The 121896-nt window shown below is 37.5% G+C and overlaps 19 protein-coding genes across 22 annotated transcripts; 9 read left to right on the top strand and 10 right to left on the bottom strand.

Moving 5' to 3' along the window:
• The first annotated feature begins 4793 nt into the window (after positions 1–4793).
• Positions 4794–6029, top strand: LOC113761032 (LOB domain-containing protein 38-like). Its single transcript, XM_027303835.1, has 2 exons — positions 4794–5221; positions 5424–6029. The coding sequence occupies exons 1-2, from the start codon at positions 5038–5040 to the stop codon at positions 5819–5821; spliced, it is 582 nt and encodes a 193-aa protein (XP_027159636.1). The 5' UTR covers positions 4794–5037; the 3' UTR covers positions 5822–6029.
• A 5093-nt stretch (positions 6030–11122) lies between these two features.
• LOC113759873 (QWRF motif-containing protein 2) lies at positions 11123–17544 on the bottom strand. Its single transcript, XM_027302452.1, has 6 exons — positions 15654–17544; positions 14340–14459; positions 13055–13171; positions 12841–12930; positions 11622–11729; positions 11123–11533 (listed from the first exon to the last, which is right to left on the bottom strand). The coding sequence occupies exons 1-6, from the start codon at positions 17121–17123 to the stop codon at positions 11483–11485; spliced, it is 1956 nt and encodes a 651-aa protein (XP_027158253.1). The 5' UTR covers positions 17124–17544; the 3' UTR covers positions 11123–11482.
• A 7518-nt stretch (positions 17545–25062) lies between these two features.
• On the bottom strand, positions 25063–27167 carry LOC113761607 (40S ribosomal protein S29). Its single transcript, XM_027304675.1, has 3 exons — positions 27009–27167; positions 25587–25686; positions 25063–25272 (listed from the first exon to the last, which is right to left on the bottom strand). The coding sequence occupies exons 1-3, from the start codon at positions 27068–27070 to the stop codon at positions 25264–25266; spliced, it is 171 nt and encodes a 56-aa protein (XP_027160476.1). The 5' UTR covers positions 27071–27167; the 3' UTR covers positions 25063–25263.
• A 1345-nt stretch (positions 27168–28512) lies between these two features.
• On the top strand, positions 28513–29600 carry LOC113761708 (histone deacetylase 6). The gene is made up of 3 exons (XM_027304809.1): positions 28513–28874; positions 28998–29126; positions 29250–29600. The coding sequence occupies exons 1-3, from the start codon at positions 28699–28701 to the stop codon at positions 29434–29436; spliced, it is 492 nt and encodes a 163-aa protein (XP_027160610.1). The 5' UTR covers positions 28513–28698; the 3' UTR covers positions 29437–29600.
• On the bottom strand, positions 29531–32800 carry LOC113761707 (FAD-linked sulfhydryl oxidase ERV1). 2 transcript variants are annotated; one of them, XM_027304807.1, is made up of 6 exons: positions 32502–32800; positions 31928–32080; positions 31608–31655; positions 30861–30925; positions 30262–30339; positions 29531–29824 (listed from the first exon to the last, which is right to left on the bottom strand). In XM_027304807.1, the coding sequence occupies exons 1-6, from the start codon at positions 32748–32750 to the stop codon at positions 29716–29718; spliced, it is 702 nt and encodes a 233-aa protein (XP_027160608.1). In that variant the 5' UTR covers positions 32751–32800; the 3' UTR covers positions 29531–29715. The 2 variants fall into 2 exon arrangements, with proteins under 2 accessions (XP_027160608.1, XP_027160609.1); XM_027304808.1 differs by having other exon boundaries at positions 32003–32080; positions 32502–32797.
• A 2725-nt stretch (positions 32801–35525) lies between these two features.
• Positions 35526–38499, top strand: LOC113761896 (probable polyamine transporter At3g19553). Its single transcript, XM_027305071.1, has 2 exons — positions 35526–36923; positions 37593–38499. The coding sequence occupies exons 1-2, from the start codon at positions 35947–35949 to the stop codon at positions 38131–38133; spliced, it is 1518 nt and encodes a 505-aa protein (XP_027160872.1). The 5' UTR covers positions 35526–35946; the 3' UTR covers positions 38134–38499.
• A 1146-nt stretch (positions 38500–39645) lies between these two features.
• LOC113762314 lies at positions 39646–41946 on the top strand. Its single transcript, XM_027305703.1, has 2 exons — positions 39646–39753; positions 40434–41946. Exon 2 carries the CDS (start codon positions 40449–40451, stop codon positions 41514–41516), a length of 1068 nt encoding a protein of 355 aa, XP_027161504.1. The 5' UTR covers positions 39646–39753; positions 40434–40448; the 3' UTR covers positions 41517–41946.
• Positions 41947–43754: 1808 nt separating this feature from the next.
• LOC113760376 (protein SYM1-like) lies at positions 43755–47284 on the bottom strand. Its single transcript, XM_027302927.1, has 4 exons — positions 46796–47284; positions 45795–46023; positions 44570–44694; positions 43755–44272 (listed from the first exon to the last, which is right to left on the bottom strand). The coding sequence occupies exons 1-4, from the start codon at positions 47135–47137 to the stop codon at positions 44189–44191; spliced, it is 780 nt and encodes a 259-aa protein (XP_027158728.1). The 5' UTR covers positions 47138–47284; the 3' UTR covers positions 43755–44188.
• Positions 47285–49517: 2233 nt separating this feature from the next.
• Positions 49518–52432, bottom strand: LOC113761442 (leucine-rich repeat protein 2-like). The gene is made up of 7 exons (XM_027304429.1): positions 52285–52432; positions 51960–52092; positions 51739–51810; positions 51217–51360; positions 51046–51117; positions 50867–50938; positions 49518–49932 (listed from the first exon to the last, which is right to left on the bottom strand). The coding sequence occupies exons 1-7, from the start codon at positions 52364–52366 to the stop codon at positions 49866–49868; spliced, it is 642 nt and encodes a 213-aa protein (XP_027160230.1). The 5' UTR covers positions 52367–52432; the 3' UTR covers positions 49518–49865.
• A 1767-nt stretch (positions 52433–54199) lies between these two features.
• On the bottom strand, positions 54200–58928 carry LOC113761441 (probable prolyl 4-hydroxylase 9). 2 transcript variants are annotated; one of them, XM_027304427.1, is made up of 8 exons: positions 58639–58924; positions 58428–58547; positions 57062–57219; positions 55795–55897; positions 55437–55532; positions 55134–55199; positions 54884–55003; positions 54200–54487 (listed from the first exon to the last, which is right to left on the bottom strand). In XM_027304427.1, the coding sequence occupies exons 1-8, from the start codon at positions 58756–58758 to the stop codon at positions 54401–54403; spliced, it is 870 nt and encodes a 289-aa protein (XP_027160228.1). In that variant the 5' UTR covers positions 58759–58924; the 3' UTR covers positions 54200–54400. The 2 variants fall into 2 exon arrangements, with proteins under 2 accessions (XP_027160228.1, XP_027160229.1); XM_027304428.1 differs by lacking the exon at positions 55437–55532 and having other exon boundaries at positions 58639–58928.
• Positions 58929–67728: 8800 nt separating this feature from the next.
• On the top strand, positions 67729–71683 carry LOC113762706 (probable E3 ubiquitin-protein ligase RHY1A). The gene is made up of 3 exons (XM_027306263.1): positions 67729–68460; positions 69518–69708; positions 70840–71683. Exons 1-3 carry the CDS (start codon positions 68140–68142, stop codon positions 71273–71275), a joined length of 948 nt encoding a protein of 315 aa, XP_027162064.1. The 5' UTR covers positions 67729–68139; the 3' UTR covers positions 71276–71683.
• Positions 71684–72773: 1090 nt separating this feature from the next.
• On the top strand, positions 72774–74066 carry LOC113759212. The gene has a single exon (XM_027301781.1). The coding sequence runs from the start codon at positions 72774–72776 to the stop codon at positions 74064–74066; it is 1293 nt and encodes a 430-aa protein (XP_027157582.1).
• A 3804-nt stretch (positions 74067–77870) lies between these two features.
• LOC113763430 (probable protein phosphatase 2C 63) lies at positions 77871–81439 on the top strand. The gene is made up of 4 exons (XM_027307246.1): positions 77871–78349; positions 78808–79181; positions 80383–80619; positions 80886–81439. Exons 1-4 carry the CDS (start codon positions 78076–78078, stop codon positions 81186–81188), a joined length of 1188 nt encoding a protein of 395 aa, XP_027163047.1. The 5' UTR covers positions 77871–78075; the 3' UTR covers positions 81189–81439.
• Positions 81440–81853: 414 nt separating this feature from the next.
• LOC113761397 (zinc finger SWIM domain-containing protein 7) lies at positions 81854–83378 on the top strand. Of its 2 annotated transcripts, none has more exons than XM_027304364.1 (5): positions 81854–82029; positions 82170–82191; positions 82273–82378; positions 82466–82573; positions 82759–83378. In XM_027304364.1, exons 1-5 carry the CDS (start codon positions 81969–81971, stop codon positions 82858–82860), a joined length of 399 nt encoding a protein of 132 aa, XP_027160165.1. In that variant the 5' UTR covers positions 81854–81968; the 3' UTR covers positions 82861–83378. The 2 variants fall into 2 exon arrangements, with proteins under 2 accessions (XP_027160165.1, XP_027160166.1); XM_027304365.1 differs by having other exon boundaries at positions 82170–82195.
• Positions 83379–83557: 179 nt separating this feature from the next.
• On the bottom strand, positions 83558–85288 carry LOC113761396 (3-oxo-Delta(4,5)-steroid 5-beta-reductase-like). The gene is made up of 2 exons (XM_027304363.1): positions 85013–85288; positions 83558–84840 (listed from the first exon to the last, which is right to left on the bottom strand). Exons 1-2 carry the CDS (start codon positions 85049–85051, stop codon positions 83716–83718), a joined length of 1164 nt encoding a protein of 387 aa, XP_027160164.1. The 5' UTR covers positions 85052–85288; the 3' UTR covers positions 83558–83715.
• A 1524-nt stretch (positions 85289–86812) lies between these two features.
• On the bottom strand, positions 86813–89712 carry LOC113763783 (pentatricopeptide repeat-containing protein At5g02860-like). The gene has a single exon (XM_027307708.1). The coding sequence runs from the start codon at positions 89597–89599 to the stop codon at positions 87101–87103; it is 2499 nt and encodes an 832-aa protein (XP_027163509.1). The 5' UTR covers positions 89600–89712; the 3' UTR covers positions 86813–87100.
• An 849-nt stretch (positions 89713–90561) lies between these two features.
• LOC113761384 (upstream activation factor subunit spp27) lies at positions 90562–93024 on the bottom strand. Its single transcript, XM_027304346.1, has 2 exons — positions 92537–93024; positions 90562–90988 (listed from the first exon to the last, which is right to left on the bottom strand). Exons 1-2 carry the CDS (start codon positions 92834–92836, stop codon positions 90869–90871), a joined length of 420 nt encoding a protein of 139 aa, XP_027160147.1. The 5' UTR covers positions 92837–93024; the 3' UTR covers positions 90562–90868.
• Positions 93025–99300: 6276 nt separating this feature from the next.
• LOC113761336 (classical arabinogalactan protein 9) lies at positions 99301–101358 on the top strand. The gene is made up of 2 exons (XM_027304285.1): positions 99301–100111; positions 101053–101358. Exons 1-2 carry the CDS (start codon positions 99491–99493, stop codon positions 101134–101136), a joined length of 705 nt encoding a protein of 234 aa, XP_027160086.1. The 5' UTR covers positions 99301–99490; the 3' UTR covers positions 101137–101358.
• A 15595-nt stretch (positions 101359–116953) lies between these two features.
• Positions 116954–120523, bottom strand: LOC113761594. Its single transcript, XM_027304662.1, has 3 exons — positions 119378–120523; positions 118414–118761; positions 116954–118325 (listed from the first exon to the last, which is right to left on the bottom strand). The coding sequence occupies exons 1-3, from the start codon at positions 119879–119881 to the stop codon at positions 117702–117704; spliced, it is 1476 nt and encodes a 491-aa protein (XP_027160463.1). The 5' UTR covers positions 119882–120523; the 3' UTR covers positions 116954–117701.
• Between the last annotated feature and the right edge of the window lie 1373 nt (positions 120524–121896).

The raw sequence follows: 121896 nt of genomic DNA, 5'->3' as shown, positions 1-121896 counted from the left end.
TAAATCTCACTTTTGGCGTGGGAGATCAATAGCTCCCATTCTTTTCTCTTTGCCCTCAAATGGGGTAATTGTGGGAATCACATATAAAACAAGATGCGCTTTGGGACCGACCGTCCTGAAAAGTTGACTGTCAGGATTGATCAACATATATAGTTGAAAATGACCTGTTTTATCCCTTACATTTCGTAAAAATATTCTTTTCGTCCCTCATTTTTAAAATGAAGCAAATTCATCCCTGACATTTAAAAATTAAACCTATTACATCCCTGAACCTAATTTTCAATTTGAATCAAACCATCCAATAACCCAGCAATAAATTTCTAAAATAAAATTGATAGATCATTCGGTCAACTTCATCATATTCACATGACATTTATTAAATCAAAAAAATAAAAATTATAACATAAAAGACCATTCTTTATCTTGGAATAGTATAAATTTTTTTTTGATAAATCTTTTCATGCACCGTTAGTATATCCGCTTGCGAATCTAGATGTGTATCATAAATATAAAATTTGGTGTTTAAATTTAAATTAAAATGATATGCGGTACATAAAACCGTCAGTGTATACAATGATAATGTAGAAAAGATTAATCTTTCTTTTAGATTCATTAAATTTCACATGAATATCAAGTTGAGTTAACCAAGTGATCTTCCAATTACACCCCCAAAATTTGTGATCAGGTTGATTGGTGGTTTGATTCAAATTGAAATTTAGGTTTAGGGATGTAATAATTTCAGTTTTTAAATGTCAATGATGAAATTGCTCCATTTCAAAAGTAAGGGACGAAAAGAATATTTTTGTAAAATGTGAAGGATGAAACCGATCATTTTCCCATATATATATAAAAGATTTAGATCATTGCGTGTATGTTATTTTTAATACTCTGTGTGAGATTCATAAAAATTTATTATATATTTACTTTGCGTTCAAAATAAGTTACACCATAGAAAAATAAATGTATATTTTATGAAATTGGATAAAAAGGGACAAATTTTTTGGTGCTCCAAAGCCCAGCAAGACGTCGTACGTGGATTTGTTTGTGCCCAACCCCAATGTTGAGGTGAAAAAAGACGCCAAGAAACGGATTAAGATGCCACGCAGCCCAAGTCAAGACTACGATCTGCGACCACAATCTTCTTCTTCGACATTCCTCCTCATATTCATTGACTCTTCCTCAGTAGTCAGATCCTTGCCGCCACTATTTTTGTTTTATCGATCTTCACTCTCAGCTTCGTTAATCACGCGCTTTGTTTACACCTTCCATTTTACGGCCAAAGCAACTCACCGGCCGGGACTCTATCCACTTGGCTCAGCGACCTCGGGGATTCTCACAAGGACAAAATATATATATAGTGGTATATATTTTTTTAAATTCATCTACATTCTAATCCAAACAACAGCAAATGCCTACCTTATTGGATTTTTTTATTATTAAAAAATTTTAAAAAATTAAAAGAAGAAATCGGGATGGTGTTTTGGATTATCTTTCTCGTTTCTGTGTCATGCATCGACGACATGCCAAATGATGTTTTTGCCATTCCTTTTCTAAGACTTTACAATTGGACTTGGTTTATAAGAACACACAAGCGTAATCGATGCGCATCTCCATGAATGCATAGATCAGTTCGTACAATTAATATGTTTACAAATAAATGTATATGTTGGAGGCAGAGATCTTTGTCTAAAATTTAAACTACCAGTTTTAAATGTGACCAAAGCAAGCATGAAATTAGTGGCGGGGGAGAAGGGTTTGGATGAATTAATATATGATGTAGCAGTAGTGAAGGATGACTCATTGTTTCCTGTGACGATGATGCATTAGGGGAGGGAATCTTGCCTAAAAGTTGTCGCCAAAGCCAGATCGCTACATGTTCTTCAAAGGACAATAATAATAATACTATCTGGAAAGTACCTTCAAATCTAAAACCCTTTTGCTTAGTTATATAAATCTAGTGGGTGTTTTACTTTATTCTTTGAATCTCCCTCTATTGTTTTTCTTTTTGTTTTTCTGCTAAAACACTACGGGTTATTTGAACGTTTTAAAGAGAAATAGAGTAGTTACCCTTGATCTTAAGTTTAGGAGGCCAAATTGGATGGATCTACAAGTGAGCGAGCATTTACAGTAGCACAATGTGAGAATTGCATGAGATGTCCGACGAAAATGGCCCGACTGCAAAGTTAATGCAAACACAAACATTATCGTGTCTTATATTATAATTACCAAGTCCTTTTTTTTTTTCTTCTTTTACGGCTCCGTTTGGATTAGTTATTTTTGAGATATTTTTGAAATATTTTATTAAAACAATGTACGTGAAAAAATTTTATTGTAAATGTTTTAATGTTATTTTTTGGGGTATTTTTGAAAATATATTTTGGGTATATTTAAGATTTAAAATTTTAATGAGATATTTTTAAAATTGCATAAAACCTTACCGCCACCCACCCCCCTCCTCCCTCTTATCCTCCCCTATTTTTGGTGGTATTTTTTGGGATATTTGGAATGTATTTTGGAGTATTTTTATAATTTAAAATATGTTTGAATACTTTTTAAAAAATTTACACCACTCACCACTACTATCCATCTCCACCACGGCCTCCCTCCTCCTCCATGTTCCCTCTCTTTCTCCTTCATCCCCTTCCCCCTCGATTCTCCCCCTCTTCCTCCCTCCCTCTCCCTCTCTTTCTCCTTGTTTTCTATACCTCCTTCCCTCCCCCTAGACCCACTCGGAGATTGCCGACCCAACCTTCCTTCGAATATGGTTGCGACTAGAAGGTCGCGACTAGTGCAACCAAAAGGTCGCAGCTAAAGCTGTTGCTGGTTCTTGGGAGAGGAGAGGAGAGGGAGGAGGAAGGAGGAAGGAGAAGGAGAAGGAGGATGAGGAAGGAGGGGAGGAGCAACGGTGAGGTAATAGTGATGGTGGAGGAGGGAGTGGTAGATGGTGGTGGTGATAAGATTTATTTATATTTATTTTATTTTTTAAAGTTGTATTTAAAATATAATGAGTGTTTTTGAAGTGTGTTACTGTAGGATTTGTAGATGAAAAACAAGTATTTCAAGAACTCTCAAATCCAAACGGAGCCTTGTCATTAGAATAATTTTCTTAAATAGGGAAAAGAAAAGCAAGCATTCATGAAAAAATTTTTTTTTGGCAACAATAGTTAGGTCATGCTCCACTACAACCAACGAAGAGGTAACCAAAGTGAGTGAATTATGAACAAAACAAAACAGCTTTCTTCATCCATACATTATATTGGTTATACAAAACTTTTCTCTAGGTTTTTTTTTTTGTTAAAAAAATCTTATTCATTTTTCTAATTTTAAAAGATTTTTCCATTGATGGCTGTAATTTTCCATGATGGTGTTCTAATCTAAAACGTATAAAATACAAGGACAAATTTCTGCCGCACTATGATGGCTCGAGAACGAGTAAAAGCTCACAAAAGAATGCCAAAACAGAAAAGATGGAAAAGGAATAAGTTAGTAAATAAGTCACGCTTCGCGGAGAGAATGTTGAATCCGCAAAGTCCCACTCTCCAAAACAATGGGCGCAAAAAGATGAAGCTGCAGAAACATACAAAATGGTGCAAAGGGAACCGGCCGTTTGCGGAGACACGGAGCCGGTCTTACCCAACACCATGGAACCCCCCACAGTACCCTACCCCGGCCACCACAACCACCACAATACGTGCACTCAAACGCACCCTCGCTCTTCCCCAAAACCCAAAACAAACCCACTGCATACGTTACATACATACATACATACGAGTTCGTATTTATGGAAGCTATATCATCTAGGACTATAAATTTTAGAATTAATCATGTATACACTGTCAGCCAGCGTTGAATGAATAATAATTATATAAAATTTGAATTTGAAATTCAATTTTTATACATATATCATGAATCAAACGGTGATAGTGTATACACTGTCAGTGTATATAAGATTTATCCTAAATTTTATTAGCGTACTAAACTAATCCATGTTGAGTGTTTGTTTTAACATACGAGTTATCAATTTTTTTTTTTAAAAATCATACATGTGAATATATATTATTCAAATACTATTTACTAACTGTAACTATGTAACTAACGAAAATGAAACGGTGATTATTTGGCCATTCAGAAGGGGTGGAAGTCCGATCAAGACAATTTCAAAGAAAAGACGAAGCACAAGGCCAAATGTAGTACAGTAGAGAAATTCGTTGTTTCGATCTATGCCGAGATTTTTCAGGGTTCCTTCGATACTGTGAAATTTTTTTTTTAAAAAAAATACTAAGAGTATTTTCTTGAATATCAAGCATAGCCTAACAATGACTTATAAATTCGAGGAACATCTGCTTTACTACTGAATTGATGAGATAACCATTGTTCAAGTCATTGTTGTGACAATGAAGTTGGGGCCAAGAATCACCAAATAAAAAATGCGATCATCCCCATCAATTAATGGTCAAGATAGGTCAAAAATGTTCCAAGTATCAATTTTTTTTTTTGAAAAAAAGAAAAAAGGTTCCATGTATCATTTTATCTACGTTACATTCATAGTCATATGCAAATTGTACTAAAATGGTGATTGTTCCTTTCGTTACATCACATTATGGTCCCACCCACCCGCTCACTCTAGAGTCTAGACTCTAGAGAAAGGAAAGGGAAAATCCTTCCAAACCATAGTCCGAATATGATCTTCTCTCCTTAACCATGGTTAATTTTTCCAGCCTCCTTTCCTTCTGCGCCTTTTTGGCTCTTAATAATTCTTCTCTACCTTCTCCACCTCCCATGCACCCCCTCCATCCCTTCGCTATAAAAGGATTCTATCCCCCTCTTTCCCCTGCCTCTTCCTCTCCTCCCAACCTCAACCTCCAAACTCCAAACTCACTTCCAACTTCCTTTTTAGATACCCAGCTCTATAAAGCAATCACTGCCCTCATAACTCACCTCATCTCAGGCATATACATATATACAATACACACACATACAGCTGTAGACAATAGAAGGTAGGCAAGAAGGAGGAAAAGTTGATTAGATGTGGTAAAGATGAGTTGTAACGGATGCCGAATACTAAGAAAGGGCTGCAACGAAAACTGCATACTACGACAGAGTTTACAGGGGATTGGGAGCCCTCAAGCTCAAGCTAATGCCACAGTTTTTGTCGCCAAATTCTTCGGCCGCGCCGGTCTCATGTCCTTCCTCTCCGCCGTCCCTGAACCCCAAAGACCAGGTGATGTATCCTTCACGTATTTATCTATCTCTTGCGGCGATTGGGACGGTGAGAACAGAGCCCTGGTTCTGTGAACAAGAGGCTAATTAAGTTCGACTCGCACCATCCCGATCAGAAATGTGTTGTATCAAACTTTTTTCCCCTGTTTTTGGGGGCTATCTTATCTGATGAGAATTTTTATATGAATTTGGTCTATGTACAGCCTTGTTTCAATCGCTGCTATATGAAGCTTGTGGGAGGACCGTGAACCCAGTAAGTGGAGTGGTGGGGCTACTGTGGACCGGCAACTGGCAGCTGTGCCAGTCTGCAGTGGAGACGGTTCTCCGTGGCGGAGTTTTGCGGCCGATGATGAATCTTCCTTCCGAACCTCAAGAAGCTGTGGACCATGATGATGCGTCGGAGGCGAGCCGTCTGTGTCTTAACTTGTCGGCTGCGTTGCCGGCCAGAGTGACGGCAGGCGGGAGAGTGAAGAGGAGGTCGGCCACACCGGAGGAGTCCGAAACCTCCACTATGGAGAGCTGCTATGATTATACTGCTAGTAATTGTTATCAAAATCTAAAAGGCGGAGAAGGAACAAAGCTTCTTAGACTCTTTTTTTGACTGAGCACCGGCAAATGCAATTTTCCTGAGGATTTTAATCAATTTGACTTTTTTCCCCCCTCTTTCTTGGGCGCTTCTGGGGTTTTATTTCAGTTTCCTTTGGCCGGCAAAAGCGGTTTGGGGGGGTTGCTGGATTTCTCACTTGTGGTTTGTCTGAATTGTCACTCGTATTTGTGACCTTGAATAAAATCAAGTAAATTCTCAGCCATCTTCATCTATATTCCCTTTACTTTACGACGGGTTTATAATCAACATCCTTAATATCGCTTTGAACCATTTCCTATTTGTTAAGGAATGTTTAAATTTATGATGTGAACATTAAAGGGGTTGACGGCGATGATGATGTGAGATTTTGGGATTTTCCTTCTCATATACTAGTAAATATAGAGTTTGTTTGGTTGAGCTGAGTATGGACTGAAGAGGGCTGTTTCTGGAATGGTATCCTCAAGCGGTGAAGTTCATTGCACGAAATGATTTTGTGGAACATGTAAACGATAATAGTGATTTCAATGATTATGAGTACAGTACAGTATGTATGTAGAAAAATAAAATCACTGCTTATAATTGATTGATGGCTCTAATTGAAAGAGAAATCGTTGCTTGCTTAATTAATCGTGAATGATTCAGATGCTATGACATGTATTTGCCATGTGCATGCCACTTTCGCTTAAACCCCCCCTCAATATGATGGTCTCTCGTCCTGCCAAAATAGACCAAGAAATTGAAGAGAAATGGACCCTCAAAAAAAAAAAAGAAGAAGAGAAATGGGACATGAAATTAACCTATATTAATCTGGTAAATTGGAGCTTATGAATTGCGATCACATATGGTAAGTAATTGCGATCCAAACATGCTAGTTGCGACTATATTCCATGATTAAAATCTAGTATCCAAACATTTTATTGGGCGCTGCTATATTCTTGAGAGTTGAGACATCTGTCTGACTGAACAAAGGTGAGATGAGGCCTCTGAGTACGTCTTTCCAATGTGTGGGTCTATCTATCTACTACTCAAAAAAGTCTTGAAGATTCTCCTCTTTAGGCCACAGCTTTGATTTCCAACTTGTAGTACAACCTGGAGTTGGAATAATGTTAATATACTGACCAAGCTTCTTTATTTTGCTACCCCGGTTTTCTCCCAATACCAACTTCTAATTAAACCCATTTTTTTTTTTATCCCTTTAGCTTTAAGATTTTAATGGCTTGTACGTTTTCAATTTTCTGCCTCACCATGAATGTTCCGGAAACACACAACCAAGACGCAGTGAAAGATCCTTCATCAAGAATTAATGGATGGCTTATTAAATCGTGTCCCCGATCGATCTATAATCAGACACAAAAGATTGGTTGCCCGGTCGACAGAGTGGTTTGATTGGACATGGGGCACCTTGCATCATTTATCTGCTTCATAGGCTTGTGCGTGCAGGCACATGGCCCTCTTCCGGAGCATTTTGGCTAACTTACAAAGCTTAGACAGCATAAATTCCAGGAATGGATGAACTAGGCTCTCTTTCTTTAACCTACCACTTGATAACGTAACTCTTACTTGCAGCACTTTTTTTTTTTTTTTACTTGTTCGGGTGGGTTGTCATCCATTATTTGTAAAGGAATGAAAAAGGCAAACAACCAACAAATTTCAAACAATGGTTTCCTGATATTACCGGACCTTTTGCCTTCTTTTTTTTTTTTTTTTGTGTTCGAAAAATTGTTGTGGTTCTTTACAGAGGCAGGTAAACCGTCTAATTACAGGGTTCAGGGGAGCGGGAGGCCGGTCAGGGATCTGCAAATTGCATTTATCAGCTTGAGTGTGAATTAGCGGTGGAAGGGTGGCGAGGGATAGCTAGCTTTGCTGGTGGCTTAGATCAGCAATGAGAAACAAAATGGGGCCCTGTTCAATCAAGTTATCTGGCTTTTAAAGTGGGGATATAGCCAAGCCAATAGAGGAGATGCGACCATCCATCCATTCTTGTCTTTCCAATTAAATTGGGGGTAGTGGGGCCTGAAGAGGGGAGGGGAATGGGGGGAGCGTGTGGGTGTGGATTCCACAGTCCGCACTGATGCAGTCCAACCCAGCTGCTGTGCGTCGCTGCATATGCTTTTTGGGGTGCCTCATGGACCCCATTTGTCGTTGTCCATTTTCACAGCCTACGCCTCCTCGTTGCTCTATTCTATTCCTGCCCTTTCTTTTTTTATCTTGCCTCGCTTCGTTCTTAGCAATTGATTAGTGGAGATAGATAATTTCGAATAACAGGTTCTCTTTTCACAATTCGTTCCTAAAGCAGCACATACAAAAGGAAAAAATGAGCAACAGTAAGGGCACCACGTTTGATAAAATTGAAATATGGAATTTGAATTCATTCAATTAGTAAATTGTTAAGTACTAAATTTGATACATTTGAGTATATATCACATTAAACGATAAGTGAATAGCTAATTACTTATTTTTTGAAGCAAATTTTGGCTAGAAAATTCAGTGCAACTTAATGAATTCAAATGTTCTAGTTTTAATTATCAAACACGTCTGAATATGTTAATATTGAATTCATTAAATTTAAGTGTTTAATTAAATTATCAAACAAGGTCTAAATCTGTTTGAATAGCCTTTTTTTTTTATCACAATTAGTTGCATTACAAACATAGTTTTTAATCAATCTTTTTTTTTTTCATTTTAATCATCTTTTTATCTTACATATATTACATTCCAAAACTGATACAATAACTATTTGAAATAATTTCCCATCCAAATGCACTTGCTGTATACCACGGGGGGGTCGGTTTATTTGCATTCCCTTCTAACTTTTCTTAATGACGGGTTAATCTTAAAAACAGTACGCGAAAACCATGAACCAACAAAAGGGAAACGAAAAAGGCTTTTGTGTTTGATAGAACTAGGAAGGCTGGAGACACGACTAGGAGGCCGAGACGAATTTGATGCCACTAGCAATCAACTTGCGCATGATTGGATGAATGGAATATTTTTCCCCACTTGCTCTAATCCATTAAAGCAAGAGATTTTCCAATTGTTTCTAAACATTGAAAATCAAAAGGAGCATTACATGTCCTCTTCAACTTAAATTCCAGCCTATTTGAGCATTTGGACGTAGGTCAATGAAATTTAGCTTTAAAGCTGCTATAGGCTTGAAACAAAAATTTGGACTAGAACTCGAAGTCTACACCAACTTAAAATTTGAGTTCGATCTTGAAGTTATCCTTTATTCAATAGGCTCTATCTAGATTCAGAACCGTGAAATTTTTATTTGTATTTTTAACGTTACTTTATCAATTAAGGAATATCAACAAACTTTTTTAGATTAAACTTTCTTAATTTGAGAGACCAAATCGAGATGTTTTACTACTTTAAAAGATCAGATGCATTTTTGAAGTAGAGCATCAAACTGAGAAAAACTTGAGGTTATTTCAAATATTTCATGAATTCTCTCGATTCAAAAGAGGCCGAAGAACTGCAGACTAGAGTCCAGCCCCTTGTTTATGTGGGACTATATGCAAAGGAGACATCTGAATTGCGATCGACCAAAGCTGGGAGCCTGGGACACAGTTTGCGCAAATACCCCTTCTTGAATTGCGAGTAAGGAGACGCATCCAGATAACTGTGAAAGGCAATCCCCGAAAACAGAGCAATTGAGGAGCAGGGATCTGAATTGCGGCTACCTGAGAGATGAGACAAACAGAAGACTGCAAAGGTAGCATTTGATTGTTGACTTTCATTTCTTGTAACGTCCGTCCACCAATATTCGTTGTTTCATGTTTACAAAAAATGTTTGTCTTTTTTTTTCTTCCTTGGACATCACAAAGTGGAGAACAAGCTACGGCACTTGGTTGGAGAGTGTGCAAACTTTTTTCTTTCTTTTTTTGTATGGGGTTTTTTTTTTTTTTTTTTTTTTGGGGTGTGGTGGTTGGGGGTCTTAAGAAAGCCACTGAAAAGGAGTGGAGCACAGTGTCCGAGTGTGTTTTTTGTTTTCTGTTTTCCGCATGCTGTGGAGGTCAAATTTAAGCTGTCCCTTGTGTCCCTCTATTTTGTCATTTCATTTTGGACTTTGCCTTGTATGCTTCTATGGTGGGAGCAAGTAGGGCTTCCAACGACTCAAGCTTTGCGATAAACTAGTCGAGTTCGACTCAATTTTTATTAAACTTGAAGTTGAGTTCGAGTTCGACAAACTCTTATTTTATAGCTCGAACTCGAGCTCAAATAAAATAAAAAAAATAATTTTAATATTTTAAAAAATAGATAAAATTGACATTTCACTCTAATAAAATAATAAAAATACAGAGGACATAAACTGTTTAAAATATATAAATTCGAATTGGTTCGACGTGTTAACGAGTTAGTATCCGCGTACTTAATTTGATTAGATTGTAAAGTCAACTCGAACTCGAATCAAGTTTTGACCGTTGCGAGCAGACTTGACTTGTTTAATCTTGGAGTTGAGTTAATTAATGTGAGTCGTCCAAAACTTGTGTTTTTTGGTTGGTTCAACTTCCACACTCAAAGGAGGAATGAAGATGGATGGAAATACGGTAGACTATCTGGCAGGCTTTCTCCGATATCTTGTGGGTTAAAGCAAAACAAAAAACCCTCCAAATGATTTGGACGCCAACTCCGGGCCGCCCGGAGTTGGGGTAGCAAAATCGTTCGAAACCCATTTACTTATGTTCGGCTTCCGTTTTTGGGTTGAAACGGGCCTAATTTGCTCTTCCAGAAGCACCGGTTGATTTTTAGCGTAAAGTTGACTGCTGTCCAAAATTCCCCTCTTTTATTCTCTTTCTTTTGGGTGTGGCGGTCTAAAATTCCCCCTCCAGTTTTAGGCTTTTAGCACTAGTGGTGGTTGTTTGGGTCACGGTCCAAAAACGATCTTCAAGATCCATTTTGGTTGGCTATTCAACCGGAAGTACAATTCATTCAGTCGAGGGAGAGAGAGGCCATTTCATAATAATGGAAATGTACTGTCAGCGGCTTGTTTGTCGGTCGGGGGATGTGCCCCACCCAGTCTTGGATTGGGTTGCTGGGACGAATCTACCCTCCTCAAAACTTTTACATTCCCCATCTCTCTCTCTATCTATGCTTCAAAGTTCGACTTTCTAACCAAATAAAATATTATTATATTTGATTGCCAAATTTACGCTTCTATTTACTTGGATTTAATCCGAAAACTACCCCCAAGTCTTCATAGTTTTTAGGTTTTACAACACAAATGGCTTCCACAGCGACCAGAATTTCTGCCAATTAATTAGACATCAAGCTCGTAGCCACAAAATCATGAAGTGCAGAGAGTCAAATGACAAGTGATAGCAACTACTGGTGAACAAGAATTTCATTAGGAAATATATAATATGATGGATATATATACACAAAGTTTTCTCTTTCCCTCAAGAAAGGGGAAACAGAAAAAGAAATGTGTACACAACTAATTACTGATTAAGACATTTCCTCTAACTCTGGATGCTAAGGCACAATACTGCAGAAGACTGACCTCAATTATTCCCCAAAAAATGTCGGTTGAGAAGCAAAACTAATCAGTTGTTGTTGCATCACTATTGCCGCCAAAGCCATCTCCGCCTTTGGACCGAATGGTTTTAGTTCTTCTATGTTAGCATTAGAGTCGGTAGTCACAAGGATCAGTTGTACAATGTCATGTCAAGCTGTTCATACACGGTTATGTTGTAAGATGTGTGTTCTCAAACTACAATCTTTCACCTGTCAAATATGTTTGAACAAGTATAATCAGCGAATGAATCAGATAAATTGCCTGAATGAAAAATAAAAAGAGATGGCTGGTATTTACCTGCATGGCTGCTAGCACAGCCAAGAAATCTTTGCATTGTTCGAGTAAAGCTCGCTCTTTTGCAGTCACTTTTGCAAGTTCAATCACTAGAGAATTCACTTCATCTACCTGAAAAAAAAGGATCAACTTGGTTAGACATGTTTTTACAAGTATTATCATCTTTCAGCCGCATGTTCCAAGTACATAATCTCCATGCTCATTTTTCTCAACATAACCAGGATTTTGAAAGTCAAACAACCATCCATACATTAATTAAAAAAGAAAAGAAGAACAGAACCGAGAAGCTTTCTCAAGTTAATCGACAATCAAAAACAAATTGAATTATATATGTAGATGCAGGTTTACTCCTTCCTTTCTTCAGGCTAACTTTGATATGCCAGATATACCAAAAGTTTGAGACATGACTGCTGCCTGGTGTATGTGTGTTCTGCTCATCACAACTGTACTGCCATTATTGTATTTTATATCTCAATGATGAATAATGAATTATTGCCGGGATCTGTTACAGTTAAAATGATATCTAGAATCTGCAAAGGCTGATACCAAATATGTTAAACCTTGTGACAAAGCTTGTAAGAACGTTTTCTTTCTTTGGTTAACAGAATATCCTTGGAATCAAATCTGCAAGACTCGTGGTTTTTGAGAAGTCACTGGATGCAATTAGATAGCTTCAAATTTCAATTTACATCACTAGGATATACATGTTCCTCTTCTCTTCAACATAAGGACTAATTTGTTATCTCATTATCAGCCACAAGGATGGGAGGTGAAGAGAAGTAGACGTATATTGGAAGTGAAGATCGAGAATAATTATCCATGAACTACTACTGTTTTCGTACTTTTCTTACAGCCATGAACTACTACTGTTTACTGTTTTAAAGAAATTAATTTGTCCTTTCAAGACCACATCAATCTGTAAATGAATGTTCCATGTGGTACAACACAGAAACAAATAAAAAGTATGTTTGCAGGTTTAACTGGGAACAACGTATATTGCAAACTGTAAAGAGATGAAAATCTTAATAAACTGAAACATGAGTAATGACGCTCATAAGCTTAGGATCAGCTGCACTAGTTTATCACCTAAATATTAGATCAAGAAGAGACCTTGATGGAGAAAATTCAGCTACCATTTTCCAACTGAACTGCATTTCGGAAACAAAACTAGAGCAATTCAAAAGGTTTGAGAATTTTTATCCAAAAAAGACAGATAAATTACCTTTGGCAGAAGAGAACATATTGAAGATGCCATTCCCTGCATCATGTCCACTGCAGAACCAACTGCCTCCTTCAAGCTTTGAATATCAGCCTGTTATGATTAAAGCTTTATACAGTCAATGAAAATTATGACAGCCCATTTTTTCCCTTTTTTTCCTTGGTGTGTTGATAATTTTCAGAACTTTGAAAGCAATAAAGTAAATCAGGGCACATACAATAGCCCCTCCACCAACAGGGAGGCGAAGAGTGCTAGCCTTCAACGCTTCAATTGCTCCTAGCAGAGAGATAGAGTGATCTTTATCCAAAGAAGCCCAATCTTCTAAACAAGTTATCTACAGAAGATGAGGAAAAGTGGTTTCAGCATATATTCAATTGAAAAGGCAAATAATTTACTGATTGGTTCAATAATTTCCAGTTACAAATTCAATTTCCTTGGAAATTTTGCTAAAAACTAGCAAGTAAATTGAATAACATATTGCTTGCATCAATATTGACTTTGCACTCTGATTGCATGTTTCCATACCACAGACAGTGATATTGGATTGCTAGATGACAAAAGCATATAAAAACCATACAAAATCCAATCATATAAGATATCCTGATTAAAGATTTTCAGCAAAAAAAATAATAATAATAGAAAGGAACAGCTTTCAGATCCCTTTTCATATGTGAAAACTCAGCTTGGAAGTAAACAGGGCAACATACAGATAGGAAAAAGACTTCTGAAACTTTTGCAATTCCTAAGAGTAATTACACGGTTCACGGGATAAAATTTTGCGACCCCATAAACAAAATCTTGTGTATTCAAGCTTAAAGAAAATAACCAAATCAAACAAAAGGGAGCTTTTTCACAAACACATTCAAGTTGGAGTATGTCACTGTGAATCTCACTTAAAATAACTCAAGAGATTAGACTTACCAAGACTAAGTTTTTTTTCCATTCATAAAGTGTTGAGTGATAATTGACAAGAAGACGTATAGATAAGGAATATCAACCATATAGACCCTCTTCAAATAAAATGACATTAAAGAGAGGGAAGGGAAATCCCAGAGACTTATATTTTTGGAAAAATGCTAACATTTGCACAATCCCCAATCCCAAGTTCATATCTATCTTACTAATTGAGAATCCGATTACTTATTTACCAAATCATAACTAGCTCCATGAACTACAAAATAACCAGAAAGGTAGTATGTGATCATGACAGTTTTATAAATGAAGTTATAAATTGTGTCATGGACTCTCTCTCTCTCTCTCTGAGGTGTGATTTGGTCAAGTATGTAACCAAACTAACGTCTATAAAAGTTTCAATTGATATATTTCAGACCTCTCCAGCATTGATGAATGTGAGGAATTTTATTTTTATTGTTTTTGGACAACCACAAAATGTTTTATGTGTCTAAAGAAGGCCTAACACTTACCACGGTAAATGAATGATTTTCAGACCATCATTTAAACAGGGTATTCATCCAAAAACTGATGAAAAGAATGAAGCTTACTTGTCCCTTGAGAATGGAGGCTAACTTCAATTTTTGCCTCAGCAACTGTAACCTGTGTCTTTTCTTTGTGACTGTATCACGTAGATCTGAGATTGTTATCCAAGCATTCCACAGACTCTTCTGGAAAAAGGACAAAAGCATAGCTAAAAATATTAGAATTTTGTCTCTTTGTACTAGTTTAGCAACACAGGCACTACAAAAAAGCAACATATAAACCGTGAAGTTATGAAAGAAGTCACTGGGGAGCAGTATTAGGTAAGACAAGATCACCCACCATGAGGACAAAAACAAGTTAAAGAGATGATAAAATAGAATGAGCTTGCAACACTAGACTGCCATGAGCAGCACAGAGCCAAAAGTGATATTTGGGAGGTGCAAGTAATTGTAAAACCTGGAGGAGTTCTTCACTTTCTAAAACTTGTAAAACTTGACTTAAATTCTCACAGTTATGTCAATCCATACCATCACTTTCAGATGAGAATCTCTAGAGGGTATTGAACTGTTTCCTAAACAAACGACTCTTGGAGCATGAAAGCAGTAATGTAACCGCTTAGCTAAATCGGTAATCATCCAAACAGAGGCAAAATAAACCCACCCATCAGTGGATTATAAAGATCACACTCCTATATAAATACTAAGCTATGCTATACACCACAAACAGGTTAAGCATTTATGCCATCAGTCATTCAATAGTTACTTGAATACTAAGCCATACATGAAGTCATTAAATAGTTACTTGGATTATAAAGATCATACACCTACATGAATACTAAGCTATATGCTATACAGCACAAACAAGTAAGCATTTATGCCATCAGTCATTGAATAGCCACTTGAAGCTCAAATCTGTATGAAATGAAAATCAGACACTAAAACAGAGGAGGAACAATTAGGTAAGACCACTGATTAGGTCCCCCCCCCCCCCCTCTTTCCAACACAAAAAAAAAAAAAAAAAAACTAAGCCCCAAAAAGAAAAAAGGAAAAAAAAAAACTATCCCAAAGAAGACAATAAAATTGGAATGCTAGAGGAAGTGCTAGAAAAAGCAACTATAATTGTTAAAAGATATCAAAGTTAGAAAGCTATTCTAAATCCACTGAAACTTGGATGTTCAAAAACACAGTTTCACGGCACCTAATCTATTGACATAATTGTTGCATTCTTATAGGCATTGTATCCAGGGCAAAAGCAAACTTGGTCAAAATATTTGAAACAGTCAACTAAAAGCTCAAACACTAACTGCAGAGTAAATCTAGAAATACTCAAATTTAGTACTATAAAGATAACTACTGTCCAAAAAGAACAGAATAACTAACCTCTGCACTATGTTTCTGCGCCAGCAAGGTTGCTTCAGTCCTAGCATTTCCAAAACGCCACTGCAAATGTCGATTATATAGAAGTCTCAACAAGTGAGCATCAACAATTCTGTTCTCCCCAACTTTCCCCCTCCGAACATCAACAGCAAAACTGAGAACTGAAGGTGTCTCAATAAAACTACTATTAATGGTACTAACAGCATTTCTGACCCGAGATGGACTAGGCATTCCTCGTGAAGGAGATGATCCAACTGAGGTCATAAGCTTACTGGGAGATGAAGCTCTTATAGGCCCCCGAATAGGTGATGACATTGTTCGTGGTGATGATAAGGGACCATCACTAGGGAACTTCTTCAACTTTGGTGGCACAATCAATTTTGAACCAGGACTAGTTGCCAAAGGTGACCCGGGGTCCTGCAACCTCCTCAACCGACTATTAGTTTCTTGCCAGAAGCGAGCTGAAACAACAATTCCACGAGGTCCACCTTTAGCATGGGAAACCCCAGTACATTCTTGCACTCCAGAAGTACTACCGGAAGAAACACTATCTGTATCTGATGCAGTAAGATCAGACTGCACAGATGATTCATTATTGACTGAATTTCCATCTGGGGCATCCTGAACTGCCTTCAAAAGCTCAGCATTGCCCAAATCAATACTCAGCCTTCCATCAAATGAAGCCCTTCTCTCATCAATCATGGATTGCTGCAATGCTCTAATAACATTCCCAGATCCAATGAGCTTACTCCGCTCCCCACCACTACAATCTAAGCTTCTAGATAAGGGATTTGCCCGTCTTGTCCTAGCCGGCCACCGATGCTGATCAATGGGCCTGGAATTTTCAACTTGATCTCCACCCCCATCACCCTTCACCCTTGAAGGAGTACTACTTCTCCTCCTTTCTGGTGTATTCTTCCTCACACTACTCAAATTAGGTGAAGGCGGGGCAGCTTTAGTCTTACTAATTGGAAGCGAAAAGGCTTCCCCCTGAAAAGAAACTGATAAACTCCTAGTAGCAGTGACCAGCAGCTTTGTAGCAGCTGAAGGTTCACCACCACCTGCATTGCCTTGTTTGGCATCAAGATCGGGTGTTAAAGGCCTAGCTGCTGTCACCGGCCGCCTCCGGTCGACAGAAACTGACCTTTTTGGCACCAAAGCAGGAGAATTCCACGCGGCAGTGGAATTCCTTGAAACTAAAGGGGATGGGAATCTTCTAGAGGAAACTGATGACGAAGATGCAGAGGAAGAATTTGAAGTAGAAGTGGAAGGAGAAGAGGACATGTACCTTGAAGAAACAACTCTTGATTTAGGCCTTTTTGGGTTGTCAATACCATTATTATCCTTCTCAGAAGGCAGCAGTGGAGGTCTTCTTTGGTGAGTTTGAGTCTCATCTCGAGAAATTGTTTTGGGGTTTTGTGGGCCAGTTGTTGAAGCTGCTCCTCCTCCACCAGAAACAGCAGCCACCATCATCACACACAAACATATACACACAGTTCAGACACCAGATACTCAAACTTTCACCCTTCACATTGTCTTTTCACACCAAAATGTGACTTATCCACAAGCCTATTTTGCTTCTCCATAGCACAAAAACCCTGTAAGAAGATCACGAAATCCCAGCATAACTCAAAATCCCACAATGGGTTTTTGCAAGATTCCACATTTTCTCAAGATTTCTGCAGAGATGAGCTGATACAATGCAGGTTCTTTTGCTAATCTAGACCAAGAAAGCTATGGAAAATGAAAAAAAGGGGTAATTTTTCCAGCAAACACAGTGACGTTTCTTGGAGTGAGAGAGAGAGAGAGAGAGAGAGAGGGGTAGAAGGAGAGTTGGTGAAAGGTGAGATTTGGGGGCATGGAAACTTGGTACTACAATGGTAAGGAGGAGTGAGGAGGGGCGGGGTTGTGGGTGGGGTGGGCTATTTCGTGGCGGTTTTGGGTTTTGTGAGCCTTTGGAGAGACGTTACGCTAACCCAAGGCAAATTATGCTTATTCAACAGAGGATTTTTCTAATGACGAATGAATTTCACTTTTATTATTTAAACGAAATGAGTTTCTATTTTATTGTTTAAGATAGGGTACACGAGTATTTTAACCACGCATGACTGCTTCTTCTTTTTTTTTTTTTAATAAATTTTTGGGGTCTATTTTGTGTGCTTTTGTAGGTGCAGATAGGGAATACTCAACTAAATACAAGCCAAATCCTTACGCGTCAAATGCAGGGAAGTTGACATCGAAGCACATTTATTCTATTTTGCAACATTTTTCTTGGTTCGTGAAATTGAAAAAGAAAGAAGAACTGTTGTTTTAAATGTAAAAAAAAAAAATGACAATATGGAATGACCGTAGTAGCACCCTCTAGGATTTGATGCAAAGAATTTGTTTTTATGCAAGGGGAGAAGAGCAAACTTTGCCAACCCTTCTTGGTATATAGAAATGCCAATCAAGTTCTCATCTCCGGTGCTATCCTTTTTTATTTTCTTTTTTTTTTTAAAAAAAAAAAAAAAAAACAGGGTTCATTGCAATAAATCCACTTTCTGAACCAGAGACTGCATTACACCAACGACACCATCAGAAATTGAAAAGAGCTCTATTATGCAATGGTTTAATATGACCAACTGTTTACTTGACCGCATAGATAGTTGGCTTGAGACGAGAGCTATGCATTGATAAGAAAAAAAATAACCTAGAACTGGTGAGAAACAGTTGGGGGGGCTCAAGAAGTGTTGATTAGTACTAGGATAGTAGTGGAAATTTTTAGTACTGTTGAGTAAAAAATTCAACATTATTGTGAATTTCTTTAGGGGTCTAAAGGGGCCTGCACTTGAAGAATCGTCTACTGCTAGTTAGGGCCATTTCTTCCTCCTCAGCATCTATAGCTACAAAGAAAGGGTGGGGCAACCTTGAATTTCTAGCAAGGACAGCCTAATTTCCTGTGTTAGTTTAACAAAAAGTGGAATCTTGATCTGCTAAACAAGGAAGAAAATGATCAATTGGAAAGTATGATAAGAGGAAAGAATCTAGCTTCAGCGACTTGACTTACTTTTACAGCTCCTTCAATCCCAAAGATTAGTGACCGACCACAAGAAGTTCCAGGATCACCGAGTTTTAGAAATTAATAATCACGCATGTGGCCTTCATAAAATGCCTTATTAGAATCACAAAGCTTCGCAATGGTAATTAATTTGATGATTGATTAACCGAATCTTTATAGTCAAGTGTACGAACCTTGAGTACTTGCAAAACCTTGGAGTTCAGTGTCAAATCTTTACGTTCAAGGGGCCTATATTTGAGGCTCGGATGTCGTTGTCAGAATTTCCTTTTACTTCTTCAGTGGCACACAGATGAAGAAAAGTAGATTCAGCAGTGTATACCTGCTCAAATAAAAAGGTGCTACTACCTTCATACAGATGCTTGCTTGCTTGTCCACTGTTTCTCAGGAAATACTTGCACAAAAGACGCGAACAGTTAGTAGTAGTTACTACTTTGTACAGCCGAGTTGTGAACGAGCAGCATTTATTGAGTTGAGCGACTGAGGACAAGCCTTGCCTCGTAAATTTGGGATAATTTCAGAGACCTCCCCCAAAGTACCTGACAGTTTCACTTGGCGCTCTCAATTTTATTTAGAAAATCTCACTTGCCTCCCTTGCTTGCTTTAGGTGTTTTGCATCATTTTACAACCCATTTTAAAATATGTTATTAAAAAATTTATTTTGGGATCGTGAATATAATCTCGTTCCAAATTTGTTCTTTTGCTGTCTTACATAATGGTGAGTATATTAATAATAAACGAAAAACAAAAACAAAAACATACCAAGGTTTATTCTAACTGAACCAAATATAGAATGTTTTTTATATATCAAAAGTTAATATTTGAAGGTTTATTTAAAATTTTTGCAATTTACAAGGATAATATTTTCTTTTACTGTAAAGTGTTTTGAGTTAATTTAATAAGTTTTATAAATCCTTTTACATATTTTTGAATTTTTTTCTAATCGATGGTTTGAAAAGTAAAAAAGATACAACGTGTTAAAAATTGTATATACACTTGTTTGTATTGTTTTTAAAATGGTACGATAATAGAAAATTCACATGATTATGAATCATTGCAAGTTATTTTTGAAAAGCATTGTAAATAATTCATAAGTTTAAGTAATTTAGCATTTCTTGTTGAAACCAATGACACAAAACTATTGAAAAGTTTTTTGATCTTATGATCAACTTTTAGATTTTCATTAAAGAACTATATCAATCAATTACTAAAAACTAAGAGATAAATTTAGTGTATTGTGATAATTAAGAAATGACAAGAGAAGAGCATATTTGGAATGAAATTATATTCTCTTTCCCAAAATGAGTTTTTTAATATTATATTTTAAAAGTTATAAACAGTTTAAAGTAGAGGAGTCAAATGAAATTTTTCAAAATTTGAGGGCCATGTGAGATTGTTAAAAACCTTAGGAGAGGTTTCTGCAATTGTTCCCGTAAAATTTGCAAGATTTTGCACGAGATTGCCTAGCTATCTAATCTATCCCAAAAAAGAAAGAAAGGGAAAAAAAAACGCAAAGCTATGATACAAGCAAATTGCATTGTTGTTTATTTTCGGCTGCTTTCGTATAGGATGCACCGTCTCATTCAATGTATCTTTCTCCGTCCATGATCTGAGCTTCGTTTCCCTTGCTTTTGACGCATGTTTATCCTTTCCTTGCTCTTCTTCTTCGGCATCTTTTGTTACCTTCGGTTTTGTGTCATCCGCCTTCCTCCTAGCACTCCAATTCTTAGTTGTGGGTGATATTCCGAGGAAATTAAAGGTCAATTCAGCAACTTAGCCAGAGCCCAGCTGATGATGTCAGTACCGGCTTTCTTCATTTCTTGTAAGCACCAGTAAATAATTTCCCATTCCATAAATGTTAAGCTCAACGATGGAATTGATCGAACTATATTATTAGCAGGCGACCAATTGTACGTGGACAATGCAGACAATAGCATGTAGCCGGTCGTAAACAGATGTATCCCTGTCAGAGCAGTGTGCTCAAATGGCCATGTTCTTCCTTCTTGGTATTAATTTCCCGAACGGGGGGCGTTACCAGTTATGGTGACCCGTGACCTTCCCTTTGTAATGTTATTCAATGCAGAGAAGGAAGACGACCAAAAACCAGAGGAAGTTGCAACAACTTGCGCATCTACAGTCGTTGTTATTCACAAAATTTTAGACAGATATGGTCATATTTTCATATTTGCATGTACTATGTTTTAAGTTATATGCGGTGCATTATTTGTTCTAGATCAACTCAACTAGTAGCAGTTTTTTTTTTTGGGTGGAAGTATTTAACAAGAAATTCAACGCACTTCCTGCTAAGAAAGAAAACCAAGAAAAAGAATTCGATTATCTAGCAAACCAACCAAACAAACAAACCTTTTTATTTTCCATTTTTTTTTGGGTTTTCTTTTTCCCTTTTCCTCTAGGTTAAACGAATTTGTTTGGATATGAGATAATTTGAAAAAGTTTTGTTCAAAAAGCGTGTTTGGATTAAGTATTATTTAAATCATGGTTATGATGAGGATGAAGTTTTGATCTAATAGTTAAGGTCGATTCCTTAGGAATTAGAGCCTGTGAATTCAAATCCCTCGCTACTCTCCCCTCTTCTTAATTCCCATCTCTCAGTGTGCTGTTAAAGAGAATAATAATAAAAATTACTAGAATCCCACAAATAATAGCCAATCCAAACAAATTATCGTTGCTAGAATGAATCCCACAAAACGTACTCCTAAATGCTCCATAAGAGGGGTGTAATTTGTAGTAGTAAAAAAGCCAGTTACCAAGATTTTTGTGTGGATGGTAGACAGCAGAAGAATGCATAATATGTCTGCACCCAGTCTGCTCTCTCAGTTTCGTTTCGTCCCGTCCTGTGACAGTGAGGGGGCAGATGCATACGCTTGGAAGCATGAACCCAAAACACATCCAATCTAAAACTGCATCTGCATCAGGAGTCCAGATTTAGACATGGCAGTGCACGTGTGCAGTTACTGCATTTATTGACACTACTGTTGTTTCCTTCCTTCCGCTTCTTCATCATATATGAATTATTCTCTTCTTCTTGGTGCTGTAAAAATGCCCATTACAGAATAAGCCTCGGCAGCCGAAGCCTATTTCATAATGTTCCATTATTCGTTTCCGTGTGTCATATATGGTTTGGTGATTTCCATCCATCATGTTTGACAAAGCGCCATATCATTCCACTCTTCCATCTGTTAATCACGATGTACTTCAGTAAATTACCTGCGAGAAATGAAATTTTCGAATAACCAACGACGAAATTAACTTACGTTTAAGATGATTTTTTTTTTTTTTTTTTTTTTTTTTTTTTGTGTTTTGGCTAGCTAGGTGAATGTTGATATCATAGATTGGTTAACTGGATGTTCACATCTTCAATTTACAGCTCTAACATCAAAGTTCTTGAGAGAGAGAGAGATTTTGTCATTTTGCTTGGACAAAACAAATCAGCAAAAGTATATATGTTTTTCACAAACTTGGGATTCCGTGTGTCTGAGCTTAATAAACTACTGAAGGGAAGTGGTGGTGCCTAGAAGTACCGTGCAATTGCGGATAACAGGAACTACAAGACCTTGGTTGGCGTGGTCGTTTTGGCCCCTTTCGGGTTGGGGGGCCGGGGCGGGGTTGGTGTTTCACGGAGGACCCCCCTGGCGAACGTCAACGGTGACAAACTGATTACCGGTGATTCAGAAAACGATTGATAAACCACAAATTAATTACTAATAATCAATAATAGAAGATCCTCGTTCCGAGCAGAGACTCAGTGCAATAGCGGAAAAGGATGAGTTGGATGATATGCAAGAAGATGATGTAAATAAAAAATTTTGAATTCGAGACATTTCTTCTGACTTACGCAATAGACAAAATTTTCATTAGTCACATTTAAAAAGCCGAAATCTTGAGCCCTAAGTCCTAACTAACTATAGCTTAAAATAAAAGGCGCCGGCCCCCCTGTGCTTGCTTGAACTGAGGCTAAGCCTGCCGGAGTTTCATTTTAAAGTCGGTCGAATTATATGAAGTAAAGCCAAGTGATACTTAAGGTAGAATCAAATGTTACAATTAGTGTAGGCGAAACCCCAACCACTGAGCAGACTTTCTGTGGAAGCCCACTCTTTAAGTGATCAGTTCACGAAAAAATAATAATAATAATAATAATCGAGACCGCCGGCCCAGAACTTTCCCAATGTATTTCTTATTTGTTTGATTTAAGGATGATAAAGCCAGTACAACAAGCTTTTTCTTGTTCTAAAGTTTACGTCATTCTTTAACAGGATAGTCATAGTATACAACAAGCTTTTGACTAAATGATATTCACAATTTAAGTATCTGAGAGCATTCATATCATATGATGCCCTTGAACGGGGTATTACCATTACGCGCTTACTGTATGCCCCATGCAATTGCATCTATTTCTAGAACTTAGAAGCACGATGAACAGAAACAGTGACTGGAAGGGTAAAAGAAAGGGATAATATCAGAAACCTTTCCGCGGAGGTTATTCTTTTCTTAATACTATCTTCATTTAGTACCCCTAAGAAAGTATTAAGAAAATATTTCAAATTCCGCTGAGTACAGATTTAGGATTCTCCTTCTCGTGTCTATTGATTTCATCATATTGATTTTCAACCAAACACTAACGCGTTGCATCTGCTTGCTTGCTTTTTCCCTCCTTTATTTATTGGTTTTGGGAGAGCACTTTTATAATAAGGGTGGGATGGGGGGGCGGGGGGTTGGGGTTGTTCCTCCGGTGCAAATTCTTGGACTGTGGTCTAAATCAGACGTCAGTTGCCAAGGAAGCCCAATAAATTTGGAAACTGGCCTCCTCTCCAATTTCCTTGGTTTTAAGACCCAACCACAGCAAGCTTCTGACAAATTTGGACTCCTCAATCCTTTATCTACTAAGCTACGCGGCTACGCCTGCTCGTAAATTTCGACTCCTCAATCCTTCATCTACTAAGCTGGGCCTGCTCGTATTTTAGTACCAGTCTCTAGAGCTGCTCATATATATGTCTCATCCTTTCAGCTGACGTTCAATCCTTTATCTACTAAGCTAGGCCTGCTTGTATTTTAGTACCAGTCTCTAGAGCTGCTCGTATATGTCTCATCCTTTCAGCTGACGTTCTCCGAACGGGAGACGGGGTCGGGATGGTCATCAGAAGTATTGTCCCTGAACAGTGCACGGCTAAGACACGGCCAAGATTTGACCCAAAAAAAATATACGGTCCAAATCACTTCTTGTACCTCGTTTTTCACAATGTGTGTGAAACTCACAAAAATTTGTCTAAAATTACACATTGTGCAAACAAAATTAAGTCATGTGCAAACAAAGTAACACGATGTGCAAAATGCGCAAAATCGCTAGGAACGGTTGCACCCGTACCTAAACCCTAAACCCTAAAGAAAATTATATTTTTACCTCATATTTTGGTGAAATTATACAGTAACCTCTATATTTTTGCTAAATTGAAATTTTACCCCTAATTTTTTACTAAGTGAGGAATTGACCACTGTAGTTTAGTAAATTTTCAAATTGGCCTCAATCTTTTCTAGCAATCTATATTCATTCATAAACTTTAGCTAAATTGTAAATAAACCCATATTCTTTTGCTAACTTGATAATTTTGAATTTTTTACATCGTTTCTGTATTCCATCACGGTCAAAAACTGATTGTTGTTTTTGTGATATTTAATTTGTTTTTACAAATTCTCAATCTTTCTAATTCTATGAATGTTAATTTTCAACCAAACACTAAGGTGTTGCATCTACTTGCTAGCTTTTCCCTCCTTTATTTATTGGTTTTGAGAGAGCTCTTTTATAAGGGTGGGAGGAGGTGGGTTTTGTTGTTGGTCCGGTCCAAATTCTTGGTCTAAATCAGACGTGTGTTTCAGTTGCTAAGGTAGCCCAACAAATTTCGAAACTGGCCTCCTCTCCCATTTTCTTGGTTTTAAGACCCAACCACAGCAAGCTTCTGACAAACTTCGACTACTCAATCCTTTATCTACTAAGCTAGGCCTGCTCGTATTTTAACCAGGCTCTAGAGCTTCTCATATGTCTCATCCCTTCAGCTTATGTCCCCCCATCTGCCTGAACGGTGCAGATTTTCCAGACATCCACGCAAATTTCCTTTCAGGCTTATGGGTAAGGCAATCCGTTCCCATACAAATCTATATTTGCTCACAATGAACCAATTTAACCAATTTATCATGCCATCGACATAAAACACATACAATCCAGAATATTCGGTTCAAGAGAATTAACCAACTAATTAAGAACATTGCCCGCAATTCATCAATTTCTTATAACAGAAATAAAAATTTCACCATAATCACAAAATAATCACAAGAAGGACAACATCAAGAAAATATGTGATACCCTATATTAAAGAACAGCATATAGTAGAATTTGTTGATTCACATACCAATTCAAGTTCAATGACAAATTAGAACAGCCAAAATTGTTCAAAATACAAAGCAAATAACAACTTGGGATCCATTTATCTCTAATGGCAGCTTGCTTAACAAAATCCACTAGCAAGGAGCCAACGACCTTTTCCTTCAACGATACTGCAAGGACAAATGCAAGAAAATTCAGAATGATTTAGTAATTTATTCAAGACGAACACAAAAATGATAAAACAAGACCCATAACTCAGTATCATAGAGTGCCAACAACCAACTAACAAAATTCTTAAACTGGCATATACTCTATCTAGAACAACAGGCACAAGAAAATTTAAATACAAAATCAGGTCCTAACATGAATATGAATATTGACATGACAATGAAAACCACCACCACATCATAGTAGCTCTATTAGTTTATAATAAAAAAAAGGTAACAGTATGATCATTCCTTTCTTAAAACTTTAAATCCATTACCTTAATGAATCCAATCTCCTTAGCATTGCTGCGGAAGCATTGTCTGCAGCACATCAGGCCATACTTTCTGATAATACCATGCGAGTTTCCACACACACGGCTGTCAAAACGAACCAACACACACCAATAAGCAACAATTGAAATCAACAAATAGTTTAATCAAAAAAAGCCTCCAGGTATTTAAAAAAGAAAAAGCACCAAACCACCAGGAGGAGAAAATATCCATGTGGTCAGGTACAATTCTTAAAACGCCATAGCGAATAATACCATTATCACTACAAAATACTGCTTACAACAGCTTACTAAACTCCCAAATTTCACTTGAGCCATCAACAACAAAAGACTTGTTTAGCATGAAAATCACATTGACCCATCATTAGGACCAATTTGACTTGAAAACAAGATTATATACCATATGATCCAGTATAAAAGGCAGTACACCATAAACCTACAATTTCTTGAAATCCAATCAAGGACTCCAACATCACTGATACAAACACCAGATTATACTAGTTGACAAACCACAATAAATGGGACTAAGAACGATCAAATGTACAAAAACTCCCACAAAGATCAGTCTAAGTTCATGGAATTAGATTTCATGCAGGATTTTGAGTATTTGAAATCCAGGTTAATCCAAACAAATTGTTTGGTAAAAATTTAATTGTAGAGAAGGACTTGAAATACAAAATAACTAGTTGCTCACACAAATAAATAAACACTTCATAGGCATATTACGAAGATCACGAGTTACAGGACTCTCGGATCACAAGACCAGTTCCAAATCAGAGCAATAGTGCTGACTTCAACCTAGTCTTTAAGAGGAGAGACAAACAAATGGTTGCTACAAAAATGGTACAAATTCTATTAGTTGCCAAATCTTGAAGCTCAAACTGGTGTTCATAAACAATCATGCTGTTGTTCTGAACTACAAATTTCGAGATATTTTTGGTGTAATACAAACTTAGGGGTGAAATTGGAAGGAGGGAAACGGCAAAGAACAGAGGGATCTCAAAATATCGTACTAAATGAGTGAATTGGAAGTGCGCTGTCCAAACGATACAGGATGGTTTGTACTGTGGATTTGAAATCCAAGTCAACCCAAATGCATAAATCATTATCGTTTCGAGCATATCCTAAATTCCTAATTCCCCAACTTTATATCAAGATTAACTCGTAGCATACAAATAGTTCTTTCGCTCCCTAATATCAGCTAGAAACAAATCACGGAAAAACAACAACCAAATATTTTTCAAAAAGCAATAAAAGTTCTCCATCTCCAGTAATTCCCACTATATTTAGCACCAAACTGAACCAGACATGAAACCTAAGAAGCAGGGCACGTAGCAGATCCTAAACATAAATAATTATCTTGGTTTGAAAAAAAATGAAAAGGAGTGATAGAGATATCGTAGTAGTTACCAGGCGCGAGAGCCAGGGCCGTAGTTCTTAGGGTGAGAATTCCAGATGTTGGAGTGTCCCATCTCGATATCGTCTTCCTCTCTGTCAAGCTTTCAGCGGCTGCTAATTTCTGCCAAAGCCAACCCTAATTACTGAAGGCGGAGGAGGTTTAACAGGGTTGTAAGAGAGTATTTATAGTGTGGAATGGATGGCCCAAAACCCTAGTTCGGTCAGTGATATCGCGTGACAGGCAAGGGGGACAGTAGGGAACATACTTAAGTCATTTGACTATTTTGCCCCGTCGATTTAGTTTCACTTTTCTTTTTTTGTTATCTTTTCTCAGTTGCTTTTACGAGCATAGATCCGATATTATAATTTAATATATTTAAATCATAAGAGTTCAAAGGCTGATAATAAAAAAATAAGTATCTGAATTAATTAAGTAACATTGTTTTTATTAAACAAAATTTGTTATCAAAATTAAGTGATAAGTAAATAATTTATCACTTAATGTGATATACACATTCAAATGCGTCAAATTTAGTACTTAATAATTCAGTAATTTAATGAATTTAAACTTTAAATTTTAAATTTAAGTTTTCAAAATTCAGTTTTATCGAAAATACCCTTAATTTTTAAAAAAAAATTATGATTGCGCTAGGAAACTACAGTACTACCTTAATTTCTTACTGTGCACTTGGCAGCTGATATTTGGTGAGAAAACAAAGAAAGTGACGGAAAGTACCTGTTTGTTTGTGCGGGGTTAGAAATCTATTTCCCAACTACATTGGGAAAAAAAAAATTCCGGCCCAAACATAGGCAGCAGTATGTTTGGATTGCATTTTTTGGGAGAGTTTTTGGAGAAAAATTATTGTAGCACTTTTTAATGATATAATGTATGTGAAGGAAAAAAAATAATTAAAAAAGATATAGAGAGAATATTCATGAAAACAAAAAAAAAATTCCAAACAAGTCCCAAGGAAGGCTTTGTAAAAATTTTCAAAATGTCACTTGTATCCTTAATTGTTATTTGAACATAATTTTATTGATATACATATCCAAAATTCTTTTATTTCTTTTCTAAACTCCCAAACAACATTAAAATATACTCTCTTTCTTTTTAAAAAAAAAAAAATTCATAACTTAAGATAATATTTCTCTATTTTTCTTTTCCATCATCTAGTCCCAAACTAGCTGTTGAGATATCTCATTCTCTTCTTTTTTTTTTCATCCTGCGCTCCCAAACTACTTGTTAGTGATTTAAATTTAAAATTATTTTATGACTTAGTGACAAATTAAACTTAAAGAGTATGATAGAATCTCCCAAGCTTTTATAGAGCCAATTGTCTTCTTCTCATTTTACATGTTGGAAAGGTTTTATGGAGAAATTCTTTCGAAAAAAAAAAAGCTAATTGGGTCAGCAAATTTTTTAGACTGTGTTTTTTAAAAAGTTTCATAAAGTACAATTTTCTGTTTACCGAATTAGCCGCAAATTGGCTAGAACGAGTTTTGGGAAAAGACAAGGACTCGTATGCTGTTGTAGTCCCCTAACAGCGGCGTTTGCTCACTTTGGCAACGCTTCCAGGCGAAGTAGACAACGAAGAACGCTAATACAAGCCCAAGCCCAAACCCGATTACAGAGCTCCCAAACCGGATTCTCCAGCAGCAAGCAGCAATCTGATCGTCAATTTCGTAGAACAAACAATCATCAATGAGCAGCAGCAAGGAGGCTTCATCGTCTTCTCACATCGTAGAAGAAGACGATGACGAACTTCTCCTATACGGGTCCCGATCCGGTTGGGTGGAGGCCCTGACCCACTGCGATCACCTTGATACCTTATCCTCCGACCTCACACACATTCCGCCCCCAGATACTCCTTGCTACAGGTGCGTTTTCACCGAAACAACCACCATTTGTTTTTTCGTTTGTTTTTGATTAATTTTGTAAATACATAATTTATAAAATTTATTTAACAATGCTAAAAATCTGGTGTTATATCAATTATGAAGGTGCCAACACCCTCAAGAGAGCTGGCTCTGCTTAAGCTGCGAAGATGTGCTCTGCAGCCGTTTTGTTAATAAACACATGCTTGAGCATTATCGTCAACAAAATAATCATTGTTTGGCACTTAGCTACAGGTATAATTTACTACCTCTTATTGGATAAAAAATGAAATTTCAAACGGCTGTCGTATAAATTGGATGGATAACCAGAAATTTTTTTTTTGGGGTAAACAAAAAAAAATTTGGGAATTCGTACAGCGATCTATCAGTCTGGTGTTTCTCCTGCGACGCATATTTGGATGCTCAAGTAATCTTGCCGCTGCGACCAGTTTATGAAACTGCATACATTCTAAAATTTGGTGAAGCTCCGCCCTTCCGGGCGCTCGTGGATTTGCACCTAGCTGACCACAAGGCAGAGGGTTCGTCCTCTGGGGGGCAGTCTTAACCATTGCAGTTCAAGTTGCAGACATTTTTTTTTTTTGTTTGGGGTAGATTTTACTGGAAGCTTGTCGGTTCTACATCTGTTCTGTTTCAAAAAATTGTATAATTACCTGGTTAAATGCATTTATATGAAATGGGAGCGGCCTCTCCGCTCTCGATTCTCCTCTATATGATTATTTGATACAGTTTAATATCGAAGTCAAGTATAACATTGACGGGATTTCCCGGTTGATTGATGTCTTCATCGGATAAGAGATTGGTATCATCACTTCAAGAAGATGATTCATTCCCAAGGATTCTCGTCCCCTTGCAGATCGCAGGCTCGCTGCTCACAGTCAAGCTTACCCCACCGCGCATCTACTCGTTCACAGGGAAATACCAGCTTACCCAGGCTGTTGAAAGCAGAAAAGCACAAATCAACTCTTAACTACAAGGTTACAATTTCAGGCCATCTGAAATTTCGAGTAACAACAATCCTAGTTCCACTTATGCATAACATGTAAATGCGGTAATCCAAAGCATAATCACAAAAGAATTAATCTTATATACACTGCTAGTGTATACACTATCACCATTAGATACATATCACTTGTGCAAATTTTGAATTTGAAGTATACGTATATACTAGTAGTGTATATAAAATTTACTTATCACAAAAATGACCATGTTAATTTTTGAAAAGACTGGGTAAGTGAGGTGATCTAATTTGGGGAAGTTTCCAACCAACCTTCTTCACGTAAGCAAAGAAACATTTAGCATCTAACAAACGAGCCCCTGACAACCTTAGGGATGAAACTCAGGAGCACCTAAACTGTAAACTAACAAGTACCTTCTGTTCACAACGTTGTGTACATGACATAACCATTGGGAGAACTCATGCTGATTTCCAGCCTGTACAGGATTTACTCTGCCAAAATCCAAGAGGAGAAAAGGTCAATTACTTTTAGATGGTATCAGTGAAAGAAAGCTTGTAGATTCTAAGAGTTGGGCAATGATAAATATAGGAAACCTTGTTGAGGGGTAATTACCAGAATGAATCCCTCGTAACTTATATAAGCTGAAAAATCGAAATCCTAAAACCCACACATGAAGTTGCTCCATATCTCTCTTATGAACTTAACATGAGAACTAAGCCTAATTGTCATACGGGTCATTTGATGGGTAAATAAACAAAAAAGTGAATGACCCGTAGTTCAAAGCACGAATTTTGGTATTCAGAATTGGAAAATTAGCCAGGGATGTTAATCCACTAGCTTGATAGGAATAGCACGCAGTCACCAATAAGAGGACCCTTTATCCCTGTATGCATTCAGCTATAGAAGAGATTCCTCAATGTCCACGTCGGAAAGATGATTAATAAAAATGGCCAATCTATTCCAGCCTATGAAAGAAAAGGGCCCAATAATAAGGGGGAAAGAAGCACTCCACCTCAAAACTTCTTTGAAGTGATCTGCACATTCCTTACAAGGGTACATACGGGACAATATTGCCATCTGCATTGCATGTGCATATCCATCAGATGCTATAAGCAAACCAATTATGTATGAAGTGTTAATGAACTATCACACAATCATTCTCTAAATGTTGCATAAGGTGCAATCACAGGAAACTCAGATTTACAACCACTAATTCAAGAGCAAAGACACAAATCAAGTGCTTGAGCAAATAAGATGGTGAAACATTTTTTAGGCTTTGATGCAGATAAACAAAACCATTAGGCCCTGGAAATCTCAAATTGACAGGGGGGACGAAAGCAAGTTCACTGTTAAGCTTCCAATGCACAACTGAGTTTAACAAGTACACTAACAGCAAAACCAAAAGGATGCCCCCCTTCTTACAAGAGCACCAACCATTTTGGTCTTCAGGGAACTAAAATCAGTACGTTACTCGTTAATATCTTGAAAAAATGTCATTAGTTGCCGAAAGATAAAAAATCATTCAGTATTTCCCAAATGAGATTTACATAAGAATCTAATCCAACGCCATCAGAAGCCAATGTCTAACAAGTCAGTGATTTAAAAGAAGAAAGCTGTCCCCAAAATTCATTACAAAGCCCCTTTAATAGCTAGATTTTCATTCTCATGTTCAAGGACTAACAAACTTTTGCAATTGCTGAATGAAGCGAGAATTCAATGTGATGAACAAGAAGTCATACAAGGTCAAAGAGTGTCATACCAGTTCTTTTACATCCTTCTTTTGTTGCCTAGTTGGCTTTTCTGGATACTGAAAAATGCAGAAGTCTCATTAGGAAAACAACTAGGTGAACACTGAAAAGCATCCTACGCATAAATCAACAACGATAACAAGAACAGGAATATAAAGACACTATGTAAATAACGTTCATGGAATGACAACTGAATTGTGGACGCCTGCAAAACACATTCAAAATCAAGCAAAAAGTATTATCCACCCAGCAAATTACATAATAACAAAACACAATTCAAAGAGGGAAAATACATAGCAGCAATAAAGACCAAGCACTGGAAGAATCATACACGAGAGATGGTGCTAAACACAACTCCGAAAATGGGAACAAGAATAGGGACACACGAACTAAGATTATCAAGGACCTGAGCAGCAAGAGTGTGAAGAAGAGTCCAAGTGGCCCTCCCAAGCTCTTCTTTAGTCACAGGACCAGCTGCTTTATTCTGAGAAAGACAAACTACGTCAAACAACAAACTTGACATGACGGGAAATGCAAATTCGGGGCCAGATCAAAAGTAAATAGCCACAAGGGCATGTATGCATAGATTGGAACTTTATAGCAAGTAGGAACCAATGTTATTCAATTTGCTGACGCTGGTTAAGTTTTTCCATCTCTTGCACGCATATTTGAGAATATCCACTAATACTAGGTATTAGCAACGATAAAGGTACAAAATACCAGTGGAAATAAACAGTGTAAAAGAAAAAAGGATGATCATCCATAAAAAAACTGGTTCAGGACTTTTAACAAACGTTTATAAAGCATCCGCTTCACCGTTATATCTGTCATGACAAATCAATATATCCCAGAGAAATTCAGTCCAAATAAATGTTACTGCGGATAAACAACTGTAAATGGAGGACCTTTTCGGGTGGCTGTCCAGCCGGCCGGAGTAAAAGAGTGTTGGCAGGATTGAGGTATGATTGTTTTGGTTCTGAAATTCCAGGCAAAGACGAAGAAGATAAAGAAAATAATGGGAAGGGATAGTGGTTTGTCCTGGTGGTTGGGTTGTTGTTATGGGGGAAGCTTATGAATTGGGAGAGATGAGTTTGAATGCAGTTGGAGACGTTTAAGAGCGCCCCGAAGAGAGATTGGAACGGGTTTTGGGACATTGTGTACTCCGGGGTTGGACAAATGAATGCCGCGAGAAAACTATTAGTATAAACCATCATGATGAGTTTTAGGAAGCCAGACCGTTCATAGACCGGAATAAATGACCGGATTAAGGTTGTTATCGGTTCAATCATTAGGTCTAACCATATAACTGTGATGTGAAAAATAAGGAAGAGTAATGCATTTCATTGTAGAACCTTCTTCCTTAATTTTGACACAAATGAAATGTCATTTGACATGGTTTAATTGGAGCAAAAACTTCAACAACTTCACCCAAAAAAAAAAAAGGCATTTTAAAGCCTTGTTTAGTGCAATTTTGTCGAGTCCACACTTTCACAGTAACCGATCCCATGTGTTTTACTTGTTCCTTAGTTAAATTATTCATTAGTTAAATTCTATTGAGAATATATTAAGGAAGGCTTTGCCATTCCTGCTTGTGATCAAATTTTGTCTTTTTTTTTTAAAAGTTTTGTCTGTTTACTCCACACTTTAATAATGAGAAAACCACATCAATCCTCTCTAATTTAATCCCTCAAAATCAAAATGATCGATTTTAATCCATAACATCTAGAAAATGCTCACTTTTTGTCCCTCATTACCTCTTCGGTCAAATTTTAGCTAGAGAGGTCATAAATCCATCATGTGGTCAATTTTTTAAGGCAAATTTAACAACTCACATAATATTGACCCTATTTCTCACTTAATCCACGATTTTTTCCCACTTGTTTTCTACACAAATTTAATTAAACTCAAATCTTTTTCCACCACCTTTATTTTCTTCCTCTATCCCTCATCTTCTCGCCATTGCCACCATCCCTCTCTTCCTTTCTTTTCTTTCTTTCCCTCACTCTCATTCTCTTTCCTCCCACTCGTCTTTTCACCCTTTCTCCTTGTAGTCTCTAGGAGATCGGGTGGAAGGGCAAATGAGATGGGAGAAAATATGGAAAAAAGAAGAAGGTAGGGGAGAGAGAGAGCGAGAGAAAAAAAAAAAGAGAAATAAGGAAGAGATAATGGTAGAAAATGAGTAATAGCGACAATGCTAGAAAGGAAAATAGTGTTGGGAAAAATATGGAAAGGAAATAGAAGGGAAGTAGAAAACATAGAAGGTGGTGGAAGTAAAAAAAAGACGGAGAAAGAATAAGAGAGACAAGATAGTAAATGTGTAAAAAATGAGGGAGGAGTTAATTGTTAGTCATTTTACATTTGGTGAGAAGTAATAATTTTTTTTTGTCAAAACGATAACATTTGGTGAGAAGTAATAAGTGAATTGCTAAATTTGTCCTTAATTGACCAGAAACGACCATTTTCTAGATGTCAGGTGTTGGGCTTGGGTTTTATTCAATAAACGGTTGGTAGGATAAAATCCAAACCCAACATCAGGGACTAAAATTAATCATTTTAATTTTGAGAGATTAAGATTTACCATATACAATACATGAGAAATGATTGGTCTAATTTTTCCTTTAACAATATATGATGGTTACATGAGTTAAATTTTTTAAAAAAGAATTTAAAAACTTGAAAAAATTATTATGGCCATAATTTGTAGTAAAAGAGGACTAGTTACTTGCATGACGATTACATGAGTAATTAGTTTTTAATCCAGAAATACAAATATTTGGTTGACAAAAAAAAGGTAAAAACTAATTACTCATGTGACCAGATGACTAATTAGTCATCTTTTGTTACAGTTCATGATTAGCAATATTTTATTAATTTTTAGTTTTTAAATAATTAGTAGTTAAAACATGATCTAATTCTAGTAATAATTGATAAAAATCGATCATTAGGATTAAATATACATAGAAAGTGAAATATTTGAGACTATATTTACCTTCATGCAAACTTTAAGGATTAAAAATGCTAATATTCTAAAATTTGGGGACAAAATTGTAATTCTCTAAAAAAAAGACAGTTTCAAATTTTTTTTTTAAAAATGAAAAAGAGTAAAGAGCGAAGTTTCAAAACTCCATGTGGGGCTTGTACCAAGAGGAAAGATTCGATAGAATTGTTCAATTTTCTATTTTCCGAAAGTCTTTTAAATAAGTGAGAAGGTGAAAAAGTAGAAAAGGGTTGACGTTGACTGATGAAAATTGGAAAACTGTAGTGGGCTGCCCCTTTCTCCGGATCGGAAGGACGAGAGAAGCAACTGCGAGACTACACGCCAAAAGCCCCACTTCCACTCAAGCCAGACCAGATGCACGCAAAAATAGGTACGTATGTAGAGATGATCTTGACAACCACCCTCTCCTCTCCTCTCTCTTTCTTGGAAGGGTGGCTGCGAAACATTCCCGCCAAAAGTCAACTTCACCGTAGATTCCTGCGTACAACTACGGAAGACGACTCCGTCAAAAGACTCGCCACAAAGATATGTCACAGGACTAGTTTTTTTTTTTTATATCAATCATCACTTTTTATTTATATCTTACGCTATTATAATCTATTTAAGAGAGAGGTTCAACTGAACCTACAGGAGGAGCTGATGAGGACAGAATCATCACTGGATTAGACGGATGTATTATGCACCTGTATGAATTTTTTTGAGAATCACATATTATGATAATTAATGGAAGACAAGATTTAAACCATTAATGGAACGACTAGTTGGATTAGTAGTTAAATTGTTGAGTTATTAATGTAAACTGTGCCGTTTTACTCAGTCAACAGAATCAATTACAAATTTGGTCCACGTCATGTCGGCAGTTAGATACTAGTACCTTTAGACACTAGTTAATTAGTAGGGACTGCCTCTGCATTATTTGAACAAATTCCTTGCGAGTGAAATGGATTAATTCTTCACTCTGCAAGTTTCTCTCAACCTTTTCCTTCATTTCTTATCATTTCTTCCTTTCCATTTTATTTGTTGCATCCCTTTTTGGTTCTTAGCTGAATTCCAGTGGAATAACCAACACTCCATTGAGCTGGCAGGAGCTCTTGTGATCAAGATATTTTGTTTTGTTGGACTAAAGACAAGCAAGGAAATTCAGTGCAGAATTTACTTTGGTTTTTGGTTAATTATGTATTGTGGAATCTCAGATCTTTTCAGTGTAGGCAATTAAGCGTCAATATTCTTTAAAATAGCCACCAGAGATCACTGATACAGATTCCACATCTGGTCAAGATTCAACCCACCGGATTCCCTTCTTGGAGGTGAAATTATTTTTCCCTTCCTCCTTCCCGCACCCTCCTTCGTGAATGGGCAAGGAGGGCATGGTAAGTGACGCAAACAATTCAGCAACTGCGAACGCCAGTCCAAAACTAACTCTATTGCCTCTAATTGCTCTGATCTTCTATGAAGTTTCTGGTGGCCCCTTTGGTATAGAAGATTCAGTCAGGGCAGGAGGTGGTCCTCTTCTATCCTTGCTTGGTTTCTTGGTATTCCCTTTATTTTGGAGCGTCCCTGAAGCTCTAATCACAGCTGAGCTTGCCACAAGCTTCCCAGAAAATGGCGGCTATGTCATCTGGATATCATCAGCTTTTGGCCCTTTTTGGGGATTCCAAGAAGGTTTCTGGAAATGGTTTAGCGGGGTTATGGATAATGCTCTGTATCCTGTTTTATTCCTGGACTACTTGAAGCATTCGCTTCCAATCTTTAACGGGTTGATTGCTCGAATTCCAGCTCTTTTAGGTATTACAGTTTCTCTGACATACCTGAACTATAGAGGTCTGCATATTGTTGGTTTTTCAGCTGTTTTGTTAGCATTTTTCTCGCTTTTCCCATTTGTCGTGATGGGCATTCTTTCAATACCTCGAATTAGGCCTCAAAGATGGGTGGTTGTGGATTTTAAGAAAGTAGACTGGAGAGGATACTTCAATAGTATGTTTTGGAACCTAAATTATTGGGACAAGGCTAGCACACTAGCAGGGGAGATCCAGGAGCCCAGTAGAACTTTCCCAAAAGCACTCTCTGGGGCTGTAGTCTTGGTTGTGTGTTCATATCTCATTCCACTTCTTGCTGGTACTGGAGCTCTAAAATCTGATCCAAGTGAGTGGAGCGACGGATATTTTGCAGAAGTTGGAATGCTAATCGGTGGCTCTTGGCTTAGGTGGTGGATTCAAGCTGCTGCTGCTATGTCCAACTTGGGTTTGTTTGAAGCTGAGATGAGCGCCGATGCCTTCCAACTTCTAGGCATGAGCGAGATGGGATTGCTACCATCTATATTTGCGTCCAGGTTAGTCAGTCACTTCCTGTCGCAGCCAGTTGTTGATTCTTTCAGTTTCTTTTGCTTTCACTCATGTTTACAAGAATAAAATGCAGTTATCCTAGGTAACGACCATGAGATGCATGGTTGACATATTTGAGTACATAAAGCTTATGAAATGTAGTGCTTATGGTAGCAATCACGAAATTCAGTGTCCTGAATAATCATGAGAACTAATACATATTCCTCGTGTAAATGAAGTTTTTTATCTTTCAGTTTCCGTGTTTACTAATTTCTCTCTGAGTGACTGATTCCTACTCGTGTGAATTCTGCATAGAAAATTACACAACAAAAACCTTTGACTCTTGTTTATGTGTCTGGTCAAGAATTTCGGAGGATTCATCCAGTAACAATTCTGTGCTTTTGAAAATCCAAAGACATTAGGCGTGTAGTTACATTTTTTAATTCTATTTTCCAAATTACTCAGTTAGAAATATAATAGTAGGATCAGAACTTGTTATTGGTCAAATTAGATGCTCTTTCAGAAAAATCACTCAACAACTATGAACAGTGATGAACTTATCAGCGCCATGGAGATTCTATTTGCATTTAACTGCTGTTTTACTATATTATGATAGGTGGGCATGTAACGGCTTCCTTTTCAAAGCCTGTAGAATGACATATTCTTGAACTTTGTAGATCCAAATACGGGACACCTACAATTAGCATCTTGTGTTCAGCAACGGGAGTGATCTTCTTGTCATGGATGAGTTTCCAAGAAATCTTGGAGTTCCTTAATTTTCTGTACTCTGTGGGAATGCTACTTGAGTTTGCAGCGTACATAAGGTTGAGAATAAAGAAACCAGACCTTCACAGACCGTACAAAGTTCCCCTGCAAACTTTTGGTGCAACTATGCTTTGCCTGCCTCCTGCATTGTTGCTTGCTCTTGTTATGTGTCTTGCCTCTTTGAAGACATACTTAGTCAGCGCTGGAGTTATTATTTTCGGTTTTTTGTTGTATCCTGCTTTACTTTTTATAAAATATCAAAATTGGGCTAGGTTCAAAGCAACAGAACCTGTGGCACTTTCTGATAATGATCCTGAAGAACAACCAATTGAATCACAGCACCCACAGGAAATTGCTGACGAAGCATCTGTCGGGCTTCTATCGCACCTGCAATCTTCCAAGGTAGAACAAGCACCTCAGATGTCATCGGAAGAAGTTTCAAAATTGGATTAGAGGACGCACCTTCCAGCTGTAACTACAGAGAGGCACCCCTACGTTAGACTCGTATGATAGTTTTGGACAGTATGTATCACACACTCGTGTTGCAATATGCTGTCACATCTCTATAGATACTGAGGTCTTTCAAGAGCATGTAAACATTCATAAGATTTACTTTGGATGCAATAATCACGCTTGCCTAAGGAATTGAATAGGTTCCAGATTATTTGGTTAAGCACGTTCAGTTGTGAGCTCCGAATGGTAGTTGATAAATGACTGCTGATCTGTCTATTTTTACTTGTTAATCAGTACAGGGTTTACACCTCTCAAAGAAAGATCTTGAATCTGTTGAGTACTTAAATGAACTCCAGACTTCTGTCCCATGATTGTTGACGGACATACTGTATGATTCAATATTTGCCTTCTTACACTCCCGTTCCCAGAAATTCAATATCTGCTTTGCAGGTGGTAGCTCAAGCATGTCCGGACTCGATCAGTGGATGCTTGCGACGGTTTGCTTCTTCAGTCATCACCGTTGCTATAGACTGCCTCATGCTCGCTCTTGCAATATCTGAATAACATATCTTCTGCACCCGCGACAGTTGCCGTCTATCCTGATTGATAATTTGTTTGTAACGAAACCTACATAGTTAAAAGTTGGTAGATCTGTAGTTGCTAGAGCTCATTATTTGGCAGTTTCAGCTAGAACGTTGCAATGCTATGCTTTCTTGATGAAATATAATTTGACTGTTTCAACTGCTTTCAAAATGCGGTAGCTTAAAACTTGAATAGAATACTCATAAGCAGCAAATCCTTTACAAAAATGAACAGGAAAAAAAAAAACTGAAAAAGCTTTAAGATTCTAATCAGCACTCTAGCGCGTATTTCCTATTCCTTACAATTTTCATCTCGCCATATGTTCTCAGCTCCCACAGAAACTAGGAGCATCATGTTCCAAATTCGATGAAATTCACTTGTTTATATTTTCATGTCCAAATAATGCACAATTGTATACTCATTTAGTGATCAAAAAGGCACGAAGTGTCATTACAGCAGCATTGAAGAAAAAGAATGCTCCCTTTTGTCATTGTTAATCAATACACTTTCTTCATTCACATCCTTTCAACCTTCTTACATCTAGAGTTGCTCAACCGGTCAAATGAGAAAAATACATGTAGCAGACCCTTCAACCTGGAAATATGGGGAGATTCTACCGTCGTTTTTTTGGGTGTCACGGTTGTGGATGCTGAAAGAAGTGTTATTAATCATTGTATTAAACATTGTTCGAGTATTTAAAAAATTTAAACTATTATCTTTAATAAGAGATAAAAGTCGGACCGTAGAATTTTCCGAAAACATAATCACAAACGCACAAAAATTAGTTGAAGAAGCCGTTAATAAGAAACGAGGCAAACACGGCCTTAGCACAGTGTCCTATTCACGCACGCATACATTGGGCAAAAAAAATCGCACGTGCGCATTGACGTGATTAAAGATGTTCTAACAATTACACCACGGCAACTTAGTTCGTGTTTGGTGACTCCTGCTTCGACACTTGATAGCAAAGAAGAAGAACACGGGCAACACATCGATCCATTAGGCCTTTTGGGGATTCTCGGCATCTTCTCCCAGCAGGTTAATTTTTGCTTCTTTATGAGTTTATCTTTCTTCATTCCTAATTAATTTTGCTATTTTCATGATTCGTAATTTTGGGTTATTTCTTTTGATTTTTCTTCATTCAAGCTTAAAAGGGTTTCCATTTAATTCTTGAAATTAAATGCTAAACTTGCATCAAAGTTTAAACTTTATAGTTACTGAAGTTTGTATTTTTGGATTGCCCGATTGAGATTTTGCGAATTTCATAGATTAAAAAGATCTTGGTCGAACTGTTTTTAGGAATTGCTGCTTAGTTTTGGAGCTTCCCTGGCTTTTTGTGTTGACTTCGGATTGCAGATAACGAAAAGTTGTTATTTTCTTGGGGGGCGGTCGGTATGCATAATTTGTGAACTGGGTGTGTGGTTGATTAATAGGAAACATGAGCGAGTGATTGAATAATTGTGTTTGAGCTCTTTTTTCTTTTCTTTTCTTTTCTGTTTTTTCTCCCTCTTTTTCATGCGAAGAACTCATTCTCTCTCTCTTTCTCTCTCTTCACTAGTTCTGTGCTTTAGCTTTTAGAAATCAACTGAATCAATGGATTGTTTGAGGTTTCTTATTGGATCTTTATGTAACTATGCATGAATGGAAAAGAATGTGATGTTATTTTGGATGATGATTGCTGTACTACTTGTGACATTTTTGATATCTTGAATGTTTAGGTAGTTCGCACTAAAATGGTGGCCAATCATCATTTTACGCGAATGGATACATTAGAGCTGAAAGATCTCATTTATCGAAAGATTGGGCACCAAAGAGCTGAAAAGTATTTTAATCAGCTCAGAAGGTTGTTCAGTCTACAGCTCAGCAAGATTGAGTTTGATAATGTTTGTATACGAACAATTGGGAGAGAGAATATCTCTCTTCACAATCGCCTCATTCGATCCATTATCATGAATGCCTCTATTGGCAAAGTTCCTCCTCCAAAAGCTAAAAAAATTAATGGTTCCCTCGGCATTAAAGTGGCAAATGGTTATCAGAGAAGTTGTCTACAGTCTCTCTATGGCGAAGCATTTGCTCAATCTCCTCGCAAGAGTAGATCTCCAGTTCACAGAGATCGCAAATTTCGGGACCATCCAAGTCCTCTTGGACCACTTGGAAAGAGCCCTAATTGCGAAGAAGGGGCTCTGAGAGTACAGGAGCAACAAAGTGCCACGGAATTGATCTCGCTTGGTAGCAGACCTCCAGTTGAAGTTGCATCTGTTGAAGAGGGAGAAGAAGTTGAGCAGATTGCTGGAAGCCCAAGCATACAAAGTAGAAGCCCTGTTACAGCTCCATTTGGTATTTCCATGAATCTTGGTGGTGCTCGAAAAGGTCCTTATGTAGGAGGTGCATCTGCTGACTATATTTGTGCAAGAAGTTTCCAAAGCAGTGGTGGATTACCTGATACAGAATCTTTAAGGACTATTTTGAAGAAAAGATTGGAGCTGGAGGGAGTTGGAATCTCATTGGACTGTGCTAACCTGTTAAATAATGGACTGGATGTGTTCTTAAAGAGGTTAATTGAACCTTGTATGCTAATTGCTAGAACACATTGCCCAAAAGAGCATGTTAGACATTCAAGCAACCATCTCTTGCCTGGATCAAATGGAATATTACCTGCAGTGTTTTCAGAAAGACCATCCAGAGCAATTTGTGCCAGTATCTTGGATTTTCGGGTGGCAATGGAGTCAAATCCTCGTATGCTCGGTGAAGATTGGCCTTTACAACTGGAAAAGATTGCCAGTTGTGCATTCGAGAGTTGAACGGATTTCTAGTTAGTAATTGATCCTTGGGAGGACGGAGGGACATCCTACGAGACTCGATTTATCGAATATTTTTTGTTGTATGTAGATTGACCTCTGCTTTAATGTTGTGTCCTCAAGAGTTACCATGGAAATAAGCTGTGAATAACGTAGGAAGTTTTGAATTATCAGATCTGGCTGCTGGTAGATGTCAGCATTGTTAGCCATTAGGAAGGGAGTGTGTGTGTACAAATTAGTTTTGAATTTGATACGTTTCAACAGTTCAGATGCCATATTTCTTCTTTTTTGAGCTCAGATGCGATATTTCAAGCTGCATAATTTTTGTATCCGATTCAGTAGGAACAAAATGATCATCTGTTTCCAACTAGCTGTAGTTGTAACCTAATACACTATAATTTCATTGACAATATTAGTAGTTATTTCTTCTGGACTTCTGCCTTTAAATTATGTTTCAACTGTAAGGTTTTTCTTTTAGTTCTTGCTTGTTTTTTCTTTCTTCTGTGAATGGTACAGGCAAGAAGGAGCTGCCATCAGTTTAAGGTGCGAAGGTCAGTAGCATTTTTATTCAATTGCTTGATCCGTTTCATGTACTCCTTTACATGCAATTTATTCCCTTGCTTTGGGGGCATGTGCAAAGGCCAGTAGCATTTTTCTTTCAATTTAGTGTCTTGGTTGTTCCATCTTCTGTATTTTAAATTGGTAACATTCTCTCTTCTTTTTGTCTCTTGGGAGATAATGTAGTCGTGATGTGCCTGCAAATTATTGTTTGGAATCTGTGAAGAACAAATTTGCAGCAGTTTCCTCGTGAGGTTTCTCATCTAAGTATATCAGATGATCTGGTCTAGAATGTTAAATGTCAACAAAAATGTACATGGGGCAATGTGACTTAACTGATTTCTCTCTACTTTGGTCTACATTCTTGAGCAGCTAAAGCACGCTAGACTATCAGTTGCAAAAGTATCAGTGCTATATTGCATTTGTTCTCGAATTTAAGCAACTGTAGAAACTATCAGTTATACTGCTAATACATCGGGTGACGAATGATGAAGTGTCTTTTCTGACAATAGCAAATATGAGTATTATATGAAATTTATAGATTCTCGCATATCTACTTTTCCCTTCAGTTAGAAACACTTGCCAGCTGTCAATGAAATGGCTGCATCTGCAGCATGGAAGGTGTCTCTCATGGAAAGAAGGTTATTGCTCAAACGCGTTACTGGGAGGCCTGATCTTCAAATCACTCTTTCTCTTGATCTTTGAAGACCAGAAAACAACAAATTGCTCATCATTGTGGAGATATCAGGTTGTAATGCAGATCTGCAAATACTGCCTCTTTATAGACCTTCTAGTATGCTGGTTCTCTCTGTTGAATAAGCTTAACCATGTCTCCCTTTGGTAGACTTTCCCCTTCTTGTTGCTGTTATTTCTTGATATGTCCAGACAGATTTTCTATTAAGGGAAAGTTGCGGCTGTGCCAGTGCAGGTTTTCGTGTCATAATACTCCCTCCGTCCCACTTTGACAGTCCTGTATTCCTTTTTTATCTGTCCCAAATTGTAGTCTACTTTCCAATTGAAGAATGTAGTTATATTTTAATTTTCCTAAAATACCCTTATTCAATGTAAGTAGTTGTTACTATAAACTTATCCCATTTAATGAGAGTTGATTCTTTTTTTACCATTAATTCAAGTTCTCATAAAGTTGTACCATATTTAATGTGAGGGTATTTTAGAAAAATAGCAATCTAAATTTACTTTTCCAACAAAGTTAACTACTTTTTCTTAAACTGTGTAAAAAAAGAAACAGGACTATCAAAGTGGGACGGAGGGAGTATAATAGTTCTGAAGTTTCAGGAGTGGCATAGTGCTTCATTCTAGCAATAAAGCAAACAGCAATTGCATGAAGACTGTCGTCATCACTTTTCGGTGGAAACTACTTAAAATAAACCAGAGTATCCCATTTGGCTGGCTGGAAATGCAGGAATGTTCAGGAACAGTCTTGGTGTCAAGTGAATCACAGCTTGCATGGAAACATTACATGGAATCAGCACTAAGAAATTGGTTTTCGGGTCTATGCTAAGATGACATTCACTATGGGAGGGAGAGAGCTGTGCTAGCCTATGAACAGGACGTATAGTCTTGGTATTGTTTCTGTCACAATAAGGACAAACACGTTCACCATTTACTACAAGTTATGTGTTGCAGATATCCTTCCGACTGGGATGAATGTTAGTATCCTCGTAGAATCAACTTGTGGGACTGAAGGATCAAATTAGGAATAAAGTATTTTGTGCTGAATTACATCCGTCTACAAGTATCCAAGCCACGACTGTGACAAAAACTTTCGCTACTATGAGCGTCTCCAAGTACATAATAGAAGCAAGAGAAATTTCTGGCTACAGGGGCACAAAAATTGGTGCCTATATGATGACACAAAACCTAAGCATCCCAACTTTGTCAAATCATCAATAAAAAATGGTTGTTGCTCATTTGAAAAAAAAAATTATCCTACATAATCCTCCTGGTTAAAGTTTTCTGGACATCAAGAAACCATTTGAAGTCGCACTTGTTTGTCATTCTCCTTGAATAATCTCACCTCGACTGCCCGTATCAACCAAAGATTCGCCAGCCCAACATAAGTATCATGGGGGTCTCAGCCAGCAGAAAAGTTGCAATCAAGCTGTGCCTACTTTTTCTTGACTAGCCATGTATGTCAAGTAAATATTCCACAAGAATGAAAAACCATTGCTTACCAGTGGCTGTCATCATGGAAAACACACAAGATAATATCTGTTAGTAGCTTGCAAGTAAAAGATAAATGCCACAACAGTTTGGATTTCTTCAAGCACCTGAAGTAAAAGAAAAGGAGCAAAGCTGGAGTGGAAAAGAAAAAGGAGAAAAGGAAAAAGGTGTTTCAACATCAAATATCAATCCTAATCAACGCACTAATGTCTGTCCAAAAGACAACAGAACACTTGATCAGAAGCACAAACCCTAGTAGATAATAAAACAATACATTCAGACATAAATCTCATAAATATACACAGGATGCTGACCTGTAAATGAACAGGAATGAACTTGAATGTCACAAAATCACAAACAGGCCAATACATAACACCACTGATCATGGTAGGGACCAAGTCACGCTTCAATCGAGCAACAATCTCTGGACCACTTTCACCTATAAAGCAACCACAAGAGAAGTCAGCTCTAATGACTTGTGATGCGATTGCAAAAGATACCAGCTTGCTCAGAAACTGTAATAAGCATTAAGAGTGCCTTCAATAATCAAATACCACGTTGACATCATGGATTAGATACACGTATAACATCAAATGCATGCAGGTGTTAAGAAGATAGTTGCATGTGCTTTCACAACTGCCACACCGATCACCCACTTTTGGATGGTCAACATTCTTCAAAATTTTTTGACATGATTTCAAAGCATTCCAGGATCTGAAATTCAACTATTATCACCACATCTTAAGATGTAAGAAATGTTGGGGTATTACTCTTTCTCAAGCAGCTTGAACTTTAGAAGAACAAGCAATTCAACAAATTAACAAGTATGGAACATCCACTTTCAACTCTTCTGCTCAATTATATCATTTACTAAACCTATAGAACACGCATGAGCCTAAAAGTTTTTAAATCAACCTAATAGCTGAAGTATATGCAGCTCCAGAGCATAAAGGAGAGGAAAATAATGCAGCCTACTCTATGTCATACATATCCACTCTGTCAACTGAGTTGACAGTTTTTCAAAATAAGCATGGTTGATATCTATTAGGTGATTATCAAATATAAACAGTAGGCCCTTCCTGAATATTATTTTCTTTTACAAGAACATATAATTGTGTGATAACATGAAACAGAGGATGATCAAAATTTTGGGGCAAACCTTACTTAGAAGTCTAAGTAGTTTCTCTTAGCTGCAGATCAATTTCATCATGAGAACTAATCAGAAAATATAAAAAGGCATACAAAGTCTCAGAATATGCTTACTCTCGTGTACAAATTGGCCTATAAGTTATCTAAAGTGATTATCCAAATTATATATGAGTATTTGGACTCGCATCTATAAAGTAGCACTTCCTACCAAAGACCACTCCTAATAGGTTGCACTTTGTAATTGACACATGAACGCATTGAATGTACACGACAATGCAGAGAGCAAGAAACAATACTGTTATGATCACACTTCAAAACTAAGGGTACATTATCATATAGGGAAAACAAAATGAAAAGAAAAATAGATATAGAACTAGAAACATATGGGACCTTGTAATGCAGCATTTACAGAGAAGAAAATAACCGTCATGGTAGGTCCAAAGACAGCCTGTCCCAAAATAATCTTTTGCAGTGTTGTGATGAGATCACGCTTTGGGAGAACCCTTGAGACAAAGTTGAACCAGAAATGTAATGAAGGACCTAAAATTATCATCCCATATCCAGCCATTCGCAATGTCCTTACCAAATCATATGGCTCTGACGATTGCCGTACAATTGTCTGGCAAAAAATGTCTATGACAATAAGAAGAAGAACAAACAAAAAGATTCCAAGAATAATCGTGTAAAACTTAGCCAAAGACATGACAAGTTCAGAGTTGATGGCTATGAAGCTTATAAATTACAGAATACACGTACTTTGGGACGTGCCTACTTAGACCAATTGAAGCAGAATAAATGAACAGAAACAATGTTGAGCAAATATAACTACAAAAGCAGTAGATACAGAGAACTCAAAAGTTGCAATCTTGGAACACAATTTTACAAATTAACCGAACTTTCATAGCCATCAACTCTGACAATTTTGGGTAAACAAAGTAGAAACATCAAAGAACCTCCAATTAGTTAACACTTGTAACTGTGATCACGGAACAAAGCTTCCAGATCGACAGGTGATGGGCACTCAATGAAATGCCCGGCAACACACCCGACTTCAAGCTACTTACTTCACAAGGAAAAACAGTTTTATTTACTACTAAGTAAACCATGCACAAGTTCATAATTCAACAAGCATCAGACTAGCTTACGTGACAATTAAACAACCCAATAACAGCAAAAAGGAAAAAGACCCCACTACTAAATCAGCCATTAATGTCACAACCAACAAAACTAAGAAAAAGTGAGCGAGAGAGCTTAGCAACCTTCAGCTACCATGCAACTGCTCAGGAAAAAAAAAAAAAAAAGGTTGCTATCCCAAAAACAATGATCAAGAAATAAACTTTTTCAAGAAATAAAAGAGCTTGACATTTTTCCGGGTGTGAATCTAAAATTACCTGAGACGATAAATCAGCAGCAGTATAAATAAATGCACAGGTAATGCTCTTGGTAATAATAGGTCGAGACTTGACCATGCCCAAGTACCAACTCACAAGCCCGAATTTAGACGACGTCGTAGAGGTGGACAACGCCGAAGAAACGATGGCTGGAGCTGGGAGCCCGAGTTCTTTGGCCTTATGGCTGAAACGGGAATGAGGTTTAGAGTGTTGAATTTGATGGTAGTGCTCTGATGGTTTGGTGGCGGAGTGCGAGACAGAGTAGTACTTCGTCCTCCATATGTTGCACACTGATTTTGCGGTGTGGGACTTAAGCCCATGTCTAATGAAGTCTGCTCTCATCTTGTTGTCAAACGCATAAAAACCGAAACCTCGATTGTGTTTGGGGTTTTGAGTGATGGAAGAAGACGACTAGAGCCTACTTTAAGGAGGTTTCGTACGTACGAGCGAGAGGGGAGTTCATAGGAAGTTTGATGTGAATTTGGTGACTTTTTAATGATGTGGTTGGTTCTTTGGAGTTTTGACTAGTTTACTCTCGAGCATATATGTTGATTACACTCGCCTTTTTGTTTCTTCAGAATCTAGAAAAGTAATTCAAAATCTACGCTCACCGGTGAATTTGTTACATTTGCAGGTGCTAACAATCGTGTTTTTTTTTTTTTTTATAGAAGTTGACCTTTGACCAAAAAAAAAAAAAAGAGTGTTTTTGAGCTCACATGATAGAACTTCTCTTGTGCTTAAGGATGCTAAGAACTATTCGATTTCACAAGAAAAAATGCAATGAAAAATCATGTTGAAAATTTCCAACAATACTAACTAAAGTATATTAATAAGATAAAGGCTTGTTTTAACTAGAAACCTAGAAATTAGATGTTTGTTCTTTAAGAGATGTAAAATTAAAAAGTGTGTAATTTTATGAAAAAATAATAATACTGCACGAAAGGTTAACCATAGAAAAGTATGTGTATTTTTGGGAAAAAAAAATGCGTTAAAGGTACACTAATTAAAATTTCAATAAAATAGTGCAAAATCAGAAAAATATTCAACTATAAATATTATTGTTCAACCAACGAATATAATTGATTGATTATTATTGGACTACGAATATTCTTTTTTATTTTCTTGCTCACCTCTAATATGCACTTTGTCTACTACACATGCCCGTTATTTTGCATAAAAGCGCGCTTACAACTACAAGGCGTGTAATAGATTTAAAAATTTGTATAAATATGAATAGTCTCGAAACAAATTTCGTTACTGCCAAACAACTAAAATTACAACCATTTATAAATAAAGAAGTAATCTTTATTTTACAACTAAATTTACAACCATTTACAACCATGTAACTTTGATTTGGAGGAGCTTGTTCCACAAACTTAAGTTAATCTTTATTTTATGTTCATTTATTACGACATGGTTTGTTCTTTTTCATGATTTGGTATTTGCAAATCTAGAAATAATTACGAGATGAAAAAGTACCCAAAAAGAAAAGGTACAAAAAGAACAAGTTGTTTTCATTCAACTGGCGGAAGCAGCGAGTACGCGTTCACTATAATGCGGCGGGTGCGCGACCTTCATTGCAGTTGAACACAAAATCAATTTCGAATCTTTTAGTTTTGTGCGGCCCCGTATTACTATTTACTACTAATAAAAGTACACTGGCGTCCAGGACAAGAGAACCATCGGGTGCACTCCACCGGTGAGTCAGCATTTTTGAGCTTCGACACGACTACGCCTCTACCATCCCTCGACTAGCACGTCTCCCCCGTTGCTTTGCTCAAAAAACTTTTGGTCATTTTCTGTTAACGTTTTTGCTTATACCAAATCTGAAGTTTGACCAACAGCCGACAGCATATCCGCAGATTAATTCCGTTGGTTTATCAATTATTAACTATTTTTTTTAAGTTTTCAAAATTTCCACGTTCGCTTCTCCCATATAACCAGTGGTTTACTGGCAATTTCATTCGCATGAATAATCATCAAAATCTTATGAGTAAACCAGGGAAGAAAAAGCAGCAGAATGAAGAAGATAAAACCAATGAAAGATGCAGCAAAATGCGCTAAAAGAAGTTTCGGTTACAATAACAATCATAGCTATAAAAAAGTCGGTCCAGTCTGACGGTTAAACCGACCAATTCGATGAACCAGTCATAGGACTGAACTGGATCGTTAATTAAATCGGTTAAGCAACAAATTCGTTAAGCAATTAATGACTTGAAAGTTCAACTGGTAATTGAATAAAGGCCTTCGGTTTGAATTGTTGGCTGATTGTCAACATAAAAATTTTATTATTTTTATAATTTAAATATATATTATTATGTTATATAATATAACTATTGTACAACTCGCTGTTGAACCGTCCAAATTACAATTGAACCAATGACCCGATGAACTGATCGCCTCATCGGGTCGAATTTCAAGCTGAATTTAATATCTATGATATCAATAAAATTGCCAATTAAATTCAAGTAGCACAAGATGATTCACAAAGACGGTTTAGATTGCCATTTTTAGCAAAAAAATTGTTTGAAATATTCTCTTATACATTTCTCTATTTTTTTTTTATCTTACATAAATCACATTGCTATAATATATAGAACTCCAAAAATTTGCAATTCAAACAACTATGCTTGCAAATCCAAAAGTAGAGCTCATTAACACGTCTTGTTAATTAACTCCTTTAATGGCTTGATTAGCAATATGCAGCTGTGTAGATAAGGAATAAACAACAAAATCTAGTCTTTACTAACTCCATTCTCAAGCCCAGACAGGCAATATAAGGATGTAAAGGCATGTATACCACAATTTTATTAGCACACAAGGCATGCCAAATACCAATACACTGAAAGCAACCTCTATTTCATCTTCAGATCAGCAGGATCTGCCAGGTGAGATTACAACTTCTTGTTTCACTTCTAGCTTTATTAAACCTGTTAATACCTCTTGAAACTTGCGCTGTTCTACAATACTTTTTTCACTGCTACAGTACACAATCCAAAGATACGTTTTAAGGGGTTCCTGTAATTTGTTGATCTTCAGCATTTGAAGCTAATCAAGCATAAGTCTTTTTTCAGCATCCAAAGTCATACGGCACCAATCCTTTCAGCTCAGGTCCTTTCAGCTTGTTGTTTGCATAACTGAAAATCAAAAGCATCAGGATGACAACCTTGCATATCATGCTTGTATGCATAATCCAGGAATCAGCTAGTGAACATTATGTATTGCTATTTTTAGATAAAATCCCAATTAACATTTGTTTGGATTGCTATTTTTTTGGAATTTTTATAGAAAAATGCACTGTAGCGATTTGATGTATGTATGTAAGGTAAAAGATGATTAAGAAATGTAAGTTTGTCCGCACTTTCCAAGACGAAGGAAATAAATCTGTACTGGTATAGGAAGTTCTACGAACAGTTAAGGGGCAAGAGAAGGATTTAAAGGTTTTCTTTCCAACTGAATCTTCTATAACATCTCAAGGTGATGGGTAATCTAAATCAAGATAACTAGCTCGAGTTTCTTCAAAATCTTCAAGGATATTTAAAGAAAATTATCAGCCCACCACAAGGAGGTGGATCGTTTATTATTGCACACAGCACTAAGAATGATTTCAAACACTGAACTTAAATTTGGTCCCGACTCTACATAGCTTGGGTTCAATGGAAGGAAAAAGAAATTAATGGTTTTTGACCCTTTTTTTTTTTTTTTTGGACGGGGACTGAAAAACCATCAGACCAGACGGGTGCACCACACACCCGTATAGATTTAGAACAAATCTCATATTGAGACACATTGATGGGAGGCAAAATTTGAACCCTTGACCTCCCACCTCACAATTAATATGGTAGCCAACTCCTCTAAAAACTCATTGAGACGGTTTTTGACCGATTAAAAACTCATATTGCGTGCCTATCTAATTTCCTTACCAAAAATATGTCCATCCAAACAGCGGACAGCCACGGTATCAGATACTAGATTAGGCATCACTTGGAAAGACAAAAAACTTGACTAGAGCTAGAAGATTGCTGTGGCTGGTGTCTTGGCAAGAAGCGAAGTGGTAATAGAAACAAATACCTTTCCATGGGAAAACTGCCAAATGGGCCGTCAACCGGAATTGTTCCACAAAGATCGTTGTTAGAAACATCACTGCAGATTCAAAGTTCATAGCATGACTCGTACAGGAATGGAGAACGGAAGGAATCTTTTTCTTGATTCAAGTAAAATGAAAGCACTCTCTAGTGTCTACTACTTACAAAACTTTAAGATTGGATAGTTTTGTGAGTTCCCTGGGAATTGATCCTGTCAGCTTGTTGTCATTTAGTCGTCTGTAACATGAAATATGATGTTTCAATCAACAATGTACCTATAACTAAGAAATATTGAGAATTTTAAATGTATCTCTATTTAGTGAAATTGATACTTACAAAAATCTTAAAGACTTCAACTTCGCAAAGGACTTGGGGATTTTTCCCTCAAACTTGTTGCCATAGAGATCCATGCTTATAAGGCTTTCCAAATTACCTAACTCCTTTGGGATCTTCCCAATTATATTGTTCCTATATAATTCCCTGCAATTCACACACAAATTTACACCACGTCACACGAAAGCATAAAGTAGAACGTTAAAGAATGCGCAACCAATATTTGGCTTTGCCAGCAGCAATCAAGATTTTCTCATACAATAAAGTTGAGAACTTCCCCTTCTTCTTGCCTCCCTTTCCTCCCAATCACATGCTTTTACGAATGATTTAAATGTGTCCAAAAGAAACAAATTAAGCTGCTATTGTGAACAACATAAGAAATGTGATACAGAAAGGTCCGTTTTAACTTCATTCACCATGCAAAACAGAAAGCCACTTTATACCACATGCAAATGACAGGTACTCATAAGTCCCATATAGCTTATTAACTAGGAATTTTAGAGCTTAAGTTAATAAAGAGCATACAAGTACTGCAGGTGCTTGAGTTCACCAAGCTCCCGTCCCAAGCTTCCAGAGATGTTAGAATTACCCAAATCCCTGCAATAAAACCGAGACAAAGAACCCACACCACTAATCAACCAGAGTAATAAAACTGTGGAAGTAGCTTAAACAAATCAGAAACGTGCAGAACACGATCAGCGATGTGATGTTGCAGAAAATTAATCAGGGGATTAAAGATCTCTTACAAACGAACAACATGGTTGTTGGAGTCACATGTGACATGAAACCAAGTACAAGGATTAACCAGAGTAGGGTCCCAGCTCTGCAGAACATTTTTGGGGTCAAAAAGTCTGCTTCTCAGAGCATGCAAAGCATTTCCTGAAATTTAAAACACATCCATCAAGAGTTCAGGAAATTTATGTAGCATATGAATTATTGATAACAATCTAAAGTAAGAACCAAAACCCTGAAAAGAAAGATTTAGAACATAATGAAAATCAAATAATTCGAGAAAAATAAAGCCCATAACGAAAGAAATAGAGGGTCAGCTTTGGATAGGCAGTTTTGCACCTTCAGAGTTGGTTGAGAGGGTGGGAGAGATGACGAGGAAAAGGGGAAGGACAAAGATGAAAAGGGCAGAAGGAAAAGCCATTGAAGAGAGAGGGAGATAGATGGTGGAGCAGAAGCAGAGAAGGTGAAAATACTTGTACAAAGAAAGAAATAAGAATGGGATTTTGGGGGGGGGTGGGGGGGTGTCCGCGGGGGCTGTGAGGGGACTTGGAAAAAGTCAGTCAGTCAGCTGATGGGTTGGGCCCCACCTTGCCTTGCCGGGGAACAAGTGGTTGGGTCAAGTCAACTTTGGAAGCACAAGCTCTAAGACTAATACTAAAGCACTTTAGATGCAGATTCAAAGTTCAAACATTATGGTAACTGTTATGGAGGACAGAAAAGGACAACCCAGCTGAGGTGGTAGAAAGCAAGGAACAAGCAACAACTCCACTGAAAAGGAAAACAGGGGAAGTCGCGTTACGGTCTTGACCCATGAGTTCCGCTCTTATGATGACTGAGTCTGAATTTTCGCTGGGGCTGGGGACCGCTGGCACTAAATCCATTATTTGGTTCTAAATTATTTATTTGCATTACAAATATAATTTTTAATATATTTTTTTATCTTTTCAATTATCTTGTTATTTTATTACATCAAATCATAAAAAGTATTATAGTAATTATTTTAAATAATATTTCAAATAATCTCCTATCCAAACACACCCGTTAATTTAGCGATATTACGAATTAAGGAGCTTCTTTAATCATCAATCTCAATTATATGGTATGTAAGCATAGATAACAACAATAGATGTACATGCTAAATATAAACATTAGGACAATCACATGCAAAAATATAGTAATAAAATTTGACAAAATTGTGTCCTCAAATCAATTTCATTTATCCAATTTAAAATTGAATCCACCCCCACAGTTAAATGTATTCTACAATCAAACCTTCCCAATTCGTGGGAGTACCATATTTTATTTTATTTTTTTGAACTTCATGGGCTTTTATAATGGGATACATTCAAGTTCTCCAATATGATGGAAGGATCAACTTGTTTTGCTTATGATTACTACTCAAAAAGATTGCCAATATGGGCTAATCGAAAAATCTAATTTTGACCCCCAAAAAAAAAAAATCTACTTTTGGGCTGATAAAGTCTTGATCTACCCGTGGAAATTGAGGTATAGTTTCGGATTCAAGTCTCATTAAATATAAATCTCATCAAATATACAAATCTACTTTATGCCAGTTTGAGTCCTATGAAGTGTGGGCGTTAGTTAATATAAATTAGTTATAATTTCTTGTATTAGCTCTATAGTCTAAAATTGTGGGATTATATGTAGTCTTATGATGAAAAAAATACACTAAATGAATAAACAAAATCTACTTTTGAATTTGGATAAAGTAAATTTAGCTCCGAATGGGCTCGGTCTTCTTGGTCAGCGACGCACATTGCGAGCAGGCTGGTCAATTCAATTAAACCAAAACAGGCCCAGAGTCGCACCTAAATGGGACGGCAGATCGGTCACCCATAGATTGGCGTTCGTTCACCTGCAAGCCCGAATCTGTGAAATCCCAAGAGCGTCCTTCTGTTTTTGGTTCAAGAGAAATGATAACATTCTTTTTCTTTCCAAGAATAAATAAATAAAATAAGAGAATGTTGTGGCAAAAATTTAATCTGACTGTACACTCATGAATGACCTTCTTCCATGATCCTTCAGACTTGATAAAGGCAGCTTTTCGTGAAAACCTTTCCGGTACAATGGTAGAACATGTAATAGTAGATACCTAACAGAACTAGTAGTGTAATTTGGCTTCAACTCCACTCATCTGAAAAAGAAAAATCTATTTACTTTTGGTTAAAATACATTAATTTTTGTTGGCCAGCTTTAAACCAGATTTGTTTTTGGGGGGTTTAAGAAGGTTAGATGGACAAAAACAATAATAATTTTTAGAGCTTTTCACCAAGCAAATATGGTATCCTCATCCAAGTTCAATGACCTGTTTTTCCCACCCCAAAAAAAAAAAAAAAAAAACGAGAGGGGTGGCCTCTAAAAGACGTTTCCTAAAATTTCTGGGGAATTATGGGAACAGAAGTTAATCACGGTGTCCTTTTGTGAATTGCATGAATCAGTCGTCAAGTACTTGATCCCTGATCCATTTTGTAGCCACCCATTTTCCCCCTTTGATCACAGGGCAGCTTCCATGGAGAGATGTCTGCAAGATAGCACAACAAAAGTTCAGAACGGGGAATGCTAAGACCTATTATTATTATTATTATTTAAATGATCAGTCGAAAGACTAAAGTCTACAGTATTGACAACCAAATGGATGGATCTATGGACTATGGTGAAGGATTCAAGTTCTTCTTGGTATCATAGATTTCGGTTTAAGTTTCTATCTGTCATACAGGCAATCTATGAATTAAGGTAGTGGAATCAAGGCTTAAAAATGGCAGTGTCTTATTTAGTGCAGGTGAATTTGAAGAAATGCTGGAGATGAAAATCAAACCACAGCATTCAATCTTTATCTAATGTACAAAAGAAGTTCAATGGTATCACTGGACGAAATCCTGGCACAAAAGAAGGTTTTTAAGGAAAGATGAAACTCTACCTTGTCAATAGTTCCATTTGGAAACAGTGAATAAAACAGTAGCCCATCTCCTTGACGTGGCTTAATTTGCAACCCCATGCAGCTTTTGTAGTCATAAGCCATCCTCGTGTTTAAGCCATTCTGCACATAAAACATTCGGTGGCAATCCATATGCATCAAATATTGATAAACAGATAACAATCCGCCACACTATTCAAAGAGCTCTGGTTTATGACAGCATTAGGATGAAAGGTGGATCTCACGAATTTACCTCATAGGGAAACATGGTTTCTCCACCCTCCTCAACGTCTGATAAGTACAACAAGAATGAGGCCACCTGCACTTAAACCGTTCAATTGGAGTGAATATGGCCACTATACCGCTAGATTTATCGACCAGTAAGCTTTTCTTAATGATGATATAATACAGCAGACTATAGCATGTCTCTCAAAAGAAAATGATCCCGAATCCTAGATCCCTCCAGTGCTGCTAAGTCTTTTTATGATAAAATGAAATAACTTCATACCACTGTCAGATAAATGCAAGATAACCAGTTCATGTAGATGGGAAATACCCTTTGGCTTTTTTGTGGGCCGTATTCAGCTGGGTTGAATGCATCATAGTGAGAAACGTATCTTTGCCCAACCTCATAGCGCAAAATATTAAATGCCTGCAATATGGTTATATGCTGCATTATTCAAGATATCTCAGAGGCATGCTTTTGATTCTTTATTGCGGATCACATTTATTTCTTTAAAACATGTTCTTCAGAATGGATATCGTCTTGCTCAGCCTGACCTCCATTATACATCAAAAGAATACTCAAGTTGCATTTACAGACACCAATTGCATGACAAACTCTTGCATTTTTTGGGTAAGCTTGCTTGAAAAAGAAAATTGCATTTGATATTGAAAATTTTGCAAACAATTACCTCTCCATGACTTTTAGGAATCCTTGTAGCCTTGGCAATTTTCCTCTCAACGTAATCCAGGGTTCCTGTTCTGTCATCTGCTGCACTGATAAATGTGCCTGAACTGTTAGAAGAGCAAATAAACACTGTTGGTAAGTAGTAAGAAGCACCCAAAATACCATTTTTTTTCTAGCAGCCAAAATACTTGACACAAATTATCATGATTATTGCTATTGTCATCTCAATTATCAATGATTTGCTAACACCAGACCATAAGTGTTATTTTATTCTGCTTCTATGCTTTTCAGTCTGCAAGCACGTGTAATATTGGTTCTGCAAAATAATTTTTGCTCCTTTCAACAAAATAAGGGAACTCAGGAAACTACAAGAAATGCGATAGTCCAAGCATGAATATAGAGAAGATTGAAAACTTGCGTCATTGACTCCGCTCATTATGAAAAGAAGGGGCTAATATTGAAATGATTATGATAATTTGAATAATGGACCTACCAGTGAAGATATCTACTATGACTCCGCTCATTAAATGTATGATACTCAATATAGTTGGAATAATCATATTAATAGTTGCATTGACAGTTATCTTCAGTCTCAAATCTGGATCAAGACTTCCATCGTAAGTGGAGGTGATAATTACAAGGATAGTTACATCTAGAGTTCCATTTGTAGTAAAAGTAGAAATGATAGTGAAGGAGAGGTTTCGGATATACAAACTCACGTGAAGATGAGCAATTTCCATATAATAGAGAGTTCTAATGACCTCGATGTAACTCAAAAATATAGGCATTTGTGGGTTCAATGTGAAAATTGTTATGGATTAAATTATAATACATTTTGTAAATAAAAAAAAAAACCCCAAACTAGTTATAGCCTTGGTAACCAGAAGGCAGAAGTATCGATTCTGTAATATGGAATAGTTTAGCAACTATACTTAGTAACAGGAATACTGTAAAAATAGCAATATGGAGAAGGAATAAAGCCTATTACTATGCTCTCAGCATCAGTACTGAAGAGCATAAAACAAATTGTTTAAAGTAAATTACGCAAAAAAGAATTTAATTTCTTTACCAGCATATGGAATGGTGAAAAGATGACAGGTAAGGAGAAGCAATTCCAAATTCAAAGCAGTTCTAATGGTCTGAAATGTTACAGAATACATCTAAATTCCTCTTCGAGGAAACCTAAAAGAAACCACATAAAAGCATCATATCACGGAAAGATTATCCTATAACCGTATAAAAGATAAACAGTCACATATTTGTACAAGGACCTGGTTCTGATTCCCTTGGTGCTCTCAGCAGTTTCCCCCTTTCGCAAAGCAAGAGTGGATGGTTTCATACTTGACCTGGCCATCTCAATTATGCTTTGGCATTGCGCGGCGGTTGCAAAACCAGGAAAATAAAAAGTTCTTGGCCTCCAGCTCAAGATCTGCACTCAAAGGTTGAGATGAATTCTGGAGTATGATCAATTCAATTAGTTTCGGAACAAATCCGATGAACCAAGTTCAACACAAAGTTGACCTGACTAGAAGTTGATGAATTTCCAAGTTTGGGAATTCCATTTGGCTGTTAAGGTGTTGGTCTGAAATTTTAGTTTGCAACACATCATTAATAGTATGCTTTTCAATTTAGAAGTCAGAATAGAACTAAATTGTTGATGCATTGGTGAATGCTAACAACAAAAGCTCGTTTAATGGAGCACTTGGTAAAACCATGACATATTCCCAAAGACATTCGTGGTATCAGAATCAACCAAGATATCATAATTCTCGGCAAGATCCCATCACGGACCTAATGTGCCTAATTAATAATTCCAGTTATATTCTGAACCAGACCAAAGAATCAGAAAATACAGAGTATGCCAACTGGACCTCTATCCTGGTCAAGTCACCTCTGATTGTCAGTTCATGCTTGCACCACAACAATTACCCCGCTCAGAGGGCAACCTTGGCCTAATCTCAAACTACTACCTAAGTATTCTCAACGCTCTCCGATTAGGCATTCACGCCAGATCAGACTGAACCGCAACAGTTACCCCACTTTAAAATGGGCAATCTTGACTGAATCTGAAAATGCTACTAAAATCAACTATCAGTGCTCTTCTCATTAGAGGATCACTCTAGATCATTCAGTAGCGCACTTTTCCGTCGATTCAAAGATTGTCGTCAGAGAGAATCCATTTCCCTTAGATTAAAAGGAATAAGCTAAAAAAATCATGTTGTCACATACAGGATAAGCTTTCGGATTCAAGAAGATTGATGGGGCGGGACCTTGCTAGTGAATTTAAAGTGCCATTGCAGGCAATGCAGTATTTAGCTTAAAGGTGACATATATGTTTAATCTTTCCCCAATCCTTCCTCATAATCATAAGGCGTGCAGTATTTTTCTTAAGATGATGCAAGTGTTTAATCTTTCCCCTATATTGCATCATAGTAGATGCTCTAGTCACTACAAGCATGAGTTCAGACCAAATTACCCCAGTATTGACACTAGAATTTCCAAATATTACATCTACCAGACCATGTATGTAGGAGCTTATTACAACTCTAATAACGTAAACGTTTTTTCTGACTTGGAAATCCAAATATATACACGCAGATAAAAGCCGGATAAAGAGAACAAAATTGAATCAGTTACCTGGAATGGGACCGGGCGAACCCAAGATTCTCCAGTTTCGCCGTGTGACATTGCACCACCATCCTTTTCCTCCTCAACTGATTTCAAAGACGTGTGCCTGGATCCAATTCTCGTCAAATCCTGCAAAATCGTATCTTGTTTATAAAAAAAAAAACCATAACCAGTATATTCAATTTATATGCACCGATTCAAATAGTATGTAGAGAAAAACCTGAGAAATGATAATGGATCCAAACAGGCCAGCTAGGAAGAAAAACAAGCATAAGAAAACGACAGCCGGGAAAGCCAAAGCAACCTTGAACCGCGGAAATCTTTTTCCTTTGGAACTCATGATGGTTCACATGCTAAAATTTATCCTCGGTCTCAATATTGACTCTTGAGAGGAATTGACTCTTGACGAGAGTATTTTTGCTCACACACAGACTATGTTCGCGTATTGGGAGTGAGTGAAGTGAGAGACGGGAAACGAAGACTCTTAGTTTGGAAGGATCCAATTAATTCAACTCCGAAATCTCTTTCTTTTTGTCTGGCGAAATATTAGAACTTGGGATTGCCGGGGTAGGCAATGACAGAATGCGGTAATGGCGGGAGTTTTTCCTTCTCTTTTGATGTTGAAATGTCTGGACAAAAGGAGAGTAAATTCCCTTTTAACTAGTGATGCAATCGATTCGAATCGAGTTTGAGTATCGTCATATTCAAGTTTGACTCGACACGTAGGAAGGGTACTCGAAATCGAGCGAGTAGTGTTATTAGAACTCGAGTTTGAGCTCAATGCATTGTTTATAGAATTCGAATTAGACTCTCGTGAGCTCGAGTCAACACGAATCTTATTAAGTTCGAGTTAGAAAGTTTCATTTTTTTGATAATTTTTGAGTAAAAATATATTATTGCCCTTTAAAAAATTTCATAAGATTTGAAATATTTTTTAAATTCAATCACTCTTTTGGACATAAGGATAGTTTCATAATAATAATATATTAAATAATTAAAATTAAAAAACTCGATAAAACTCGACTAGCTTTCGAGCATTACTTCTGTATACTCGAACTCGACTTAGACTTATTAGCCTTATCGAACTATTCGAACTCGATTCGAATTCGTTCAAATCAAGTTTTTAATCGAATTATTTGCAAGTAATCCAATTCGATTACAGCTCTACTTTCAACAATATACGGGACGGTGCTTGCAAATACGACACGCATTTCGAACGGTACGGTTCCAACTGCTAAGAAAGCAAAGAGTAATTGGACTGTGCAATGTACCGCGACTAGTACACAAGTCCATATTGGAAAGGTAGATTTGGGTTGGATTTTGTTCGTGGGCTTGTAATTTTGCCCATAGCCTTTTATGCCTATTATTTACCAAAAAAATACTATGCAAGCATTTCTAGTTTTGAAAACCAGACCAGGCTCTTTTTTTTTTTTTAAGTTCATCTACGAAAAATCGACTCAAAATATGGACAATAGATACAAGCATGGGAACTCCTAAATTAACGATTTAGATCAACATTTAATTTGTGTCTCTCATATAATATATAGCTTAGAATAAGATTTCTTTTTTTTTTAGTGTGTTTTAACCCTTATTTTATGACAAAAAGATATGTTAAATTTTAATTCAAATAAGATAGTTAAAAATCATTTTCCTCTATTCTCCTTTCCTTTTTATTTTCCATTGATATTTCTTCCTTTCCTTTCCTTCAAACCAAACAGTGCGTAAGAGTAAAAGTATCCAAAAGTGGAGTTTAAGAACAAAAGTAGGACAAAGTTCATACTTTAAAGGGTAAATTATCTAAAAAAATAAAGTTTAAAGACCAAGGTGCAAGTAAATCTATTATTAAGGCACCGTTTGGATAGAGGAAATGGGAGGGAAAGGAAACTGAGAGGGAATTTGAATGATTTCATTTTTGTTGATTAAATTGATTTTTGAGGAAGTGTAGGAAATGATAGGAAGGGAAAGGGAGGGAAAGAGTATGATGTTTCGTTGAATTATGCTTTTTACTCAAAAGTGAACAGAAATGGAGGAGAATTAAATTAAATTAATTTAAATAATTTAAAATTTTTAAAAGGATCATGTTTTCCTTCTTAAATTTCGAACATCGATCGCCGACTATTACATTAGTTTTGACAAGTTCCACGAGGTAGATTTCATATTTTAATGTCTAAAGTATCTAAAATTTAAAGACAAAAATAGATGATTTTTATACTTTAGATTAAAAGTTTCCAAAAATAAAATTCAAAGACCTATCGTCTAAAGGTCTAGAGTAAAAAATTAAAATTTGAACAGGAAAATAACATGGAAGTCGAACCGCAATCGTTCACTCGGTTGCGTGCAATGTGCTTGTGTCCAATCAGTCATCACCTATACTGTACGAACCTATAGGCGCGCGCCACACAACATACCGCCGCTACCTACATGTGTAATCAATAGGCATAATAATCGATTGTCCACAATATTTAGCCTGGTGAAGAGCTTACCATCCCATATTACCATTAGGACTGAGGATGGCGGGGGGCTAACGGGACGGGCCGGGAGGAATTCCCCCCTCCCCGGGCGCTTGTAAACGGGGCCGGGGAGTGGGCCACCTACTTTAAAAAATATATATATAAAATATATATGTATATAATATATAATTTAATTAGTTACAAACTTATGATAGTGTTTGGATTGTTCATTATTTCACCTTATTTACACCTTATTTAGACATACTGATTTGCTTGTATCATCAACACATTTTTCAATCATTCTTTTATCTCATATACATCATATCAAAAAATGCTACAGTATTTTTTCACAAAATTATCTCACATAATTTACAATCTAAACACACTATATATATTAATATATGTAATATAATTGATATAATTGATATTATCAATTATACTAATAATTATATATGTATACCAATATAAATTATTAATTAGTTATACTAAATTTATTAATACATTTATACTAAATCCCTAATTATACTTAATACAATAACATTTTTTTCTCAAAAAAAAGCACAAGCACAATAATGAATTAGTGATTGTATTTGTACCAAAAGTGAAAACTTTACTAATTTAGTTGTATTTATTTCATCATGTTGGATTGTATTCAAATAACTTTTGTTTGATTGTTTTTATAAGATTCAATTGTAAAATTACAATGAATAATAATTTAGTGATATGTTAATATTTCAGTATTTGATTATTTGTTAAAATTTAACTATAATAAAATTATATAACAAATTTTTACTGACCCCGCAAGTGAAGCGGGACGGGGCAGGGGAACCCATTGCCATCCTTAATTAGGACTAACCCCGCTCCGTTGCCATCCTTAATTATGACTAAATATGTCGTACTGCAATAAGTTAGATCGATGTACAATTTACCAACCAAATTGTTGCTGGTCAATCACCGGAAAAAATCTACCTGAAGAACTTCTCTTATGACTGACAATAAATTGCAGCGAATAAAGAGGACTTGTCGTAGCCGCGTGAGTTCTAATCAGATCTGATATATGATGCAGAGCATCTGTTTGGAAGGTGGAGGTTTTTTATTTGAGTTTTCTTTTTACACGTTTTTTAAATAATTTTAACTATACTAATTTTAAAAACCTTGTCAAAATTTTTTAAATATACTCATCAAATACTCAAACACATACAAAAAAAATAAGTTTCTTTTATTTCCTTTGCTTCCTCTCCACACCTCCGTCTACCACCATTTCCACCATCTGCTGCTCTAAGTTGCTACCTCCACCGGCGTCGACACCAACGCTAGCAATTTTTTATTTTTCCTTTCTTACTTTCTTCCCTCTCTCTTCCCTCTACAATAAATTAGAGGGATGGAGGAAGGAGAAAGGAAAAAAGAAAAGAAAAAGAAAAAAGAAAAATTGTTTTTCTCAACTCTCAAATACACAAAATTTTTTTTACTGATTCTAGAATAATTTACAATAAAATTTTATACAAACACATAAAAAACACACCTTCTAAAGAGACCCATTATTATTCTTGACGCATTCATTTTCGGATGAGACTAATTTGTGCCTACCAAGTAGTGCTGGTGTAGATACTTGGAGCATTTTTATCCCGGAGTCAGCACCACATCCAAAATTTTTGCATTTTTGGCGGGTATCCCATAACAGAAAATTTTACAATATTTTGTACTTGTGATTTCTACTTTAACTTAGCGGACGTTAAGAACCACAGATTGGTCAGGCCAGATTGTAAGAATGATATTGTCTGAGTTTTTGTTACTTTTGCTTTATTGATGTGAAAGTTTCCTAAACCTTCACCAGAGGTAAGTTACTACTTTCTAGGGAATTGATTCCACTTTGATCATAGCACTGAGAAAATGGCTTGTTTATTCGCTAGCCTCCACTTGGGTTGGTTGGGTATATATTATGGTGTTCTTGTGAATTAATCAGGCATTCATCGTCAAAAGTCAGGTGCTGCATTATTATTGTTGATCGATCACTCACTCTCTTCCCGTGTCAGTTATCAGCTATCTATATATTTATCTAAAGAGCCATGGCTAGAGTGGTTGGGATGAACAAGAAATTACAACTTAGGTCAGAGCTTATATACAGTAGTAGGATATGTCTTTGAAGCAGTCGGAAAATCATAGTACTGAAAATTCTCCTATTGTTAGGATTTTTGTTTTTGGTTATTTGGGCTCTCTATGTTTTCCCCAAAATCTGAATAATACTTCATATCCATAAATATATATATATATATATGTATTTAACTCGTTTAACTCATTACAAACTAGAAACGACTCGAAAGAAACCTATATACAGCTCTCCATTGTTCTTTTCTTTCTCTAAAAGAAAAGAAAAAAATTGGTTTCCTCCCATTTATATCAGTAGTTGCTAGCGTGCGTTGATTTTGATTTTCACATGCATCCTGGCATATTGTTTCAGTTACATGCAGCAAGCAGCAGGATTGGCGACCAGCAGCTGGGCAACGTACGAGAGACAGCCAGAATGGCAGAACCAACGAAGCAACAAACACAGAGAATGTGTTGGACTTGGAGCTAGAGAGATGATGAAGAAGCCGGAGAAGCCGTCTTGGTGGGTGCCGCATCCTCGTAGCGGGATATACTATCCTCAAGGCCACGAAAGGGTAATGGAGGACGTTCCAAACGGCGCAGCTTCTTTTGGTGACGCTACTTATTGGCTGAGGAGCGTAGATGGAGTTGACAAACCAGAACACGACATGTACTGTTAACTAGTACCTATATAACTATGTAATCATACCATCATCATCGTCCTCGTGCTCATATACACACATACATACATATGAGTATATATATATATATGTATGTATATATGCATGCATGTATGTATGACGACTGATGTAGCTAGGTACTAGTATGTAGTAGACCTGGAACTCTTCAGTTGTAACCTTCAAGTGCATGATCGAATAAGCTGGCTTAGATTGCTGCGTGTCTCTCATTGTTTGGGTGTGTGTGGGCTTATTCCGTTCCGGAAAAAAAAGAATAAGCTGGGTAATATAGCTTATAAAAATTTTAAGAATTATAATATTATCTCACTCTTGCCTCCACTGAATTTTGGTAGTCTATCTTCTAGCCTCGCAATTGTCCATCAGAATTGTTGAAATTTTTACAGTTGTCCTTTCTATTTCCACAATGATGAACTTTAAACTAAAATATATTACATGATGTTATTTTTTTCTTTTCTACTAAATGTAATTTGCTTTTTTTTTGGGTAAGAAAATGGTATTTATTAATATTTAACTTTTTTTTACATGTCCATTTTATGTGAATTACAAGTCCACAAAATATTCATTTGACAGTTTGATTGTGTACAAATTATTTGCCAAATGTATATGTTAATTAAAATATAAATATTTGACAAAAAAAATAAAAAATATAAATATAAATATTGTACTCTTATGCATAATTTTATACCATTGGATGAGTCCAAAAAATGAATCTTTAGTTGCATGTTTACTACAATAAATATTTAGTTATTCCTGAAATCTATAAACAAAATCTTGTAAGTCTAGGCTAATATTGCACCTCCGAGCATTTGCAAATTGGCTCTGTTTGGATTGCACTTTTTTTTTAAAAAAAAATTATATTTTACATGAACATATTTTTTAATTATTTTTTTATCAAATCATTATAATATTTTTTTTTTTACAAAAATTCTGCGTACGTCATGCTTATTGCAAATTCTTGGATGTGACATCTGTTCCTGGAATGGCATCATTGACCAGACACATGCCGTGCTATAGCCTATATGTGAGTGGTACGGAGAATAGAAACCCGTACGGCTTACAAATGACAGACACAAAACCTGCTACTGTGCCTGCCTTTTTTCTACAGTTAGGTATATATATCATAGTACTATATGGTGAACTTATTTAATCATGCTTGGAAGTTGGAAGAGGAGTGAGAGGATCAAGACGGGTAATCACTATAAATGGTTGACGTCGTTTATAATGTGAATGTGAATGTGAAATTCCTACTAAACTTCATCAAAATTTAGGCAACGTGAATTGAACCACGGGAATATGTATGTGGATTTAATTTTTCCATAATAAGGCCCGATATATTGCAGGAGCGAGAGGTCATGATCATGGCCAAGGCAAGATGTACTTTGCTTTAAGAAATTTGTTTCTTAAACTATACCTGGCTGCTATGGAGCATGGTACGAATGAATATTGAATGGTAGTTTTTTGTTTCCTTTTGCTATACATTTGATTTTCACTTGGTAAGTGAAGCAAACTCGTAAAATGTTGTACTAACACTAAGTATTAAAGAGGACTTCGGTGAATATTTTAGTATTTTTGGGACAAAAAATCTCACCATCAGTTATTCTAAAAGAAAGGAAAGGAAAGATAAAAACCAAAAAAAAAAAAAAAGGAACCGACAAGAGAAAATGAAAAGAAAGAGACTAAATGGCACCTTTGACCCTCAAGATACAGAAGTAGATGTGTCAAAATGGGTGATTATAACATATTTGAATGGGTCATAATTGAGCAATGAGTATAATTGAATAAAACCATTTATACTCATTTAATAAATATGTCAAAATGAGTCAACCCATTTATACTTATTCAATAAATGGATATGAGTATACCCAATTATCCACTTATGATTCACTTGAAATTCTACTCTTTTTTTAAAAAAAAAAAATTTTGCATGTTGTTTTACAAGAAATAATTACATTTTATTATCATTAGATTGGTAGGAAATTCAAACTTGTTTGCTTAACACCTACTAAAATTTGAGTTTAAGTATATAATTATTTTTAAATGAGTATAAATGGATAAACGGAATCAGCCCACCCATTACCCGTTCATTAAATGGGTTTAATTAGATATTCATTTAAATTCATTCAAAATCTATTGCATACTCAGTTCCACTTATTAATGAGCACATTTGATAAACATAAATTGTGATTAACATAATTAAATTGTGCTTAACACCTCTATATAAAAAGGTATAAAAGAAGGCGATGATAAATGGAGTTGCAATATTAAAGTGAAAGAAGGTATAAGTAAAGGGGTTATTATATTTGTTAGATTAAGCCTTATTTAACCTTTTTTTTCTGTCACCGGCTTATTCTAATGTTACATACAATCGAATGATGATTGGAGACAATTGTATCGACTCCATCAGCGGATGCAAACAACATGGCATGGAAACACCAGTATCGAGTGATCCTAGAAAGAAAAGGGTACCACGTGATCCCAGAGTTGTCTCCAAGACTATGAGGTCTCACAGTTTGTTTGGGAGCTTGGATATGATATGAAAAGAAGAAAAAGGGAGAGAAATCTGAACTTTTCCTTTGCTTGCGAGATTCTTTGATAGAAAAGAGTGGAAAGGCCTGGAATAGAACAGATTTACAACTGTAGCTTCAAAAGTCTCCCCCCCCCCCCCCCCCCCCCCCCAAATATACGACCTGATTTGGATGGAAAGCTGGAGAAAACTTTGTACTAACTTCTAAACTAAAATTTTGGAGTGAATTTTATATACACTGGTGATGTATACACTATTATGATTGGATATACGACATATATACAAAATTTGAGTTTTAAATTCAAATTCGAATTATGTGTCATGCATTTAATGGTGAAAAATATATACATTGTCAATGCATAGAAGATTAATCCAAAATTTTAATAATATTCGTATCCAAATCATCACATTCTTTTTATAACTCTCAAATAATGTTAAAATATCTTATCTTCTTTTTTAACCCTTTATTTTCTCTCATGACTTGAGATTTCTCTTATTTTCTTTTTTATCCTTAACCCCAAACTAGCCATTATGGAATTACCAAGGTAGCCAACGCAAGGAAGATTGTCCAGTGGATCTCACAACATTTTCACTTAGGATTCTCGGTAGGGATGGCAATTTTCAACACGGCCTGAAAACACGATACAAAACTAACACGAAATTAATGGATTTGGGTTGAGATTTTGCATGTTCAGGTCAGAATCGGGATTGAACCCGATGAACCCGAAAAGAAACGGGTCGAATTCGAGTCTACCCGTAGGTGACCCGATAACCCATTTATGAATTAAAAATAATTTAATAAACATAAAAATTATTTTATCTAACTAAACTAAGTTATTCTTTTTTTTCAAAGGCATTAATCACTTAATCCTAAATGAATTTATTTAACTTGTGTGAAGTTGAAATTATTATATTTGGACAAATAATGTATTATATTATTTTTTACTTGTATACTGTTTTAATTTATTTTATATTTGGTTTGGGATAAAACACTTTTACAGTGTTTAATTTATTTTAGATTTGGTTTGAGATTATTTATTTAAACTTTTATTACTTGATTATGTAATTAGTTTTGTGTGAAATTAGTTTTATTAGAAATTACAATGGTAAATTAATAAATTAAAATTAAGTTTCGGGTCATTTCGGGTCGATCCACTAACCCGTAAATCCGAAATTTTCGGGTTCGGGTTAAGTATCCTAACCAGTTTTGAGTTGACGGGTCAGGTTCGGGTCAGCGGGTTTCTTGTTATACCCGAGTCTGAACCCGACCCCCAACCTGGTTTGGACCTGATTGCCCCCCCCTAATTCTTGGTATTAGTTGAGTAGTGAATCTTCTCAACGGACTGCATATTGGACAAAGGCTTTTATTGATATATTTGCACAGAGGCCCATAGTGATTTGTCGCAAGCCCAAGCTAGGAATAGGATAAATGACATGATGTTTCAGTTAACGGACTTGTTATTGAACAAAACTTTTTCCTCTGGACTGTTAGATGGAAATCCACAGTGATTTCTCTCGAGACCAAACTAGCATTAAACAGATCCAATTGCTTGTTGTATCCAGAAGAGGTTGGGATTTAAGAAACGCGGAGGAATTAGGAGGATTAGAATCCAGAATTTTAGTTGTTGGTACCTTTTAGTTATTAAGTATTGTTGATGTCGTTTTTGCAAGAAAAATTCTAGAACTTTCCGTTGGGAAACTGTACGCCGGCTCCGGCTCTCTTCTGTCGCTCTCTTCCCGACTTTTTCCCGGGTATTGTATCAATCATCTCGCTTCACCACTCCTCCCAAAATTTCCCCCAATCAGATTCAAACTTCTTTCATCGTTTCCTCATCTGAAAAACCACTTTTCTTTATCCGCATCTCAGCTTGAATTGTACAAAAGCTAATTGGAGTAACATAAAGTTTCTAGGTTTCGGTTTAATTATTGCTCCGGCTGGTGGAAATTGATTGAATTGCATTTGCATGACGAGCGCGTCGGAGCTGTTTCACGCCAGGAGGTCTCGCTTTGGTCGAAGCAGCAGCAGCCTCCTCGACCTTGGAGACGGAGGAGGAGAGGAGCCGCCGCTTGATTCCTCCTCCTCCTCCTCCCATCTTCACCGAATTCCTCACCCTAATAGTCGTCGCCACCGCTATCACGTCAATCACCATCACGGTACCACTCCTACTACTAGTCTTAATTCACGACGTCATCATCATAATCGCCTCGATATTGAAGGATGTGATCCTCTCCCTCGGCGCCCTCCTCACCCTAGACATCACCTATCTCATCGCCACCTTCTTCCTGTATGAGATACCTTAACTTTTACTTTATTATTTCTTATAAATTATACATGATGTGTCTGTGTGGTGTAGTTTATGTTTATAATTGATCGAATTGATGCTAAAAAACTGGATAAATGTCGAACAAATTGGTGGATATCCTTTTGTATCAAGGACGTGTTTTTATGTAACTTTCTTTCTTTTTTTTTTCTTCCGAGTTAAAAATTTTTACTTTTGCTTTTAGTTAATTAGGTAGACGACTAATTTATCGAGGGAGAAATTTGTTTGATTTTAGCATGAGCAAGTGGTATGGTGGTCCACTTGCTTTTGGCCGGTGTAATCATACTTACTTGATGTCTGTTGTAACTTGTAATATTTAATGGTCTCAGTTTAGTGGCACACCATGAGAGGTTTCTGTGCCTTGTGGTGGGGGCAAGCTTGACCCATTACCTCAACTAATGTGAGGAATCCTCCTCTTTGTTGTTTGATATTGACGTTCAAAGCACCTACAAATTTGAATTCCACATCGAAGCAGTTCTAATATAACCTTCTACACTGTGGGACCGCAATTGAACACAATAAATTTGCCAGCTACTTGATTCCAACTTGCTCAACTTAAGTATGCTGTTTGAGCAGCGGTCATTCTCTAACAGTTGACGAAACCTTTCAATGTGGATTTGATAGCACCTGGCAATAGGAGTGTGATTATCCTCAGAGTTTGAATGTACAACTTTATGAAACACCACTTTCTTTATTATTTTGGCAGGTTTCAATCTGAAGTTTCTGTCTAATGGGGATTTTGCTTGCCTGTGTACTTACTCCGCACTTAATTAATCAGCCGAAAAATATGAGGTACAAATGAATGAGGCAGCTGTAACTGTGTGTAATCTCTAGACACGTAATTGCATTATTCAGGTGGTTTGTGTGCTTTTTTTCCTTGACTTTCAACTTATTAAGAGGAGGGTGACCCTGTATTCTCTTGTTTAAGGGCATTGCCAGTCTTTGACATCCCATTCCCCAACACCAATAAAATCTTTTTGCTGGCTGGAAAGTTTTATGCTTAAGTTCTTTCTGTGCATAGGATCATGAATCAGGTTGGCTGGACCAAGGTAGCAGTCCTTCTGCCTTACGAGAGGTTAACAATTCTGAATCTGTGGACGTCTTAAGGGGTGGGCTGAGGTCTGCTGGTAATGATAGGCTTCCGGGAACTGTGCTTCTTGCAAGAGAAAGGCTTCTGCAGAGGCTGAGAGGAGTCTCTTTATCTGCAAATAGGTTATTTCTCCCACTTTTGATCCGCAAAGCTTTTTGAGTTTGCAACTTTTGTTTTTCTAGGAGCTCTTTTTTATTGTGGTGGTAATTTCATTTATGAGTTTATGCAGGGCCTTTATGAAAAATGGTCACAGGTTCTCAGTTTTGATATACACACCTAGGGCCTAAGCATTCCAATTTTTCTTTTGACTTGTGAAAATTTTTCCTTGGATTTGAATTAATAAACCAGCAATTAGACAAGAATAGACAATAGATTTTGATATGCAGTAGTAGAATTTATCATTTGTGTGTATAGACTAACTTAATGGGTGCTCCAGTTTCCATCTTCTTAATCCTCATCCTCCTTCTCAAGTCCCATTTTGTTCATGTGATTCTGTTTGCTTGGGGATTCCTAGTTTCTTTTATATGATGTCTAGTTGGAAAGGATAACAGTAGATTGGCAATAAATGCAATTCCACCCTATATGAATTCTCTTGGATGCTAGAGGATTACATGAAACTGTCAGGGTGACAACACTGTTTTGGAACAGATGCAAATTTAAAGCATTCAGAATAGAATGTTTTCATGCAGAAAGTTCACTTAAAAGATCCTGACGACATTGATCTGTGGTATGGTTTTGGGGAGCAATTTAGCACACCTCAAGCATTTGCTTCATCAGGATAGGCTACTTCCCATTTTGTTTGGCCTCTTCTGGAATTTTCTGTATGAAGAAGACCTTCCTTTTGGCCTTTTCTAGTCTCCAGATTAAGTATCTTACTGTAAAACTTTTAAAGAACTTTGGCCGTATTGTTCCTAAGCAATCTGCTTTTGTTTTTTATTTTTTGAACTTTTTACTTTATTTCCGTTGCTTTAATGTCCACTGACAAATCATGTAGTAGTTTAGTTGGAAATCTTACAGCTGTGCTGTGTAAAGGGAAGAGGCAGATTTGGTAGAATGACAGAATCTGCCTATTTGTTTCTGTGAACTTATTTTGCAGATCAAGTGCCTTTTGTGCTGTCTCATATGCTTTAACAGCGAAACGTGTGGAAAGAAAAATTTTGTTTTGTAGACACTGCTTTATATGTTTCTTTTTGCATGTAGTGAAAGATATTCTGACATTCAGATTACTTGGACTTTTGCTGTCTTACCTGTAGGCAAAGGCACCGGCCTTCATCAAGCATTCATCACAATGACTTTGCTGTCGAGGATGATTTTAGGCTTGCTGATGTTGGGGACTGGGATAATGGAATTTCCAGAGAGTGGCTAGCTGAATCAGTTTCCTTCACTGACATCCTTTCCACAGAAAAGTCCGAGAGACCTCCAGGACTCACTCAAGAGGCTCTAGACAGTTTGAAAGTTGAGATATTCAGTAAATCTGATAACAGTGATGGAGAGGTAACGGCAAGGCGATTAGAGGATTGTAGCATATGTCTTGAGAGCTTCCTGGAGGGAGATAAGCTGATATTTTTAACTTGTGGGCATAGGTTCCACTTCTGCTGCTTGGATCCCTGGGTGCGGATCTGTGGGGACTGCCCTAATTGTCGAAAAGCTGTTGTAATTACTGGTCGTAGAGCCAAAGAAAGAGTGTAATCTGTTGCCTATTAACTTGATCTCATACCATGGTTAAGTTTTGGATGACGGGATAGGTCAGAGCCGTTGCTTCATCTTGGAAGTGACTAAATGGAATCCCGGTGTTCCAGGAAGCTAACTAATCAGTCCTTACTATCTTCCCATTTGCCAGTAATGTCAGCTGGAGATTTTTGTTTGTGCCTGTGAGCTGCCATTATGCCTCCTGTGTATCAAGTCTCCCTTCCTTTCACCAAGTCTTTCGTCTTCCATGTTTCTATGCCATTACTCGGTGAGTTAACCTGGTTTCAATTGTCCAAGTATATCGAAAGAATTAAAACTGGGAGCGTATTATATGCGAATCTTAATTACTTGTAATATCCACGTTGAAATTTATCTTTTTGCAATTCTAAGAATGAAGCACTTATCTGGCTTGCTGCAGTTTTCTCCTAGGTCGCTGTTATGTAGACACCGTTAAAATATGATGCACGTCAGGCTCTTCCCTGGAAAAAAGATTGCAAAGCCGTCGGAAGGATGCATGAATTCTAGTGTAACGACATGCTAGCCGGTAACAATTTGCATGTAGGGGGCCGATTAAATGTTACGTGATCAACATATAAAGTCCATATTTAGGTCACAGCTACATTACCACTCAAAAAGCGCCATCGATGTCCAAAATCCAAATGAAATTCCCTCGTACATCAGCCATCTCCGTATTAGCAGACAAAAAAGAAGGAAAAGTTGGTTCAAGTCCTGTTCAATCTTTTGGGTAATCTGACTTCTGCTTTTGTTTTCGTTTTCGTTTTGTTTAGGCCCTTTAGGGTGTGTTTGAAATGAGGCAACTCAACAGGAGCGGGTAAAAGATGAATTGAATTTAATGCCATGTAACGAATTGAGGAACTCGTCTTAACTGCCGGTAAGCTCACCCAGAAAAGGTAGGAAGGAAATGAGAAAAATTAGGCAAATAAAGTGCTGGGACAAAATTGTACAGCGAGCCGTAGCCCAAAAGACAAGTAAGCTAACGCAGTGTGATCACCGCCTTACTCCATATTATTCCCCGGACTTTGCAGCTTGCTGCCCAAGAAATCCTCCCCCTATAAATAGATTCCATTGCTCCTGCTCGAGTTGTGAAGCCAGTATGGCTCCTCCAACCATTCTTCTTGGCCCACCATTTATTCATAACCTGTCTGTTCAAGATGAAAGCCCCCTTTCCCCAATTGATCAAAAGCCAACATCCCCAAGAAACCCTTGCATGGACTTGTTTTTCTGTGACCTCTCGCTCCAAAACCTCCCCATTCTACTAGAGAGTGCTTGGAGGCACAACCCCCTGACGACCCTTAAAATCATATTCAACTTCGGAAACTCTAACAAACTATCCTTTTTGCCTGCAATTTTGTGGCTTCACCAGCATCATCACCTAACTCTTGCATGCAATATTAGCATATTTTCGAGTTTAGAGCTTTTAGACTATACGCTTGAGATCTTATGCAGAATTCTGGACCCCTCTAAGGGTTCGGGAACAATGGCAGATATCAAGAATTCAGATAAGATTCCATGCACAATACTGAAGACACAGATAGATATCAGCAGGGCTCGATTAGCACTGGAGAAGTACGTACATGATGCGCAATATCGTTTCTTGCACAATCAAATTTCAAATTTGTTCGCTGATCTTCTTAGGGATGATCTCCAGTTTTTGGCCTCGGGAAGAATTGACGAGATTAGTATGGCTTCCAAATTATGTCCCTCTCTTGATTCTGTTTGTGATAAATCGACCCTGATATGTGAGGGAATTGCAAGAAAGCTATTTCCGCCTGAATCTGATGAGGAGTATAAGGAGATTGACGAAACCCACTATGCTTATAGAGTCCGAAATCGTTTACGTAAACAAGTCCTTGTTCCTCTCCGCAAAGCTCTCGGAGCTGGAGCAGACCGAGTAACAGTGCCAACAACAAAGAAAGATTTAGGTAAAAAGCTGTTCATGCTTTATCAAAAGGACAAAAGGCTTTTGACTGGAGACAGTGAAGAAAGATTAACAATTTTGCTGGATATATACACTAAGGGTAGAAGCAAGGTTGGTCCTCATCATATTGTCGCTTGCTTGAATGATGAAAGCGTTCAATATGACGCCGTAGAGATTCGATGGCGCAATATAGTGGAAGCTTGTGCCAAGAAACAAGAATGGAGAAACTGTTTGGCCATTTACAATGTGTCAGGAGGCACTAGAAATGCAGCAATGGATTTTGCTCTCGGTATGGGGTTGCTGATCTCAGAAATCAGTGACGAGCCTTGGAAGGGAAAAGTGCTCACATTCGGCACTGACCCCATATTTTGCAGGATTGAAGGAAGTGATCTGAGATCAAAGATTGAGTTCATGAGAAAATTAAGGCAATGTGAAAATATAAGGTTTTCCAAGGTTTTCGATCAAGTTCTAGAAGCTGCAGTTGCTGGAAATATGAGTTTGGATAGGATGGTGAAGAAGATATGTGTTTTCACTGATGTGGACTTTGAGAAGGCTGCAAATAATTTTTGGGCAACGTGGGCAAGCTTACGCAAGTATCAGACTCGAGGGTATGAGAAATTGCCGGAGATTGTGTTTTGGGATGTTAAAGAATGCGTTAGTGTCCCACAGGTAAAGAAGTTTAATGGTTTGGTTATTGTTAAGGGATTTTCTGATAGTTGGGCAAATGCATGGCTGAGAAAAGGTGAGTTCGCAACGCCGGAGGAGATGTTGAGGATGGTTCCAACACCAGAGGAACTGATGAGATCCGCCCTTCACAGAAAAGAACTCCAAAATTTGATTGTGTTCGATTGACTTGATGGCTTTTATTTTTGGCATTTCGCTTTGGGCTACTAAGATCATCTCTAATGGTTTGTAAATGTTTATCAAGTCAATCTGAAATACTGAAATAATACCTGAAGATTACAAAGTTTTACTTTATATGTTTCTTCCTTCTTGTCATCAAATTGACCTTCTATATAGCAAATAAAATCTGGAATCAAATTAAAGAGGTTGGCGTGTGGTATATATGAATGAGGACCATTCCGTTGATCTCCTGAAGTTGGAATTGGGGCAGTCAGAGTCAGGATGGCCTCTGGCATAGCTGGTCAGGTTGAGTGGCAGAACCCCATGATGCCTGACCTAAATCAAACTTTTTGTCTTATGTATGACAAATGAGGAAAGTATAAGATTATAACTCGGGAAAAAGATCACAAGATCCAAAGCAAAACACTTCTAAAATCACATGTTAAAAGTCACTAATGGGACATCGTGAAATTGACGAACCACAATTGAGCATGGTCTTCACTTGGATCAGAGAGTCTAATTCGCGATTAACCAAGAACATTCTTATCCTGTTTTTCTGATAATGTGACACATAAAGAAAGAACTATGCAAAAGCAACTTCACATCGAGAGCTTCAGAGAAGAAAACTTCCTTGATTGACGCTCAAGTGATGAATTTAAGCGAGTATTCTTCTTGGTACATTTACAAGACACAGAAGTTGACAGTAAACAGAAGCTGACAGCATACAGCAGTTGACAGTTTACTGGGGAAGAGTAACTTGTTTGATGCAGCAATCCGCACGGGTACAATGCTAATGTAATGCAGGCTACTGACACAGACAAATGAGTCACATCCACCCATTGATCGACCAAACAATAAGAGCCATTGCATTGGTGGCGTTTTTAAGATTGGTAAAGCTGACACTAAAACCAGGCCACCGGTTGTGTAGGCAGAAAAAAGATTGGGGCACAAACGGTTGTTAGCTGATACTAAAACAAGGTCGACCGTTAACCTGCAGTGATTTGATTTGATGACTGTCCCTCTGTCCCTGCCCTACTTCTGCATAAAGTGCAATGCATGTAACCAAAATCTAATCAAGTTTTGCAGCAATCCCACTTACTGTAACGCAATGTTGTTAGTGCCCCCAACAATATATAATTGTGTTCCTCCTGCTGCCATTGCCATTGTAGCTGTAGCAGCTGAGACAGTCGAAATCTTCAATGCCAAGTGTTCGTGCTGATTTTTGTTACACCAACACCAAGTACAGTATTGCATAGCCTGTCGGCCACGGAGTGTGATCCTCCCCAATAGTTGAGATCTCAACTCTTTTGGACAGATGCTGGTAAACAATTTTTGGTGGTGATATACAAGTGAGGAACCATTTTTCAGCAAGTCATTGACTGAATTGCTCTGTGAAAATGTAGATGTCAACTTTCATTAAAAGCTGTTTTCCCCTATTTTTACTGGGTTCTTCTAGTAATATTATAGGTAGTGTAACTTTAACATACATATATAAAATTTCCTTTCCCTCTTCACTTCTTAAATCTCATACTTTTCCTATTAAAAGAATTAAAGGAAAACCCCTTTAATTGTTACTTCTATCATCACAATTCTAGATATTCGTTTTTTGTGTTAAAAGAAATTAAAGAAAAACTTCATTAATTGTTATTTCCATCATCACAATTTAGATATCCGTGAAGTGTCTAAATATTCGTGAGTAAGACATGATACGACAGATACAAACGCTCAACCTCTTGATTTTACATATTCTTATATTCATGCTTATCATATAAATATGTTGTGATTTTCAATCGTTTTTTTTGTAAATGAACTCTACGCTTAAAATATATGAATAAGAAATATGACAACGACACATATATATAGAAAAACAAGTGATAAAAAGGTGGCAGCGCATGTCAAGTACTAATTTTCCTTGATGGAATTGTGGGATGGTCGCACTCGTATGATTCTAACGGTTGGAACAAGGGCAATTAGGCGTTTTACATTTGTTTAGTTGGATACGGACCTCCTTGCACCAAAAATGTTGAAATTCGTTACAGCGGGCGGTGCCGCTGATGGTGGGATGCTGTTAATCATATGCTATATTTTCAGAATTCTTGCGGCAGACCAACCGACTGCGACTGGCCAGGAACAGGACAGATGAACTGTCGATTGCAAATTGCCCAGATATGAAAAGTTCGAGCACAGATCACTCGAGTCGAGTCATCCGAGAAAGACTATACTAGTATTATATTATTAAGGGCAAGGGATAGTTGGCGCCTTCCACATTTCTCAACCGCCCGCTCACCTGACCTAACTACGACTACCATCATTAAACTTTCAAAGCTGCCCCCCCCCCCCCCCAAACACAAATCGGAATATTACCAAGCAGAACAGCTTATGCACTGCCCTGCCCTGCCCTACAATCAAGGTTCTATTCAGAGAATTTATTAATTGGACATCAGGAAAGGGAATCAATTTTTTTTGTTTTTTCTAAATTCCTATTATATTATATTTTGTTTGGAGTTGGAATACAGTCAACCTCCATGAAGTGACATGGTGTCTATATGTTGGTTAATGTTGAACCATAAATGACACGACACGGGTTACTGCCTATTGTCAAAGTACAATGGGCGACTGCTTTGGCAGCATTATCTCAATCTGTCACCACTCACCAACAAAATTCACCTCCATAATTTATTTATTTTAGAAATAGAAATTTGTTTTCCTTTCATAACCACTCAAGCCAAAAAAAATTTTTTAAAAAAAAATAAAAAGGAAAGAGTGTAGTAATCAGTAATGGGCGCTGTTTTGAAATACAACCATGACTGAGAAAATCGGCAGACATGATGGAAAATTTGAATTGACTTTTTATGTTCTGACCCCGGCAACGAACTTCTGGTTGGTTGGAAGTTGGAGCCCAATTCTAAAATCTATGCAATTTCCAGTGACTAATTGCTTAAAATCAATCATGTCTAACAGCCACCTCAGTGGCATTACGTCTATCTGGCATGCTTGACGGTTACACAAAGGCGAAGAACGCTGGTAATACCACCGATTTGCCTACCGAATACAATTGGAGACTTAGCAGTAATTCTTTTTATTTTCTCAAGTTGGAGGGTTAATAGTAAATACTGATGAATAATTACTACATTATGCTTAATGATGATGATGGGTAAAAACTCGTGTAGCTTCATCTATGGATCCTCCCGAAGACTAATAAGCGAACCCCAATTGACCCCGTCTATATTGAAGAGTTATAATATTTAGACAAATTATTAGTCTCTTTCTGCTTCTCCGCTTCTTTGTACTTTTCCGCTTCCATCTAACTTCTCTGCGAAGATATCCAAAATTCCAAACTTCCGGGGTCATTTGTTTTCCTTTAATTTATAGTTTTATTTAAAGAAATAAGATAGATTTTAGGTTTTTTTTTAATTTGGATTTGTTTTAATTTGGTCACAACAAATGGATGTGTTTGGATAATTCAATTTTATCAAATAATACGTAGTATATTTTGCTTGCATCATATATGTACCCAAAGTCTCCAACAACTCCAAGCACTAAGAGTTTTTCTAATTATTTTTAAAAAAAATTTTCTGTAATAGCGCATACTGAATTTTAGGTCTGGGTGCCAAAAAAAAAAACAAAATTTTAGGTCTGGACCAATAAAAGGGTATCGTACTCAACAGAATTGAAAATTCTAAAGCACCTTTAAGATGGTTGAGACCCGGGCCAGTTGCAGTCTTCATTAAGGAACTTGGAAAAGCCCAAAGAAGACCGAAATCAAAGAATGGAATGGACTGTAATTTGAATGAAGTGTAGAGTGGAGAAAAAGGCATTCGTATCGGCAATAAAAGTAGAAAAACGCGTCCGCTTCAGCGTGTCTTTCACTATTCTTCCTTTCCTACGCGGTCTGCTCCCGGTTTTGTTCGCTTCCACCTCCTCCTCTTTCTGATATAGGATAGGAGGACGACTAGTACTAGTATTCATCTTTCTTGCCAAAAACCCCACCTCAAACGTAAGGACTAGAATTTGATAGATGATGTTGCGATCGTGCTATAGGCCGTTGGAGAGGTGTTTAGGGAGGAGGAGTGGCGGCGGCGGCGGAGGAGATGAGCTGCTGTGGCACATGGACTTAAAGCCCCACGCCTCCGGTGACTTCTCCATCGCCGTTGTCCAGGCTAATTCTAGTCTCGAGGACCAGAGTCAAGTTTACACTTCCCCCTCCGCCACTTACGTCGGCGTCTACGACGGTCACGGTGGCCCTGAAGCTTCTCGCTTCGTTAACCGCCACCTCTTCCCTTATTTACACAGTATGTTGCATTTTGTTCTTCTCAATTTTTTTTCATTTCTTTGCATTTCTTCATCTTCTTTCCCCTTTCTTTTTTGGAGTTGCTAATGCATGCTTTCTCCGTGTCTATGTCTGTGTCTGTTTGGTAACTTTGTAAGATTTTTCATTATTGGGTTTTTTTTCTCCCTGCCAAAGCATAAAAGTGAAAATAGAATTTTAGAAGGGGTGTGGTGGGAACTGGCAAGGAAGAAGCTGGAAGGGTGGGGTGAATGGTGACGGGGAGAGTCTATCGTTCATTCGAATACGAGGAACAAGCGACCCTTGTCAAATTCTGTGAATGAACCCTGATTGATGGTGGCGGCTTGCCTTGAAATTAAAATAATCTTTTGATGGTTTGTGGAATATGTTCCTTGTAGACTCGCTCCCTCCGGCTGTGTTATACTATTCAATTACGTGATTTGTGGGAAACTCTTTTTGTAGAATTTGCCAGTGAGCAAGGGGGTTTATCAGCGGATGTGATAAAGAAGGCATTTAGTGCTACAGAAGAGGATTTTACCCAATTAGTGAAGCGATCCTTGGCGGTTACGCCACAGATTGCTTCGGTTGGCTCATGCTGTCTTGTTGGCGCTATTTCTAATGACCAGCTGTATGTAGCAAATTTAGGGGACTCCAGAGCTGTTTTGGGCCGAAGAGGTTTTGATGGTGAAAGTGGTTCAGTGGTAGCTGAGCGGTTAACAACAGATCATAATGTTTCGTGCGAGAAGGTGAGGAGGGAGGTTGAAGCACAACATCCTGGTGATTCTCCCATAGTGATCTATTGTCGCGGAGTCTGGAGAATTAAGGGCATAATTCAGGTAATATGCATTCCTTTGACTTGCTTAATAAGTGAATTCAACTTTGCTTCTCGTTCTTCCTGCTTTTGTATACTTATCTTATCAAACTTTCGTAATTAAGTGGGAAGTTTTATTAGATTTGAGAGGTTATTTTTATGTATCCTAGGGGCTTTTTTGTGGCCAATAAGGGAAATTAGCTTAGTCCTTTTCATGTCTTATAAGAGAAATGATTTATCTTTGACCTCGAAACTTTGAAATTGGTTTCTGTTTCTGTACCAAACCATCTCTTTTAAATTTTATAGAATGTGCGATGAAAGAAATTTTGTTATGGACAGGATGGCAATGGCTTTCTTCTCTACGATCTACTACTTTTGGTGTTTTAGTGTCTAATTTCTTTTTTCTAAGCGTAATTGTTTACGGTCTTGTCAAAAAATGGTGAAATGTGGCAAATGATTCTGCTTTCTTGGAATAGAGCTTTATTCAGTCTTTGATATTTGGATTGCTGATGCAGAATAATCTCCAAAGGGATAAAGCTTCCTTCCAAAAGCATTGAAGCTGGAAATAGTGCCTATATATAGACACACACACACACACATATCGTTGCTTGGTGGATCTTGATATCATTTGAGTTATCGTATATTATTCATCTTGGTTGTTTATCTACCACATTCCTCTTCATATTCTTTCTTGGGAGAAAAGGGCGTCTCTTGCCTACATTAGGGATCAGGGAAGCAGTAAAAGTCTCGTTATAATTTTTATGGTATTTCTTATCTTTTCCTCTTGCCTTTTGCCTATAAAAAGGAAAGCATCAGAAACCATGGTCTAGCCTGTTCTAAGGGTCATTGTCTTCCCCATTCTTCCAGGAATCACATGCTCTGCCCCTTGCCACCGTCTCATGCAGCTGAAGCATGCATGTCTTCCACGCATGAGATGTTCCATGAAGTATCACAAGGGTTGTGATTCCAGTGAATATATAGTGGTCTTCCTTTATATCTTGGCCATATCAGAAGATGAGGGCCATAAATTCCCATGATGTTCATGAAGCTAGTAAGATATATTTTATTTTTCTTGATGTAGCATAGAAGAGGTATGCTAGATCCAATGCCAATGACTGGGGTCAATGTCTGCTTTTTTTTTTTTTAAGTCATTTTGTTCTTGTTTCAAATTTTCATTGACTTCAATGTAATTGCTGATACAAAAACATATGTCCTGTGCATCTCAGGTGTCAAGATCTATTGGTGACGTCTATCTGAAGAAACCTGAGTTCAACAGAGATCCAATTTTCCAGCAGTTTGGAAATCCTGTTCCGCTAAGGAGACCGGTATTAACAGCAGAACCTTCAATAATCTGTAAAAAGATCCAGCCGCAAGATCTGTTCTTGATATTTGCCTCTGATGGCCTTTGGGAGCACCTAACTGATGAGGCTGCTGTGGAGATTGTATTCAAGCATCCAAGAGCAGTAAGTTAATTTGTCTGTAGTGTTGATGCACTGATTGTTTGTGAGGTTATTTCAGAACATGACTAATCCATTCTAGCTTTAGTTTGTCTTTCCTTCCTGCTACGCTTAGATCACCGAGATATATCGATGATTTGATTGCATGATCTAGAATAATTTCAGGACAGATAAATGGAGTAGTTTGGATGGAACATTGATATGTTTCGGAATGTTTTTTTGGTGTAGGTAAAACTGAGTTTTGTTTTCTTGTATTGGTGAAATACTTGCAGGGAATAGCTAAAAGGTTAGTTGGAGCTGCCCTGCGGGAGGCTGCAAAGAAGAGAGAGATGAGGTACAAGGACATGGCACAGATAGAAAAGGGAATTCGGCGGCATTTCCATGATGATATCACGGTGGTCGTAATTTATCTTCATCACCAGAAAAGCAAATTGTCTCCTACTAAAAGGCAAGGCACTGTTGGCTGCATAAGCGCTCCAGTGGACATCTTCTCCTCTAACTCGGATGAAGAAATGGATGACGCATACGGCAGGAGTTTCTTGAGCAAGGACAATCAGATAAGGGCGGTATACTAATAACATATACTGCTACATCTGAAGTCTGAACTGAAAAAATGTAATATGTAGGTATACAGGAAGACGCAGTTCGCCGTTGTAGATATGAGACTGAAGAGTGGTGTAGCGGCTTAGCATTTTCTTAACTTCAGATCCGGATTGGATACAATCATTTTTTTGTTCTTTCTTCCGTGCCGTGAGTTGGTTTTGGAGACAAATAATGGATTGCATTACAGAAAATAATTATATGTTACTACGTCGATTGTTTTTTTGTTTGGGGGTTTTTGGTACACATACTAACCTTTTTTGTTGCCAATATAATTGAACAAGTTCTACCCTGTCGCAATGATGGCATCGTAACAAAAAAAAAAAGAAGAATGTATTACAAAACGAAGGTGAGCACCGGAGATGCAGAACGTGCGAACGAATCATGTTTAAGAAATCTTTCTTGCGAAACCAATAGAATAATCTTTGCCACAAGAAGTTGGGAGAAAATTAGAATCTAAAGTAAGAAGTTGGGAGTACTTTAATTCCGAAATCATTTTGCCACAAGAGCTGCCACCACTCAAAAGGGGGAAGATATGTTTTTTTTTTTTTTTCTAAAAAAAAAGAAAAGAAAATTAACCCAAATAAAGAAAGAAATTTAGAGAGAGAGAGAGAGGAAGAGAGGAAAATGGAAAAAGAAAGAGAAATGGAGTGCTGGGCCACTGCGCCTTAACTATAGGACTAGACATTGCGTTCTGGCCCTTGGCGGGACGTTTGTCTGAGATAGAGATAGTGGGGAGGGTTTTGGTTCCGAGAATGAACACAAGCAGTTTGGTTGCAGAAGCAGCGTGGAAGGAAATTGAGTCAAGGGGTTCAGGTTCACTGCTTCCTTCTCATTCCAATTCTTCATTTATGTCTTCTAATGCTTCTTCATCTTTTCTTCTTTTATAAATTGATTTCTGGACTGCATATTGTTTAACAATAGATGTTTATACATGTGATTGTGAATCTGGGCAGTCACGGATGATCAGCTCTCAACGTGAGTGAGTCAACGAGTGTTTATTTTTCTCAATTTTGTCTGTTGATATTGGTTGATGGATGTGAGCCTTTCTGTCTGTAGACTGCATTTTTTGTTCGGCAAGAATCTGGAGAAAGCGACGAGGATAGTCGATCAGAGAGGAGTCAAGAGAATCTCTGGTGAACCCAGCGGCCGCTCCATTTTTCAGGTTCGTTCCTGTTTATTCATTTAATCAAGAATAAATGTACCCTTTTTTTTTCATTTTTCATGACCCTTAAGTTCGTTTCTTGATCAGGTTTTGGGAGAATCGCGGAGGAAAGAAGAATACTTGTGCTTCCCGGAACACTATTGTGCTTGTTATTCATTCTTCTATGACGTCGTTAACAGGGGAGAACAGCTTTGTGTGAGTTTCTGTTTCTTTTCTACTACTAGAATATGAACCATTTTCATTTTGGTCCCTTTTTTTTTTTTTTCTATTTATTGACTACATAAGTTTACTAGTATTCGTTCGTTAATAAATATTTATGCTTAATTTGATACTACGAGTTAAAAGAGCATCTAGTCTGTCCCTTTTTTGCTGTTTCTCAGTGTAAGCATCAGTTAGCTGCAAGACTAGCTGCTTCCCTCGGAGCATGCATTGACGTTAAAATTCCTGATGAGGAGCTGGCTCTACTCCTCTCTAAACTCTGAACCTCTCTTTTGAAGCACAACCTTTTGTGATTTCAACCCCGGAAGGAAGAGATTGAATCAAATTTTAATCTTTAGCATGCGGTGATCTTGTTTGAGAAAGTCTCCCTTTCCATCTATGCTGCTTTGTATATATGTACAAGTGTTTGTCCACACGCTTAACAAAGCTATTTCCTGGGTAAGGTCAATAGTTGTGGTGGCTTTCCAAATTATTGAACCCCCACTACTATTGATGTTGATGCACTCTAGAATATTTGGACAGCTTGTCCGTTGCAAGAGGCAATCAAATTGGTTGTCACTGCACTGCTGAGTATGGCATTTGCGTAGATATGGGGTGTTACTCTCCAATGCAAGAGGAATCTTCTGCATTAGGATCATTCGTTCAGGATGTTATCCTGCTTGAGAACACACAGGGTAATGGGAGTGAAAGTTACATCCATGGCCTTCTTTCCCTTCGTACATTGCATATCATCATCAGTGTAAGATTTGGGGGTTCAAAGTGCCATTCTAGTTCTGCTGTCTTCTCCTACTCTTTGTTTAACTTTATACCAGACTTGGATATTTTAGCCTCTGTTCTGCTTCTAGCACTTACCATTATTGATACGTCTCTCTATAATTGTCTCAAAAAGTCAAGGCCATATTGTGGAGCAGATTCATCAGGGCATGCAATTAGAGTAAAAGCAGGGTAACAAAGAAAGAAGATACGAATTGCGGAAACTGATCACATTGCAACTAAAACCTCGTGGCCAGATATAAAATCTTTCATCATTACTCACCTTTCTAAACAGCAAGCTACTGGAGAAGAAACATATCTAAGAACACATCAAACATCACAAAACTCAAAAACAAAAGGCCAAACTATGGAACGATCTTGTAAGCCTTCACCTTGTCAATCCATGAAATGAAGGCATTTTTGGAGTTCCTGAATCCCAAAAACCCATGCTCCTTGCTCTTGTTCATGGCATCCAACAAACATGGATATTGCAGAACAACATCGGCAAACCACCAAACCCCAACCTCCTCCAATTTAGTGGGCACCAACCCTTTTTCCCTAACAATCTCGTCCCAGACAGGTCCTTTATCCTTCATCATCTCCTTCAAGCTCAACGGTCCCCCCTCATATTCCCCACATTCCGCTCCAAACTGCTCAGCCAACACCTTCCAGAAGTGCTTCCACTTGAACACATCTCCATTGCTCACGTTAAACGCCTCATTCTTTGCGTAGGGATCAACCGCGGCCCATATATGATGCTCAGCAATCAAATCTGCATCCGAGCAATCAGAGTACCCGTCCCAGGCTTCTCTGCACCCTGGGAACTTGAGCGGCGCGCCTTCGTGCTTGCATATAGCTGCATAAACACAAAGGGTTCCAACAATGTTCATCAAACTATAAGGTGAGAATCCGAAAATATTTCCAGGTCGGTGAACGGACCATGTTAATCCCTCCTTCTTCTGCACCTCCTCAAACAATATATCCTCGAGAGTGTAGTAAAAATTGTGGACGTCGAGGCGGGGCAAGTCCTCGTGGAAAGGAGGATCATGGCCTACTTTTCCAAACAACTCAAACGGACCAAGATAATGTTTCCTCCCAGTCTGCAAGCAAATATGCCGCAAATTTGGGGAACTGGGGATAACAGCGCTGAGTAAATTCCTGAACATGTTGCCATTGACCTGGCAGTTGTCGAGTTCGGTGGATCGGTTGGCCCAGGTGACGTAGAAGAGGTGAGTGATATCGTCGAGGTGGGAGAGCTTGGATTGGGTGTCCTGGGGGTCAGAGATGTCGCATTGGATGTAGTGAATGGGATGATCAGCGTTCCAGGAGGGTCTGGGGCGGCGAGCCAAGCCGTAGACCTTCCAGGGGCCTCCAGGGGTGTCGGCGAGGGGGAGGATCTCGGCGAGGCTATTGCCCACGATGCCGGTGACCCCAACTATTAGAGCCACGCTCTGATACTGGGGCGGTGCATCATCTTCATCGAATTTTTTCTGTTCGAATTTGGAAAATATACATCAATCAATAACCGAATCACAAAAAATAAAGAACAAAGAATAAAGATCGTGGGGGGATATTAATTAGCCTTATCTAATGGATGGAGGTAGCAATAGGAAAATGCGGAGACAGAGACTAATTAGAAGGAGAAATGAAGAAGGAAGTTGCCTTAGCAGCGCCAATAGCTCCAGCCCACCACCAGCTCATTTTTGGATTGGCGAAATGCAAATGAAATGAAATGGAGTTTTGTTGTGTGGGGAGTATTTATGTCTGTATAGAGTCTGTATAGGCGATGGAAGGAAGGAAGGGAGGGAGTCTTTTGTTTCTGATGGCAAGGGCGAAGACGTGTAGAAGCGGACGATGCTGAGTGACAAAAGCGGTGAAGTCAGGAGTCCGGCGCTGATAAATCAATCGAATGCCCCATTTCTTTAGGCGTAAATGTGTAATGAATGATGATGACGATGATGATGATTATAGTCTTTTTTTTTTTTTTTTGTGGGCTGGAATGGATGTTGTTAATCTTTTTTAGTATCTTCTTTTTAATATCACTTGACACCCTTGAAATTGTAAAAATATCACTTATCATCCCTAATAATTGTAAAGAGACTATATTAACCCTTATTTGACACATAATTCACAACATATTAAATAAATGGAGCTCAAAAATAAAAAAAAAAAAGAAACAAAAGTCACTTTCTTATTTTTCCTTTTCTTCCTCATTCTCTATTACTCATTTTTTGGATGACTATGCAATATTTTATTTGTAAATTATAATAAATTGAATTTTATTTATCTTTTATTTTTTGTGATTGTTATAAAGTGGAGTCTAATTTATTTGCTTATTTTAAGTTGATTTTTATAATAGTTGGTACAGTTTAATGATTTGAGTAAGAGTTGAGAAGCTATTAAAAATATATATACATTCATAAGAAATCTATTTTGAGCATATAAAGTTAAATTGATACAAGTGTATTTTTTTTCAAATATCTTTTTTTTTCAAATTTATATTTTTATGGGTTATAGCATTATGATGTGGTAATTAGTAATATCATAAGAAATTGTTTTTGAGGTGATGGTTTTTTGAAAGTGAACAAAGTGGGTTACGAATGTTTTTATTTAGTAAGTGAAAGGGTAGTTTAGAGTTTTTAAACACTTTGTTACACAAATAACAAAAGTAAGGAAGATAAGTGATATTTTTAAAACTTTAGGAGAATCAGGTGATATTAAGAGAAATCTCAAGGAGGTTTCTAATATTATCCCTTATTCTTTTCTTCATCCTTTTTTTGGGAGGGGTACAAATTTGTTTTGCATTGTTGTATGGTTTAATAAGATAATGCATCCACATCTGATACACGTTACATGGCTGCCGGCTTCCCGAGATAATGATAGAGAGATAGTAAGGTGCTGCTATTAACTTTTGCTTTGCCAACGCCAACAATTGAATTTAACAAAGGCTACGAGCTAATATGGAGACAATAAATATTATTTTCTTTAATTAAAACAACAATAACAACAAAAAGTCTAGATTAGACTGCTTTACAAGTAACAAAAAGTCTAACGGGCTCCCTCAATGAAGAATACAGAAAGAAAATGAAAGAAAGAAAAGTCCAAAGTTGGACCTGTGATCTGATTTGTTGTTTTTTTTTTTTTTTGTTTTTAAAAAAGAAGAAGTGTTTATGTATGTATAGAGTCTGTAAAGGCGATGGAAGGAAGGAATGGAGGGTAGGAATTAGACCTTTATTCTGAATAGAGTTCATCATTAGGTTTTTTAACGTTCACTCGGTCAATCATTAACGGCATGTTCCAAGTCCAGATTTCGGTAGTTTTGCTGTACCTAATCTTGATTTACTATTTGGTGTCCCGCTTCAAATTTCATCCTTTTTCTGAGACCATGTTCTCCCAGAGAATTCAAGTGTTCGACGTATGGTATCCCCAGGAAATATTGCAGAAAAATGACAAAGTCTTAGATTGATTCACAAATCTCCTCTTTGATTACTGAAACGAAATTGTACATACCTTGCATCAGAGTTTTCTATCTCCTATGGGTTTACAAAGGCTTAATTAATGCCAGCTATACATCCTAATGAGCACTGAAGCTCAAGTATTAGTCCAACATGACTTGATCGGGTAAGATTCTATACATAAACATGCCATCCCGCTCATTATTCCGTTGGAGCAGGCTATAAACAGGCAAACAACAAGACCAGAAGGAACGTGTGCAAGGCGATTCCACAAGCAGCAGGAGATGCTCCATAATCACCTCTTCAATCTTTCCAGCAATCTACATTCTTCCTCCCTAGAAATATGGGGATTAAGCTCGCGAAGGTTACCAATAAACACCACTGCCTCATCCCTCCGACCAAGCTTACAGTACGAATCTACAATTGAATTATAAGTGCTCTCATTTGGTTTGCAACCGTGCTTGATCATGTAGTGAACCACATCAATTGCCTCAACAAACATCGAGACAGCTACATAATTAGCTATGAATGTATTATATGTGACAACATCCGGAACAAGCCCAGATTCCCTCATTTCTGTGAAGACCCGAGATGCATCCCTCATTCGACCATTTCTGCAATATGCATTTATCACCGTGTTGTACGAGATCAAATCAGGCTTAACTCCTTTAGCTAAAAGCTCCCTCACCATTTCTTCAGATTTCTCATAATCTGCTGACCGGCTATACATATTCATCAAACTATTATAAGTTGTCAAGGTAGGTGTAAAACCACTTTCCCTCATGAAATTAATAATTTCTTTTGCCTCTCTGATCATTTGACGCCGCCCATATATGGAAACCATGGCATTCAGAGTCGTTATGTCGACAGAGCAACCTTTTCTTCTCAACTCCTGGAAGGCCCGTTCTGTTTCTGCAAGTAGGTCACTTTTGCTATAAACCAGAACGAGCGTCTTGTAAAGCACAGCATGAGGTTCAATAACACCAGAGTAGATGTCCTCTGCAAGAGCATGCATCTTGTCAATCTCCTTGCCATTAGCATAGGCATGAAGCAAGGAACTATAGGTCTGTTCATTGGGCTTACATCGACAATCCTTCATTTCATCAAACACTTTGTTAGACTGCTCCCAGAGCCCTCCCCGAGCCAGAGCTGCTAAAACAGCATTGTAGGTAGAGAGGTCAGGGGTCACCCCTGCTGTCAGCATTCTCTTGTAGACAGTCATGGCCTGGTCAAAAGACCCACAGCGGCTGTAAGCACTGATTAGAGTGTTAAAAGTATCTCTCTCAGCTAAAAAGCCTGCTCTTTTCATTTCCTTGAAAACCCCGGATACCTCAGAGTCCATGCCGTTCTGTCCAAACACTGCAAGAAGTGTATTCCATGTAACGATATCAGGACTAAATTTGCACGTCTTGATATCATCAAAAATCTTCATCATTTCTGTAAATTTTCCACGGTTGCCATACATTTTAATAAGGGCATTAAACGTACAGATATTTGGATTACAACCTGCAGCTCTCATCTCATCAAAGACCTTCATGGCAGACTCATCCTTACCAGCCTTCTCAAATCCTGACAATAGAGTGGTATAAGTAAACACATCAGGCTTGATCCCTTTTTCCATCATTTGCGATTTTAGCTCCATTGCTTCTTCCAACAATCCATCCCTAGAATAAGCAGATATTAAAGAGTTATATGTCACAGTACAGGGAGAGAAGCCATTGACCTCCATCTCTGCCAAAACCTCCAAAGCTTCATGAGGCCTCCTCGACTTGCCATAGACGTCCAGTAATGCATTATAGGTGACTTTATCCGGCACACAGCCAACCAATTTCATCTCCTCAAAAATCTCTTTAGCCTCCTCATACAAAGACCCCCTTCTACAACAAGCTATAAGGGTATTATACGTATAAGAATCTGGGGCAACCCCTGAAACCTTCATACCATCAAACACCTCCATGATCTTATGCCAAGGCATGCCCATTTTTCCATAAACTTTCAAGATCACGTTGTAAGTGATCAAAGTAGGCCTGCAACCCTCATCCTCCATTTTCTTGAACACCATCACAGCCTCCCTATACCTCCCACTATTAGCAAATGCCGAAATCAAAGAAGTATATGCATAGACATCAATGAGGAAACCATCTCTATGCAAATTATGAAGCAAAGAAGCTGCAGCCGAAACCCTGCCCTCTTTCCCAAGCATACTGATAATCACAGCTACAACAGAATTACTCAACAGAAGATGTGAATCGCTACGATTCACAACCCACTCAAAGACATGCATTGCCAAGTCACATTTCTTATAATACCCTAAGCCCTTGACTAAACCCAAGATGTCTAAGCTCAAAGTTTCAGTGCAGAATTCCGGACCTTGTTGGTTCTTACCAAAATCGTGAGAATTAAATAAGTTAAGCAACACTTGGCTAATATTTTCGACATGGAATTCTGGATCAAGAAGGGTCTGGAGAGTCCGCTCACCTTGACAGGAGAGGCGGTGGTGAGACCAGGGCTTCCCTCTATTAAGGTCACGGTGCTTGCCAAGACGCCGTCGGGTTCGGGGGATAAAGGAGGAGGAGGATGGGGACTGGGGGTGGTTTTCATGAGTTTGGCTGGGATTGGAAGAAGTGGTGGGGTTTCGGTGGGTTTCTGAAACGAGGAGGTTTTGGAGGAGAGGGTTCAAGGAGCTAGTATTGGGGTGGGGAAGAGGGGTGGACTGAGGCTGGGGTTCTTGAAAGAAAGGCTTTGGGGGTGGCGGATTTGGAAGTAGGAGAGGAAGTGCTAGCTTCTCTGCCATTAACACAATTTCTGCTCCAATCCAACTCAGGGAAGGAACTCGAGCAAGAGGGAGCAGAGACCAGCGGGTAAAAAATGTTCGACCCAGCCGGTGGCATCACCTGTTCTAGTGCCAACGACTGTAATAAGAAGAATGAGAAGCTTAACAAGAAGCTTTAATGCGTCTTTTAGACATTAGACCCATGTCATGATTGGTGTTCGTTCATTTCGATTCCAAAAGATGAAAATATCTCCATCCGCTGGGCCAAATTTGGTGACGTTTGTGTTTTTCCACTTTCATTTTCTTGCGCAGCACTTGTTTTATTTTAAATAGAAAAAAAAAGTATTATTTGATTATGGATTTAAAAACATATATATATATATATATATATATATATATATATACACGCGCAGGGGCATTTATTTGGTTGGACATTACCATATTATTATTATTATTGTGTGAGTGAGAAAAAATAATTAATGACACTTAAAATTAACACAATAATAATATTGAAGTTAGAATAGAATAATTAAAAATCAATTGGGTTGGGTTTGGTCCAGGTTAAACTCAACATAAACTAGGCCTAACCCAAAAAATAATAGCCTCATCCAATGAAGCTACCAATAAGAAAATTCAGGGACATGGGATGATGAAACAGGAGCAGGCGTAAAAGCAGAAGAGAAATGAAGTTGCCTTGGCGGCGCCATATGGCTACACACCAACACGTATTTTTGGATCATTGAGTTTTTTAAAAATTAGTTTTCAAATACTATAAAAATTACTCTAAAAGGCACTCTAAAAAAGTAACCTTATTTTTTTTTAATATTTAAAAAATATCTCAAAATATATTCTAAAAAATCTACTATTCTTAAATATTTTAAAATATATTCTAAAAATATTCCAAAATATACTCTAAAAATTCTGCTACAGTAAAATTTTTCAAAAACATCCCAAAAAAAGTTAATCCAAACGAAACCATATGGTAATTTCGCCTAAATACGGGGTAACATAATATACTTGATATTCCAGATTTGGCAGTTGTAAGCCCACATGCAAATTCTGACTGCCCCAACCAAAAACAAAAACAAAATTATCCATCCAAACTAGGAGGATATCCATCCTGGTCACATGGGGGGCAGTACTGAAATATCTGGAAGGAAATACTAGCAAGAGCGGTGGTAATCACTACTAACATCTCCTAGAAGTAATTCCATCAACCAAGTCCCAAAATTTCCATTTACAAAGCTGTGCTTTCCTTGCAAAATGTGGAGTAATGTGAAGGTGACAATTTCACTTTAAAAAGTGAGGACTAATCAACCCTGCAATCTCAAGAAACCCAACACGATCTTTTCCTCCAAAAATCTTCTTCAGCTGCTCATCACAAATAATCACCTTCTTGTTCTCAGGATCCTGTTTTGTTTTAAAATGGACATACCAAGTCATCAGCACAACAAGACAATCAATTGTATAAGCACAACAATGATGGGCCCTTAAAACCTGCCACGAGGCCCGCGACCACCAGCTAGAAGAACAAAACTCTACTTTGTATATCAGTCAGGGTTCAACAAGACATAAACCCTATAACTTACCCCCCCCCCTCCCCCCAATCCCCCAACAAAAAGAAAGAAAGAAAGAAAGAAAAAAAAAGGCTGTCAACCAGTAAACACATCATGTATCTCGAAGTCATTACACACATATTCAATATCTTTATTTACTGCACCTTTGATGAACTGCATTCAAGAACAAAGCCAATTAAATAAAACCACCACAATCCAAGGAAAACTTAGAAAAAAGTTCATAAAGCAGACAACACAGGCATGTCCATAAATAAAAACATTTTCAACATTATTAACAGCAATTTAGCATGTGTACAACCAGCCAGACAGAATAAACCAAGCTCAAGGACTAGCTTCACATTGAACAAGATAAATCTGGACTCATCAGCAATATAGTTCGCAACATGTTGAAGTATGTTTATGTGCAAATCAGGCTTCAGAGCTCAGTGCCTTGGTAAATTGGTAAATCACAGGTTCCATGTTAATCACTTAATTCAGTCAATTTAAAAGTCAATGAAAACAGAGTCTGCAACATTTTGGCAATTGCAGAGATCAAAAAGACTCTAAATTACTTAAATTCATGTCTCATTTAAGAACATGCAATCCAATCATATAGACAAGTAGTTTCAATTCAAGAACTTCTTTGCAGTTCATTGAGTGAAACCAATGTCATCTGCAAATTTGCAATAAAAACAAATAATCACAAAACAAGTAGTTTCAATTCAAGAACTTCTTTGCAGTTCATTGAGTGAAACCAATGTCATCTGCAAATTTGCAATAAAAACAAATAATCACAAAACAAAACAAAAAAATAACCTTTTGTGGCCTCTAAATATGTTAGTTGCTCCCAACACTATTAACTATCCAAAGAACAAAAACAAGCATACACGACGCATAAAGCAGAAGGGCATCGCTGTACATTCTCCAGTATCAGCCATATGTAATACTCGAACAGATAAACGCCCATACACCGCAAGTATTGGCTTCCCAGGGAACGGGACACAGGCAAAAAATGCATAGTTAACAGACATCCTAATCCTATAGCATTTTTCGTACATTAGTAACTATTAAGTGAAGCGGACAAGAAAAGCCAGTTCCAGCATTCCAAAGCAGCAAATATAACTACTTCAAAGATGCAAGGTATCAAACATCTGAAAAGAGCCGACATTCACATCACAAGAGGATTAATTGCTTTTACCTTGCCAAAGTGAACAAATATCCAAAAAAGTAGGGGAAAACCGCAGAAGATCAGACACGATTCAACAGGTAAGCAAACCCAAGAGCCAGAAATTAAAAAATATCTGATTATGGGGGCATAACATAACAATATGAGCTTCGCTTACAAATACCAAGGAAAAAGTGAAGAAGCAGAGAAGAAGGGTTCGAAGACAAATGGGGATACCTGAAGATTGTGGCGTTTGATGTAAGCCCAAATCTCCTTGAGGGCTTGAGTACGAGGGATCTCAGAAACCCCTCCGAGGAAGGCCTGCATTTCCGGGGAGACACGGCGCGGCTTCATAATGCCTCTGGGCTCGCGCTTCTTGGTCTCGGCAGCCGGTTTGGAGACGGTGGCGAGGGTCACAGTACGCAAAGGGCGCAGCTTTGCACGCACAGCGACGGGAGGGGCAAGACTGACTGAAAACGACGACGGCGTTTCTTTAGTCAGAAAGCTCGCCGAAATCCCCAAAGAGATTGTTGCCATTCTTAGCTGCTGATGTATACAAATTATTGGTTTATTGATAAAAGGATACTACTACTACTACTATTTTCTCTAGCGAATATTTTCTCTTTTTTTTTTTTTTTGTCCCCTCTCTTTTGAATAGAAATTGCAGAGAGTGAGGTCTGAGGAGTGACTGGGGGAAGACAAGGAGAAGATAAGAGTGGGAGGGAAACCCAAGGGTTCTTTGTGCGCGTGAAAAGGGCACTGACTACTCAGCCCGCCTTTAGATTTCGACCCGTGTCCGGGGGACTGGACGTCATTGTCCCTGTGTATTTACGAAACTACCCTTCACTGTCGTCCCCCGGGTAATGGCTTCCCTCCCCAGTTTAACTCCGACCAGGCCATGTTCCAGCGCAAAAGTCAAGGCTTCAAGCAAACAGTAATTGGGCTTCTAGCAAAAACTTCTCTACAAATGGATTTCTTTGGTCTGGTCTCTGTGGTCAGAAGAGTCCAATCCTCGTACATGTAACCAAACTTTTGGAGCACAACATGCAATACCATCTCGTTGTTTGCTGGGAATGGATTGGACTGGTACAGAATGTAAGATAGAGCCCACGATTCTGGTTTTCTTTCATTAAAGAGCACTCCTTACGGGGGTAATTGAGTCCGAGTAGAATTCAACTTAAGATCAAACTCAAAATCAATTAAGATAACTTGAGTTTGATTTTGTTTTACCCTACTCAAGTTAAAACATGTGCAAATCGACCCTACTCAAGTTCAAACATGTGCAAATCGAGTCCAATTAAGCTTGATTCGAGTTTAATTGAATCAAATCGAGTTTAAAAAATATAAATTTATATTATGTATATATTTAAATAAGGGATAAAATAGATATTTTATATTAATAAATAAAAAATTATAAAAAATATATATATGTGAAACTTGATTGAACTCGACGAGTTTTTGAGTTTCACATATTAGACTCGCATTTGAACTCATCGAGCAACTAAAGCTGCTCGAACTCAATCAATACAAATTCGACCTTGATTTTTGACCGAACAAAGTTGCGAGTTATTCGATTAAACTCGACTCATTGGCATTCCTACTCCTCGGGTTGTCTAGGAAGAAATACGAGTTATTGAATACTTATTCATATAGATTTTTGATCTCTAATTTGCTAGTTTTTTGTTATCATAACTTTAGAATTAATCTTTCTGGTACTGTCAGTGTATACAATGACAGATCATAATTGCACACCAAACTCTGCATATGGAGCATGCATCTAAAATTGCTAGTGTATGCAATATCAGTTCATAAAAGTTTTATCGATGACATTATATTCGTTGTAATTCTTCCAAGTGAAGGTGAAACGAATAGATTGCCAATGTTCCCTCCTTGAAAATTTAATTGTGCAATTTTGCATTTCTCTTAGGGTGTAATATTGTGTCGATTATATATTATCATTTCACATGTTACTTGTTTCATAATAAACAACAAATGCATTTCAATTCGTTTTAATGGTTCAATCATGATTTTGCGTGAATAAATTCATGACCTCTAATTTGTGTGAATGCAAAAGCTAATACACATCTGCCACTATCAAAACAATCTTACTAAGAATTATTTAATGCTCAAACACATCTGAGGATTAACATGGGAGGTGTAAATTGCTCATACTTTCACAGGATCCAAGAATAATTCTTGTCATTTAATTAACGATAAAAACACACTTTGCGTTGACAATGTTACATAAGAGCAAAAGAATTAAAGGGAGGAATTTTTTTGTTTTGTTCCATAAGAAAAGAATTTTAAATTTTTGAGGGGAGGGGGAAATCTGAACGAGATAAAAACTTGATTCTGATCAAATCGAATTGAAACTAGACTCAATTTTTTAAATTTTTTTTATCAGCGAAAGGGTGTAATTTAAGAAATAGAGAGGGGGAAGGAGGAATTTGAATGCCAAACTTCTAAATTCTTAGAGCCTCGATCTCACCTACTAAACCAAGGCAAACTTAATTAACTACATGCTGAAAATTCTAGCCACCTATTATATATGTCGATGTACATGTTGTTGAAAAGCATATCCATCTGATAGGGACATTTATCTGATTCTATTCTTAAGCTCTTTTCTTTCTCCCTTTCAGTTGTAAGGATTGGAATTTTCTCTTTAAAAAAATGAAACGGGCATAACTGTTGCTATATATTGATTCCAACAATTCCAAAATAAAAAAAGAAGAAAGTCACCTCATCAGAAAATGAGGACGGAAAACGGGCAGAAGACAGCAGGAGAAAGGAATGTTACAACAAGTCCAGGATGGCACGTAACGTCATCATTGAGATTAGCAGATTAATCCCACAAAAATGATCCTTAAAACGAGAAGTATCCATCCCAAATTCCCAATAGTATCTTGCACTCTACGCTGTTTGAGATTTAGGGAGAAAGAGACTTTATGGTTGTTTCCCTTTGATCTCTTTCCGGACCCATACCGATTCAGTCAGTTGCCCCGTTCCATTCATCGATCGTGTTATTTTCTCCTTTATGGTTAGCACCAATCTCCATTAATTGCCAATCATCAAGCTTGAAATTGACTTGCTACTGCCATATGTCGACGCAACCTTTTGTTTTATTTCGCCGGTACGTGATTCATTGCCATTGGTGTTTTCCTTTCATTTTTTTTTCTGTCCTAGGGACTAATTAACTCGGTTCACTGTGGTTGAGGAGTCTAAACTGAAATTACGTAGTGTTATTACTGCTAAATACACAGGGTCTGTTGGCACAAAATGCCCATAAATTCATCTAAATTTTATTTGCATGGGTTAGCAGTCACGTCAGAGCTACACGTTATTGTAAAACAGCTAATTAAGTGCTTTTGGCTTAAACCCTAATCCAGGCGGAAAGGTACAATATATATATAGTAAATGGTCAGGTACACTTACTTTATCTTCAGTTTGAAGAAACTTTATTCAAGTAATTTTCATTTACATTACTACAACATGCAAACGGGAGGATGATTATAAAGTTTTAATGAAATCCCTCCATGAAAGAAAGTCAAATGATATTCATCATTCCCTGTGGTTAAACGGGTATATATAATCATTCTACTAATATGAAATGATATTAAGGACCCATCTATGGAATCATGCAACATGATTAGCACCTTTGAAAGTGTCTCATGCATGAATGATGTCACCAGTTAATTATCTCCTTCACGGCAACTGTGTCATTATTATTCACGAGTAATGCATATTCTTTTTTTTTTTTTTTTTGCTTTCAAAAGAAATGGATGCCTTTGAAAAATAAGACATGCATATCCCGAGTTGGTTGATTTGTCCCAGAATTCGTTCTATATTCTGAAAACTGATATCAATGCGGATGTTTTTGAGGATGTCAAGACTAAAGAACAAATGTAGACCAAATGGATTGTTGCGTAGGCTCGAAAGGTTGGGCAATGGTTATGGCAGTTGAAGAAGGTGGAGTGAACAGATTTCCAAGCTGTCTCTGGAGGCACAGCCTTTCCTTCCATCCAAATCAACACCAAACCCAACCCAACACAACCTTGACGCGTATGCAGAGATTGGAAAGTGATTCCGAGTCTGTTAGATGACCTTTTTTTCCCATATATGATGAATCCCACCAACTGAGTGTGCTGCACAGCAATTATGTCACAACTCATTACTGAAAATTCCTTCTTGCAATTTCCATTTTTCTGTCCTTCCTTCGCCTTAACGAAATATAGTACGAACAAACTGTCTTTTTGGCCACTCTTAGGAACGGGGACATTTCCTTGTGCTTTTGATGTGGTGGCTGGCTGGCCGGTGGGGGAATGGGGATTAGGGGAGTTCGTTTCGTGCATAGTATATGCTAGTTGGACCATACATGACATGATGTACCCATCTGCAACATGCCGAGACATTTCGAGCAAAAATATCCCCTTATTTTCTTTTCTTCATTCTTTAATCCATGTGTTTTTCCATAATCGCTAGACTCGATGTCACAAGCCGGACATAAAGTTTTCTCAATTATCATTCCGAATTTAGTGCTAAAAAGGCCAATGGCACTTGTGAATCCTCTCTCATTACACCTTAAATAAGATTTTGATGAAGAACAAACCAACTTAAACAAAACTACATCCTATTATGTACTACTTATCCAAGTTTAATTAAGGATAAATTACCTTTTATCCCTATATAATTTGATATTTTACCACATAACCCCCTATTGTCAATTTAACCCAAAAGGCTAGTGGCAGAGATTGTTAACTGGGAGCAAGACAGTACTATATTTTTTTTTTGGTTAGTCATAGGGCAACTTTAACGGTTTATGTGTTTAAATTAAGAACGTACGCAGAAATGTTTAGAATGAGAAAGTCTTTCCAGTCAAAATACTTTTTTTTAATCTAAAATGGTAGGAAAAAATTTATCATTCTAGTATCTGGTATTCAAGTTAGAATGGAATATTCATTAATTTTTTTAATATTTGATATAATCAATATTTAGATGTCAGTATGAAATACAATTAATATAAACTTGACCTAATTGCTCTGAAATAGTTAATAGGACACAATATGTTTTATCTGTTCTACTTTGTAGTATTTGTTTATTTACGTGGACATCTTTTGTTTTCAAAATAACCAATGGTTGATATTTAAAATTTTCAATTGTACTACTCGATTCATTCTAGCATATAGACTTTTAAGTTAAAATTTTGCATCCATTGGAAATATAAAATATAAATTGCATAAAGCTAAATAAATATATTTTAAATTTAAATTTTATTTTTCATTTTTTGATATGACATTCAAAAAATTTTTGCTCAATTGTTTGAAGTCAGAGAATAAATTATCTTAAAATATTTGTTTGCTAGTTAAAAAAGAAAACTTATTCTAAAAACAAGAAAAACTATTTATTAAGAAAAAATTACATTCAATTATTAATTGAGCTCACAAATATCCTAAAATATGGTGATGCAGTAAAAAATTTATAAGGGTAAAATTAGCGTCCTACTATTTTGGGCATTATAGGATAAATTTGGAAAGAGGAATATACTTCCAAAAAAAAAGGTTAGAATTAGCATTTCAAGGGGAAAAAAAAATTCATTAAAGGGGAGCTTGGTTCAAACCTAGGAATCATAATTGTAACTGGAATCATGTCCAAAAATTTAGTATGAGGTTTGATCAAAAGTATCATTACAACGATTAGTGTTTGGTATATATTTAAAAGGTTTTGAAATCAACTTATTTTTCATTTTCTTATCTTTATTTTTTTCTTCTTTCCCTTGTCCTACTTCCTTTTTCCCAGCTCTTAAGTATTCATGTTTCACCAATCAACCTTGCAATCTATGGAACATGGGAGAGCGACTAACAAGAGATGAGAGAAAGGATTATATAAAAAGAAAAAAAAAAGAGAGAAGAGAGAACTAGATGGAGAGAAGTGGCCACCATAGAGTATTGAAGGAAAGAGAAAGAGAGTGAAAAGAGAAAGCGAGAGACAGATTGACAAGAAAGAAGAGAAAGAACCAGATGGGGTGGAACTGCTGCCATGGAGGGTTGGATAAAAAGTGAAGAGAGAATAGAATGATAATGAAAACATGTTCTAGAAGATGGGATGAGAGAGAAAAGATGAAAGAGGAAATCTGATACTAAGGTGCTACCATGGAGGTTGGACCGACGTGATAGAGTGATGAAAACTATATGTTTTCTTTTTTTTTTTTGAAGTTTTCGAGTCAAATTTGAGAATCTACCAACCCCACCCTCCCCCCCTCCCGACCCAAAAAATTTGTTGGGAATTGAGAATTTTCAAATTTTAATGATTCACTCCAAAATTATGAATCTAATACATGTAACCCAAACAACAAAAAATAGAATTATTTCAATTCCTGATTCCGATTTCCTTTTACCAAATAGCACCTAAGTGATCTAAATCAAACTCGGAATGGAATGGGCAGTTTGGAATGGTCTTTCCTTCCCAAACCATTCTTGTGTACCAAACTCGGAGTTGTAGAACTTTGAGATCCTTGAGAGTAAAACAAATTCAACTGACTTGCTTTACGTAAGTTGATCATTATAGGCGCATAAGTTATAATCTTAATTGTAGAATAGGGGTTGAAACCCTCCCTTACATTAAATTTGAGATGAGAAAAAATCTCGAGCAATACAATTTAAAAATTAAGAGAGTTATAGTGCATGGGTAAGTTTTAAGAAACAACTACAATCCTTTCATTAACTATAGACACAGAGATCCCGTGGGATCCTACATGTACATGCAACCTATCTGGCATTCCGTAATCAGACGCTAGACACAGCCACCGGAGATCTAACGTCAGTTTGGTACTCACATAAACAAAATCACACAATACTATACTATTAGTCCATCACCATCAAACAACCAGTACACAACTGCCAAATACTTGCAAGGTTTAAGATACGATACAGACCTGCCAACTTTCTTCAAATTACCCGCTATATATGCCATGCCTCCATATACAGCCATTGCAACCAAAAAAATACACCTGGGCATGGCGATGTAAAACGAAACCCGCCTATATAAAGCAGTCCCTGGCCTTTGGCTTTCCCCTGTCTTCGCATCACTGTCCCTCCATCTCACATACTCACACAGTGGGAGTGCGGTGGTCTTCTGCTGAGAATATAACATCACTACAATTTATTTCCCATTTTGCCGTTCCCTCATCGTGTTTCCATGGAGCCACGAGGTGTTCTCCTCTTAGGTTTCATCTGCGTTATCGTCGCCGGCGTCGGTGGCCAAGCTCCGCCCAGCCCACCCACCACTACTCCCTCTCCTCCTACTCCCACTGCACCCACCACAGCTCCCCCTGCTCCTCCTACTCCCACAGCTTCACCTCCCCCTACCAACAATCCACCTCCAACTCCAACATCATCCCCGCCCCCTGTACCTTCATCTCCTCCTCCCGTAGTGTCGTCGCCTCCGCCAGCTGTCACTTCTCCACCCCCGGTCCAGGCTTCACCGCCGCCTGCTTCCTCCCCTCCTCCGGTGAGCTCCCCACCACCGGCTTCACCTCCTCCTCAAGTCAGCTCTCCTCCACCGGTTTCCCCTCCTCCTCCAGCTCCGGCCTCCCCTCCTCCATCTCAACCACCTCCGCCAGCCACTCCCCCGCCACCGGCATCTACACCCGCACCACTGGCTGCCCCGCCAGCTTCTGTTCCCTCACCAGCTCCCGCTACGCCGACATCCCCAGCGCCGTCGCCTTTGTTGCGGAGTCCTCCGTCTCCTCCGACGGCAGCTCCAGCTCCTGCTCCCAGCCTGGGCACTACCGCCCCTGCTCCATCAGCCACTGATCAGGTATTCCAGCTACAACACTGATTGCGTCACTGTGTTTTCTGTAGTTTAATTTAACAATCGACTATTATTATATTATATGTGGGAAAAATGCACTTTTGATCCGCCCCGTACTTAGTTCATTTACTCATTCCACGGCTATATATATCTACACACTGCCATGCATCGAAGCCTTTGTATAAGTAACCGAAACTATATACGGCTATAATACTAATTTGCACTGCCCCTCCCTGAATTTGATCACTTCGGCGCCGTTTAAGTAGTACATTCTCCAAGACAAATAGTAGTAATATGTTAGATTTGATCACTTTTAACATTTTTTTTTCCCACCTTGATGCAGTGAAAAAAAAAATTTATAAGCGTGATTGAATTTAATGTGTCGCGTGGGAACTGTAGATCTTATGAGTGAATTTTTTTTGTATTAAAAGTTGTTCAAAAATTTTTCTTTCAATCGGTTTTTAGTCTTTTTGGGAGTAGAATATTATTGGTGAGGGAGGAAAGGTAGCAGATCTATTTCAGAAATGGATAATTCATGGTGCCTCGAGTGGCCCCTTGGTTCCCGTTACGCTGTTCTGATTCTCTTAAGGTCAAGACCGTTTCTAATAGTAAGAGATCGATGGATAAGCAAAATGTCCTTAAACATTAAATTTTTTTTTTTTTAAAGAAAAGAAAAAAAAAACAGAGAAGAATCTAGTCACAAAATGCAAGTTAAGGCAGGACAGAGACGGAGGCATAAGGCACACTAATTTGTTTGTTCATCCATACAGCTCAATTAAAGTGTTGTCGAGGAGGAGCTCGAAACAGATGTTATGGTGGTTTTCTTGGTTATTAGATACTTGTCGCAGTTTTGAGTTGTGCAGCATAATCATAATCATAATCATTGTGGATTCCCACTAGTGTTAAAAATATCTAATTGGGTGTTGGTTTTTGCTTGCTGAATGCAGAGTGGAGCAGAGAGCATAGAGTCGTCGGCCAAGATTATATCGAGCTTGGCCTTTGGATGGACTGTCCTATATTTCCTAATTTAGATCAAATCTTGTCTTTGTCATCTACATTTCTTACTAAGTATTACTGCTCATATTGCTTGCCATCATTTTGATTAGCTCGTTGGATGGACTTTTTACCTGTTGTACTCGATTTACGCATTCACTTCAATTCTTTGAGAGGCTTATATGGAGCTTTTTTGTGTATGAATTGAGGGGTTGATTTTTTTTTTTTTTTGGCCCACATTATTCTCGAGTTGTTTTTTAGTCTTGGACTCTTGTGCTTTTTAGGTAGTCCTTTCCTTTATTTTCTTTTTCAATTTGTCAAATCGCATAACAAAATAATAAAAGGAAATGCAACTCACTGCGATGATATGGTCTTAACATTCTCCGTGTGTGTGTGTGTGTGTGTGTTAATAATTAAGATGACATGTATCCAGATGCAAGTCAGTACGTGTAATCGTTCTACTTTGTAAAAACTAGGCAAAAGGATATCCTCACGCAGGAGCAAGGAATTGCTATGTTTTGAAACTCGAACCAAACACGAACAGTGACTCGGACACGTTCAGGGATCAGGATCAATGGATTCGATCGAGGTCGAATCGTTATAAGAATCTAATGACGCCATCATGATATCGTCTATAAAATATATGTATATATTAATTTTATTTAAGTAAATAACATAGAAAATTGACTATAAGTGTAGTAATAATTCATTTTCACGATCATATTCCTTGCCCATCAAGTTCATAAAAAGATAACTTAATTGTAAACTCAAGAAATGATAATTAATATCAACTAGTTAATAAGAATTTCAAATAAAACATAAAATCAAAATTTTTAATTTGTTGGTTAATGTTTTTAAGATTCCAATGCATATTGTATTTTTTTTTTCAAGAGGCTGAATAAATTGAGACTCATTTGTAAAAATATAAAAGTTAAATCTGCACACAGAAGTTTGAGAGTGTATTTACGATTATTTAAAACATCAAGGGGTTAAAATCAAATATTTAAAAAGTTGAAAAACATCTTTTTGAGAGTGTATTTACGATTAATGTTGCAAATGAAAATCAAGAAATATCTTAGGAACTTGTATAGTTATCCAAAATATTCAGGGCAGGGAGAAGAATAAAATACTGAAAACCTTAGGAGGTCTAACTCTAATTCATTCTCTAATGGCCTTTATTTCTCAGCCGTCGGACTCTGTTTCATGAGTTTCATCTTCCAATTTCAACTTTCGTCTTTTCCTTCGTTTCTTTTCGTGTCAAAAATTTCTTCCTATCAGTTTCATGGTAGACTTTCTTGTCTTTATCTAAGCAAACAGAAATCTGAAAAGTTCTTGTTCTTTTACTTTCCCTTCTATCTCTTTGTTCTTTTTATTTTCTGCTTTCTCCCCTTGGTTTGGTTTTAGATTTTTAGATCTGTTTCTTCTTTCCCTTAGTTTTCTTTAAGGAATGTGGATGCAGCAACTTCTCCATTGCAGATTCGTTCCTCCATTGTAGATTCATTTGAAGACTGGGGAAGAGAGGCTGATTTTTTTTTCTTTGGCCTGAAAAAAATTTAGAAACTTGGGAAAATAGAACTGGACTTTTATGGCCAAATTTGGTTTTTTGGTTTAACCCCGATTGGACCCGGTTCTTGACCGAATCTCTGTCACCTGGTTTTTTATTTCCATTCGGACTGAACACCTATCCAGTTCGGTCAATCCGTCAAATCGGCCCGTCCGTTCCGAGCTTTAAAACACTGAGGAATTGTGGGCTGTTACTTACGCCCAAAAGGATTCTGGGGTGTTCAATCACTGACTTGCGGAGAAGATTTTGGGCTAAAATTGCTTGCAGAGCAAACTAGGAACACGTTTTGGTTTTGGTATGACACAGCGATGATTGGAGAGTGGTGAGTGGTGAATGAATTTGACACGCCCTTACCAGATTAAAGGCTTTAATTTAAAGCAGATCTATCAGGTGTTGTGGCGGCCATAGTGTATTTACACATTAACGACATTCTAAGTTTTGCCTTCAGGTCACCCCCTACCGGAAAAATGGACCGAGAGAGACGAGTAAGATGCAAAACATTAGGGAAACAAACTAAGCAAAGGTTTAGGAAGATATAACTCCAGTTGGTTTAAGGTTTTAAATTCCTTTTAAAACTATCTAAGGTGGTTTTTTGAACCTATTTGACGTACTCCAATGAAATATGATCACGACACTAACAGTCGATGAATATTGGCAATAACATTACATATGATCAATCCGGTAGAAATATATTAATTGTTCTATCCACTATTTTTCCTCAGGTGTGGGAGTGTTAAAAAAAATAAAATAAAGCGTTTAGTCGAAATTAGGGGTGCAAACGAATAGAACCCTCAATGAACAGTTGTAGCTTGATCTGTTAAGCATTCAATTTGATTACGATTTTCAACGAGTTATAACTTAAATTCCGATAGGAATTAAGATTCGATCAAAGTATCGACTCGAGTTCAAACTTGTACATATTTGGCTTGTTACGACTTGATAAGACTCGAGTAATTTTTAATAAATTTTATTTGAAATATTTATTAATATTTTATGTATATTTAAGCATTTATTAGTTTCTTATATAAATATAATATACGTATTAGTGATAATTTAGTATTAGAATTAAAAAATGAATAGAATTTTCAACTATTGAATCAAACTCAAATCTATTGAATGTTAAATTGAATCCAACTTAGCTTAAAAATGCAAATCGAGCCTGACAGTTTGAAAATTCGATTCAATTTTATTCGTTTACAACTCTAGAACTTTCTTATTGAATTAAACATTTATTTTGGGCTGGGTCTAAGATTGAATAAGCTGAGATTTCATCTGAAGCGGACACAATTGAATTGCTGCCTAATCGAAGCATCATTCTTGACTATCCATTGGGTCGTTCTGTAAGATACAAATTCCCTCACGGTTCAGGCCCCAAAATTCATTTTCAGTTCCAGGCCGAATAGGAGAGATGAAGGTCGTGGACATTAATTTGGTATGGGCTGCACCTTTTATATTTGCATCAGAGTTTCGACTGATTAAAGGCCACAGGTTGGCCTCGACATTACTCTTGTGCGACCTTGCCCCTTTGTCACCCCAGTTATACCCTCGCAGCATGATTATGTTGTTAAAGGAGATGTTTTACTCAAAATGATGGCGTAAAATTTTTTTTTTTTTTTTTTTACATAAATGATGGGTTATTCAGTTTTTGCTGTAACACTTTGGATATGATTAAAAAATGGGTGAGATTCTGTTTTGGGCCTCTGAGCCTGGGATAATGACATTTAGTACCTCTCAAACTTCATGTTTTTATTCTTATCAAGGTGAGCATTAAAATTTTGGGTAAAAAGTCCCAGTGGCCCTCAAACTATTACCCGGATGAAGTTTTGGCCCCCAAACAATTAAATGTAAAGTTTTGGCCCCCGATTTATCCAAAGTACAAATTGTTAGACCTTCTGTCAAATTCATCAGTTAATACCGACGGAATCTACGATCACGTGAGAAGCACGCCGAAATATGAAGGGCATTTTTGTCCATAAAGAGCTGTCATCCACTTGGTGAAATGGGACTTCTTCCTGAACTTGAACAAAGAAAAACTCAATTGCAGCCAAAGAAGTTGTTGAACTGGAAGCATGCGAGAAACCAACAATCCGGATTTCCCATTGTGCAGGTGTGAGAAAATGTCGAGAGTCATAACTTCGTGGACCTCAAGAAATCCTGGACGGACATTTGCGGTGTGCGCGGATGGTGGTTGCAGATTTTGGCAGTGGATCGACAAGGAGATGTGCAGCCGGTCAACGGAGATCATACCTGGGCTTCTGAAAAGAATTAATGTAGCTGAACAGCAAAGAGATGCGTATGAAGAAGAAGTAAGAAGACAAGAAAGAAAAGTCGCAAAGTTGAAGGTCAAAGTGAAAGAACTAGAAAAAGAAATCCATAGCAAAAAGTGGGTGAACAAGTGTCTGGTGAGATTGTTTTTGTTAACATGGATGCTTACAACTATAATCTCAGTTAGTTGGGGCAAAAAAAATGGAAATCTCACAGTTTTTAGGCAAATAGAAGGAGCAGTATGAAGATGAAGTGGGTGCGCATTATTGTTTCTGTACTCTGTAATGACTGTATCGGTAGATGTGCAATGAAATCTAAGTTTTGATTTGTTGAATGAAAAATCAGGCATGCTTTGCTGGGAAAAAATCAGACTATATTTGTAAGGCTTTATTGTTTCACTTGTTTGTTGAAATACTCTGTAATGTTGTTTCAATTGTAAAAGAACTGCTCTGCTTGAAAGGAATGACAAAGTGAAAATCAATTGAGTCCCAGTGGCCCTCAATGTGAAGACGCAGCACAATTCCATTAACTAGATATACTAACCAGACAAAGACATGAACATTTGCAAAAGTGGAGTAAGCAAATATAAAGACCATCATATTATACTGACCCTACATAACCAATGCTGATGTCAATGGTCTACAAAAATATATCCAGAATACAAAACGTAATCAGCACTAACAAAAGTTGATTGGAATTCATCCACTAACATCCAAAGAGATTCAAGATTGTAAGACAAAAAACAGTTGGCAAAAAATGTGATTAGAGGTCCCTCTTCAATCAGTTCTTGACTGTTGCTCCTCTTTAATTAGCTCTTCCCCGTCCCTTATCTTTTGTGGTTTGTCCTCCTCTCCCTCTACCTCTTCCACTCCACTTTCCTCTCCAAGAACCAACTGTGTACGGTGGCTCCTTACCCAAATATGCATAGTTAGCATTTATGGCTCCTTTTTCTGCATCAGTGAGTGATTTCCGAGTTGAAGTTTTCCTGCTACGGGTTGGTGGACAAGTCTTTTCACTCGGGCCTGGGGTAGATGTTTGTTGCTGTTGTTGTGGTTGGTGGTGCCCAGGTTCATGATCATGGATTTCATGTGGTTGTTGCTGGCCTGGTTGCTGTTGTGGCTGCTCATGCGCAGCTTCATCAACCTGCTGTTGCTGTGGTATTTCTGACTGCATAACCTCCAAAGTTTCATGAACCATGTTAGCTGCTAAACAGGAAAAATTAAAAGTGAATGTTGTTGGTTGTACTTACTGTTTGTCTCCTCGTTCTTGCATTTGATTGCTGCGTCACAGGTTCAGTTGAAGTATCTTGCTGCCCTTGTTCATTGGTTGGCTGCTTGCATGTTGCTGCATTATGACCAGCCTCCCCACATTTTCGACAATGAATAATGATCCTTCTTCTTAGTCTTCTGCCGTGATTCTTGCCTTCAATTGTGTCCCTTCTCCTAGCCTTTCTAGGCCTTCCAGGTTGAGTTACTGATACCGGGGGCTCCAATTCAGGCATTGTTGATGGGGGCCAATGATCCTCACCACTAATTGGTTGTAACACATTTTCATAAAGCTTCAAGAATAGCCCCCTACTATAACAAACATTCAAGTACTGCCGTCGGTCTTCATTCCTCAAAAGAATGGCAGCAATGGCGTGACAACATGGAATGCCACTAACCTCCCATAACCTGCAACTGCAGTTCTTTTTCTCCATATCTACAGCAAATTGGGCCCCTCTTGGTCCTTTCACCTGGTAGCCATGCATTGCATTCCAAATAGGCATCCACTGACTTGCAATTTTTACCCTATTTTCAATAATTTCGTTGATTAGAGGTCCAGTTGGGCTATCATATCTTTCCATTGCTGATTTTCTCTTCCGGATCCTATCCATAAGGTACTCCCTGATCATTTCCAGCATTGTTATAATTGGCTGGTCTCTAGCCTCAAGAATATGTGCATTAAAAGACTCACACAAGTTGTTGACCAGCATGTCACTCTTTGTGTGAGTCGGAAAGAAGGCCTTGCACCAATGCCAAGGAGTTGGAGCATTTTTTACCCACTGATATGCCTCGTTATCAAAATCTTTGAGTTCTGCCATTGCTTTATTGTAGAGTTCCTCTGTTGTGCTGTTGGCAATATTCCACAGCCTATCCTTAAGAGGCAAACCTGGATGTTTCTTCTTGAAATTTCGATACATGTGTTGGACACAATACCTATGCTCACAATTTAGAAGAACTTCAGCTAATGCTCTATCCAACCCCTGTAAAGGAAGAAACAAAATATCAAGGAAGGTTACTATGTATATACATACACATACATACACATGTTCACATTATTGCAAAGTGTATATGTGTATACCTTTTGTTGGTCAGAAATAAAGGTATAATGAAATTGATTTTCAATTTCCAAATCATCACTGAGGTATTTCAAGAACCACGTCCACTGCTCCGTAGCTTCTCTCTCTACAACTGCCCAGGCAATGGGCCACCACCCATTATTAGGGTCAGCTGCAATGGCAGTCAATAACTGCCCTCTATAAGTCCCCTTCAAATGGCACCCATCCAATGCTATCAATGGCCTCAAATCATCCTTAAATCCTTTTTTCAATGGCCCTAAACAGCAGTAGAGTCTCATAAATTTTGGGTTGCCCCCAGGCCCTCTAAATGGAGTAAACATCACCTCCATTGTGCTGCCCTCATGTGTCTTTTTTATCTCAGCACAATATTCCCAAATTCTTTTATACTGTTGTTCAGCTGATCCCTTTATCATTTCAAGTGCCAGTTTCCTTGCTTTGGCTGCTATCCATCTGGAAATTTGAGCTTGATACTCCTCATTCACAGTTTGTCGGATCTCCCTAACTGGGATTCGAGAGTTCGACTTAATCCTCTCCATGTACCTGTCAGACAACCACTTAGACTTCAGGTTTTTATTTTTCCAGGCGTGATTGCAATTTTCATGCTTGTCATTCATGCTTTTAACTACCAAATCAGTACTCCCAAGTGCTTTTTCAATTGAGGCAAACACAAACCATTGGCATGGGGCCTTGCACTTGGCTCTCACCCTTTTACTCTCATTCCTCTTGGTGTATACTGGCCTCCCCATCTTGATACCATATTCTTGAACAGCTGCCTTAAACTGGGCTCTTGAACCAAATTTCATACCCAACTCAAATCTGGTATCAATCTTGAATTTCTCCATACAAAAATCTTTGTACCTTCTTTGGAATTGGTCACCATCTTCTTCTTCTTCTGATGAGCCACCATCACTGCTAAGGTGGTCTGGGATTACATCTTCAGCCAATGTATCAGAAGCTTCTGGTTCATTTCGAGCTTGTTGCTGCTGTGCTTGTACATTTTTCCTTCTCCTAACCTGTTTTTTTTTCTGTTGTGGCTGCTGTGCATCATGCTGTTGTGAAGAGAATGTGCCTGTTGCTTCATTATTTTGCTGTGAATCAGGCTGCACCTCATGTGTTAGTGGCTCATCAAACTGCTGCTCTGAAGTTCCACCCCCTGTTGTCTCTGGTATCAAACCATCCAGTAGTGCCTCATCGCCACAGTAGTCACCAGTGCTAAATCTGTCAGAGTCATGCTCTGATTCTGATTCTTCAACATCTTCTATGACTCCTTCCTCTGCAATAGGTTGTTCACTGCTATGATGGTCAACAGGATGCTGGATAGTAGAAGTTTCGAATGTGCCTTCTTGCTGGTCTGTTGAAGCAGAGGCAATACCTCTTTCTGGATCTAGTTCACTAGCTTGCTCATGCTGGATAGTAGAAGCAGAGGCAGCACCTCGTTCGAATGTGCCTTGATGCTGGTCTGTTGAAGCAGAGGTAGTAGCTCTCCCTTCTAGATCTAGTGCACTAGCAAGCTGCTGGATGCTCTGTCCATGTCCAGCACTATGAGGCTGTTCTGATGACCCAATTTGTTTCTGCTGTAAACCTGAGTTCTGTAACACATCTCGATTGTCTTTTGTACCAGTATGTTCCTCAAATAACAGACCCATTCTAAAACCTTTTTCAGAACATGGTTCCCCTATTATTCTTCCCTGCTCATCCAACTCCTCAATCACAACACCACAACGTTTTTTTTCTACTGGTTTAACAATCAAAGGAGACCTAAATTTTTCAATTTCTTCAGGTGTCAGGTGGTTACAAAATACCTCCATCACCTTAAACTTGTAAGCCCATTCTGAAAATTTGTTAACATCCTCATCAGTGCATAACTCTCTTAAACCATTGGATAGATCTTTATTTGGTTCAACATAGTAATACAGTATAGCAGCTCTACGATGTCCTAATTTTTCACCATCTTATTCAGTTCAAGAATGGACATTTTCTCAGGCGCTGCAAAGATCTATGTCATCTACATCTCCATCAACATACCCCACATATTGTCCCCAATTAATTCTCCCCCCATGATGCAAACGTATAGTAAACATTCAGAATCAGCCTCTGCAACAATTTTAGCCTCAGGTCAATACAATATTTAAAATAGGAAGAATAAATTATCTCACAAATTATGAGTCAAAACAGTTGTCTTAGGCCAATAAACTACTATTTCAGTGGCCCCTTTTTGTCGGACATGGTTAATGGGTAAAATAAAAAAATAATGTAGGACCACTGAAGCGAATATTAATTTCTACAGTAAAAGATACCAACAAACATATAGGACCACCAATCTTCCCGACAAACTGAAAATTTGACTAATACCATCTTTTTAAACGTTATTGACACGCTTTGTTCCTCTGTTATATACAAACCATCACTGCTCAGACGAGAATGGAACAAAAATAGGGTCAGACCACTTACCGTAAACAAGAAATGGATCAAAATATACGTCTGGCTTCCTTATTTTCCACTCCATTTTGCTTCAATGTCTACTTCCACGGTGCTGGTAGCAGTGCTCGTAGTCGAAAAGTTGCAGCAAGAACCGTTAATGGCAGACAGAGGGAGAGATAGTGGAGAAAGTAAACAGTTTGGTCAAAATCATTTTTCGCTCCATTTCACCAAGTGGATGACAGCTCTTTATGGACAAAAATGCCCTTCGTGTTTCGGCGTGCTTCTCACGTGGTCGTAGATTCCGTCGGTAATAACTGATGAATTTGACAGAAGGTCTAACAATTTGTACTTTAGATAGATAGAGGCCCAAAACTTTACTTTTAATTGTTTGGGGGCCAAAACTTCATCCGGGTAATAGTTTGAGGGCCACTGGGACTTTTTGCCCTAAAATTTTCACAAATTTTATTTTGTCCTCAATAGTTTTAGGTCAGTGATATTTGGTCCGCCGGAATTTTTTTTTTTTGTCCCTTTGAGTTAATTTACCATTCAAGTAAATACTAAATACAAAACCAGTTCCCATGAATAGAGTGAAGGACATCATGCAAATAAAAGGAAAAGGCTCATATTTATGTAAATCCGAATTTTGATAGACACAATGGCTCAAATTGTGCCATATCAGTGGTGACAACTCAAGTAATAATTGCTACCAATCCAAAACATTCAATAACACCAGTTAAAGTTGGGAAATTTAAAGAATTACAATTAGTAGTATTTGATATCCGGAAACTTGAACAACAACGTTGTACCAAGCAGTCAAACAACCTTTTAACTGCTTGTCAAATCTATTGTCAAGTTGTACCACCGTACCGTACAACTTGGAATGTTCAAGAACTAGACAAGCTATTATATTGGATACATAGCCATTAAGGACAAATGCAAGACACCCCAAATTAAACGGATCGGAAGTGACTCCACAAATCAATTTCTCACTTCTTGCCAACCTTTCAGTTAGATTTACCTTTTTTTTTCGACAACGATAACTGTTTTTATAACCTATTCTATTCTAATCTAAGCGAAGGAATAATGAAAAGTCACAAATAGTAACTGGTAGGAGACACTATTTGAACCCTTGACCTCCCACCTCTATTAAGACTTTATGTTTGTTTGGATGGTAAGTTATTTGAGATATTTCTACTGTAGCACTTTTTGTGATGTGATGTATGTGAGATAAAAAGGTAATTGAGAAGATAAAAAGGTGTATTGAAAATTGTAATGATGATGTAAGCAAATAAAATTGAGGAAATAATGCTCAATCCAAACAAACCCTACTATTCTCTCCATCTCACTTTGATAGTTTTATTTTCATTTTTTATCTCTTTCAAATTATAATCCACATTCCAAATAAAGAATATATTTAATTTTTAATTTCTCTAAAATATCATTATTTAATATACTTCATTATTCATAAATATAGCTTACCTTATTTAATACAGTCAATTTTTTTACCAATAATTATTTTGATGCATGTTTTGAATGGTGTAATATACCATCGTTATTGTTATTATAGTTAATGTAAAGGTATAGTAGTGATTAGTGAAACTCTTAATATTAATGTAAAAGTATTTTAAGAAAGCAATAGATTAGATTTACTTTTTTTAATAAAATTAATTAATTTTAAAAAAATGTGTAAAAAAAAAGTAAAACTATCAGAGTGAGATGGAGAACAAAGTGAGTAGTAAGTAGTCCATCTGTTCCATTTTGATAGTTCTAGTTTTTTTTCCACACAATTTAAGAAAAAGTAATTAACTTTGTTGGAATAATAAATTTAGATTGCTATTTTTTTAAAATACCTTTACATTAAATAGAGTACAATTTTATATTAATTATTAAACTTGAATTGGTGATTTAAAGAAACTTGAATTGATGATCAAGAAAGAATCAATTCTCATTTTACATTATTTCACATTTTAGCTTGAAAGAATAACAAAACTGGCTTTTCATATATTAATATGTTTTGAAAAATCTAAATATATTAAATGGGATAGGTTAAGAATCTATATTAAATAAGGTAGTTTATACTAATAACAATCTAAATTGAATAAGAATATTTTAGAGAAATTTAAAAATAATTATATTTTTTAATTAAAAAATAGATTACAATTTAGAATAGACGAAAAAAAATAAGACTATTAAAGTGGGACGGACGACAGGGTAGTTTACTGCTCCTGAGAAAGTCCCGCCTCCACACAACATGAGCAGTTGTGTGGGGTGAGGCGACATAAGGCTATGGGGCACCCAAGGAGGGAACGCACGTGCACAGGAAATGGTTTAGGTACTGGTGCTGCATTAATTACAACAGTACGCGGTTGTGACGACTAACATATTAATCTTGATTCTTGAGACTATAGATGCATGCCATCAAGATCATCATCACCCATTCAATTCAGCTGCCGCTGCAGCACCATAACGGATGGATATGGACTCGCTTCCGGGGGGCTGGGGCTGGCTGGCACACCCATTAATGTGCAACCATTTATATCCTACACGCACAGCCATGCATGGGATGCGTCCCCATTGGGAAGCTTCCCTTTGCCGACAGATTTATTTGATAATTGATGCTACTAATAGCCTACAACCAGTACTAGAAACTAGTACAGGGTGGTGTACAGCAATTTCCTATTAGTACTACTAGTAGAGAACTAAGTCAAGCTCCGAGTAAGTGACCTTCCGTTTGCAATTGGGTCAAATGCCACCCAAATTCCTAAAACTCAGCTTAATTTGTTGTGACTGATCATGTTCGGAATCAAGCCCAAGAAATGGTCAACTATATACAACGGGCAGTAGCTAGGCAGCAGCCATCAATTATTAGCACATGATTGATACAAGGAAGATTCCAATTCGCTCTCTCCTTGTGGTTGTGATTAATCACAAGTTGAAAATTTATAGCCCGTTTGATTGTTACTTTTTAAGAAATTTTACGGTAACATATGGGAGACGTGTGTGTGAGATAAATACGTGATCGATCGATAAACATGTTTATGATAAGGGTAATAAAATTTTTATGGCAATCCAAATATAGAGAATGAGATTTTAATGTAGGGTTGCTAGCTAGCTAAGCTGTTGTGGCTTTGTTAACGTGAACCACCCTTTTTCATGCAATAACTTGTTCTTTTGCATGCGCCAACAATCAAAGGGTTTCTGTGTCTAGGAGGTGTGTTTAGGGTTTTCCCTTAGCGACAAAGTAAGTGATCCTGTCCTCACTTTTAGTATTTAATAAGTAGTGTAGAATTCATAACTCGTCAACTCCCTTCCCCACTGTATACTACTAATAGTACTAAATCACAAAAAAGGAGCAGCAAGAATTTCTATTAGCAGTGAAAGTGAAAATCATAAATGTTCGGTGATTCATAAATGCATCCTCGCCATTTCCGAAAAAAATTAGCAGTAAGCGTTGATCGGTGATTGACGAATTGGAGACAAATCTATAAGTGCGCGTTCGGGGAGTTCCACATGTATATGCCTTAGCATGTGCTGTTGGGTCGTTTATTTGAAATTAGATTTGGTTGCATAAAAAAAATCACATATCCTAATAGAGAAACACAATCAACTAATAGGGTTTGGAGTTTGAAACTGTAGTTCCAAGTCAAACTTTAGAATCCAAAAAATAAATATATACTACCCCTGCCATTGCCAACTTTTTAAGAGAAGGGCTTCGTGTACCCTAATTCTCCAAGGATCATCAGTTGGAGGTCAACCCCCCCCCCCCCCCCAATTTAAGTACCGATCTAGGTACCTTCTTGTTTTACTACGCAGTACTTTTTTGTTTCAAGAGTTTTGTTCAGTGGTCGGCAAACTGGTTTATGCACAAATCAGTGACAGCAGCATACAGCTTCTAACTTTTCCAGGACAAAGAAAACAAAAATAACTGTACAATGGGAACTGGCATTTAGTTACTCAGAGTGAAAAATGCTACGTACTGGGTAGGATAGGCCGAATTGAAAGCCATGACCCATTTGGTCCCAAGGCCAATAGGCTACTGTTTTCTTTCCCTTTCCAAGCCTCTCCAAGAACATCAGGGCAGAAGAGTATTAGTAGTAGTAAGTAGTAACCGGTCCATGATGGATGCAGCCTGCAGGCGGTGGTTGGCTTAAGAATCCTCAGATCCTTCTTCTCCAATCAGGCAATGGGAGAGATACTGCAGACTGTCAGGAATCAGGACCACATGCATGATTGAACGAACCTTTCACATTGAATGGACTTGAGACCTATGGCAACAATTATGAGCTATGCTATGAATTTCGTTCTAGTGTCTCATCTCAAATGTATTTGAATGAATATGAATGACCTTCAGACTTTCTTTCCCTTTTTTTTTTCTTTTCATTTTTTGACTTCCCTAGTTTGCTTGAGTATGAAATTATTAAGAGGTCACAAGTCTGTTTGGATTGTGAATTATTAGAGATATTTTTACTGTAACACTTTTTTATGATGTGATATATGTGAGATAAAAAGGTAATTGGGAAGGTAAAAAGGTGTATTGGAAATTGTAATGATGATGTAAGCAAATAAATTTGAAGAAATAAAACCCAATCCGGTCTAGTTTCCCACTTTAAAAGGCATTACTTGGACTCGTCCACATTCATCGAGGTAGCTGGCAGTGCAATTTTTATTTTTGTGGTTAAAAGATGCTGTAGGGATGTGTTTTTCATGTAAAGGTATTGGCGGACACAGAAATGGTAAGTTACCATGTTCCAATTTGATCGTTTCTTTCAGGATGGAACTAGAATGGAGTACCGACCCAAGTCCTACAAATTGTTTTTCTACTTTAAGGACTCGGAAGCTTTTATTGAGTGTCCTTTATACATTAAACTTTCTGCTCCTCCCCCCTCCCCCCCAAATTTAAAAATTTTTTATATTGATTACAAATTAAATTTATGTGCATGAAGTTTGCCTACTTGAAATAAAAACATTGTGTTTCTGTCACTAATTGTAATGATGTAGACATGTTACATTTTGTTGTGATAGCATGGTTGATTCCACGGTACATGTATAAATTCATACCTGAAAACCTAATTTCCCCCCCCCCCCCTAAATTTACCATGTATTCCTTGACATTATTCTTACCAAAGCAGCTGTATCAATTTTGGGTGTGGGGTTTGAGAAAATATTACCGAGCGCAGAGTGGAAGACGCCCCAACTCAAGTCAAAAAAGTTATCACACTGCATTCCCTATTTAAGGATCTAAATTCTGCATTATTTCTTTTCATTAAATATTGGGATAATTTCATAAACTTCTATTACGATTTTGACAATTTTATTGAGCTCCTTTGAGATTTGGCACAAATGTAACGAAAAAGTGTAATGTTTTTAATATCCATTTATTATTTGATAAGCAACAATAATAGTTCTATTATTATTGATAGGTTACTTTCCACGGTGCTTCACCCTTCATAGATATTTTTCCTAAGTTGGACAAGAAAGTTCGTCATAATTCTTTCGAAGTTCTACGAATTTTTTGATTGGTAGAACTATCATAGGCCCCGTTTTGCAAGTGAGTTTTTTGAGTGTTTGTCTAAAACTTTAATGTAACTTACTGTAGAAGTTTTTAAAAAAAATTTTGAAGTGTGTAAATTTTTAAATATTTTGAAGTGTATAGTTCAAAAACTTTGAGAAGTTTTTTGAGGTTACTGTAGCTAAAGTTTTTAAAAAACTTGTAGCAGACAAACTTGACAAAAAAACTCAAGTGCCAAACAGGGCCATAGTTTGAAAGCATTTTTGGGCTTTTCTTTTTAGAGTTATTATTGCTTTTGGTAAACAAAAAGAAAGGTAGAAAAAATCGATCGCATTCAAAATTGTCAAATAAAAAGTTACTAGTTTAAAGTATGACAACAACAATAGAGGCTAAGATCAATGTTCATGACTTTGTGGTAAAAAGAAGAAAAAAGAAAGAAAAAAAAAACTGTAAAACTATATATTCTTTGCACAACCGGTTGTGTTTGGATTGCATTTTCCGTCATTTTTCATGGAAAAATTACTGTAGCGATTTGATATATGTGAGGGAAAAAGGTGATAGGGAAATGTGATCACGAAAAATGACAATATTTTCCTACGGAAACAAGCAATCCAAACAAGGCCGAGGAAAAGAGATATAATTTTTAAAATCTCCGGATAACTAGTAAAACTGCCTGTCAGATTTTCAGGAAAGTTTTTAAAATTATTCCTTTAAATACAAGAAGATTCCAATGATTTGCTGTCCTGAAGAAGATAGATTATGAAATGTTACTGGGCTGTCCTTGAGTCGGTAGACTCATTTATGCCGCTCTCTCTCACAAGTCACTGGGGAGACCATTTATGCTATTGCGACATTCTAAAATGAACGAGTCGAGTCACCCACCATTCAAATATTCAATCAATAGAAACCTGTTTCCACCATCAATCCGGAAATTTGACCATTGGGGGGACACCATCATGGTGTAGATCTTTAGAAACTTCCCCACAAGCATGTACCTGCTACTGCTGCCATCAATTATAGAACTGACATAGTAGTGAAAGTGAAAAATTGCAGGTGATGGGTGGGGTAAAGGAGGAGGCGAAATTGACTGCAAAGGCAGATCAATTTCACTTTGAGAAAGCACGAGCACTTGAGGATGGAATATGAAAAAGAGAGGGATGATTAGAGGAGACCACAGGGATCTGGGACGACTTTTGCCCCCATGCCTTTGGTGCAATGATAATTTCTCACACACGCTACATCCTCAGGCCATGGAAAATACCCCTAACGAGGAGAAGGGCTTTACACTTTACAGGATAGAGGATGGAATTGGCTCCAATTAAAAAACAAAAAAGGGGGAAGATGAAAAAGTTTACTCGCTACATTTGCAGAGGCGAGTATGAGGAAAAGATAAAGGCAAACTCCAGTACAGGAAACGGAAAACTCGCGGTCAAACCGCTCTCCTTACTTCTCGAGCTTCCTCAACGTTCCATGATTCCAATGCATAGACAGGGCCACGAAACCAAGCAAAATATACAAAGGAAGAAAAAGACGATGCAATTTTTGAATGAATAGCTGACTAGAAATCTAATAAAATGCCACTCTGAAAAAGATTTTTAGGGTCTATCTGCAGTTTCAGCAGGATTGGATGGGAATAGAGCCACAACTGCTTGCCATGTGAATTGCCTTCTGATCCATCGGAGAAGTTTTGCTGACAGATTATTAAGATACGGTTACCTAAGGCCCAAAAAGAATAATGAATAGCAAAGGAATCGATAAAAGAAATGATGCTCATCTCTTCCGAGCATTAAATTATCTGCTGGAAAAAGTTTTAAAATTACATCTTTTCTTGACGAGACTGACAAAATGCCACAACACAACCGGAAGCCCGTATCAGAACTGTTGCCTAAAGCAGATAAGAGCAACATTTGCCAATTTGCCATGGTCTGATTTCATGGTGTTAGGCCGCAACCTAGCTTTTATCCCAGCCACCAGAGAAATCCCATCCTCCAGGCCGGCAGAAAGAAATATCTTTAAATCCATAAAACCATCAAGGTTAAAGCAAGAAGACTGCAATAAAAAGAACTTGAAAGAACTGCTAAAACACTACTGCTGAAGTATCAACCTCATCTAGGACGATTCTTCAAACTGCCCAGTTGGTATACATTTGGACGGTGAAATTAGTATGAAATCAGCATTCAAAGGTCAATGGTTCAGCCTAGGTTTTGTGCTTCCCCACCTTCCTTTACTATTGGAAGGTAACCAAAAAATTAGCCTCCGCATGTTCTATCCATTACTAAAAAAGAAAAAAAAAGGAGCTCCAACCCCTTAGTTGGATTCCGCATTGAGAGCATAAATATTCATCCAGGCTCCAGGCAAGAGCCTGTGAATAATTATGCTCCATTTACAGAATAGTAGATGCATATTCAACTAACTTAATTTTGCTTAGCTCCTAATTTCTACTTCGTTAGAATATTAAAAACTGCCTACCCATATAAACAATTGCGGCACTGATCCTGTTAGGTTAGACCTCAACTTTCCAGAACACATTATCCATGTTGCTGCCGTGAGTTTTCTCCAGTGCAGCAACCTTTGCCCGGTGAGCAGCAAGCGCAAGTGCACTCTTTGCCCTTTCATCTTGAGGGAGTTCACAGGCTTCACTCATGCACCCTGACCGTAAGTCAGCTGGTGGAATAAAGCAGTCCAAAGACAAGCCAGGAACATTGAACGCCACCTCTTCAATTGTCCAAGCTTCTTCCATCCTTGTTTTCGTATGGCTCATTGCCATCTCCCCAAACCGGAAAAGTGTAACCACTGAACGACCAGAATGAGCAATCATTATACCTTCAACAGGACGATAATCCTCTAAGAAAGAGTTAATAGTGGTTTCCCAGTAAACTGCATCACCCCCATTAGATTGAATGCGCGTAAGATGTGAATCCTCCATGTGCACAAGAAGACCAGTCTTCTGGCTGAAATAGCCAAAAAGGACATGCCTAATGATCTCTGCAGGCCCTTCACTCCTTGCCTTCAGTGTCTGAGGATCAGCACAAAGCTTGAGAATGAAGCAGTCCTCCCCATCAATTTTCTTCTCTCCAATGCATCTGGCATCTGCAAACATACCGGCTGTTGTTCTTGGGTCAAGACCCTGTACAGAAGAACCACAGTCGGATGAGGTGAGAAAACAAGAAAACATAAACGAGGAAATGGTAAAAAAGCTTGTCACTAGTTTTAACCTGTAAAGCACGGCGTAAAGGCCTGACCGGCCCTTTCGCTGTATGAGCCCCAAGCCAAGGTGTGTGCCTCCAAACAAGCTTGCCATTGCAACCAGCATGTACCTTGCTACCGCCAACCGCAAGCTCGACATACCACATGTCAGGATTCATTTGCCACAGGACGAAACCTCCAGACTCAGCAGCTCTAGCAGCATTTCTATTCTTCACAACCTTTGTTGCAGTTTCGAATTCGGAAGCCACCATCTTCAGCTTTCCCATAGCATAAGCATTTCTAATAGAATTCTGAAGCTTTTGACCACCAGATGCAGCAGTATACTGCTGCAATATGTATTGGGCTGAAGAAGTTTCCTGCAAAATCAGAGCGCCAGATCAGACAAAATGACAACGCTGCATTTCAACCAACACAAACCTTAAACAAGATACCAGGTAACAGTTACACACCACTTCCTAATACCAATTCAACCGTATGAGCGAACCTTAGCCTCGACAAAGAGGATCATACAAATTGGTCAAGTCAGAATTTGACAATCTTGTATCAAAATTGGTGCATGCACTTCACTTAGGACAGGATTTCCCACCGACGACATGAAAAAGTTACAACCATTGCTTCAATTACATTACAGTTCAACCTACCCAAAATAAGCTTGGAATAAATCTCTACCACCTCAGTACTCAGTAGTCCCAAAAATTAGACTCCAACCACCATTCCCTGCAGCCCCACCACCAAAACACTTCAAATTAATATTAACAATAAATAGACCAACAAGTTGGATAACAGTAGTAGAATCTGTATTCGTGCTAGTCGACATCTGCATCACAAGATTTTAATTAGTTACTCACAAATTAACAGCCAAAATAATCAAAATCTTTCTTCCCCCACAAAAAAAAAAAAACAAAAAACACTAGGACGCAACTACTTAGCAAGAAATTACACGGAAAAAAAGGTTCATAAATATCGACTCACAATGGGGGTGTCTTTGATGCTGAGATGGGGCAGAGGGTCCATAGAACTAACGTGAACCGGGGCGAGCGGCGCACCCATGACACCTAGCAACAACCTCAGATCAGACCTCCTATTACAGCTTCCCCCGGAAGTGTTGTTGTTACTACTTCCGTACCCACTTGAAGTCACGGACGGGGCCCGACAGAGCTGACCCTTCATCCACTGACCCAACCCGACCCGCTTCGACTCCCCGATTTCACCTCCATCCGGATCGGGGCCTTCCATTAACGGTGTCAGAGTCTCCCCCAACGGCCTCATACTCCCTGATCTCGCAATCAACGCTTCGGGATTCGCTACGTAGCTGTTACCACTGCTGCTGGTACTACCGCTGGTCTTCTTCCTCCGGAGCAAAGCCGAGATGGGTGAGGCGCTCCTTGCTGGGCTCTTTGATCGTGACCTCGACGGCGATAAACCCCTTACTACCTCCTCCTTTATCGCCGAAAAAAAGCCTTGCTTTTTCTCCATTTTTCACAAACTTGTACGTATAGAAACTCTCGTCCTCTCAATTTTTATTTATTTTTTTTATATAAGCAAAGAAATGGAGGAAAAGTTTATTTTTCCCCCTACTGAAGATGGAAATTTTCTATATACTACTACAAAGAAAAATAAGGCAGGCAAATATGGGAATGAAAACCCATTCTTCTTCTAGGGAAGGAAAAGCGGAAAACAATAACAGGGACAGGGTAAAAGGGGAGTTAGCTGAAGATTATGATACAAAACGGTGGTGAGCAATGATTTGCATGGAGAAGAATTTGTGAGGGAATCGGAAAATGGGTGAGAAGAAATTTTGGGAGATTGAGAGGCTGGTTATGAGTGTTGCGGGGATTTTGTTTTGGTGGGGAATAAGGAGGGGAAAAGGAAAGCGCCGGAAGAGGAAGAGAAAGAGAAAGCTGGTGCTGCTGTTTGCTTGAATTTGCTCAGTAGTGGTAGCAGCAGTGATAGTAGGAGCAGTAGTAGACTACACTAAGTAGAAAGTGAGAAGTGTGTGTGAAAGAGAATCAGGGAGCGGTGATGCAACGCGCATCAGATGGGTGCTTGAATTCTCAGGTCTATCAGCCTTTGTGGGTCCCCACTTGCTTTTTGGTTATCGCCCTCTCTCTCTCTCTCTCCTTTTCTTTGTTATTACTAGTAATAGCAATGCTTAGCGAGTGCTCTCGGACGGAAGATCATCTGGAAGTTTTTTTATATATGTGAAATCCAAAAATAGTAGTAAGATACAAAAATGATAATATATATATAATCATTATATTGTTCAGCAAATTAATATTAGCTTTGGATAGCTAAATTTTTTTAAATATTATTTTATTAACTTCATAATTGCAATTTTTTATAATCCTTTTGTTTTTTTTTTATTTTATATATATTACATTATAAAAAAGTGTTACACTGATTAGTATAAGTAATATTTTAAAATTTGTTATAATAATTAGTTCAAGTAATGTTTCAAATAATCTTCTGCCTATACAAGTTTGAAATTCTTCTAAGAAAAAGACAGATAATATTTTAAAAGGTGCTATAATAATTATTTCTTTGTATGGATAAATCATTGTCTGTTGCTAATGGGCTGGGATGAACCCGAAAACCATCACGGTAAAAACTCAAGACTGGGTGGTTCATGTATGCAGAAGTCACGGCGGCGAAATCTTAACATGAACCTCATTGACTAAAATTGACCTAGCCCAAGTAACTCTTGTAGGTAGTTCGTGTATTTGATGTAGCTCGATCCACAGGGTACGAACCACCATACCATCAAAGTTTGCTGGGATATGTCATTACACAGAAAAGCACATATTAATCATTTTTGTATTTCAACTATAGATTTATTGAACTGTGTGCTACAGTCCATTTGGATTAGTTATTTTTAGAAGTGTTTTTAAAATATGTTACTGAAGCAGTGTACATGAAAAATTTTTACTACAAATGATTTTTTGAAGGAATTTTTGACGTATATTTTGGGATACCTTTTAAAATTAAAATACCTTTTCAATACTTTTTAAAAATTAAACTACCATCCACAACCACAACCACCACCAATACCACCCCCTCCCTCTTCTCCTCCTCCCTCCCTTTCCCTGCCAATCCTCGGCCCTCCCCTCCCCCCTTTGATTTGGTCGCGGCCAGATCACGACCATAAGGTTGCTACCTTCTGGGGGTGGAGGAGAAGAGGAGGGGGATGGAGGAGAAAATGAGGGAAGCAGGAAGAGAGAGGTGGGGTGGTGACGGTGGTGGGTGGGGATGAGGGAGGGGTGGTGATAGGTAGAAAATGTTGTAGAATTTTAATTTTTTTTTTATATTTGTGAGTTATTTTTGATATATTGTATGGATGAGATGTTTTTTGAGTTATTTTTATTTATGTATTACCGTAGCATTGCATTTGAAAAACTTATTTTTGAAAAACAGACCAATCCAAAATGAACAATATCATAAGTCTATTTTGGATAACAATGGGTTGTCCATGAATATGTTTTTGAAAATCTTTT

The sequence above is a fragment of the Coffea eugenioides genome, chromosome 2 (genome assembly GCF_003713205.1).
Source record: "Coffea eugenioides isolate CCC68of chromosome 2, Ceug_1.0, whole genome shotgun sequence".
Classification (NCBI taxonomy): domain Eukaryota; kingdom Viridiplantae; phylum Streptophyta; class Magnoliopsida; order Gentianales; family Rubiaceae; genus Coffea; species Coffea eugenioides.
Note: the sequence above shows the minus strand (reverse complement) of the source record. Positions and strands in the feature narration are given on the sequence as shown.

What these genes read in the sequence shown, in the direction of transcription:
- LOC113761032 (XM_027303835.1), top strand. Translation starts at nt 5,038, where the DNA reads ATGAGTTGTAACGGATGCCGAATACTAAGAAAGGGCTGCAACGAAAAC. An exon ending in CCCTGAACCCCAAAGACCAG is followed by an intron (nt 5,222 to 5,423) that starts GTGATGTATCCT and finishes GTCTATGTACAG; the next exon opens with CCTTGTTTCAATCGCTGCTA.
- LOC113759873 (XM_027302452.1), bottom strand. Translation starts at nt 17,123, where the DNA reads ATGATGGTGGCTGCTGTTTCTGGTGGAGGAGGAGCAGCTTCAACAACT. An exon ending in TATGTTCTCTTCTGCCAAAG is followed by an intron (nt 11,730 to 12,840) that starts GTAATTTATCTG and finishes CTTTTTTTTCAG; the next exon opens with GTAGATGAAGTGAATTCTCT. An exon ending in CTGTGCTAGCAGCCATGCAG is followed by an intron (nt 11,534 to 11,621) that starts GTAAATACCAGC and finishes CATATTTGACAG; the next exon opens with GTGAAAGATTGTAGTTTGAG.
- LOC113761607 (XM_027304675.1), bottom strand. Translation starts at nt 27,070, where the DNA reads ATGGGACACTCCAACATCTGGAATTCTCACCCTAAGAACTACGGCCCT. An exon ending in GGCCCTGGCTCTCGCGCCTG is followed by an intron (nt 25,687 to 27,008) that starts GTAACTACTACG and finishes TCGTTTTGACAG; the next exon opens with CCGTGTGTGTGGAAACTCGC.
- LOC113761708 (XM_027304809.1), top strand. Translation starts at nt 28,699, where the DNA reads ATGAGCAGCAGCAAGGAGGCTTCATCGTCTTCTCACATCGTAGAAGAA. An exon ending in CCAGATACTCCTTGCTACAG is followed by an intron (nt 28,875 to 28,997) that starts GTGCGTTTTCAC and finishes TCAATTATGAAG; the next exon opens with GTGCCAACACCCTCAAGAGA. An exon ending in TGTTTGGCACTTAGCTACAG is followed by an intron (nt 29,127 to 29,249) that starts GTATAATTTACT and finishes GAATTCGTACAG; the next exon opens with CGATCTATCAGTCTGGTGTT.
- LOC113761707 (XM_027304807.1), bottom strand. Translation starts at nt 32,750, where the DNA reads ATGTCCCAAAACCCGTTCCAATCTCTCTTCGGGGCGCTCTTAAACGTC. An exon ending in AGAAGGATGTAAAAGAACTG is followed by an intron (nt 30,926 to 31,607) that starts GTATGACACTCT and finishes CATGCAATGCAG; the next exon opens with ATGGCAATATTGTCCCGTAT. An exon ending in CACAACGTTGTGAACAGAAG is followed by an intron (nt 29,825 to 30,261) that starts GTACTTGTTAGT and finishes TGCTTTCAACAG; the next exon opens with CCTGGGTAAGCTGGTATTTC.
- LOC113761896 (XM_027305071.1), top strand. Translation starts at nt 35,947, where the DNA reads ATGGGCAAGGAGGGCATGGTAAGTGACGCAAACAATTCAGCAACTGCG. An exon ending in CCATCTATATTTGCGTCCAG is followed by an intron (nt 36,924 to 37,592) that starts GTTAGTCAGTCA and finishes TGAACTTTGTAG; the next exon opens with ATCCAAATACGGGACACCTA.
- LOC113762314 (XM_027305703.1), top strand. Translation starts at nt 40,449, where the DNA reads ATGGTGGCCAATCATCATTTTACGCGAATGGATACATTAGAGCTGAAA.
- LOC113760376 (XM_027302927.1), bottom strand. Translation starts at nt 47,137, where the DNA reads ATGAGAGCAGACTTCATTAGACATGGGCTTAAGTCCCACACCGCAAAA. An exon ending in CTGCTGATTTATCGTCTCAG is followed by an intron (nt 46,024 to 46,795) that starts GTAATTTTAGAT and finishes ATTTTTTGCCAG; the next exon opens with ACAATTGTACGGCAATCGTC. An exon ending in TGTAAATGCTGCATTACAAG is followed by an intron (nt 44,695 to 45,794) that starts GTCCCATATGTT and finishes GTTGCTTTATAG; the next exon opens with GTGAAAGTGGTCCAGAGATT.
- LOC113761442 (XM_027304429.1), bottom strand. Translation starts at nt 52,366, where the DNA reads ATGGCTTTTCCTTCTGCCCTTTTCATCTTTGTCCTTCCCCTTTTCCTC. An exon ending in CCTCTCAACCAACTCTGAAG is followed by an intron (nt 52,093 to 52,284) that starts GTGCAAAACTGC and finishes TTTAAATTTCAG; the next exon opens with GAAATGCTTTGCATGCTCTG. An exon ending in GGCAGTTTTCCCATGGAAAG is followed by an intron (nt 49,933 to 50,866) that starts GTATTTGTTTCT and finishes TTTGATTTTCAG; the next exon opens with TTATGCAAACAACAAGCTGA.
- LOC113761441 (XM_027304427.1), bottom strand. Translation starts at nt 58,758, where the DNA reads ATGAGTTCCAAAGGAAAAAGATTTCCGCGGTTCAAGGTTGCTTTGGCT. An exon ending in GCCCACAAAAAAGCCAAAGG is followed by an intron (nt 55,200 to 55,436) that starts GTATTTCCCATC and finishes GTTTAAGTGCAG; the next exon opens with GTGGCCTCATTCTTGTTGTA. An exon ending in AAACCATGTTTCCCTATGAG is followed by an intron (nt 55,004 to 55,133) that starts GTAAATTCGTGA and finishes TTTTATGTGCAG; the next exon opens with AATGGCTTAAACACGAGGAT.
- LOC113762706 (XM_027306263.1), top strand. Translation starts at nt 68,140, where the DNA reads ATGACGAGCGCGTCGGAGCTGTTTCACGCCAGGAGGTCTCGCTTTGGT. An exon ending in CTCATCGCCACCTTCTTCCT is followed by an intron (nt 68,461 to 69,517) that starts GTATGAGATACC and finishes TTCTGTGCATAG; the next exon opens with GATCATGAATCAGGTTGGCT. An exon ending in GTCTCTTTATCTGCAAATAG is followed by an intron (nt 69,709 to 70,839) that starts GTTATTTCTCCC and finishes TCTTACCTGTAG; the next exon opens with GCAAAGGCACCGGCCTTCAT.
- LOC113759212 (XM_027301781.1), top strand. Translation starts at nt 72,774, where the DNA reads ATGGCAGATATCAAGAATTCAGATAAGATTCCATGCACAATACTGAAG.
- LOC113763430 (XM_027307246.1), top strand. Translation starts at nt 78,076, where the DNA reads ATGATGTTGCGATCGTGCTATAGGCCGTTGGAGAGGTGTTTAGGGAGG. An exon ending in GAATTAAGGGCATAATTCAG is followed by an intron (nt 79,182 to 80,382) that starts GTAATATGCATT and finishes TGTGCATCTCAG; the next exon opens with GTGTCAAGATCTATTGGTGA. An exon ending in TATTCAAGCATCCAAGAGCA is followed by an intron (nt 80,620 to 80,885) that starts GTAAGTTAATTT and finishes AAATACTTGCAG; the next exon opens with GGAATAGCTAAAAGGTTAGT.
- LOC113761397 (XM_027304364.1), top strand. Translation starts at nt 81,969, where the DNA reads ATGAACACAAGCAGTTTGGTTGCAGAAGCAGCGTGGAAGGAAATTGAG. An exon ending in AATTGAGTCAAGGGGTTCAG is followed by an intron (nt 82,030 to 82,169) that starts GTTCACTGCTTC and finishes GAATCTGGGCAG; the next exon opens with TCACGGATGATCAGCTCTCA. An exon ending in ACGGATGATCAGCTCTCAAC is followed by an intron (nt 82,192 to 82,272) that starts GTGAGTGAGTCA and finishes TTCTGTCTGTAG; the next exon opens with ACTGCATTTTTTGTTCGGCA.
- LOC113761396 (XM_027304363.1), bottom strand. Translation starts at nt 85,051, where the DNA reads ATGAGCTGGTGGTGGGCTGGAGCTATTGGCGCTGCTAAG. An exon ending in GAGCTATTGGCGCTGCTAAG is followed by an intron (nt 84,841 to 85,012) that starts GCAACTTCCTTC and finishes AAATTCGAACAG; the next exon opens with AAAAAATTCGATGAAGATGA.
- LOC113763783 (XM_027307708.1), bottom strand. Translation starts at nt 89,599, where the DNA reads ATGGCAGAGAAGCTAGCACTTCCTCTCCTACTTCCAAATCCGCCACCC.
- LOC113761384 (XM_027304346.1), bottom strand. Translation starts at nt 92,836, where the DNA reads ATGGCAACAATCTCTTTGGGGATTTCGGCGAGCTTTCTGACTAAAGAA. An exon ending in TCAAACGCCACAATCTTCAG is followed by an intron (nt 90,989 to 92,536) that starts GTATCCCCATTT and finishes AAAACAAAACAG; the next exon opens with GATCCTGAGAACAAGAAGGT.
- LOC113761336 (XM_027304285.1), top strand. Translation starts at nt 99,491, where the DNA reads ATGGAGCCACGAGGTGTTCTCCTCTTAGGTTTCATCTGCGTTATCGTC. An exon ending in CTCCATCAGCCACTGATCAG is followed by an intron (nt 100,112 to 101,052) that starts GTATTCCAGCTA and finishes TGCTGAATGCAG; the next exon opens with AGTGGAGCAGAGAGCATAGA.
- LOC113761594 (XM_027304662.1), bottom strand. Translation starts at nt 119,881, where the DNA reads ATGGAGAAAAAGCAAGGCTTTTTTTCGGCGATAAAGGAGGAGGTAGTA. An exon ending in GCATCAAAGACACCCCCATT is followed by an intron (nt 118,762 to 119,377) that starts GTGAGTCGATAT and finishes CTGATTTTGCAG; the next exon opens with GAAACTTCTTCAGCCCAATA. An exon ending in CTTTACGCCGTGCTTTACAG is followed by an intron (nt 118,326 to 118,413) that starts GTTAAAACTAGT and finishes TCTTCTGTACAG; the next exon opens with GGTCTTGACCCAAGAACAAC.